The 144,179-nt window shown below is 44.6% G+C and overlaps 1 protein-coding gene across 1 annotated transcript; it reads left to right on the forward strand.

The window, feature by feature from the left end:
* The first annotated feature begins 226 nt into the window (after positions 1-226).
* Positions 227-62,430, forward strand: WNT9A (Wnt family member 9A). The gene is made up of 4 exons (XM_075419949.1): positions 227-351; positions 38,691-38,950; positions 42,867-43,129; positions 55,562-62,430. The coding sequence occupies exons 1-4, from the start codon at positions 257-259 to the stop codon at positions 56,033-56,035; spliced, it is 1,092 nt and encodes a 363-aa protein (XP_075276064.1). The 5' UTR covers positions 227-256; the 3' UTR covers positions 56,036-62,430.
* Positions 62,431-144,179: the final 81,749 nt, after the last annotated feature.

Consider the following 144,179-nt stretch of genomic DNA (forward strand, 5'->3'; position numbering starts at 1 on the left):
CCAGCTCTCCCCACCCCTTCGCTCCGCCCCCCGCCCCCTCTCCCCGCCCAGCTCCCGCCTCCCGGGGGCGTTCCCCCGCCCCCCTTCCCCGCCCCTCCGCCGCGGCCCCGCCCCTCGGCGCCGGCCCCGCCCCGTCCCCGCCCCGCCGCCGGCCGGGCTCTCGCTGCCGGCCGGGCTATAAGAAGCGGGGCGGGCGGCGGGGGCCGCAGCGGGCGCGGCGGGGGAACGAGATGAGCAGCGCCGGAGCCGCTGCAAGATGCTGGATGGACACGTCCTGCTGGGATGGCTCTGCTCCTGCGCGCTCCTAGGGCTGCTCGCCTGCGCCCCGCGGCCCTCCGCCGCCTACTTCGGGTAGGTGCCCGGCGCGGGATCCCCCCCGCACCCCGCTCATAACTTTTATTTTCTTTTAAGTTATTTTTTGGGGGGGTTGTTTCGCACCTCCGTCCCGCCCGAGGTGGGGATGCTGCCGTGCGCTCGCTGACGCGCTCTGGCTCCCTGACAGCCGACCCGAGAGAGGGGTACGGGGCTCTCCGTGCCTCCCCCCCACGTCCCGCTGCTCGGAGTCCGGCGGCCCGAGTCCCCTCTGCCGTGCCGCTCGCCGCGCTGCTCCCGGGGGCTGCGGGCCGGGAGGCGGTGACCCCCGCGGAGGGGTCCCGTAGCTGGGTGGCCGAGGGGAACTCAGCTCCGGGTGCGTGCTGCAACCTCCACCAGCGCGGAAAACAACTCAAAACGCCTTTTCCCCCCCGATTTAAGCGCGTGCTTCAGCACCAGGTGCTGGCAAGCGGCTCCTGGCATCACCCCGGAGGCGCTGTGAGTTTTTTGGGGGGGTGTGTGAGGGGTTTTTTTGGGGGGGGGTGTGGAGGCGCAAGCTGCCGTCCCCACCCTGAGACCCTGCTGAACGTTTTTGCGCCCCGAAACAAAAAATCTTTCCCCGAAGAAGCGCGGAGGCTCCGCATCCCCGCGGAGCTCACCTGTGCGCGGCGCCGGGGCGCGGCCGGCAGGGGGCGCTACCGGCCCGCCTCGCGCCGCGCAGGTGGCTCGCGCTCCCGGCTGCGCAGCCCCCCCCATTTTTTGGGGTGTCAGTGTGGCTGCTTCTTGGCATTTTTAATCTGTTTTTCGTCTTTTTGTAAGACTTCTCCCTGAATTAGGGTCGGTTCGCGGCGGGGGTGGGATGTGAACACCTGACAAAGAGGTTTTGGCGTGGGTTTGCCCCACAGCAGTGGTTCTTGCTGCTTTTTTGGGGGGGGATGTTGTGCTGTGATTGCTGGTAGGAGCCGCTGGACCAGCCCTGGAGAATGTTTGAGCAGACTTGAGGTTTCCCCCCCCTTCCCCTTTCTTTCCAGTAAAACAACTCCTGGTGCTGCGGCTTGTCCATTGCCTGTGGTCTGGCAAAGTTCTCCAAACGCTGCTACTTACCTCTCCCCTTTCCAGCTCGAGAACCATTTAACATCCTGCTGCTGAGGCAGGTTTGCTGAGGAAACGGCCTCGTCCCTTGGGCATGGGTTTTTAGGAAAATCCCTCTTTCCCCCCAGCAGCATGCGGAGGGTCGTACCGAGCCTGCTAGCTCGTCTGTCTGCCGAAGACCACCGGCACTGTGCAGTTGTACCGTCCCTTGGGGACTGACAGGGCTTGTAACCAGCTTGGCTGTGACTCTCCAGTTAATCCCTGCGGTGCTGGGGTCTGCTGTAGTGCGGCAGGTAACTCATTCCAGTCGCTTCTGGGATTTCTCGTGTGGCCGGTGTAAGTTTGAACTTTGGAGCGCGGCGCGTTGAGCCGAGGGAAGTGTGCTGCTAGGTCCGTCCTGGTTGCTTTGGGTTATTCCCTCCGTCTCGGTACAGCTGCCGTTTCTGGTTTGAGACTCCCTCCGTGGCAATAAGGAGGGCAGAGGAGGTGCTGCCAGATGTGCACCTGGCCAGATGTGCGCTCCAGGGCTGCTGTGGTGTGCGGTGGAGTTTGCCTATGCAAAGCATCCTGCTCTCTGGTTAGAGACACAGTGAAGGAGCAGCATCTGCTGCTCCTCTCCTCTTTCTTCTTCCAGGAGGCCTGAAGCAGAGACTGCACTTGCTGAGCTCCTGGGGACATGAGGGAACAGTCAATGCTGAGGTCCGGGGTCCCTGCTAATCCCCAGCAATATATGGTCTAACAAGTGTGTGCAAAAAAGCTGAGCCCTCCTTGCTGTGGGCTTCTGTATATTGATAAGGAAAGAAATCTTAACTGGAAAAGCTGTGTGTTCCTGCAGAGCTCTTGGTGCCTCTGCAAGTGCCCTGTGAAGGCTGGTATTTGCTGTTCTTGCTATGCCTAGAAAAGTAGCTGTGTCCATGGAGGAACTGCTCCAGGTGAGGAAGCACATCTGTTTTATATAAATCTTTCCTAAAAACCTGGATGCATCGCCCTTTGCTCGGGAGCTGAGTTGAAATGAAGAGGGCTCACTTAATGCAATGTCCTTTCCAGGCAGGTGAAAGGACGCTCCGTCCCAGTCCAAGCATCATCAAAGCCACCGTGACACCTTTCAGTGGCCTGCTAGACCCTCTGCTCTGGGTGTGAACATCCTGGTTGGAGGAGGTGGTAGGGCGCAGAGAGCAGTAGGCGGCTGTGTTAAACAGATGTCCCACTGTAGCTGCAGCTTAGCTGCTCAGTTCCCCTGTCTGGTGGGGGATAGGGACAGCTGTGGATGATCCCTTCCACCCCATCCCCAATGTCTTATTTCAGGGAAAGAATTCAGTGTCTCCAAATGCGTGGCCTGGCGGGGAATTAGCACATGGGGACAGAAATCGGGCATGGTTACACGATAACAAGATTGTGTCAGCATGTAGTTATGTCTGCGGCTGCCCCTCTGGGGCAGAGAGCGGGAGGGGATGCTGGGGGTGGGAAGGCCATGGCTGGGGGCTGCTGGTTTTCCATGTGTCTGACTCTGATGCTCTTAGAGGCATGCACAAGCAGCCAGGAATGATAAATGCACTCTGGAAGTAGATTTTGGTGTTTGAGATAAAGTGTTAGTGGAGATGGGGGCCCTTGCTGCTGTCTTGCTCCATCCCCAGGCTGCCTGGTTAGGGCATGGGCTGAAGGTAAAGGTTCCCTGTCCAGGGTGAAGGGAGGGACAGACTTGTCCCTTGGGCTACGCTGGCAGCCTCAGCACTGCTCCTTGGGTGTTGCTGACCTTCTCCCTGGTGTAGGAGAGAAGCAGGTGCCAGCTTGACCTGGAGCTGCTACGCAGCAAAGGCAGGACCTGAAGCATAGGTACACTGATGTGTAGCAGTGAGCAGAGCTGAGTCCCTGCAGGCACCTGCTTAGGAGGGGGTCTGTTAGCCCTAATTACTGGAAAGCAGCTGGAAGAGGCTGGCTTCAGGGATGTGGTGATGCTACAGCTCCTAAGCCTCGTCTGACATGAGACTTCTTGATGCTAGAGAGGAGAAAGCATGCCTGCAAAACCGAGCAGGATCTAATGGCTTGTGGTAGGTCTAGAAGTCACCCGTGGGGATGCCTGATGATGATGGGTGCGCTTTAGGGCAGGAGTATGTATGGGAGACTGTTACTGGCAGAGTCTATACCAGAGGGGGAAGCATTGCCTCGAGATAAGCGTCAGCTGAGACTGCCTGGTTGAGATGCACTGGCTGTTCTCAAAGCGAGCCTGCTTTTATGTTCAGCCATCTCCTCTGCAGCTGGGCTGTCTGAAAACTAATTTGCACCATATTGCCACTGGCTGATGGGGGTGGCTTGGAAAAGCCCCAGACTGCTGGGATCCCTGAGAAAGCATTGCATTTCACTTTTCCTCCCTGTTCTGCTTTTCTTGTGCCTCACAAGCTTTGGGTGTGGGTACCTCTCCTCCCTCCCTTCCCTCTCTGATGCGGCTGGGGGGTGGTGAAAATGCCATAGCAGCATCTGGGAATTGTGTTGGGTCTTGCACTACTGGGTTTGGAAGTGGCAGATGACAAGATTAGCTGTGCTGGGGCGACGGGTTGATTAACTTCAGCCCTGCTCTGCTCTGGTGCCAGTGGGAAGGCGAACCGGCCCGTGGGAGCTTGCTGCTTTCCTGAGCTGCCTGGTCTGTGGGTCTGAGGTTGTGGCTTGTCCAGGCCATAAATCAAACCCCCTCTGTTTCTTTCTGGGTGTTCTGATTTATACTCTGCTTCAGTTTTGATGCACCCCTTTCTCTTTTTTTTTTTTTCTGGGAGAAGGGTTGGTTTCTGCAGCTTGAAGCTTGCGCTGCTTTCTTCCAGCTGGAGCCGAGCAGCTCTTCTCCCTCTGCAAACACTTGTCAAGACAGTAGTAACGTTACAAGTGGCTCATGCTTACATAGTGTTTATATTGACAGATTGCAATGTTCTTCATAAATGTAACTGATCTGTACACCGCACGCAGGCAACAGGAACCCTTAAATGCTTGCGTGGGGGAGAGGGAGGGAGGGGAAGCATAGCTTGCCCTAATTTACCAACACGTTGCTGGCCAAAGCAGGTTTCTTGCTTGCACGGTGGAGTTTTTTTGGCGGTGAAAGTGCAAGGGACTTTTGTTCCTGTTGGCAGGTGTAGAACAGGTACCCTGCTAAGCTTGAAGTGCTGCTGGGGTAGAAACCCTGCAATTCAGGGTGTGATTTTTTTTTTTTGCTGAAATTACTTAGAAAAAAATCTGAGTATTGGACTTGAAGGGTTATTTGGGGGTTGTGACCTCCCTGATGAGATGGGCTCTTCAGGGGGCTGAGAGTTAGCGTGAGATTCTGAACTCTGCTGCTACAAGTGTGTGGCATCAGCTTGAATGTCATCTCCAATAAAAGCAAGCCCACTGGTGCTTGGCAGGCTTTGCTGCCTGTTTTTTCCAGCCTTGTGGGATATGTTAGGTGCTAACATGGCTCTTACATATCAAGAATTTCTGTACCTGTCACTTGATGGTAGTGTGGGGCCACACGCTCGCGTCTGCAGCTCCAGCCGAAGGCGTGTGAACTTCTCGGGAAGCTGTTGCGTAGCCAGGCCACAGCGTGTTGGCTTTCCAGACGCGCCGGCCGTCTCTGGCGTGTGTGTGAGATGGAGCAGCTGGTTCTCAGCACAACCCAGAAAAACAAAGCCTGGACTCGGGTGGCGAGGGAGGAATGCGGCGCACAGGCAAACACAGCTGGAGCGTAAGGAGGCAGCTCCTGGGGCTGGGAGGACAGCTTTGCCATCCCACCCCTGTGGTGGTCTGCTTTTTTCTAGATGGTGGTGCTGGCTTTTTAAGGTGCTGCATTTCTGGTTTTCCTTGGAATAAGAAGGGTGTGTCTGGCTTAGTTTGTAGTTCCCTCCTCTGCTCTTTTTGAGCTGGGTGAACTGTCACGTAGAGATTGATCTGTCTGAGTCCTGACTGGCTTCTCTCCCACAGTTGGCCTCTCTGGGACAACTAAAAGCGGTGTGTAACCTCCATCCCTCTGTGAAGGGGAACCCCATGCCCAGAAGGATCATTTACTTTGTAGATACTTGAAGGCGGCACTGGAATCGATGGAGTGCCCTGAGGGTGGTGACAGACGCAGGAGCATTTTGGAAAATAACTGTGCATGCAGCTAAGGTCCACCAGACCAGCATCTTCAGTGCTGGTGACCTGGAGCTGTCCCAGATGAGGTTGGGAGGTACCAGAAAGCTTCCTCCATCTGCAGCATACTCGGAGGATGGAGCAAAACTTTATTCAGACATGGATTAGTATGTCTTGGACTCATGTACTGGATTGACCATGTTGCTTGAGGCTTGAGAACCATTACCTTGTGCCTCAGTTTCCCTTACTTGGAAAGACATTGGGGCCATCTCTCTGAACTCAACCTGCTGTTGGACACAGTGGCTGCATACATGCTCACCAAATACTGCATGTTTTACTGGCAGGGGTCACCAGTGTTACAGATGACTCCCTGCAGGGAGAAGATGGCTCGTTAGGAGGATATTAAGTGATACTTGGAGAAGCAGGAGGAGGCCAGTGACTTTCTTTAGTGTGACTGGTGATGCAGAACTAGAGATCAGGAATCTACAGGACTCTGGTCTCCTGGTGAAAGGCCTGGTCAATGATTAACTTGCTTTCTGGAAGCTGCTAACAACAAGAAAAGGGACTCCAGCCCCACAATCCCAACACAAAAAGCCCATGAGTGTTTAATAATTAAAGGCCTTGTGCTTTATCTCAGGGTAATGAGAATTGCCTTAAGGCTTATTCAGTGGTAGGTAATTGAATTAGATTGTGGCACTGGGAAGGGGGAGGGTTAAGAGGAAGGTCTGGAAGACTGCATGGAGAAGCTGCTGTGATGCTCCTTAGTTTGAATCTGTCTGATAGGACTGGGTTTTGTCAGTCTTTGCTGCTTTCTTCATTTTTCTGTCTGCTTAATCCATTGTGATTCCAGACTAGGTGTAACTGCCTCCTGGAGAAGATGCTCCTGTCCCGGGGATGCTCCATTCCATTCCCTTCATTTAGGGAGATGCTGACAGTGTTTTTATTTCTGGTGTTTTCCTTGGTGAAATGTTGGTATTTAAAGGCTCCTTGAGATTTTTTTTTTGATGGAAAAGCCAAGCCAGAAGACACTGCTGAACTAAGCTATCTGGCTACTGAGACTCCTCCAAGAATACAGAGGAAGTACTAAACCAGTGAGCGTCACCAGCGCCTTTGACTGCATGAGGCAGTTTCTGATGTAGGGCTGGCCAGAGCTGTGCAAGGGTGGTGGGACCTAGAAAGCTGAGCTCATAAGAGTTGAAGGCCAGACTTGCCTGCCCTGCCTCCCTCTGTCAGAGTAGCTGCTCTCTAAGAAGAGGGACTTGGGCTGGGTAGAGATTTTGAAGCTCTTCTTGGAGACTGCTGAGATGCTACTTTGGAGAGTGCCTGGGGGGAGGCAGTCTTGAACATGGTCACCTAGCTCCGGCCACCAGAGGGGCAAGGGCTTCTACTGCTGGAAGCTCTGTGTTGATCCTCTGTTCCAGTTACATGGAGCAAGGTGACAATCTTAGGTGGCCAGAGAACCCAAGCCTTGAGTTCTGTAGAATACAAATGGGACAGAGCTTACCCTAATGTCTACTGCCTGAGGCATTTGAGAAGAGGGCTCAGTGCATTAAAACTGTCTTGATCTGCTGCATGTAGAGGTTCCTTCTGCCTAAACATGCAGCTACAGCTACCTCGTGGAGAAAGCACTCTTGGGTGGGATGCCACTTGCTTAGTTCATACTAAAAGCCTATGTTAGACACAAACTTCTTTACCCCATGTTCCCTGACTATCCAGGTAGCAACCTGCCAGCTTCCCAGTGCTTCTCTGAGGGTGTGTGTTGAAGCAAGCCAAGAAGTCTCATGTACCTGGCTTTCCAGACTGCCAACACACTGAGCCTCTGGCTTCCCTCCATGACGAAGCAGCCTTTCTCTCTGCAGCCAAAAAAGCTCTCTAGTGGCTTGTAGCATGTTAATGCAATAGGTTTCTCAATCTGAGCAGCCCTCAAGCAGAGGGCCTGTTGCTTGTTGTTGTCAAATGCTGATGGGAGGCTACTGCTGCTCCTGCAGAACGTGGCTGCAGGTCCTGGACCAGCACATGGTCTGGCTGCGGGCAGGACAGGTAGGATAGGTTTTCCTGACTTACTGGGGCCAGAGCTGGGGAGCCAGCTCAGGTCAAGTCGAGTAGGAGCTAGGAATGATGGTGCTGCTGGGTGGAAAGGGTTAACCCTTCGGAAGCTGGGGTTTTTGACATCTAGTCACAATTTTTTTCTGTTCTCCTGTTTTTAACTGTGCCTTTTAAGGTTCCCTGAGATCGTGGCTGTAAGTGCTAATAAGTCTTATCTCTTGAGATACTGTCATAAAATACACTTATGAAGTTTATCAGCTTGGTAAGCTTTACATTTCATTGTAATGCATGTTTACACTGTGCTAAGTGGAACAGGGAGTATTTTGACTACATGAATAAACATAGCAGTTATGGGATTTGTTCTAGCTGATAGAAAAAAAACTCTATTCTGCCTTTTTTGCCTTAGCTGTTGCAGAGAACTATTTCAAATGCATCAAGCAGCTCCTGCATGCGCTACGTGGTCTTCCAGTCTGCTTGTGACCTTAAATCATTCTTCTGAGATGTGGGGAGTATTTTGTTAACTCAGTTGCTGAAGGATTTCTTTTGGGGGAAGGGGAAATGACAGGTTAAAAAAACTTGAACTCTTCCTTTGGAAAGAACACAGAGCAAAACAGCTCTTCTATGCATCCACTGTAGAACATGCAAGCTCAACAGTATCTGACATTAATGCTGAGTCTGTGCTGGCTTGGAAGGCAACATGGAGTGTGCAGTTCATGTTGATGGGATGTCAGGATGTATGGGAGTTGGCGTGAATATTATTAGCAGATTCATTTGGCGCAGCTCATTAAAATAGCATTCATTGGATAGCCAGATGCTTATGGAGCTTGGGGAAAACCTAGTTTGCTCTGACTTCTGCATTTTCTGTGCACTGGACGGACAAGTTTCACAATTGCAGCAAAAGTTTCCTTTATTGGAAAACCTGTTCTGAGTCTTCCAGAGACTGAACTAGCATAATTGGCCATTTACTGGGCGTAGCAGGAGGTAGCTGCTAGTGCTGTGGAGCAACATGCGACTTCCCCTAGATGTGAATGGAGTACTGAGCTGCTCACAAGAACATCTGAGCTTTGCTTAAAAACCTGTCAAATGGCCCTCTCTGGCTAAGGCAGTCCTGGGAGGAACAGGTAGAAATTTAGCCAGAGCCTTGTTCTGCCTTGGAAACATCTGAAACCAAGCTGTAGAGCAGCCTCCCAAAGCAAGTTGGGTCAAGCAACTCTTGCTTTCAAAATCAGGTCCTTTTGGAAGGGGTCAGCTGATGAGCAAAAAGAATTAGCTTCCATCTGCTCCTGGTATACTTATTTTTTCTCTCCATTGTTGGTCCAGCAATACTAACAGTTCACTTTGAGATATGCGTGGGTGTGTCTTGAATCTGACCCCTGGGTGATGCCTTCGTGTGTAACATGCAGGTAGGTGAGACAGGCTGCCAAGATTAACTGCTTTAATGCACAGAGCTCACGGCTTGGCACTAGGCTTCCTGCTTCAGTTCACTCCTTCCCAAAAGGAGCTGGTCATGACTCTGCTCCAAAAGCATCAGCACTGCCAGATGAGCATCTACTGAGGTAGACTCATGTCTTCAAGAATACCTGTCCTAGCTTCCACTCAGAGCAAGCTACTACCCTTTAAATTCCACCTCCTCAAAGTCCCTTGTTTGTTCCCTGCTGCCATCCATCAGCTGCAGGTGACAGCTTCCCCAGCTCTGTGTGGGTGTGTGCTGTGTGTTGCTACAGCCTGTGCCAGAGGGCACTGGTGCTGTTTGACTCCCCTGTAGGCTTGGCTGGAGGGGCTGCTGGTGGGGGACTGCAGGACCACAGAATGTCCGTCTGCCAAGCTCTGGCATGCAGAGCCTGGCAGCTTGCTCCTGTGACTTGCTTGCTGGGATCTAGGTGGTCTTCTGCACCCGATTGCTTAAAAGAAACTGTACAGAGGCATTGCTGTGCCCTAGTCCTCGTGATCTGCCTACGGCTGACTCCCAGTGCTGGTCTTGCTGTGTGAACCCCTGCTGAGCTGGGTGTGTTAACTGGCTTACACTTGTAGGGTGAGCTCAGACCTTTAAATATCCTCATTGTAAAGGCTCCTCTGTGGGTCGATTTTTTTTTTTTTTTAAAGATTGGTGAACTCTTGGTATGGCAACAAAACAAAGCCAGGCAGCCCTGGAGGGGGGCATAACCGCACTTCTGTTAGAGATTGCAGCTGAAGATTGTAGGTGAAGCTGGTTCTCTGTGTTGCAGATAACCTCTTGTGGGGCTTTCCAGCTCTGTCTCCTAGGATTCCGCTTGGAAGTTGTCAAGATGGAGTGTTCAATCTTCTGGGCGTTAAGATAGTGCTCTTGGCTATGCTTTGAGCTTAGAGGGGCTTCATTTTACCCTGGTGACCTCTACAATGCCTCATTTTAGATCAGTGCTAAGACTGGTAAGGTGTGATTTTTGATGGGGGATCTGCCCTGCTTGGCCTTGACACCAAAGATCCTTACTCTGCCTGCAGGAAAGGTAGATGCCTTGCCTGCAGGAGGTCTTCCAGATCCTTTACCAGATGGCTTGCTTCCTCCAAATCTTGCTGATTCCCATGGAAAAAACAGTCAATCCTGTCTCCTATGGGTGCTGAGCCTCTTCTAAGGCAGTGCCTTTCAGCATTGTGGAGTGTAGGTGAGGACACATCAGACAAAGCGTTGCAAAATACTTGGACAAGCAGAGAAAATGTGCTTCCACTTGAGTTGAACCTAGGAAGGTCACTGTGTATTTGGTGTTTCTCTGCTTCTTTACATCCTGCTGCTCTGTAGCTTCAAGCATGAGCATCCCAACCCCACCCAGGTCTGAAGAGGCCTGGACACCTCCTTTGGTAGTCTCAAAGGAGACTTCTAGTGTCCCCATTTTAAGCACGGGAGCATCCATACCCCATGGACTTGAGGCATGTCACAGTGCTATATGCCTCTGCCTCTTGCCATGGCAATGCTTGTAGAGCTGAGCTGCTTCATTGCCTGGAACCAGCTTTGGTCTTGCTCAGGTGTGTGAGTTATGATGTGAATGAGTGATCTTTAACATGTGCTATGACACTGGAGTGTTTGGGAGCCAAGTTCAGCTCAGGGTGGGTTGTTCACCTGGGAGCCATGGCAGCTGGTGGGACTGGGTAACTGGGAGACAGCTGAGTGTGACTGCACTTAGGATGAGGATCCAATCGGGGCAAGTATTTTTGGGCTGGCTCCACTGGTGTGGGCTACACAGACCTCTTCCAGTGCAACCAATGACTTCAGTGGAGCTTGCACATCTTGGTGACGCAGTTCAGCTTACTGCTGTGCTGCAAGCCCTTCTGAGCTGCCATTCTCCAGGACTGCCCATCTCCTCAGACTAGAAACCCTATCCTGGAGCCCAAACCCCTCTGGGGACAGTTCACCAGAACTGATACTTTATTTAAAAGAACTGGCTTGTTTTCCTTAATCTTGACAAAATTCTTTTCTAGCCCTAATCCTCTTCCAGTGTAAGGTGAGATCTTGAAATACCTGGCAAACTTATAGCATAGTTCTCTTTCTGCATCTCTGGGCCTCTCCGTAATCAAAAGGGGGGGGAAGGGATGTTTTCAGCCCTTGCCAAAGATAAATCTCCTGCTGGGAGCTAGCAGGGAGCTATTTCCCAGTCTGTGGTTAGCAAGTTGATCTGACAGGCCAGAGGTGAAGCAGCTACTTGAGCTGAATTACAGGGTCTAACCAAAGATCCAGCACTTCCTTTGGCTCATTAGCACGGCTGTGTTGCATCCCTGGTGACTGCTTCTATCTTCTGGCTTTTCCCATGTTGACTCTGGAAATCCAGAGGCTTAGGATGAGTTTGAAGAGAGGACTGAAGCTGAGGAGCAGCTCTTGGGAGAGTGTGAACTGGACTAAAGGCTTTGAGCAGTCCCTACGGTCAGTGTTACAGGGCTATTCTTTGTTTTGCCTGATTGAAGCCATATTCTCCGTGCTTTTTTTTTGTAGCTGGTGAAAAAGTGTTTATAGGCAGAGAGTTGTCCCTGCAAGGTGCAGGACAGATGCTGGGCTGAAGAGATAGTGTCTGGAGGGGAGTGGGACCAGGTGTAATCCTGCATTTGTCTCCTGAGCTTGCAGAGGAGATGCAGAAACAAATCTCACTTGATGTGGTGGAGTCTCTGGGGAGCTTGTGGTCCCAGTCTTCCCCAGTGTGTGGACTGGGTTCCCTATGGGCTGTCCCAGACACTGCCTTGTGGGAGGTAGCAGGGTAAGAGAAGGACATCGTCCTTCAGCACTGCATCCTGTGGAGCTCGCTTGGGCTGCTGCAAGGCTCATGGAAAATCTGAGAGCCGGAGCTGGCGCTGGGAGAGGTGAGCTTGAAGGCTTGGCCTTTTCTGACTCATCTGAGTCTAGGACTACACCAGGCTCAATGTCCCTGTTCTGTGGTGACACTGGCTGACACTGGCTGTATTTTTTACTAGGTCTTCTAGCAGCTGGCTGGGGTTGGATGCTCTGCCTTGCAAACCATGCTGTAGGCATGGGGGCACCTCATGGTGTGGAGGTGAGTGGTGACCCCATCTGCTCCCAGAGGCTGACCATTCCAGCAGAGTGCTATGAGGCTGGTGAGCTGCTTTCAGGGATGCTGTGCTTTGCTTGCTGTTGGACAGACCAGCAGCGCAGGGGCAACTGGGTAGCCTTGTCCAAACAGATCCTCTTGCCTGCTTGTGTTGGGCTGTCTATTCAGTCACCAGAGCTCTTTGGAGCCCTCCTTTCAAGTGCTTTCAATTGAAGTGGCTGTAGAGCTGACATCTGATCTGTCTGGAAGTGTTCAGAGGCCTGGGGTAAGTTTTACCTTGTTGCTCCTGAAGGATGAAGGGAGCAAGACAGACTGCCAGGCATCTGCATGGCTCTGGGCACATCCATAAATCCTGGGGTACTTCAGCCTGTGAAACAGCTGTTCTTAGGGGGAGTGGGCTGTGAGCTGACTCAGGGGCTTGGGGCAAATCCCCTGGCTCTTCTTAGGACCCCAAAGGTCTATCAAAATATGGACTGTATCTGAAAGTGTGTTCTGTAGGTGCCTGATGAAGCAGAGCCCTCTGACCAGGGTCAGTTCCTGCTCCTGTTGCAGCAATAAAGAAGGCTAAAAGACAAATATATGGGGGATCCACTGATGGCTTAGTGAGCTCTGCAATGGTAATAAGCAGGAAACACCTAGCTTCAGCCTGCAAGGTCTGACTGCAAAGCAAGCTGTGTAGCTGAGGCTTGATTTTAGGGGTGCAGTGTTGCACCTGCTATCCTTTTCCAGGGCTTTGCTGGGAGATGCAGGGCTGGATTTTCAGTGCAGCTGCTGCCCTTGCATAAAGCACCAGTGCTGCATTGCTCTTGCTACTGTCAGCTGCTGGAGTGCCTCTGTTTATGTATCTAAAACTTGAAGGCTGGAGAAGGAAGAAACCTGACCAGTGCAATGGAAACCTTCAATTCCCCGTGGTCCCAGGAGGAAAAGAGTAGCTTCAGGCTGGAGCTAGGAATGAACTTCATTTGTACGCTGACTCGCCTCTCCAGGAGGATCAGCCAGGAAAAACATCAACAGTTCCATTAAAAAGTCTGCTGGTTTGCTAAAGTAGTGGAATAAACATACCTGTAGGCAGAAAGGCCTGAACCGCACAGGAAACATTAGCTAGAACGAACACATGCGGACTTGCTCCCTCTCCCCCTGTATATCGACCAGATAAAAAACACTGCTCGCCTGTGGTAAAGTGTAAATCAAACAGCAGCTGGGGGGATTATTCTTAGCTGGGGAAGATCTGGCTTGGATCAAAAGGAGGGGCTCGGTTCTTTCCTAGAAAGGCAAAACCTGTGCTGAGCCCGCTCTGTGCTGCAGCCAGGTCTGGGGAGGGACCTGCAGTAGAAACTGGGGCAGGATGGGGTTCAGAGTGGTTGTTAGCCCTCTCTTTTTCTGTTGCCCCTTCTTAACTTCCCTTTGATTTCTGTGGTGACTGTGTGGGACTGAATTGCTTTTGCTCTAACCAATGGAGTCCAGTTGAAAAGCTGGGGTGGACACCAGTGGGAAGTGGGTAACACCCTGGGAACTTACAGGAGAGTGGGGTGGGTGTGATAGCACCAAACAGGGAAACCAACCATCCCCTCACATTAGTGTGTGGTGGAGATGGTCCCTTCAGTCCTCCCCTGAGGCCACAGTACATCTCCTGACATCTCTGGGACAGGGCTAGTGGAGACCTGTGAAGTTCTATTACATATTTCAGTGAGGGGATGGGAGCTTCAAGCATGGCTTGACTGAGGGATGCTGCCAGTACTCTTTGGACCAGTAACCTGGTCCCTGAGCTGCCCATAAAAACAACTTCCCCCTTGGCCATGCCCAGCATATGGTATGTACAGAAAATACATGTGGAAAATGCCTTTGGTTGCAACCAGATGGCACCTGTCAAGCACAAGTAGACATTTCTATTCATGTTCTTATTTGAGTGTCTTGGACCACTCCCAGCCTCTGGGTAGTGGAACAGCCCTGCTGTAGCTGTCTTCCCAGAGGCAGATTGATGTGATTATTGCATGCTAGAGACAGTCCCTGTGCTCCTAGGGCCTCATCTGCACAGCCACTTAGCACAACTAATCTGAACTGACTTTTAAAGTGGATTAGTTCAATTACTCTTCACTAGCCCTGGTGGAAACACTCTCCTTGGGGATTAAAGATCCTTAATTCACTTTACCATACTTAATTTCAATGCAAATCAGGCTAAACTGAATTAAGGACACTTTAGAGCCTTGTGTGAGGCACTCCTTCAAAACTGATGTCGTTTAACCACCCCACTCTGCATTCCTGTGCTCAATTCATTCTGGCCAGCGTTGCTGAAGTGTCCCCTTACAGATGACTAATATAGGCAGCCTCTCAGATAGAAAACTGCAAACATATTACCTAGGCTAAATGTGTGAACCAGCTCCCGTGAAGAGCTCCTGCATCTGCTGGTTCAGTGCTTAAAACTGCCCAGCCCGAGCATATTGAAGATGTTTGCTCTTTGTTTTTTTCACTCTTCATTTCTTTTTTAATTTTCTAGATCTTGATTTTTTTTTTTTTTGATTCTTCAGACCAAGCTGTTTGCTTTTTCACTTAAAAATGCAGGGCAGTGAGTCACACACTTTTTCTCTGCTGTCCTTGACTTGCTGGGTGAAATGGGAGTACTTCAACAGTGCACTCATCCTCTTAGCTCAGTTATTTAACTCTCCAGCTGAAGATGAGCAGTGGTTGTGAAAGACTGGCCTCTGTTCTTCACTCAAGCTTCAGGGAAGCAGTCATTACTTGTGATGCCCTGAGCAAGCAGGCAGGAGAATTCTTGCTTTGGAGAGAGTTGGGTGGGACAGGGGTTTTCTTGTGTTTTAAGTGTCAGATGATGTACATCTTAGGGAGAAGAGGGGAATCCTGCCAGCACCAAGTTAGTTGAATATCCCTGAGCAGAGGGGGAAAATTATCATGACACTTTTTCCTTCATACTGACCCTATGCATTTTGGTTCTGCTTTCCGAAGGGGAGAGTAGGTAGCACTGATCACTCTGCAGAAGAGATTGTCCATCCCCTTGCCTGTATCCCTGCAGTCCATTAATCAATTTAATACCATCCTGAACCTTTGGGCTTCACCAGAGACCCCTGTCTTGCTACTCTGGGCTTAAATTTAATCCCTGCTGTGCAGCTGCCAGCAGGCAGGGGAGGGAATGGCTGTTTGGCACAGCTTTGCCATCTTTCACAGGGATGGTGGCCAAGGAAAGGAAGGGTTAAACCTAGTGACTGAGATGAGTGCTGGCATTGCTTGTGGTACTGCTGCTTCAGCCTGCCAGAGTGAAGGTTTATTTTGCTAGTAGCCCTGTGTAACTTCACTCTCCCCCTGTTTACGATATTTCAGCTCCTCTTAGTTAAGCATCACTTCAGAAATAGGTGAGCAGTTTGGGTGGTCACAGGAGCACCTGGCAGCTACATGAGGGTTTTCTTGGGGGGAAATAAGCCTTCAGTTTCTTTAGCTCGGGTTTTTCATGGCTCTCATGAAAAGTCCCCTGGTGCCCTGCAGGCTGTGGAGATGGGAACAGGCATTGCACACAAGTGGGATGCGGATGCTGCTGCGCTGGGGCTGTGAGACTGCTCTGTGCTGTGATGCTGCAGCTCTGAAATCCCTCAAAGGACCCGCTGTGCAAAGCCTGCATCTCGCTTACGGCCATGGGGATGCTGGAGGAGAGGCATGACCAAGCCTGCTGGTGGTCCCTTTCTAACCAGGCGTTCAGAGATGTTTGGGGTCTGCTGGATTTTTCTGGGGGGAGCAGATGTGGAAGAACGCAGCAGCCCACTGTGGCTGGATTATAAAAGGGTTCTGGAAAGGCCCCTGTGTGTAAGTGTCTGAAGTCTCGCTGGCAGATGCTTTTCCACATCAGCCTTTCAAACACTCCATGAAAGATGCTCTGCTGTGAGCCTGGTTGCTTTCATCAGTGCTTCACTTCCTAGTTCTAAAGATTTTCCTCTAACAGGTGCTGGAAATTTCGGTGGCTGAACCGTAAACTGATTTCCTCTTATTTTCTTACCACTGAGGAGCTGCTTCTCTCTGTAGCAGCTTGTGTATGGCTGAAAAACATCACCATGCTGCTCTTCAGTTCCTGGCCTTGTTTAGGCTTGGTTATGATGTGGGTACAAACAATGACAACATGGATGTTTGTTGATGTAGTTATGCATTGAATCTGGTTTCTCTGGCTAAGTTTCCTGGAGCAGTAATATAAATCAGTGGCCAGCTTTTGGGAGGTTTTTTCCTCTTATTCTTGGTCAAAGAATACCCTCAAAAAAAAAAACTCAGTATTTTCTACCAGTATGGGGGGAGGGGGGGAATCCCAGTCTTATAAATTTATTATCTCCTTAATTTTTTAATTACCTGAGCCAAGCCCTCTGTCTTGCCAGGCTTTAATGATGAGCCCTAATGAGTTTAACACCATGAGGTGCTGGTGTTTCCTCCTTTAAGACATGAGGCCATTGACCTAATCTTTAGCATCTCTTAAGATTTTTCTGGGGGCCATTGCTCTGGGAAGTACTATAAACAATATGACTACGGAGAACACATCACTTCTTGTGTAAGCAGCCAGCTTGTAACTTCACTCCTGAGAAAACACCAAAGTCTTGCTGAAAGGAGATGTTTCACCTAGGTGAAAGCTTTTACTAGGAGATGATGCTGGTTTTCAACATCATGATCTATGAAGAGGTGTATTAATACATCCTGCCAAACTGCCATCTGCAAAACCTCATTCTCTCGTAGGGATGGCAGGACAAGCCTAGGGGACCTTTCCAGCATAGCTCTTTGAAGGCCTCTGTAGAGGCCATGCTTGTATGAAGTTAAGCTTTTCAGTAGAAGACAACAGATAAAGTCACAGGTCCTGGAAGAAAAGGTACCCCAATACAAAAGAGGCCAGCTCCCCTGAGGGATTATCATCCCTCTGTGCAGCAAGTTTGAGGTGAGGGTCTGTATTAGCTAATTAGCCTCCTGCCTCTGTCTTGGGGGCATAGCTCTTACTCTGAAGCTTGTGGCCAAAAGACCTCAGACTTCAGTGATTTAAGGCAGCTGGTATTTGATTGAGTTTGTAACCATCATCTAAAAGAGGGAGGCTAATGAGCTGCCTTTGTGGAGTGGGAATTGCTCACATCAAAGAGCAACCCAGAGTGTGGCTTGGCTTCACAGGGTGGTGGAAGAGAGAATTGTAGAATCATTGAGGTTGGAAGAGACCTCTAAGATCATCAAGTCCAACCATCAACCCAACACCACCATGTCTGTTAAACCATGTCCTGAAGTGCCACATCTACACGGTTTTTTAACCCCTCCAGGGATGGGGACTCCACCACTTCCCTGGGCAACCTGTTCCAATGCCTGACTACTCTTTCAGTAAAGAATTTTTTGCTAATATCTAATCTAAACCTCCTTGATGTGACACAAGAGAGCTCCAGGGCTACTGAGTCATGAGTGCTGGAAACCTAAATACAAGATCTGTGAGCTGGACTTTGGGCCCAAATGGAATGGTTCTCCTTGAGATGTGACTTCTTCCATTATGCATTGCTATGACCATTGGACATAATGGTAAAGGACCTGCTAGACCTGGCCCTTAAGATGGGTTTTTAGTAGATGGAAGAAATCTGGCAACATCTCAACTGAATTCTCTCTCCTGTGAGCCTGAGGGATGCTGGCCTGTGGCATTCATGAGATCTGTGGGGTTTCCTTGCTTTGTTTTCAGATTGTAAATTGACCTCTTCCTACTCCTGAAAATTGTCCATAGGATTGGAAAGTATCTGCTGTAGATGATGCCTAGCTTCCATCTGCAAAAATGAACTAAGCAGTGTCAAAATTAGGAGTAATGTGTCAAGCGAGATGTTGGTGTAAGGGTTCTATGGCTTCCTGTGATTTCAGGTTGAGAAGTACAAACCTCAAGTTGAATACTTGCTCTAATCAAGTGATGACTAGGAGGAGGACTGGATGGAGGAGCTGAGTAGAACTGCTAGGCTGCTACAAGGGCTGGTTTACAGGATACCCAAAGGAGACATTTCTTTGCTGACTAAGCTCTTGTCCAGTTAGATGATGAGGCCAACATCTTTTTCAGTACTTGTAAATGTACCTTGAGTAGAATGATGGTGTTCTCTTGAAATCACTGAAAACTCTTAAAATCAATAAAAATCCCTGTTGTGACATTTTAATACATCCTACTTAATGGGTTCAGACTGGAAACATTTCTTGATCTCTTGCTGTCCTGTTTTCAGCAGCTTCTGGACACCCAGTGGGCCATTGCCTTTAGATGCCTGTATAATTTGGTAAGGATTTGTCCTTTTTAATGGTTTCTTTCCCACCTCACTTTTTAAAGCTGCTCTAATTCTATATTGCCCTAATTTTTATGTGCAAATTTTAAAGGGAAAAATCGCAGCCAGTATATTTATGGGCAAACAGCCCCCTGCTTAACATGATAAATATGGACAGCTTTTCTCACTAAAGAAAATAAACAGCCTTCCAAAGCAAGAAAATTATGTAGGCAAATCCAATGAGCGTGCTCTAAAATTAAACCTGCCTCGCAAGCTCTGGGTCCCTCATTGTGAAGCAAATGAAGATTATTTTAGGGAGGCTGTAAGGCCTTGCCTAGGGGGTGTCCAGTGGTGTCCTGAACTTCTCTCACTCTGATCCACTCTCCCATTTGTCGTGACCGAAAGTATAGGAACATAAAACTGTCAGGGACCATCTTTGCCTGGGGCCTCATCATCCTAAATGAGCCACAATATAGGTGTTGAGCCCAGAAACTTTACAGAAGCACTGGATAACTTGTCCCCTGCCCTCATGAGACTCCTGCTGTGCAGCATCCTAGTCAAAGGCAGGACTCTGTAGCACAGTTGTAGCTCGGTGTGGCTTTGCAGTGGTGGGGTGAAGTGGTGTCACATCATCTATGACCAAAGACATCTGATGAGAGCTTCCTAAGCCTGGAGTTTTCCAGCTGAGTTACATGCATGCTGCAAGTACGAGTGGAACATCTCTCCTATGAGGAGAGTCTGAGGGAGCTGGGCTTGTTCAGTCTGAAGAAGAGAAGGCTGGGAGGGGACCTAATATATATTTACAAATATCTGAAGGGTGGGTGTCAGGAGGATGGGGCCAAGCTCTTTTCGGTAGTGCCCAGCGACAGGACAAGGGGCAATGGGCACAAACTGAGGCACAGGAATTTCCATCTGAACATGAGGAAGAATTTCTTCCCTCTGAGGGTGACAGAGCCCTGGAACAGGCTGCCCAGGGAGGTTGTGGAGTCTCCTTCTCTCGAGATATTCAAGACCCGCCTGGATGTGGTCCTCTACAGCCTACTGTAGGTGACCCTGCTTTGGCAGGAGGGTTGGACTGGGTGACCCACAGAGGTCCCTTCCAACCCCTACCATTCTGTGATTCTGTTATTTCAGGATGAAGTTGGAAAACTGAGTTAGAAGGGCTTTTTCTTGTCTTCTTGACATAAACCCCTGTCTCCTCGCTCCATGTGCATGGTGAGGAATGCTCTTTTCTTACTGCTGTGTCTTCATCCTCCCTCCTGTTGTATTGCCTAAACTCTTCCCTGCCTTGCAGTCAGATAAAGCATGTTTTCTGTGATGAAAAAAACTGTTTTGGAGATCTCTGTTCCTGTGCCGAGACCTGTGTTTGGAAAAGGTCAGCATTATCCTTCAGGGATTTGAGTGACTCCATGAGGTTTCCCCATGGTCACTCTGCCAAACTCCCTTCCAATTTGGGGTGGGAGAAGGGAAGACCCTTGTCTCTGCATGCGGTTGCTAGCACAGTATCTCCAGCCACAGCGGGAGTTAGTTGACCTCCTTCTTGGTGTTTGTGTTGACAGCTTTGGGCTGTTGATAGGCTGGGGTGATCTTCAGGGCTTCATGGCTCTTCTGGATGAAGCCAGATATAAACACCTGGAAAGTCTTAGCAGGGAGCACCTCTCACATTATGCTCTTAGTTCTCGTTATGCTCAATAGATCTGTCAACTCAGCCGCACAAGGTATTTCCATCTGGGGAAAAATCTCCTCTAATTTTGTTTTACTCTTTTATTTGCAGGCTGACAGGTTTCTAGCAAACATATGAAGCAATTGTTAGTATTGCTGTCCTTTCCCTGTGCCTGAGTCATTCTCCTTCTTTCTTGACCTTTGGTCCTCCTGAGCCCTTGCAGCCAGGAGACACAGAAATCACAAATGTGCAAAATACAGGATGGATAAACATCTTAATCTCATGGATACTTCAACCTAAATGTTTTCGGAGGCCCTTCTTTGAGAAGGATTAGCTGGTAACAGCGTCTGACAAGTTGTAGCCTTGCTTTGACTTGCGCTGCTGCTCAAGATGCTCAAAGTGTGTGAAAGCTTCAGCAAAAGGTCTGAGATGCCATCACTGTTCTCTAAAGCTCCAGGGAGCATCTGTGTGTCCTCTGAGGCTTTGGACATTCGTCTTGGAGGTCTGCCTGCCTGTATTAACCATTGTGATAGTGTTGCCTAGAATGCCCAAATGTGACCTGTATCAACTGGCATTTTGGCTGCACTAAGTGTAAGATTTTTCCAGTGTAGGTTTATATCTGTTCTTTTTTTCACCTCTCAAGTGTGTGCATATTACTCTTATGATTTATTTTCAGGCCATAACTTTGGGTTTATCACTTGAAATACTTTGGAAACTTGGAGGCCTTTTTTTAATTAGTTACAAGCCCTCTTTAACTTGAAGGAAAATTCCAATGTGAGGAATGCTTTTGATTCACAAAGAAACTATGCTGCAGAGCCCCAGTAGAGAGGTTTCCTCTCATCTTTGTGATCTTTGTGTTATTTGGGCCTTGCTTTCCTCCCTGAAGCTCCAGTTTGCATTGATAAAGTTGACTTCACTTCTCGACAGCTCCTGAAAGGATCAGAGTTTATTACTGACATGTCAAGACTATTAGCACCCATATCCTTCAGCAAAAAGCTGGGTGGGAAATTGTGAGAATAGGAAACTAGTCTTGAGTACTTGCTTCAACTCTTTGATGCAGGGTGGAAGAAACGAATACAAGTAGTGGCTTCGATAAGTAATAGCAATAAGTATGTGCTAGGACAGATTATTCTTGCTCCCTTCTGTCCTGAGACCTGCTAGTCAGCCTGTAACAATAACAAAGTGAATGTCTCCCAGTTGTTCCTTTGCTATAGAATAAAATGTCTTTCCCTGATTTTAATTTCAGTGTTGCTTATTGCTCAAGCTGCTTATGCAAGTTACGTGCTGTTGGGGCACTTTCAACCACTGCTATTTTGGGGCTGGAGAGGGGTAAACTAGAGGGATTCCTTTCTCCACCACCAAGAGAACAAATGTCACTCTGGGGACTGTGGTGGCGAGAAAGTTGGCAAAGCAAGTGAGATCTTGACACTCTTGTTTCTGCGGTTCTGCTTGCAGAATTACAAGGGTAACCCATGCTCACAGGGTTTCAAGGAAGTGAGGTGTGAGATTTGTGGGTTAGCATCCCTTGGGGATGCAGGTCAGGGGATGCTGGATGCCTCCGTAACCTCCGTGAGGGCTGGAGGGAGCCGGGGAGGTCGGTGGAAGGCTTTGGCAGAAGGCACATGCTCCTGCAGAGACGAGAGACCAAGGCTAGGGGTGGGACAGTTTTCTTGACGCTGGGCCAACTGAAAAGTCTCAAGTGCAGATGAAGGAAGGGGAACGTGATACCGTCTACCAGGGAAGAACGTAAAACCTAGGAGAAGGACGTAGCCAAGTTTTCTCACAGCGCTATAGGGTTTCAGCTGCTGCTTCAGCAATGCTGTTGTGCTGTGATTTGCTTGAAGTGCTGGGAATTCTAGTTCTGTTTGTACAAGAAGCCGAAGAAATCTCATTTTGGTGTATGTATCTGTTTAAATCTGAACTTCCTAGAATCTCCTGATTATTTCCCTTCAACTTGCATTCATACCCCTCCTTGCAAATATGCTTTGCCACAGGATTCAAGGGAAAACGTAACTCATGCTAAATTAGAGTGCGAGTACAGTTGGTGGTTCAGCTAGTTTTTAACTTCTTTTGCCCTGGCTTTTGTCTTCAGCATATTATTTAGCCTTGAGCAGAGAGCTCTGGTCCTGCTTCTTCTCTAGTGTTAGAAACCTGCTGGGGTGACTTATTCATAGGCAAGTTGTTTCGTTTCTTGGAAAGAGAAGTGTGTATTCTTGCTCCAGTACCACTGTTCGTAGTTTTTGAGATTTCACTATAGCTGAGCACCTTTGTGACACTTGGAAATTAAGTTAGATTCTGCCAGTCTTATTTTTTCTATTTTTTTTTAGTCCATTGGCTCTAATTCTGATAGATTCTGTGTCGTTGTGCCCTGTATCGTCCTGGGGATGATGACTCAGTCTCCAGACCTACTGAATGAGGTGGGATGTGGGAATTGTAAAGCAAGCCCACATGTGTTTTGAAGACAGATGGAAACTCCATTTCAGACTGGAGCTGCTCTTCTTGTGAGTAGCTCTAATGAGCATCTGTTGATGGAGTAGTCTAGGGAGGGGTTTCTCAGCATTCTTTATTACTGATCATGTCAGGATATGAAGGGTTAAGCTGAAAAGGAAGATACGTTTTGTTCGTGAAGACTTACAGTAAAGCTTATGGAATACGCCCAATGTGTGTTTTAATTTTTCTTTTGCTTTTTGTAGTATTTCCATATCAGAGAAATTCCACCTGCACTAAAGCATTGTCACAAATAGCTTTACCTGATTGTTTATACATGCCACAGGATTGCCTTGATGGATATACCCGCCAGGTATCGACTGGCGTCCCTGGAATTTGCTTGTCCCTTGTAGCACTGAACACCATTTCTGGCAAATGCATGTGAAAACTGAGCGTAACTACTAAGGTGCATCTCTTGGTGAATCCAGAAGCAGTGTGATTTAATGCCAGCACCTAAAGCATCTGGAGATATCTTGAATGATTGCTGCTAATGTAAGGCTTCACAGTTTAATCTGGGAAACTTTAGAGGTGAGCTGTATGAGTAACTTAAATAATCTCCTTTGTGTATGCACACTGCGATGGAATTTTGTTTCGTGATTGCAGGCAAGTTCTGTTCTGCTAAATTTTTGCCTTTTTCGGTGAATGGACAATTACTAAATATTTCTCTTCACCATTCTCATTAACCACATGGCCCCTTGTTTAGAACACATTATCCAGGTTCTGCATTCAACAGAAAACACATTTGGTTCCTCGTGGGTGTTTTTAAGATGCTGTCTGAGATACAGAGCTTGGAGAAAGCTATTGAGAGCCCACTTATCTACAGCATCTATTCTGATGCTGAAAGCCAGCTTTCTTTTCGTTATTTCTGAGTAGTTAGGATTATTATAGGTCATCCCATGCTTAGTTGTTATAACCAGGGAAGCCCAAAAACTCAATGCCTGGACAACGGGGCACGCTAATGACTTGTGAATGACTGTAAAAGCTGTCTGACTGAATTTGCTGTATCATGGCCCTGCTAGAATGAATTTTAATCTTCCAACATATACTCATAAGGTCATAGCTTGCTCTTCACATGGTCCCCTGCCTCCTTTCCGTCTAGTTGTCCTGAGGGAATGCAGATGGTGGGAATTTGGAAGAGAATATCTGTCTTATGCAGTGCTCCTTTATAGAATGTGAGTGTGTAATCTTTTTAGACAGAATTGATTTCCTCATGCATATGCATAATTATGCTGATGTTTCCTGGCCCCTGAATGGCGAAATTGCAAGTCACTTGTAGACAACAATTTTGTTCTTTTCACTTCTTCCACTTCTAGCTCTCAAAGGAGGTCATAAGGAATGATTTAGACGCGAAACCTTCAAATCTCTTCTTCATCTCTGTTTCACAGGTGGACTCTAGAGCACCTCCTCCGAATTCTAGAGGAGTTTAGTTATACAGATCATAATTATTTAAAATCAGATGTCAGATAAATGCCTTTGTGAATCTGGGAAAAACTGATCTTCCAGCCCTGGACTGAAAGATGGATCATGTATTTTCAGACCACATAAACAATTTATGTTGTAAGACAGGATATCAACCTGGGTCATGCTTGTAGAGTTGAGTGCAGAAAGTGCACTGGTTGTTTTTTCTTGCCTGTTAGTTTTCCCCAAGTGTGTAGATTAATGGGACATCTCTCCGTTGGAGCCTCTGACCTCGCTATAGTTTCTTACAGTCAGCTGAAACCTTATGCCATTCATTCAACTCCAACTTGATAATCTTTTTAATGGAAAAGATTCAAATCCTGTACTGTGAATTTGTTGAGGAGAATGGACCCAGTGACATTTCAGGGGTCTAAGGAATAAAACTATTACAACAAAGGGAAATTGGAAGTGTTCTCCTTTTTCCTCACGTTCTTTGGGGCTGTACACTGCAATAGATACATGGCTACCATTTTCCCCTTCAGTCCTTGGAAACGGCCATTATATGGTACATTGGAAGGGCGTACTCAAAGTGACACCATGGCAGTTTTATATATCTCTTAACGCTATTCAGCAGGTGAAGATAAGGCATTGGGTAGTATGCACCCACAGAGCTCATAGCTTACCTCCACATTTTGGTAACCAATGATATAAGGACTTTCTGTTCTGCTTGTTTTGCTTGCTGTTGGTGGGTGGTTTAGAAAATTTGAACTTGCACAAGTTGATTCACGGTGTCTTGGATGATGTTTGCATGTTGGGATAGCTCTAAGCCTGTGGATCCTCTTCCCATGAGACAATTTTTCCTCAAGGTGATTTCTAACGTGTTTTCTTGTACTTTTTACTTAGAATTGGAAGTCCCTTTAGATGTCTGCAGGCACTGTGAAGGAGTGGTGTAGGCATTGGTATAGGAGTGACATAGTGTAACTGCATTGGTTGGGCCTTCCTTGTCAAGCATGAGCAACTTTCAAATCAGATGGCTTACTCACCTGGTTTGCTACTTCTGAGGTCATGTTTTACAGGCAGTGGTTGTAATTCGAGGCCTGCCTTGAGCTGCTTGGAACTGAGGTGAAACCATCCCAGCTTAGTGAAGCATATACCTCATGGAGCTGGGCAACAGTTCTCTGCTAAATGAATATGGATACAGCTGTGGCATCCCACAATGCTGCATCTTTGTGTCCAGTCTTAAATTTGGGCTCTATCCCCCCAAAAGTAACTTGAAGTCTGTCAAAGTGCTGTGAAGAATACCTTTCAAATTTGGTGAGGACTGGCCTAGCGAGGTGCAATGTGACGTAATGTGTCTTTGCCCTCTGTAATCTTTTACCCCTACCAACATCTAGGCACACAAGAGCCGATTCAATTCTTAATCTTGGTGTAACGAAACGACCTCGTGGTTTCTGTATTTGAGTTGATCTAAATTGGGATGGCAGGAGTTCTTGAATCCAACAGCTTTAGGCTATTTTAGGTGGTGAAAATCTGCCATTGGCACTATGGAGGGCATTTATAAGTAACAAGCTAATTATGTAAAATGCACACTGTCCACTTGTTAAGATCTTCTTAAAGTTTCATAATCTAATCAGAATTTGCTATGTATAACACTTGGCTTGTTGTCCTTCCCCCTGCCTTTTTAATCAAACTTGGCTAGGTGGATGGATGATCAATACAGGAAGGAAATGCTTTCTTTAATACTGGTTGGTTGTGTCCCACATACCTTTCTAATACAATGCATAAAGGATTTTTCTTTTAATTACCAAGCGCAAATGTATTGCTTTGAAGATGGATGGTACACAGTCCCGTCTGCTCAGCTGCTCCTGTAGCCTAAAGCTTTGTCTCTCTCTGGGCTGTAGTATTTAGGTTAATATGACTCTTCATATAGACTCAATATAGTATTGTAAAAAGATATATATGCTGAAGTCACCAAGTATTCTGAGGGCATTCACCTGAAGTGTAGGCAAAAGTAGAACTGCCTGAGGTGCTTGTCAATATTCTGTAGTCCAGTCACCTTCAAAAGGTAAGGGTCCTGCCAGCAGCGCAGGTCTGTTAAAGACATCTAGGCTATCAATATCAATTTATTCATCACCTGTGATTAGCTACTGTTATGTCATCTGCTTCCCTTCCACAAAACTACGTGTATTCAGTCATTTGAGGAAGGGTTGCACTATTCCTATAACGGTTTGGGACCTGGGCCTTTTCTGATGGTGAAAGGATGCTGGGAGATTGATGGCAGATGTTCACATTGTTCTTTCCCTCTTCCTCTCACTGGGATGAGTTGTGGTGTGAAGCAGTGGAGGTTTAGGGTGCTGGAGGAGATCAAGGGAAAGAGTAATGTTGTTCAGTGGGTGGCAACAAGGGAAGGACCATGCAGTGCCTTTGCACAGGGAGCAGAAGACAGTAAGGTTTGTGATGTTGTTCAGCTTCATGGGATCCTGTTCTGGGATAAATCAGCAAGAAAGTCATGTGCTTGAAGCCTTGGCCAGAGCTAGTTTGCTTAGATGGAGATCTGACTGGTGCAGTTTCATTTGAGGCTTGCAAAACCTCAGGACAGCAAAGCTCCTTCACAAAGATATTATTGAGACACCTTTTGTCATGGGATGTTTTTTATGTAGGAGCCTGAAGGTATCCTCCTGTAGAGTTTTGTAAAGAACCAGCCTGTATGTTCACAGTTCATTCCCACAATCTCTGTTGGGGCTCAGAATGAGGATAAACTTCTACCATCCCGTCACCATAATCTGTCTCTTGTGCATTCTGCTCTCTGCAGTGCCCAGAAAGTTTGTTTTTTCACCTGTTTAGTTTTTAAACCTGCCATGAGGATAATATGACATTAGAGTGGAAAAGCTATCACTGCTGTGCAGGGGAGGAATTGCAGAGCTGTAAACTGCTCCCAAAAATAGATCAGATGATGTGTCAAACCACCCAGCCATCTAAATACTCCACAAGCTGACCTCCGTGCGATATAAAATAGGGGCTGGGTAAAATGTTTTGAGGGGTGGGGGAGGTGAAAACCCCCTTCTAGAATCAAGCGTGCAGATTCAGGCAGAAGTTACCATTTGTCCAGAAGTTGATTAGAAGCCAGTCTCTGCTTCCAGCTGGGACCTCCAGGTCCTGAGTATAAAAGCTACGGCTGTGGAAGGAGGGGAAGTTCATTCTCTGCCTTTTTTTCTTCCTGTCCCAAGGAACTCGAGGAGCTCTTTGCATTCACTGTGCTTCCCTCATAGTTTCAGTTTCAACCTCCCCCAGTTTCTGAGATTTCTGTGTTGTCTGCAAAGTAGCCTTTATTTTCTCTTTAGCTGCCGTGCTCCTGGAGTATGTGCGTGCACAGGGATATCTCCAGGCAGTGAGGGAAGCTGCTGCGTTGGCTACAGGGAGTTTCTTCCCTGGCTGCCAGTCTCTGTGGTCTGGGCAAGGGCAGCTATGTAACTGCAGCATCTGCCGAGAACAGACCGGGCAGTGTTCGGGAGGGACAGCGCGATTTATCCAACAGACGGGATGGGGAGGGGGGAAGAAAGAGGCCAAGTCCTGCTGTAAGATCTGTGCTGCGGAGCTGTTAAATTTGGGAGATAAAGGCTTAACAAAAGGGCTGGCTGAGGTGTTGGGGAGACAAACGAACGATTCATTACAAAGTCAGATGCGATCCCTGGCAGGGGTGGGTGGGAGAGACTGACACTAACACATGGCTGGCCGTGCTGTCGCTGGAGCCGTGCGAGGCATGCCCACGTCCCGGCGTGCTGAGGGCTGCCGTGGGTGGGAGGTTTGCTGGGGACGTGGCAGGATTGCTGCTGGAACTGGGGAGGTGGGGTTGCCAGAAGTGAGCGCGGCAGCAATAGCTTCTCCGAGGAAGGAATGAGGTGCTCTGGACATGTGAATCCATCAGCTTGGTGTTTCAGTGTGTTAGTGTGTGGCATGCACTTGAAACTGCTGGGTCGGTTCTTGCTGTCATCTGAAGGGTTGGACAGTGCAGGTGGGTTAAATGCTGTGGCCAAAGCAAGGTCCTGCAGTGCATCTTATAGAATCAGAGAATGGTTTGGGTTGGAAGGGACCTTTAGAGGCCATCTAGTCCAACCCCCCAGCAATGAGCAGGGACATCTTCAACTGGATCAGGTTGCTCAGAGCCCCATCCAGCCTGGCCTTGAATGTTTCCAGGGATGGGGCATCGACCACCTCTCTGGGCAACCTGGGCCAGGGTTTCACCACCCTTATGCTAAAAAATTTCTTCCTTATATCCAGTTTAAATCTGCTCTCTTCAAGTTTAAAACCATCACCCTTGGTCTTATTGCCACGTACTCTACTAAGACGTCTGTCCACATCTTTTTTTATAAGCCTCCTTTAAGTACTGGAAGGCCTCAATAAAGTCTCCATGCAGCCTTCTCTTCTCCAGGCTGAACAATCCCAACTCTTTCAGCCTTTCCTCACAGGAGAGGTGCTCAATCCCTTTGATCATTTTTGTGGCCTCCTCTGGCCCCACTCCAACAGGTCCATGTCTTTCCTGTTCTGAGGGCTCCAGAGCTGGACACAGGACTCCCGGTGCGGATGAGGGGACTGGAGCATCTGTCCTATGAGGAAAGGCTCAGGGAGCTGGGCTTGTTCAGCCTGAAGAAGAGAAGGCTGAGAGGGGACCTTAGAAATGCTTATAAATATCTTAAGGGTGGGTGTCAGGAGGATGGGGCCAGACTCTTTCCAGTGGTGTCCAGTGACAGGACAAGGGGCAAGGGGCACAAACTGAAGCAGAGGAAGTTCCAGCTGAACATGAGGAAGAACTTCAGTCTGAGGGTAACGGAGCCCTGGCCTAGGCTGCCCAGGGAGGTTGTGGAGTCTCGTTCTCTGGAGATATTCAAGACCCGCCTGGACGCGGTCCTGTGCAGCCTGCTGTAGGTGACCCTGCTTCGGCAGGAGGGTTGGACTAGATGACCCACAGAGGTCCCTTCCAACCCCTACCATTCTGTGATTCTGGGGTCTCACCAGAGTGGAGCAGAGGGGCAGAATCCCCTCCCTCAACCTGCTGCCCAGTCTGCTGGGGATGCAGCCCAGGGTACAGTTGGCACATTACAGGCACTGGTCTCGGTGCTGAGAACATAACTGCCATATGGGGTCAAACCAAAGGTTTCTTCAACCTGGTGTGGACATCTGGGGAAGTAAAGGAGAAATGGGGCAAGTGATGTCTCCTGCTTGCTCCTGGTAGTCAGTGGTTTAGAGGCTTTCTAAGCCAGAAGCCATGTTCAAGCCCTGATGTTTCATCACCCACCTGGGTGAACCTCCTTTTCCTGAATTTGTCTAATCCATTTTGGAAGCTGTTCATAGTTTTGGACTTCACAACATCCAGTGGCAGTGAGCCTTGCAGCTTAATGATGCGCTGTTTGGGGGATAAAAAAGCTCCATTCTTGGAGTGTCTAGCTTTTTTTCTTAATGCTGCACCTGGCCTGAGTCAAAACGTCTGATCCTTGCATTAGCCTGAGCAAAGTGCTCCTTGTGGAGCCCCCAGCCTTGGACTGATCTGCAGGGCTTGGTTAGGCTTCAAGTCAGTAGCTCAAGCTTAGAGAGCCAGAAGGATGGATGGGAGGTGTTTTGGGAACTTGAACTGCCCTTGTGAAGGAGTGTGCTTACCCCGTGAGTGATGCTTTCCAATGCCGTCTTTGTAAACCTGCTTGAATAAATATAAAGCAGCAGCAGTGCAAAAGCACATTGAACAAACATCTGTGGGGTTTTTTGGTCCTTTTTTTTTTTACATTTCAAATGCTAAATATCCTTTTCTATGTGCAGCTCTCCCTAGATGAGGGAAGTTACCAAGACCGACCATGAACTTGGATTTTCTTTGCTTGAAACCAAGACGACTGCTGCAGGTTTATAGCATGGATGACTTTCTGGCTTTTAGGAACGTGCGCTTCGTGGTAGGAGCAGGTGTAATGGAGTTTGCATATGGCTCGACTCTTCGTTGCAAGAAAATCATGCCATTGAGGACCTGGCCTGTTTCCTTTGGTCTGCTATCTTTAAAATCTGGTGTAAATTTTTTTACTGTGTTTCTTTGTGTGATCTGTTGCATCTGTGGTGGTCTCCTGGTCAAAAGCTATTCAAAAACAAGTCAGGGAGAGGGGATGGTTACGTATATTTTCTAGAAGTGTGATCTGTAACTGTCCCTTGTTGTCTATGTCATGGAGAGCTGTTAGGCCCAATTCTAGGTTGATATGAACTACTCTAACCCCATGTCAGGGGTGGAGCTGAGCTGGTTTTTATTGCAGCAGGGATCCGAGATCCTGGAATGGCAGAATTTTTAGCAGTGTAAAAAAAAAAAAAAATAAAACCAGACCCAAACCAAACAATTTACCATTCAAAAAAACTCCAAACAAAAAAAACCCACACAACAATCAAAACCCCTTGCCTTATAGTTCTGTTTTCTTGCTGCAAGGAGGTGTTACTGTAGGGCATAGATATGTTGTGCATGTGCACATCTCTCACCGGCTTGTCCTATCATGAAAAATATTCTGAAAACCTCTGTTTTTCCTGCTTCCACACCACGTGGAGCTAAACAGGTTAAACCTTTTGTTTTCTTCTGCAGGCTTATGTCTTCATCTTCTTCCATTGCATTGCCTCCCCACTTAGCTGCTTCCCTGCACCAAAAATCCCAGCTACATGTTGCCTATGGTCTAGTGGGACTCATGCCAAAAGGAATGATGTTAAGCTAAAGAAATTCATTAAATAAAAATAAGTTGCGGCTAGGATAAGGAGCAATGGTGGGCTGCAGGGGTCCAGGAGCTGTCCAGGCGGGGTGGGGAGGAGTGCCGGCGAGGGGGTAATTCCTGGCACAGGCTGCCAAGGGTGAAGCTAATGCCATCTTAAATCGAGAGCGAAAGCCCCTGTTGCCGCCTGGCCCGTGCATTCCACTGGCACCGCGGTTCACCGACTGGTTTTAAGTTGGGTTGAAAATCCTTCATAAATCTTGTTGATTGCTGTTTCATTCTTGAGAGGATGAAGGGGAGAGGAAACAACCTTCCCCTCCTCTCCTCCCCCTTCCCTGCCTGCTTTCTCCATCTCTGCTTGCTGACGGACAAAACAGGTTGTTCTAGTGGAATTCGGTTGCTGGCAGCTCTTGGGGCTAAGCAACCTGGGACCTCCCAGCCAAGGGCAGCCAATAGTCACTGAGTTGTAAAAACTGAACACTCCCTCCTCAAAAGCCCAGCAGTGTTGTTTTTTGTTTGTTTGTTTGTTTTGGGTTTTTTTTTGTTTTTTTTAAAGGTGTTTTTTGTGCTGGGAACTGTTTGGCACAAGCCACAGGAATTGCAAGGGAATATTGCAAATGCTTGTAGAGCTGGTCCTGATATTTACCCTCTCCTTGCATTGTTTCCATGCTGGTGAATCCTAATGCTGCAACTCTGAGATATTTACCCCCCAGAAAATGTCTTTTGCTCTGGTGGACTGGAAACTTCCTGAATAAAGTTTGTCGTGAGGGGAGGAGGGGGGAAGGAGGAGAGGTAGTTGAGCCTTGTGGTTCAGGCACACCACGAAGGGCTGACAGAACCAAATTTGATTCCTTCCTATGCTGTGGGGTTTCTCTGTGATTGCTTTTGCCTTCCTCACTGGGGGAAGGGAGGCAGAAGGGAAGGCAACACTTCCTTGCTTCAGTGGAGTGCTATTAGCTGTAATTCATGACCTGTGCAGGTCTTATGCCTTGCATGGGTGGGAAATGCTGCAACAGCTTGAAGTATTTGCTTGTGGTGCTTCTGGCTGCCACAGTACAAAAATAGCTGTTCCTCATGGCACCTTGGTTCCATAGGTCCTACACAGGAATGCATCATAATTGGAACATCTCCAGCCCTCCACGTCTGAACTGAGTCACGTTGTTGCCCATTCACGGAAGTATTTTTCCTTCAGTTGCTAAATTTTGCCCTCGTGCTATGTGCCAAACTCTTTTTTTTTTTTTTTGTAATTTGTACAGAAGTTGAGGGCATGTTTTGGCAGGAAATTACATGGAAGCTTATTTATATGCAAGCGACCATCCAGTATCTGGGAGACAACCACCCACGTCTTGCTCCATTCACAGGAAAAAATCCTTCTGAACTGATGTGACAACTCCTTTGTAAAGGTGTTGAGGTCCAGTTCCCCTCTCAGTGCAGGACAGCTGGCCTGAGGGGGATTTCACTTGCTTGGACTGCTGCGTTCAACGTCTTGGGAGAAGTCCTCTGACTTCTGTGTGAACTTCAGCTAAGGCTAAAACAGGGAACTTCAGCATAAATTATCTCTGTGGTAATACCTGAGGCTGAAAAGACCTTAATGACTTGGGATCAGAGTGGCTGATGTGAGTTAGAAGCATTCAGGAGAGCAGTGCTGGAAAGGGAAGAGCTGCAGACTTGCAGCAGCAAATCCTTTCTTCCAGAAGCAGCTGTTATTTCTGTTTTTGCTGGATGCCAGAAGTAACTCTTGATAGGACCTGAGAGCCTGATGTGTGTGTAGCAGGATCTCTACATGCCCACTCCTCCATCCTCTTGCCCAAGACGCTTAGAGGAGAGGAGAGCCCAGAGGAAACCACTGTGTAGATCTATCCAGGCAGAGGAGTAGTTGGAGAAAAGAAAATTTGAATGACTAAAAGCCTGAAAGAATTTACACTTTTTGTCTCCCCCAAAAAATTCTGTTTGAGCATACTTCATTGGGAGTCTGATGGAGACTGATTCCCTCCCTGGTAAGTGGGATCTGTTGGGTTGGAAATTCCCCTATGCTGTAGCTTTTGTCCTCTCTATCCTTCTAATTCCCACCACTGAGAAGAACAACCAAGGACTTGAAGGCATTCCCCTCTGAAGCACATGCTCTTAATTGGAGCATGAGTGTAGGATATGGCTGCTTTCCACCTGCACAAAGTAAGTTTGGAAGGCCCTATTGCTCCTACCACGTGTTGGTGGAAGTGTGTAATGTGGTAGTGGTCTCCGTAGCAGGGGTTGTTGCTTGTTTCTTTGTAAGTAGAAGCTGCGACTGAGATTTGGGCTCTACTGACTAGTAAGGAAGCCCACGTTTGAGGGGTTGCCACCTAAAGAAAAGTTCTGGGTGTGTGTACCATGCTATTGAGAGGAAGATGAGTATCAAAATAGCAATTAGACATAGTTGTGATGAGAATAGCTGTATTCATTACTTGTGTTTCCAAATGTTTTTTTGTTTTCTTTAATGGTCTCCAACGGCAAGATGCCATTTTTTATGGAAAATGACATGGAGAGCAAAAAGGAGAGGTGAGCACAAAGCATAGACCCGGTTGGGAATGACTTTAAAGGAAAAGAACTAGCACATGCATAAGGGGCAGTGGTCTGTGGATGACAAGGGGAGGAAGCCTTGCAAAGTGCTAAGACAGAGGGAGTTTCAGCAAAGCTGGTTTTGAATTCTGGGTGGAGTGTAGGCTGTTCAGCTCTGTCCTGTAAAGCCCTGGATGTTCTACATTTCCTTAGGCTGGGAGAAACACTTTCTCTCCTGTCACCTTCTTTGATATTGGTGAAAAATTTGCACTGAGGAAGGGCTGAGCTAGAAGTGAGTGGCTCTAACAAAGGAATCTTCATGAAGGGACTTAACACTTGCTGAGATGGCAGGATGTTGTGGACGCCAAGAAATCCTTGCTGAAGATAACTTGCATTATTTTTTTGTAAGGACTTAAGGGGATATGGGAATTTTTTGCATGTGTATACATTAGCCAAAGTAGGAAACATTTTTGCTTTGTAGCTCAGCAAATGGCAGTGGACTTTGCATCCAGCATGTGTTGTGGATTTTGTGGTCTAAGCAAGGCGATAATAGACCTGAATGCCGGAAGCTGGGGTGAGCACTGTGTCTTGGAGTGAAAATACTTAGTTCTGACTTTGAGGAGTAGAAAGAAAATAGAGAACTAGCTGTTCAGTAGCAAAGAGGAGAAAGCTTTCTCTGATCCCAAGTGATTTGGGGGTCTACCAACCCAAATGTCTCTGGGAAAAGCGGAAATGAGGTTAGTGAGCTCTCTTTAGATAGTTTCCTCCAAAGGACATCGAGTTGCAGTGTGAACACAATGGTGACACTTGTACCTGTGAACACTTCAAAAACCCAAACACACTGCAGAATGAGATGGTTGATTCTTCCGTGTCCAGCTCTTTCTCCAAATGTCAAGTCTTCATCACTCACTCTGGAACTCGCAGAGTTTTCTTGGGCTTTTGGCTTATTAAATTTCAAATAGCATTTAGCCTTGGTGGGATGTGGGGGAACCATGGTAGATAAATCCAGGAAAGTTTCTTCACAGGGAGTGTGATGGTGCGGGGAAGAAAGGGCAGTGGAAGGTTGTTGTATGCAAGCAATAATAACAGAAGCCTGGTTTCCAGCATAATTCAGTCTGGCTCCTGGAGTTGTAGAGTCATTAATTTAGGTATTGCAGTGAAGAAAGTTAGTGTGGAAGTTCTCAACTTTCCAAAAACTTTTTTAATTATTAAGAGAAATAAAAGTGGTGGAAAGAAGAAAAATTATTGGAAGAATAGCAATACTGCAGGAAAGACATTCATGTAAAAAGTGAAAATAGAATCAATTCAGTCTTTGTGCAGATGTCCCAAAGATAAATCTCCTGGCAGAGAAGGAAGCACCGGGATAGGAATGCAATATTTCAGCAGGCCTGTCATTCCAGGCGGGTACAGCAGAGGCGTTTCCTTGCAGGAAAGCAGCTCACCTTGGCTCGCGTCTCTGGCCGCACTTGTAAAGGAAACTCTTGAGCATGTCAAAAACACAAGTGCACTCGCAGGCCTATGCAGGCACCTTTCTTCTGCCTCATCTCCCTCAAATTCTCACCAGGAAAATCCCCAGTTAAACAAGCGAAAACACAGGGACACTGTTGAAAGTGAGCTGACAAGGCAATGAAAACTCTTGACTTCTGAGATGAGCTGAAAGCAGGACCCATCTTGAATTGCCTCTCTGGAAGGGCAATAATTCCATGGTGCTACGGATAAAATTTGGCTATGCAGCTATCGGTGTAAGCTGTGCAGTGGCGGGGACTGTGTTTGGGATCTCTCCCAAGCCCGGGTGGTTGGAGTCTGAACTCCAGGACAGCAAAGCAGTTAGCAATGTTTGACATGAAGTTCACAACCAAGGCAGCTGAATGCCACCGGTAGTGTATGTGCAAACCGGATAGGTCTTGCTATTTACAGCTGGCGATAGTAAACCTTTTGGTTTCCTGGCTTCAAGCTAGTGACAGATTAAACTGGAAGGAGAACAGTGCAAATGATGTTGCAAAGGTTCCTCTCAGGTAGGTGGGTAAGGCACTGAGCAACCAGGTCGTACCTGAGGTCTGGACAGTGCAGATGTGCCACATGGAGCAGAAGTCAGGCAAGGTGCACAGAAGATTGGGTCAAAGTCTGAAGTAGAAACAGTCTCTAGACTTTGCAGATTCATATTGCTCTCGGAGGCCAGAGTTAATTTCCAGAGAATTAAAGCTTCCTGGGTTGTGTGCAATGAACAGTTTGGTCTCTCTCCAGATTCCTAGTGGACAAACACACTTTCATCTCACTCAGCCCTCTCAATCCAGAATAATACAATTTCACAGAGGGCTGGCTGGCAGTTTAATCGTAACAATTGTGGATCGGGTGTGTGTAAAATAAAAACCACCCCCCTTCATGAAAAATTTCCCTGGAAGGAACAGCTCGGTCTTTGTGAGGAGCTGAGAAAGCATCCGACTCTGACACTGTTGCCTTACAAGACCTCACTCAGCCTAGGTTGCATAAAAGGGCTTTATAGGATTATAAAGGTTCCATGCAGCGGCAGCTCCAAGGCAGCATTTCAGGTGGGGGCACCGGCTCTCCCTGGCTCTGCCTGTGCTTATTTATTATCGACGCCGTACTCTGAAAAGTGTCACCTCACCCCTCTTCCCAGGGCTGCTGGAACGCGTGTGCAGAGCTGAGGCTGTTGCTTCGGTCCCCCCTGCTGAAACGGGCACGCATCCAGTGCTGGGGAGGGAAAATGTACGTGCGTGTGCACGTCTCCTGCCTTTGCTCATGGAGGTCTTCACCTGGGAGAGCTTCGTTGCTTGTTGGATAGGAAAAGCTTCTTTCCTCTAAGCTTAGTCCTTGTCTTGTTCTGGAGGTGCTTTCCTAATTCGCTTGCTTCGCTCTGATTTGAACCGACTTGAAAGCCAGTGAAATTAGGCTGAGCAATAAACCAGGCAGTGGTGGATGGGTCTCTGTTCAGCATGTGCGTAGCATGGCTTCTTTTTCACCAGTTTCTATTTTCATGTCCCCTTTTCTCTCATGGGTGAAGACAGGACAGAGCTGGGTCAGGAAACAGGAGGTGGAAAAGGGTGGTATTCTGCCTGCTCTGTAGGACATCATGTTGGTGTCTTGTCTTTGGGTTGTTTTCTTGGGGAGAGAAAGAAGTGGGTGTCTGCATGCTGACCCAGCTTTCTCAGCTCACCAAGGTTGTTACCCACGTGTCCCAGATATCAGAGCTGGTGAACTCCTACCTAAGCCTTTTGCAGAGAGCAATGAAAAATGGAGGTTGCTGACACTTTTCCATTGTTTCTCAGGACTTTCCATCCGTTGGTTCTAAGTGGCTGCTGGAGGGCAGCCCTCTGGTGTTGTGCTCACCACGAATCCTGTGTTTTTACCTTCTCCCTATCCCAGGCTCTTTATTTTGTTTTCATTTGGGTGGTTCTTATTGGGACCCACTTTGGAGATACATGCAGTTGAGCTGTGCTATCAGCAACTACACATTGAAGTATCTCAAAGCCAAGCACTGAAGGGGAGGGTGGGGAAGGGGTTCAAAATTGCCAATTGCTCTGCAGAAATCTTGGCCGTGTGGTCAATCCTGTATCCCTCCTCACTGTGATAGCCATCTGCTATGTGATACTTGAAGCTTATGTTTTCCAGAACATTTAGCTGAACTGTACCTGCTCAGTTGGAAAGGTAAACTGGGGAGGGGGAGCTGTAGAAAATGCTTTTATGCCTCCCTCTCTTTTCTTGGCCGACTGAGGATATCTCTTCCACCAGCTGTGAAAGGTTGCAGAAATGAACCTTCAGAGCAGAAGTATTGATGAAGGCCAGAAACAAAGATCCTGGAGATATTGTTCCAGGTCTCTACTACTGTGAAGCTCAGACCAAGCCACATTTCTCAGGAACAAGCCTGCTCAGAGCTGTGCTTAACAAGGCACCAGGGCTTGGGTGATGTTCTGTCTCCTTGGGGAGCAGCTGAGACCAAGTCCACTCTCTGTCCTAGTCCAGAGAGAGCAAAAACGTAAGGGTCAACGTTTGTCAGTGCTTCAGATGGGGCTGCTTATTTGGCCTTTTGGATGTTCTTTTCATTTTGGGGGAGCAGAATTTGGGGAAAAAACTATTTTTTTTTTTTTTTTAGAAATTTACACTGATTACACTAGTTCTCCATGTTTCCTTCTGACTTCATTTTTGCTATTGCAGTTTTTTTTTCTTAATCCTAATAATTTTGAAGATAACTGAGAGAACAAAAAAACAACCAAACCCAGCAGTTTGTTCTTACCTGGTTAAATCATCGCTAATGACTGGATCTGTACGGGATGTTGCTGGCTGTGGCTCAGGTCAGGATTTTGTGCCCATTGTGCAAGAAGGTTGGAGAGCTGAAGCATGCTAGCTGCTTGCCCTTGGAGATTGTCCTCCTGGTAGGATGCGTCCAACTGATTAGACAGAAAGCCTCATTAAAAAAAGAAACAATGAATCACTGCTTCTGCAGGACAGGTGGGGTTTTAACGAGTTTCCAGGATCTATCTGCATTCAGCGAAGGAGGTGAGCGTGTTCTCCCCTACCATGCCCACCACCCCATTTACCCCGATGGTCCTGCAGTGATGGAGATGTCCGAGCCTGCGACCCATCCCCATGCTTGCCTCTGCAGAATTGCAATGTTCCAACATGTTTTCAATTCTGGCTTTAAGCAATTCTTCCTTTTTGGCTGGAGAAATGCGTTTTCATGTCCTTCAAAACCCTACATAGTGATTCCCATTTACTGCGTGGACTGGCACCTGGCCAGAAAAGGGCAGAGCCAGAAGAGTAGGGTGCGGGCAGCCTGGCCAACAAACTGCTCATGAGCCCAGCAGATGTTCCTGCAGCCTTTCTGCTCCTCGGGGCTGATGCCAGCCTGGTCCTTTTCCAGCAGCTTGTCACTTGACACCGGGAACAGTACGCTGGCGTCTTTTGTTGCACATTGTACAAGTCAAGGACCTTATGCTCGGAGAAGGCAACGGGACACTTATTTCTTCAGGTCATTTTTTAGGCTTTGAGCTCATTCTTGCTTGTAAAAGCTTTTGGCAGTATCGCCTGTAAAAGTGTATCCTGCTCTCAAGCCTCAGGCTGTGGCGCACTAGGTTTTATGTCAGGATCTCTTCTGCTGAAGGCAGAGTGGCGGTATGTGCTTTCTTGGTGTGTCCCTTGGGGTCTGGTGGGACAAATCACCCTCTCTCCCTTCCCAAACTGATTCTGCTTGATGTGCTAAAATAATTTTTTTACTGCACACAAGAGTGCCTGTAGTGTTTTTTGCTAGTTTTTCTGAGTTTGCGCAGTGAGATATCTTGTATTATTTCTTCCCTATTTCAGTTTCAAGACAGTCCTGTGGTGGAGACTGTCAAGGCCTTATGTCCAAACAAGCTCTGTGAGAGCTGGTAGAGGAAATAAACCCAAGCTTCTTACCCTTCTCTTCTTGCTGCCACCTTGCTGTAAAGTCACACTTTGCCCAGGCATTGGCAAGTCCACATGCGTGCTTGACTAGAGAGAGCCTGATCCCACCACAGCCCCTACTTCTACCACAGGTTGTGCTTCTCTCTCCTCACTGCTGTGACCCTCTGTTCCTCTGCAGGCTAACGGGGAACGAACCCCTGACCATCCTCCCTCTGACCTCAGAAATGGAGGAAGCTGCCGTCAAAGCCCACTACAAAGTCTGTGACCGCCTGAAGCTGGAGAAGAAGCAGCGCAGGATGTGCCGGCGGGACCCCGGCGTGGCCGAGACCTTGATGGAGGCGATCAGCATGAGTGCGCTGGAGTGCCAGTATCAGTTTCGCTTCGAGCGCTGGAACTGCACCCTTGAGGGTCGCTACCGGGCCAGCTTGCTGAAGAGAGGTGAGCAGGGCTGGGGGTCTTGGTTGGGGGTGCTGACACCCCAAGCACCCATCAGCTTCCCTGGAATTTTGCAGAGTGGTCATTCTGGTGCATCCTTTGCCAGCAGTTGGGTCACCACCTCCCCAGAGGTCCAGAAAGAGCTTGTAGAAGGTGAACACCAAGCTAGACTCGGCTCATCCATGAAAATGCACAGCAGGCAAACAATGTGCTGTTATGGCAGTAATTCATATGCTTATGCTAGCAAAGCATCCCCTGTCCACCTCCGGTTGCTGGCCATGGCTCCCATCCTCAGAGGCTGGAGATGTTCATGTGTGCATCTGCAGTCAGTAGCTACAGTTCCTCCTTGCCTCTACAGGAAGCTGAGCTGTTACTGGAGGGGAAGGAGTTGAAATTCCTAAAGCTGTCCCCTCTTTTTTAAATAGTTTTATTTTTTTTCCTATTTATTATGTTAACCTTTCAGGAAAGAAAGGTTGAGGGAAACAAGGCAATCCAGGCTGTTCTGTGCTGTCCTGTTAGTGGGGGTAAGGGGAGCCCTGTCATAGTGCAGGACAAAACCTGCAAGTGTTTGTGTCCTGTTACTGCTTTACCCAAGGAAAAGCTCCCTGCATGTGAGTGATGGGTAATTCCCACACCCCTTCCCAGCAGCTCAGGTGGAGAGGACCAGAAGCCGAGAGGGCGTATTCAAGGAGCAGGTGGTATTTTTCTCCTTCCTTTGTGTTACCTCATCTAGTCCAGTTTCCTGCACCCTGCCAGTAAAATCCATTTATTATTTCTGGACTGCAGCTAACAGTGCAGCAGGACCGTTTTACAGATAGCTTGCATGGGTCTCGAGGGCTTTAGTGACTTCCAGAAAATCCTACGCCCAGCGACGGAGCTGGACCTCGAAACGCAGGGTCCGATGTGCTCAAACAGAAGAGCAGAGGTTTGCAAAGTGCCCTCCCTTGCTAATTAGCGAGAAGCCATTCAGAAGCACTGAGGATTAACTAATGCACTGTCACTGACTGCGGTGGAAACAAGGAAAGTCCTTATGAAACCCAAGAGGTCCAGCCAGAGCTGCAAGATGTTTAAAAATATCCCTGCATGCCGGAGGAGAGTCCCTGGATCGGAGGCGTCTTGGGGAAGCCAAGCACTTTCTCCTGCTGACACCTGGAGGCCACAGCTTGTTCCTTCAGATGTGCCCAGCCCCGGGGGCACCCCTCGGCGAGGGGCTTTTCCAGGCAGCCTGAAGCTGAGCTGCCTTAAAACACCAGAGAGAAACCACCCCCCTCCACCTTGTCAGGACCCCGCGTAACAAATGGTAGCTCTGAGGGTTGCGAGGCTCTGCCTGCTGTCTCATTCTTCCATGTTTTATGCCCCTGCAACATCTCTGCCCTCCACCGATGCTGTAAATCCTTCGGATGTTGCTCCCGCGGCGTAACACACTGCCCTGTAAATCTTTCTCCTCCTCTCCGGGAGCTGCTGGTTCCTGGTTCAGCATTGCAGCAAGTGATACCCCAGGGCAAGGGGGCACATGCATCACCCACTAAGGCACAGCTATTCAAATATGTCGGTGTGGGCTGGCTTCCTTTCCTCCAGGACCATTGCTGGTTTTTAAGGAGAGGAAAAGAAAAAAAAAAGGCAAAAACCCCCACGTTTTGCTTAAGAAAAAGTTTCTCCCTCCACTTTTGCACTTGGTCACCAGAACAGCCTGGCTGCTGGTTTGCAACTTGGACTGATGGCAGCCTGTTTCTTAAAATAACGGGGGATTGTTTAAAGGACTTGTTATCCTCTTTGGATACTCGCGAACAATTTTGGAAATGGCTGAAACTGGATAGCAGCGGACGGCAGGCTGTCGATGCACTGGGGGTTAGAATGCCTGCATTGATTTAAAGCTCATTATCTTGTTACAAAATATCTTGGTGCAATCAAATAGTGCATGGCAGAGATGGCTTTAAACCTGGCCAGAGCCAAATGTCACATGGACTTGCTTGGAAGCTGCCTGCGGGTGAGATGATACCCATGCTGATGGGCACTGGGAGTATGTGAGGCTTTTAGTGATGGAGAAAGGCAGAAGTAGAGCCGAATGAAGCTGCTGGGGCGATTGATGGAGGGGGAGAACCTGGCAAATGAACCATTCCTCCTGGCTTTCTGTCAAACCTGGTGTGCCTTGTTGCATGGTACTGATTTTCTGCTGAGGTTTCACAACTGCTCTGAATGCAGTGGTTCAAACCAGGAGGCCTTCAAGCAGGTTGTGGATCTAGGCTATCTGCTAAACTGGATCATGTTTTCTGCTAGTTTCAATGCCTCAGACTCTCAGAGAAGACTTTGTACACCCTATTCCACTGAGGACCTTCTGTTAGGACGCTGGTACCTCTCCATTTCATAGCACAAGTAGTAGCAGTGGCAAGAGGCCAACTCTACAACTCAGGAACGTGAAGGCTTGGGACCATCTCTCTAGCAGTGACATCCTTCTGACAGGCATGTGGGCAATCTGACCTAGGGTGTAACCTACAAAAAGCTGAACTAGCCTACAAAAGATGAAAGCTGCTTAGAAGGCGTTTTCTGCCTGGAGGAGTTTGGTGGTCTGCATACCCATGAGTTTTTTTGGTGTGTGAATTAAGGAATTCTCCCAATAGTCCCAGTGAGAGAGTTTGCAATGCTGAAGATGTTTCTGGGGTGCCAGAGGACATGGTCTATCTTCATTGAGAAAGCAAAGAGGCAAAAGATAAAAAATATGTTTTTTCTCAACACTGACCACTCTTTGTGGTGTCCCCAGCAAGTGTGGAGTTGATTTTTTTTTTTCCTTCCATTGAGGGAGAGGTTCCTGCTCTTCTTTTCGAGGCGAGCAGTAGAATGGTCAGACAATTCCTACCATGATCTGGTTTGAGTCAGCACTTTTGGGAGGACCAAGCATCAGTCTTCCAGGCTGGATTTTCACTGGTGTTCAGCATCGTGCACTTGGGAGTGCTTTGGGAAGGCAGGCTCTGGGGATGGGCCAGGGTAGCACCCTGTGAGCTTGCTTGGACTCCCAAGGAACTGTTCCAAAAATGACCTGGCAGTGTCTCTGCATGTCCTTGGTTGACACACCAGCCTACAGATATATCCACTACTGTCACCATCCACTTGTGTTATTTTTGAGTGGGGGATTTCTTGAGATGGATCCAAAGCTGTTCTGGAATTGCATCTCAAATATGCAGTCATTTATGGCTTCCATAGCTGGAGAATGAGGAGCTATAAATACTGGCATGTTTGCTTTTTATTTCTGGCTTTTATCATTTGGATCAAAATCATGGGTCTCTCTGGGCCTCAGTTTACACACTGAGGGGAGCAGATGCTGTTGCATCACTGCAGGTGAGCATGGAGGTGTAAAACAGGGGTGTGTGTGAAAGGTTTGAGATGTAAACTGCTTTTTGAGGCATTTGAGTGAGGTACTGTGTTGGGTGACAGGGTGGCTACTGTGCACTTCCCAGACCTCAGGTGGCCTTTGTTAACAATTTTGTTGGACTGGAGTAGGACCCAGTGATTTTTTTGTGGGCAGGAGGGAAGAACAAGGAGCCCTCATGATTTCTACCTCAGCCATCAGACTGGAAGTTTATGCTGGGTTCCTCCTGTTTGGTGTCCGCTTGGTTATCAGTATCGCAGTACCACGGTGATGGTACCTCCATCTGGTTGCTCGCCTTTTTCTGTTTTCAGGCAGAATGACAGCCACAGAGCTGGTCAGATTTCATTTGCATTCTTGAATCCTGGCTTGTGCCACCTCTATCCCGTGTTCCTTGCTCTCACTGTGTCTTCTCCACCGTCAGTGATGTGTGTAGAGCTCAGCATACTTTGACATTGCTCAAACTATTCTCACAGTGGGTTATGACTTGATTTCCTCATTTTTTTTCTTTAACGCTTGCTCCAGCTGCAATTAAAGCCGCCACCTCCTCTCTTGCAGGTTTTAAGGAGACTGCCTTCTTGTATGCCATCTCCTCTGCTGGCCTGACGCATGCCATGGCCAAGGCGTGCAGCGCGGGGCGGATGGAGCGTTGCACCTGTGATGAGGCCCCTGACCTGGAGAACCGTGAGGCTTGGCAGTGGGGTGGCTGCGGTGACAACCTGAAATACAGCAACAAGTTTGTCAAGGAGTTCCTGGGGAGGAAGTCCAACAAGGACCTGCGAGCCAGAGTGGACTTCCACAATAACCTCGTGGGCATGAAGGTATGTTGCAGACTGCTTGGGGTAGGGGTTCACACTCTTGTGGGGTTTGGAGCGGAAATAAGGTGCTGTACTCGGGTATGGAAACATGAGTGTTGGATGCAAAACACATAGAGTGAACCTTCTGCTGGAGAGGTGAAGTCTCAGATATGGGACTATGCCCTGGTTTTGTCACTGTGCTTCAAGAGTTGTGCAAAACTCTTGGAGGGAGACCAGAGGGAAAGAAACGAGACTGTCCAGGTCTAGAAAACATGGGGTGGGCGGAAAGATTGTTGGCTTCCACAGGGAGGAGAGGGCCTTGCAGTGCAAAGGGATGGAAAGGCAGGTTCTCCAGGCTTACTCCTATGAAGCAGGACAAGGAGGAAGGGATTTATGCTGCCACAACACAGGCTGAGGCATGTTTTTCTTGGGGTAGTTAAGTAGAGCATGGGCAGTGTGTCATCTCCATAGCCAGGTTTCTTTAAAACTGGCCGGACAAACACCTGGCGGGGAACCAGCATAGATATATCCTCTCTGACCTCAGACCTAAAAGTCCCTTCAGCCGTATTTTCTGGCAGCCTTCCACTTTGCCTAGAGCTGCTGGGTTTGTACCTGGCAGTGCTTGGGTGTGTAGTCTGTCTTTTTTTTTCTCTCTTTTCTTTTTTCTTTTCCCTTCCCTATCCTCTGAGCTGGAGGGCTTTTTGCCCTTTACTCCATGTTACTCCCATGAGGCTTTACCCTCTTGCCTGGGGGCCTCCCTAATGGACTGATGTAAAGGAGAAAGTGTCTGCAATTGCTGGGTCATCCCAGCAAGAGAGGGGAAAGGAAGGGGCTTTCCACCTTCTCCTGTAATCTGCTTGGCTGTACCTAGCCTAGAGTTGCTCGAACACGAAAATCCCTCAGATTGGCCAGCACAGGTGCCTAGGATCAGTGTTTCATTGCGCCAGCCTCGAAGGGGGACATACTGTAAGGCTATAAATAGCCTTCGAGCCTTGTTATTGTCCATGTGATTGGATGGAGGGTTGGGGCTGGGATGGGGGACCTGGGTCTCCAGTTTCCCAAGCGAATGCAGCCCAGCCAGTTGTGCATTCTAGGAATCGCCATCTCAGCTCAGTTGTTCCAGTGCGTATGCATAAAATGTCATTCCTCACAACAGAGTTGGGGCATCGGAGAATGCCACCAGCGAGTGCTGGCCAGAAGAAAGTCTTCCCCTTTCCCCACCACCGGATGCTCCTACACAGCACTGAGATTAGGATTAGAAATACCCTGGATTTAGCTGGTGTCTGGCTTTGGCTGACACCTTTTCTGCCTCTGGGTTAAAAGTCTCAGTGCCTCTGAACTTCTGTTGCAGCTCTCTGGTGTGTGACATGGGCTTTGCAGGGTGATACAATCTGTTTTAATCCTTGTGGTCTGTTGTTCCTGAGAGCCTTTCCCAACTCTTTGGAGTTGGCTGTGTAGCAGATGGGACTGAAAATGGAGAAGGTGGTCCATGAAGGCTGTTATTTCATGCTGGAGATAGCTATGAGATGTCCCAGCCCTCCTCCCCTTCCAGAGTCATATAATACAGTCTCATCAAAAGCTGTAAGGCTATGGCTTTAGGTGCCGCTGGCATGTTCTTATAAGTCCATGAATATCTCCCCTCCAGCAGTGGTGGAGCTAAAAAACTTGCCCAAAGGATTTGATCTAACTCCCAGTTCTCTCCACCCCAGTAGCTGCAGTCAGGATGCCCATATGGCTGAGAGCCAGTCAGATTTAGGTTAGATGTCCGTATCTGTCATCTCTGCTCTACACTGTCTATGTGACTTTGAGCTAAATGAAAACCAAGGATGAGCTGAAGGGAGTGAATCTCCCCTTTCTTGTCCTGATCCCACTGTGAGTTAGTTCCCAGTGGAAGGGGAGATGTCAGGGCTCTCTTGCATCCTCTGCCTCCACTTTACTTGGCACAGTCATGCTCTGGTCATTGGCAGTGATTTCTAAGCACTAGTGTAATATCTACAGCTAAACAGCTGAGTAACAGTTGTGACGGTTGTCCAGACACTGAGAGCCCTCACGGCAATCCAAGTCAAAGACCTTTGCTGCAGGTCAGTGATCCGGTGTTCCTATTTTTGTCCACCCACACCATGTCTGTCGAGTTGGTATTGCTGTCTGACAGCTTTCCTTGCCTATTTGCAGCAGCAGATGAACTGATTTCTCTGTTTATGCTCCTTATACCATAGTCTGGTTGAAAAGCAAGCCAAGCAGCCCACCAGATTCACACCACCACTATGAAGCCAGGCAGAGAAGTGAACTGCACGTTGAGAAGGAAGCTTTTAGGAGAATGGTGGTTCAAGATCAGAACATGTCTCTATATAGTCAAGATAAGTGGACCTAAAACACTGGCGCAATGTGGTGTCATTAAGATGGTGATCAGAGATGTTCGAGTCAGAGATGAGGACCCAGACTGTCTTTGTAATTGCAGAGTCAAAACTTGCAGCACTTGCTTCAGATTTCAAAATACTGAAACTGATCTGAAGCCTGAGCATTGACCTTCTTGGTGTGGTTGATGGATTGTCTGTGATACTGATTACACTTGGCTGTATATAACATTGGGTCCAATCTGCTTCCTTCCTCCTGGTCCCACTGCAAGTGCAGCGTTGGTGGAGGATGAGAGTGGCTCGGCAGGCAGTACAAAGATCCCTTGCTGAATTTATTGATATTTTCCTTGATGAAGGTAGTGGTTTAAATATGGATCTCCACGTTTCCTCCACTCGTCTTTCTCCGAAGAAGCTGCCCATCAGCTAACTGCTGCTGTATAGACTTCCCAACCATTGAGTAGCAGGAGGTGCTAACCTAGTGGCTATCACAGTCTGAAACCACTTTGAGCTAACCTAGTTTCGTCATTTGAACAATAACTCATATGTATTTGATTTGATGTGAATGAAAGGCAATATAGAAAGTGCAGATAGCATTGATTTGTGCCATTTTGGAACTAAGCAATTTTGAACTGGAGTGGTCATTATACAACAAAGATGCCCTTAGCGCCTTTAATGTGTTAAATGTCCATGTGAATTCCAGAAAGATGATTATGGCCATTTCAAGCAGGAGCTGAGATGGAAACCGAATGCCTTTCGCAAGGCTGTGCAGCAAGCTGATGAAGGAGCAGGAGACTGAAGCCAGCTCTCCTGAATTCCTCCTCTGCACCCGCTGCGTTTTTCCTCTGACCAACCCGCAGATTTTGTCTATTAGTGAAGCCATACATGCGTGAACTGAAACCTTTGCTGCACTGCAGACTGCTTTGCATGGGGCTGAGAATGGACAAAGAGGCTTTCTTTTCTAGGACTTTGTTTTGCTACGGGAGCTTGCTGCAGTGCCAGGCTGTGTTGGTGTACTTAGGATGGATGGATGGATGTGCAGTGTGTGTTCGCTGCGGGAGTGGAGGTATATCTATTAAAGATACAGCACAAGCTTGGTGGTCTCTCACTGGTTCTTAACACCCATAATGCTCCTCATCTAATTACTCCCAAACATGGCAAAAAGTATAAATAGTCCCTTGAGATGCAGCTAAAAAAGGACCTGTGCTTAACTGACTGATTTGGCAACCAAGACTATACCCTTCTTGTCAACATGGCAGTTTCTCCATGGTGTCACACTAACAAACAATCTGCGTATTTCTGCAAGGGTGACATTACCCTATCCCGCCTAGTTTTAGCATCTCTTGGTAGACGTTCTCATTTAATTATTAATTTACATTTTTTTTTTTTTACAACCTTGATGGGTCGACTGTAATTTTACCACCACCAATGAAATAATCACTGAACATGTTGTGCCCACGATGGCTCACAAAATTATATGATATGACCTCAATCGCCAATGAAAGGGTGAGATTGTCTGGCGTGAGGATGAGGTAATTAGACCAGGACTTCTCCAGCCTTCTCTTTATTGAAAAGTAGGAGCTCTGAATAGACCACTTATTAAAAAAGCAATTTCCCTTCCTTTGCCCAATCTACTCTCGCTCATTCAGCTATTCTTTCAGAGGAGTCCTGGGTGGAGAGGGTGTGTGCTGGGGGGACGTGTGTATATGTGTCAAGGGGATGGGGGGTGGCGGTGGTGAGAGAAGTCACTGTATTAAAGCTCTGTTGCCAGCAATGAAGTTTCTTGGTTATATTAATTGAAGCACAGGCAGCCTTGCTAAAGCTCTCTTCTCTTCTGTATCCTCCCCCTTTTTTTCCCCCTTGTACACACAAGTGCAGCCCTCTTTTGTAACCCATTAATGAAAAGTCGGAATATTAGAGCACTCGATTAGTTCCACTGGGCTTGAGTAAGTGATGTTTTAATTAAATTTGCCCAGTTTCTCAGCAAAGTATCATTAAACATGACTTTCCAACTCCCTCTCTGGAGCGTTGCTAAGTTTCTTAATCCCAGGAGTGCTGACCTCTTCCAGAGGTATGTCTGGTCAAGCATGTCTTACAGATCCAAGGGGCACTATTAAAGGGGGCTGCTGTTACAAAAGGAAAAAAAAAATTATCATGTTCTCATTCCCTTTTCCCTTTATCCTTCCAGAAGGAGGGACACAAGCAAGCCTTTGCCTTCAGGACCCTGAAGTTAGGGGTAAAACCACAGTCTCCTCGAGAGCCAAGAGTGTTTAGAGCAAAACAATGGGAGGGCAGAAACGGAGAACAAGATAACTTCTCCCCCTCAAAGGCCTCTCTTTAGGCAAAATCTCCCTTTGAAACTGGTTCCCTTCTTGAGACTTTCTTCATTGTTTTTTGCACAATATTAATCCACATGTTTTGGTCTGCGCAGGCTATATGCAGGTTTCTGAAGGATCCTTGTCACCCTTGTTGCTGTAGGGTTCAAGTCTAGACCCATCCTGAGATATGTTAAACCTGCACGTCTGAAACCATGTGGGATGCTATGGAGAGGTGCATGGACATTTTGTTGCTCTTCACTTGCTTGTTTTGGAAGACCATGCAAGGAATGGCTTTTCCCCTTAGGCAGTGCTGGCAGGGATCTATCTCAAGGGCTGAGCGTGCCTCCTGTGCTAGAGATGGACTCTCCGTATCAGGTAGATGTTTGCCCAGCTATCATCTGTCTGAAGAACTTCATGAGCTATCACATAACAAGTTATCAGAGCATACTACCCTCTTCATTTCTGTATCTCCATTTTACAGAGGGGAAATTGAGACCCAGAAAGATTAAGTGACTTATTAAAGGTCACACACAGGCGTAGCAAAGCAGAGACTTGCACCCTGGTCTCCTGTTGCAGAGACAGTGTTTACAAGCATTGTCCATCCAGTCTCATATGGTTCCTACTAGCAAACGTGATTCCAGTCAAACCCCAGAGCCTGTCAAGCAGGTCAGTTTCAAATGATAATCTTTGTTTTTCTACACCCTCAAAAAGTGTAATACTTGCTCTTTTTGAGGAGACAAATCCATATGAGCTTACTAACGCAGTCTGTGCATGAAAAAAAAACAACAAGGAGACAAAATGCATCCTTTAGGTAGTTTCTTTAGGGAGTGTGTTTGCAGCAAGAAATGTAGCATCACGCTTTTACCGAGGTGCAAATCAAACCTAGCAAACAGCAGCCTCTCCAAGACCAGCTCTTGACTTCGTATGTACAGATCAGTTTGCAGGGCCACCACTGGTATTAATTGCTCCAGGTTATGACAGATAGGAATGCATAAGCGTGCTCTCTGGATTTTCCCCTCCTTCTTTCAGGCTGAGATTGGCTAAGCCAAAGTTTTTTCTAAAGCCTGGAAATAAACACTCTGGAAAAAATTGCTAGATGTGTGCCATAAGTAATTGCAGTTAGTTGTTTATGTGGAGCTTTCTTAGCGTGTGAAGCACACTAGCAATACTGAAGGGCAAAAAAATTACTTTTGAAGTTCGCAATTTAAGGTAGGGTTATGTTATTCTGTGTTTAAGTGTTTGTGTTTTAATGTGTATTTCACTAAAATATGAGTGTTCATATTTTTAAACAAGGAAGGGTAGTGGAAAGGGAAAACTGAAAAAGGAGTTTGAGAACAGGTTCAAAAGAAGGGCTTTTTTTTAACAAGATAGAAAAAAGAAGGGAAGGAAAAAGAAAAGAAAAAGAAAAGAAAACTTCTAACAGTTTGTGAAACTTTTATAATTCAACCAATGGCAGTGGCTGGTGTTAAGAGACAAGTCTGGTCTTCTAGTCGTTTGAGCATTGTGAAGAAATGAAGACTGTGGCTGCTGTCCAGACAAACATTAATGCTTGATCTGAGAGAGTAACTAAGCCTATTTAAATTGAAGAAGGATACGTCTATAGAGGGTGGAAGAGATTTGATTTTTAAAGAAGTATCCCAAAGCCCTTTCTGAAGTAAGACAAGGTGAGGGCAGGCTTTTTCCTGGATGAGCTGACTCTAAGGAGGTTCATCTGCTCCCTCCTCTCCCCCAAACCATAGCGAATGGTTTGAAGCCTTCGAGCCGCAGACCAGCCATGACGACAGCGGAGCTGTAACCGAGGAATTCCCATGGCTGCGCGTCCGCTTCGGGCTGCTGCTGCCCAGACAAGAGTTGTCTGAAAAACCACCGCCAGAGCCCCGTGACCCAGCTGGGAATGAATGGGAATCTGTCCTCAGCGTTTCAGCTAAAACACTGAGAAATTGTGTGTTGCGGCATGTCTGAGGCTGATCATTACCGGGGCACTTAGTCTGAGCTTCGTAGCAAACCATTGTTGTGAGGAAGGATTACATGTTGCATAGCAATGCTCTGCTGTGATCCCTTTTCCCTATGGCTCTTGTAAAGCCATTTGGGCAGGCGGTCCTGCAGTGCTATCTAATTTCCTCTTAGCAGCAAGCACCAATAAAGAGGGTTCAGTCTTGCTCTGTCATAATTGTTTTCCCCATTGTGCCTTGGTCAGTGTTTGATATTCTCGCGACAAGATCAATGGGAGTTTGTGTTCCGAAGTCAAACGAACTAATTTGCTCAAAGAAAGAGCTTTATTTTCCTCCCAAACTGCTCTCCTATTTGTGAGACTACAAGGCCAGGTGGTGGTTCAGAGGAGAGTGGGAGGACATAATTTTGATATGTGATGCTATCCCTGACCCACTGCTTATCTTCATTCAACTTTGCTTTCGTGGTAGAAGCTCTCTACAGCATACAACACCATGAAAACTCGAATTCACACTTGCGTTGTTACTCCTGAGTTACTATGACTCTGCTGATGTGTGGTAGCTATGGTGTTAAGGCCATAGGGAAGTGTGAAATGTTTTGTGTTTTGGATTTAAGCTAATACATTTTGCTTCGTATCTGTGACAAGGTGGAAGCATGCATGGTGGTGACTTACCATGGTGTAGATGAAATGCAATTGTTAAATAAGTGGTGATGCCATGTGCATTCAAGAGAGCACCTGTGTAGGATGAAGGCAGATCAGGCTCTGAACTTTGTGATCTGCCTTGAAAAGAAAACAGGAGCTACCTATGGCTCTTGAAATTATAAGCTTGTATTAAAGTCTTACTCTGTCTCATGTACCCTAGACTTTTTTGTTAATAAAAACTAAGTTATTCTATCCTGGAAGTCCCTCCAGACTTGAAAGCGTGATCTAGACATTTACCCATTTGTCCAGGGGCCCAGCCAGGAAAGGTTTCTCCTGCACTCCTCCATGCAACCTGCTGACTTGGATAAATCTTGCTCTGCTTCCTGGAGGAATGAGGTGGATTTAAGTGTCTCTGACAGGAGCCTGCAGCAAGACGAGGAAGGTCTTTGTGGAAGCTGGGGAACGAGATGAGAAACAGAAGGGCTTTGCCAAGACTCATTTTGGCTCGTGGGTGGTTAGGGGCCTGTAGGCAGCAGTTCTTCATCACACGTCGCCTTGAGTAGCTGCATCGTGACTGACAGCAGCAGGGGAGGCTCTCTGGGGAAGAAATTTTTCTAGGATTTTCACTATAGCTGCCTTGTAACATTCTTGAGCCCTTCCTGGCCCTTCAAGGAGCAGCTTTATGGGGCGGTTGGGATGCACCATACTTGCACAGCGGCCATATGAAAATCCACATGTTGGATTTCATGAACTGGTGCATTCATGAGTATGGGGACAATGGAAACCTTTTATACTTTGGTTCAGTACCAGTGCATGGCATCTAAGCTGTCCTAGCCACTGTTTAACAAGGAGATAGAAGTGAGTCAGGAAAAAAAGACTGTAATTCATTAGGGGGTTTTGTTCATTACTGTTTAAGCATGGACAAAGACAGTAGGATCTATCTACCTAAATATCCACGTTAGTACCCTTTGAGAGACCTTTATGCTCCTGGAGGGGCAGCTGGTGATGAAGTGCAATGTTTTGCAGGAGTTCAAATACTGCTCCATGCTGGTATTTAAGCACCTGAATTTGTCCCGGAGCGTGGGATTCTGATGACAGGTCAAGATATCTAAACTGAGGTGCCCCCATGTGAGCCGGGTCCCCAGGCTCCTGTTAGTGAGTAGGGATGTGGTCAGCACAGTTGGTGGAGCCTGCAGAGCTGTTCAGTCAAGCATGTGCAGGTGTCTGCTCCCCTGCAGGATCCTCTGCCTGCTTTGGCTCCACCGAGTCAGATGGGAGTTTAGAAGCATTTCTCAAATGTAGGTGTTTAAACTCAAATGTCTGCCTCAGTGAGGTCAGGATCTGGATTTCCAATGCGTGTTGTGCCATATCAACCAGCCCCATGTGGACATGTCGGATATACTGCACCTGCAATGTCAGGTCTCCCATCAAGCTCTGGCGAGATGGCTCCTGATGAGAACAGCCCCTTGTCGACGTTCCCTTCCTGCATTTTGTGACCATGTCTTGTTCAACCAGCTCTAAAGCCAGCCAAGCCTGTGCACAGGATCGTGTCTAACAGCTGAGCCAGTTCCTCTTGGTTTCTTGCTTTCTCATCTCCTGTACAATGATGGTCATCTGCTTTTCCAGGTGGAGCAGATGCAAATGGGTTGGGGGAGGTGGAAGAGTTGAGAAAAGCCTGAACTGATGAATGACTGTAGTGTGCAGCCCTCCTGCAAGTATGTCAGTAATTTTGCCCAGTTCACTGATGGTCTGGGCGTGAAATCAGGTATAGGAGCTTTGTTTCACATGAACTCAGCTCTCACTGCTGGACAACCAGTGAAATGCGACTTTACATAAGGGACAGTATGGGTGAGGGTTTTTTTTTTTCTCAGTGTTGAAATGTGTTCTGTACGCTCTTGTCTAACATTGTGGGATTTCTTGCAGAGTTGGCTAGACACTTTGGCACGGAAAGCGTGACAGCCCCTAACCAAGCCGGCCCAGCTGAGTACTATAAGCAGTAACACATCTCTCTCTGTAACCCGTCACTTGTTTGAATGCTACTGTGTATTATTGGATTGCATTTGAAAAGGTCTTGGCTGTCACAGGAATGAAGTGTGACCATTGGCCAGGCTTTGCTGAAGGCCGTATTATGCATAGCGTCTTTCTAAAAATGACTCTGTAATATCAGGATTGGGCCAGACCCCAATTCTGAGTCCATGACCTATTGCACATTTGCACATGGTGCTCAGCAGGACTCGTGCAGCCGAATAATTAAGAACCGGATGGTCAGGAAATGGACTGGAGCCAGCCCTCTGCTGTCATGAGGCCATAATATTGGCAGATGCCATAATGGTCATAGGGGGGAGATGATTTTTTTTTCATTTTCAGATACCGTAGATGCCCAAAGGAAGGGCACTTTCAGTAGTACCTTGACAGGAGGCAGCTCTATAAAACAGACTGTGTTCTAACTTGCTATTTTAAGAGGTGGTTGTACCTTAGCCATTTAAAGTCAAAATGTAACCTATTTTTGGGGAAGGGAGACCTACAACTATAAATACCTGTCTATAATCTGTGGATAAAATGCAGGTTATCTGTGACTCTCTAAATAACGCGTCTGCTCTCATGTTGCCCATGGAGGAGTCCGAAGTGTAAACCTATCTCTGAAGAAGGTGGGAGAGAACATTCAGATGCTATTTATAAAAAGATGAATATGCTTTTGTGCCATGAAGCATCTTAGTTGCAGTCTGATTAGAAAAGGATGAGGTCCTTTGTTTAGCATCAGTCAGTTTATGGGCTTGGGGTCCTTTACAGCACCTGGGGGGCTGTAACCTTCTTTATCTCTCTCCAAGATTAATAACTCTTTGCTTTCTTCTCTTCCTTTGCTGATACTGCTTCTATTTCCCATGCTGCTTTTTCTGTTGAAAATAGCCTTCTCTTTCCCTTCCCTCCATCTTTTATGTGAACACCATGCTTCCACTGATTCTGCCCTTCCTTCTGTATGTACATTTTGTGGTGGTCTGAAGAGAGCTATTCCCATGCAAGCTATCCTCAAGCAAGGTCTGGACACCCTCCTATGTGGAGACTGACTTTCTTTTGCTTTGTGAATAGGTTAAATATACACATTTATTTCCTGGTGTCTTGAACAAGTTATTTCCCTGCTTTAGGGGTCTGTGAGATGAGCCGAATTTCTCATTACAAAACCCACTGCAAATGTTGGACTATGAAAATAAGTAAAGAAAGAAAGGATTTGAAACCAAGCCTTGCCATTTATAGCTGCGGTCAAAAGTCATAAGCAGCCATGAAGTGTAATGTGAGAGTCCTGGTGTGGAAGGGACATAACCCACTTTAGTTTCCAAAGGCGTAAATGTCTTCCTTTTCCTTTCCACCTGGAATTTGAAGACCTTGGTCATAAGTGCTCTGCTTTTTTTTTTTTTCTTTGTAGAGAAAATAAAATACACATTTCTATCCTAGTTGAAATCACCTTAAGAAGGTTCTGCCAATGCATTATAGGATTCATGCTAACCTGGGACAGCAACCTTGCAGCCTATTCTTCTCTGGACGGTGGCTTGTGTAGACAACATTTGGATGCAGCAGGGCCTGAATGCCTGTGTGATGCCATTTCCGTTTATCCCCTCACCAGAAGCCCTACACAGCATTTAGCTAAGTGACTTTTCCACTACCAGATCAGGCTATTTGTAAACACTTGTGGCCTTGCACACTGTCTTGCTGCTCAAATCTGAAGACCTGCTCAACCCGAGGCACTGATGAAGCATCAAGGCAACAGTTGAGGTTCTTCATCGTGACACAGGGCAGCTCCTGACTGCTCATGATGGGGCAGATGCTGCAGCCTTTAGTGCAGGAGGTCTGTTCCCATCACTGGAACTGAAAATTTAAAGTCCACTTACCTCCCTGTAGAGTGACTGCCCCACATCTTCTCTCTGGTTGAAAACTGAAGACTTCTCCCCTAGGCCTCTCTGTGGCCACCAGCCCTGTTGTAGTTCCCAGGCGCTGTTGCCTGATGGGCTGAGGACCAAATCTTCTGGGAGGAACTCTTCTCACTGCACTATCAACCCAGATTTCACATTTTTCCACTTGAAACACTCTGTGTGAGAAGCCAGTCTTCCAAGCTGCCTACAGCTGGTGCCACAGGCAGAGTAAATCCTGCAGGCTGCATTAAAGCACCTGGAATTACTGAACTTTTCATGCAAGGGTCTGTTTTCCATGTCTTCACATCTGAATTTTTCAGAGAAAGAGAGGACACAGAGAAGAGTGTGGCAGCTTTGGGTTTTACCCTACATGAGATCATGCTTCCTTAAACACATGTTTGACCAGCATGCCATGGCATTCTTTGTCTTTAAGAGCACATGTAGGCTTCTTCATTGCTAGCAGAAAAAGAATTGTCAGGTGCTTTTGAACATGTTACCACACTCTGGAATAGAATCCAGAGCACAGGTTGGAGAGGTGGAAGCTGCCTGGATGTTTTTGGAGCTGCTGGTTTTGATGATGGTGATTCAGGCTGTTGTTCTCGAGGGCTTGTATATATATTTCAGCTACATCAAGGTTTTTCTTCAGTCACAAAGTGAACTGGGTGGAATGCTGTGCCTTGCTGCTACTGGTGCAAACAGCACAGCTTAACCATGTTCCCACTGAGTCTGTGCTGCTAAATGGGAGCTACATGAGTTTGAGGTAGTATCCTGTGTGTTGTGGTATGGAGAAGGTTCCTACTGCCCACGCTTATGTTCTGGAGCCTGTGCCACCTCACCTGTGTGTTTCTGTGTGTTACAGCAGCACTTTCCCTCTTCTCTCCACTAAACCAAGTTCTTCCATTTTTGTCACATCTTATCTCCTTTTTCTTATTAAAACAGATAAATAGGTGTTAAAATATGTATTGATCTCTTAGTTGCATCACAGCTTCAGACCTCTGTCTATGTAGATGAGTGCCAGCACCGGACAGGCTTTGTATGCTTTACTGGTATCATTAACTATCCAATAAAGCAATATTCTGGTGGGTAAATGTCACATTTATGGGAACTGGGACCCTTCTAAAATGAGTATTTCCTGTAGTGTGTGTTTTCTGTCCTCTTCCGCTGGATAGTTTTTGTGTTGTCATCAACTTTGCGTTCCAGGAGTGTCATCTAGTAAATGACTTTTTAGTTTTGAGCCTTGATTTCTTCACCCATAACTGATTTTCTCTGGGGGCCATGTGTGTCTGCAGGTCATCAAAGCTGGAGTGGAGACAACCTGTAAATGCCACGGTGTATCTGGATCCTGCACTGTCCGAACGTGCTGGAGGCAACTCTCTCCGTTCCATGAAATAGGGAAGCAGCTGAAGCAAAAGTATGAGACATCGCTCAAAGTGGGCAGCACTACCAACGAGGCCACAGGGGAAGGAGACATCTCCCCACCCAAGAAGTCCATGCCTGGTCACAGTGATCAAATCCCAAGGACTACGGATCTTGTCTACATTGACGATTCCCCAAGCTTCTGTATGATGAGTAGATACTCACCTGGGACTTCGGGAAGGAAATGTTACAAAGACAAGAACTGTGACAGCATCTGCTGTGGGCGAGGGCACAATACGCAGAGCCGGGTGGTCACCCGTCCGTGCCAGTGCCAGGTCCGTTGGTGCTGCTATGTGGAATGCAAGCAATGCACCCAAAGAGAAGAGGTTTACACCTGCAAAGACTGACATGTCTTCTGCTTGATGGCAACCCTCAGTGATGGGCGATGGCGATCTATGAGAACTAGATATGGAGACAAACAGGGTTTGATTGACCTTCTGGGATCTGAAAGCTATGTTGAGACATAAGCACTTTGTAGGGTACAGGTGACCCAGCTGTGTTGCTGTTTTGTTTTTATTTTTGTTTTGTTTTCCTGTAGACTGAATTTTAATGAGGTCCAACCATGTGGAAATAAGTGCCTGTCACACTGGGGTTAGACACCAGTTGACCTTCACCTTAGTCATCCACACAGTTTGACAGATCTTTCATCCTTGGAACACCTTGATTGTTTCACCAATCCTCCATGAACTCTTCGGCTAATATATTCTCTTTGGCATAAATAACCTATACTACTTTATTCCTGAAGCTTACCCAACTGCTTAGAGAGCTAAGCAGATACAGAAGAAAGATCCTTCTGCTTTGAATGTGATGGTACAGGAAGTGGTCAATTTTTTTTCCCCTCTTAAAACTGGAGAGAAGTACGTAGGGTAAGCAGGAACAGCCCTGATGGTTCTTCTAGTGGAGTTTCTACACATCGAGCAAAGAAGGCTCTGACAAAGAGACCCACTGGGAGGGTACGGTTTTTAACGACAGCTCCATATCTGCAAGCTTTGATCACCAAATACAGCTCAAATAATCTTGGGTCCACCATGTTGCAGACAGAAATATATCCAAGAAAGAGGCTGGGAAGACAGTAGAAAATCAGACATGCTTGTCCCCTTCAGTCCAAACATGAGTTCTTTTTTTAAAACAATTTCTTCAAATGAAGCCTCTTTAGCACTATTGCTGTCTTAATTTTTATTTTTCTTTAAAAGAACCACTAGATACTTTTGTTTTATTTTAACTTCGTGCATGATTTATTTTTCTCTCCTCTTCCCACCTCTCGTTGATCAAATTCACCCTGTGGTAACTGCTTCACAAATCTGAACTGGAACTTTTTAGTCTTATTCCAGCTAAATTTGGATGTGTTTTTCTGAGTAAGACAAGAGAAATTTGAGTTCATCTTGGAATGCAGTGCTGTCTTGCATTATATAGCAGCCATTTTGGACTGGATCAGACCTCTGGAAGAGTTGACTTTTTTTTTACTAGGTCATCATTCCATTTACTCTAAATCACGGCAGTGGTACATGACATAAACTGTATGTGAAACCTATGACCTTAAGTTTTTTTTTTTTTTTTAAACCACTAGATCAAGAACTGTATTTTAAAAATACAACAGCTAAATGGTAACCAACTATTGGATTTGGAACAAGTAATTGGCGCAGAGACAGACTATCAAGTGGCCAGAAAAGCCAGAAGTTGACTGCAGCAGTAGATCTGTGAAATAGACGACAACCTTCAGCATTTTTTTTTTTCCTTTGAAGAGGATATTTACAATCCAGGACTTGATGTGGCAATATCCTTCAGTTATATAAAAGTGGATTGGAAGCAGCCAGTGAATGCCTCAACAAAGCTTTCTAAGAAAAATTGGAGAGCAGAGGGCATTTTATTTTATTTTTGTTAGTAATTTCTTATTGTCCAGTAATAGCAATTTCCACCAATTTTATATAAGCCACTGATCTGGTTCTCAAAAGAGGAAAGCTGGCTGAAGTTTTTCAAGCAGTAGTAGATGTTAGCCAAGCAAAAAAAGAGCAGTTTTCCAAAATGGACCATTATTTTTCAAGATGTTTTTTCTTTTGTTTTCAAAATTTTTTTGTCTATTTTTGAAATTTTTTCCCCAAACAGTAGCCTCCAATATTTAAGCTGTTTGTGTGCATCTACTGGGAGGAGAAAAGATCATTATTTTTTTCTTGGTAACAAATACCTGCAGTCCAGCCTGGCTCGTTGGCGTCAAATCTTGAGGTGGGGGCATGGGGAGGGACAGGATGTTACTGTTTCATTGTGCTATGGTCCTGCAAAGTGAAGCGTAGTGTCTCTTTTTTTGTCATTTGCTTATTTGCTGTACAACTCCGGAGGTTTGGGTAGTGCTGGAAAAGGAGGAATCTACACATGGTGTTTGTCCCTTCCACCACGGCAAATGTGTGGTGGTGCATTCGAAACAGAAAGTTTGCGGGAAGGTCTCGCGGCTTCTGGGAGATGCACCGCTTTGGAAGTCACCCACAGATGGTTTATCTGATGGTTTAAAAAATAAACTAACTAGAAACCTATTATACAGTGTGTGCATGTGTGTATATATATACACGCATGCTGACACATAAATATATATATAAATATTGAACGAACATTTATTTATTGTAAAGCCCTTCAGAAGGACCTTCTTATGGTTTCAATGTGGTATTACGTTAAATTCTCTTTCTCCCTCTGTCTCTCTCTCACACATTGTGCAAACTCACTGTTACATTTTTGTGTGTGTGCTAGAATAGCTATTCCCCTCCAAAGTAAGGCCAGATCCAAACCTTCTCAAAACATGAGTTTTTTTGGGTCTGAATTACTATTTCTGGCCCCATTCTCTTTAAAAGTATTTGCTCTTAATTAGAGAGTGGGTGACAATTTATGTGCATTATTATTGTTATTAATTATTATTATTAATATTGTTATATTTAAACCGTGGGCCTCATTTTCCTTCTTTTCACTGGTGTCTCTGTCTCCATTGACCTCGCTGGAGTAAATCCACATTGCACTGGTGTGAGAGGAGAATGAGTCCCTAGATGCAGAAGAGAGGGTGGTGTTGGCATCGATGTCATTGCAGAGAAAATGCCTGGGTTGGCTGGGATAGGGTAGCTTGGTGTGTTTGGCAGTAGAGGGGAGAGAGAGAGATGGGTGGGCAAGAAGGTCAACTGTCAAAGCTTGACTAGAAGAAAGAGGCAAAGAGTGAATGAACTACTGAGTGAAAGAGCTCTTCTGTTTATTATAACTCACGCACTGAAGCCTGGATGCTTTCTGTAAGTATTTAAAAAAAAAAACAAAAACAAAAAACACAAAAAACAAATTGTATTTATGTTAATGTGGATATATTACTTGCCTGTTATATATTGTAAATAGCAAGGTTTATTCTCCTGTGGTTAAAAAAAATTATAAATAACTAAATAGTAGCGAGGCACATGTGTTAAATGCATAGGCAGTGTATAAAATATACTAACACTCTGAAATCAGGAGAACTTGTCTTCTTGGCCTTTTGACCTAGGGTGGTAAAACATATGTGGGTTATTTTTCTTCTTCCCCCCACAACGTTGTGTGTGTTTTGGGTGTGTGGGGTTGTTTAGTTCCAATGTTTTCCGATATTTGCCTTATCTTTGAAGAAAGAATGGGGGGAAAAGCCTTATTTTGGAAAAATCCAGTGGAGCTTCAGTAGGACAAAACAAGTAACGGCTGATAAAAAAGATGTCAAAACACCTCAAAACTCTCTCAAATGCTTGACCTGGATTTTTTGCTGGGGACAGATGTGTGTTGGAATGGAATTAACCCACAGAGTTGGAGCTTCTGCTTGTGCTACTGCATGCAGAAGTTCAGAAAACCCTAGAGTAGAGACCCTGAAGTCCTGTATAAAATATTGGGTAGTGTCCTGTAAAACCCCTTTTGTTCCAGCTGTATGAAACTGGATTTTTCCAGAGAGGCTAATTCTGCCACCACACTATTGAATCTCCAGTGCAATTCAATGAAATTCCTCGTTTTTGTAAAACTACTACAAGAGTGGATTTGGGTCTCTGAATCTTTCATGATGGCATGTCATATAAAAAAAAAAAAAGTGCAAGGCAACTTTTTCCCTTCTTCTTACCCCTGGAGAAACAGGTTTTTGCAGCAGATGTAACTGGAGAAGGATGGGTGGGTGTAGGGGAGGTCTCTGGTTACTGATCCCCTTTCACCCCCTGTTCCCCCGAAAGTGTCAAAATGTTGGTTTTCCTAAGCTGATCCACCAAGACTTGCAAGATCAGTTTTGGGGTGTGTGTGGGGGGGTGCAACCATTATTTATATAACTTTTTTATTAATTTTTTTAAAAGAGAAGTTAGCTGATGGAAGAATATTTTTATTGAATAGTACATTTAGTTATGTCAGAAATATAAAAAATATATATAATATTTTTGTAAACAAGGCAAACTGAAAATGTTTGCTGTTTTATATTAGAATTTTCTATTAAAAGAAGTAAAAACCCACACAAATAATTGTTGCACCCGTCATCTGTTTTTTAACAAGCTTCTATTCTGTGTGACTGACTCATATATGCCGGATGTGGAGACATGCAAAACAAGTCCTAAACATTACATTCTCATTGTCTTCCAGCTTGCAAAAGACTCCAGTTGGTAAAACAAGCAGTGTTTAATCAAAGGGGCTGTTTTTTTTTCTTTATTCTTTACACTTAAAATGAGTTATAAAGAATGAGTAGCTTGTAATTAAGATACAAAAACCTACCCCAAATCTTCAAGCTTACCCTTTTTCAGTTATACATCCTGGTCTTGAGACGGCTCTGAATGGAGGAAAGCCAAAACCTATTCACAATACCTAGGTATTTGCCATTGATCTCAGTTGGCCTGGGAAGAATGACTTTTACAAAGGATGTTGGGGAAAAAAAATTATCTGAGTACATGGGAAGTTTAAATGAAGAGGACCAAATTCCAGGCTTGATCTAACACGAGCAATTTTTATGTATTGGAATGGGGCAGTGTAAAACTTGGGAGCTGGGAACTTGGTCTGCTGTGGTTCAGGAAGTCTGTCATTCACCTTTGGAAGCAGGGAATGAGTTATGGACCATCTGTTTCCAAATGAGCTTTTGGGATTGCTGGTTTGGAGACCTGAGCAGGGGGCAAAATAATTTCTGAGGATTTTTTGCGGTCGGCCAGCTTGTACACATCTGCCTTCCTTCAGCCCAGGTCTTGAATTTCTTTGTTAATCGTTTTTCAGCTGCCCTGTTTTAGCCAACATAGGAGGAGAAAATAAGTTGGTTTGGCTGGATTAGGGTTGGAGGAGAACCCAGATGAAGGGGCAGATTTCTCAAGGGTACTTTCATGGAGTAGATGCTGCTTAAGGTAATTTTCTGGTGGATTATAGTGTCTGTGAAAAATTCCTCAGTTGATGTTTTAGTAAAATTAGGTCTGTTCTGTACTCAATAAAACAGGTGCAGCAAAGCTCTTCGTTCCTGGTTTATTCAGCTCTGTGCACATCTGTTGGGTTGAGTCTGGCTTCTGTGGTCAGCTTGTCCTGGCTTTTAGTTTTCAGAATGCTAACTAGGTGATGACTTTTGGAGAGCAATATTTTCCCGCAAGAGGAATAGTGCCTTTTGTGACCATTACTTCTCATGTAACTTGAAGGAGACTCGGTATGGCACAGGACCAGACCTGTAGAAATCTAGACATTGCTAAAGCAATCAAGCTTAGGGCCATGGACATTACGATTGAATAGCTTTTAGATCTATTTTTCACTGATGAGCATTGGATTGACCAAGCTATTTGCATGTTCCAGGAAACAGAATATTTCTGAACAAGAAAAATAGGAATCTCTAGTATTTGTGGGTGGGGAGGAAAGGCAAATGGATATTGCAAGCAGTTTAGCTCTGGCATCATGGTGGTCTTCCTATAACTGCGTTTGTTCAGGGGCAGGGAGTGAGTAGGGTGTTAAGCAAAGACCATAAATGATTCAGACACATAAATTCCGCAGGCTATCAGGGGACACATCTGAATAATGCGTTTTTCTCAGTTATTGCTAAATGTTTTCAGAAATGGGCAAAACCCTTCTCAGCAGCATTGGACAAGGTGACCCAAAGGGAGAAGAGATTCCTCCCTCACCCAGTCCTCCCTTTCATTGCAGGGTTGCTCAGGAAAGTTGAGAGAGATGCTGACATACTTGGCATAGTGGGGCATTTGCAATGGGCCTGGAGTCATCCCCCTTTAGATAAAGAGCCTGCAGCCTGCAATCGGTGTAGGCATCTTTAGGTGTTTTGGCCCAAGAGGAGGTGCCAGTTTCTCCCCACAGACAACAGAAGGGGATAAAGACATAGACACCAGGTTGACAGAAGTTAATAGAGGTGGGGATGAATTCAGGACTAACCAAGGTATGTGTGGATAACCCTGCCAGCTCCCCTTGGGCATGGACCCATCTGAAACAGCGATCATCAAACTAGCAGAGGATTTTTCCCTTATTCCACCCCACACCAGTCCCTAACAATGCCCTTTGAGGCCTGAATGTAAAGTCTAGGATTTGTTTTGCACACTTGGGATGGCATTTCCTTTTAAAGGGAGGTGGGAATACTAACATGAAGGATTAGTATTTTTCTTTTGTTTTTCTTTTTTTTTTCCAGTGTCTTATGGGAGCCTAAGTTATTTTTCTCTACCTCATATGTACAGCTTGTAGGTATAAATCTGATTCTGAGTGACTGTTGAGAATGTATTTAAGTTATTTAACATCTTTGTATAACAAAAAAAGCCAGAACAAATGAAACAATAAATGTATTTTAAATTATATATGAAGCGTGCCCCTCTTTCTTTGCATCTGTTGAAAAATGTTTGCTGTCAGTGGTTGCTGGAGTCCCTGTGCCTCCCTCAGCACTACTGCTGGCCTCTGATCCTGGAGCCAGACCGTACCTGTGGCTAATGTAAGCCTTGAAAAGCTCTTCAGCTTAGTAGGGTGGCAAATGTGTTGCTTAGATGAGTGGGATGGTGTATTTCCAGCCTGAGGTTGCAATATGCTTTGGGAAAGATGAAACAATCCTGATTCGTTGGTTGGGTGGTGGAGATCCTCATCTTTTTGGTCCCATTGCTGTCTTCCCCGCTTTGAAAACCCCCAGGCTTTCATGGGAAGAAATGCTCACAACCTTCATAGGAGAAAGTGTTCTTCTTTACTCTCTGCAGTAATTATGCCTGCAGAAAGCAGAGTCAACAGCTCTGGAAGCAGGTCCTTAAAAAACCCAGCCTTGGCAACAATTAACCCTTGCCAAGTGAACTCTGAGATCTGTCCATCTTAGGTCCTTGAGCTGGCCCTCTGATCACAGCTAACATAGTGCCTCAGAAGTTTGAACACAGTAGTCCTCATAGTATTACTGTGAGCTGAAGAAATATCTCTGTGGCAATTTTTCACAATGATGGAGTGATCTGTCTGCACCAAGACCAAAAGTCCCAGCTTCCTGCTCTCACCCCCAGATCTTCTGATCTTCCAGTGAAACAGCTCACAAAGTACAATCTGATTCAGGACTGTTACAGAGCTCTCTGGTTTGGATCAGTTGCTGAGGCAGTGTTTTGAGCAAAACAATGTGAAACAAGCTCAGGAGGTTGATGGACTCCATCAGCTTTTCATGGGATTGCATTAGTCATCATACTTTGCTGGAGAAGTCATGATACCTTGGCAGAATGTCACTGTCATGATGTGATTGCAAAGTTACTCTCATCGAGTATCTGGCAAGAGCTCAAAATGGGGAGGATGTGGCCAAATTTAGACTGGCTGAATGACAACAATTTAAAAAAATGTCATTATCCCAGACTATGTATTTTCTTGCTTGATCAAAAGTCTTTTTCTTCACAATGGCTTCCTGGAGCTATTTAGTACCTAAAATTAATTTCAGCTGAGCTTTAAATAACCAGAACCTATTGCTCTTCATCTTACAACTTACTAATAACTCAAATGGGTTGATTTGAGTTTGCAAGACCTCTGAGAAACAGCATGGTGTCCCCATACGTGGGTGCATGCAATGAGATGCTTCTTCTCTGGACCACAGCTATGGGATGGTGCACAGATGCTGGTTTTTCATTTAGATGAGAAGAAAGCTGAGAAATCAACCACCAGCCACTTGAGGTCCAACTGCTCAAAATGTTTGATACAAACAAATAAACAAACAAAGAACACAACCCAAAACCTAGTCCTGGAGCAGGCAAAAGACTGTTTAGATCACTGGCTTATTGTCTGCTGAGGCAGGCAACCAAGCACAGACATCCTTGTCATCTCCCTCAGTGGTCAAGTAATCATGGGGTGGAGTGAGAAAAAGCACATAACCAGTCATGGTAGTTCAGCTGGCAGGAGGTAACTTCCTACCCTGCAGTACCTTAATGGCTTACACGCATGTAGCCACGTACTCCTGCTCAATGGTTTGGCACCCTGTCAAGGCAGCTAAACGTAGTCCAGAAGATTCAAACAAGCAGACAGCCAACCCAAGTTGCTTGGCAGGCTGACTGGGCATGTGACAGAGAACCTGAGCTTGGAAGGAGCTTTAGCCACAGCTGTCCTTTCAGTGTACCCCTGATAGCTTTCTGCACTTCCCAGGTTAGACTATTGAACAAGGGCTACCACGTTCTTGATGGTCTGCTGGAGGACTTTGAACACTCTGGCTTGTGCCTCCAACGTGGTTCACGAAGTCAGAGTTGGATATTCAGTTCTCTCCTTCCCATGCATGCAAAGTTCTTGCATTTATTTTACCTTCCAATTTTATTTTCCATGGTGGTGCAGCAATCTCATCCAGGCCTTTAACAAACCCTCTAAGAGATGGCTCATCAGTACTTTACATAGAATCAGCACTGTCCAACCTCAAACAGAGATGATGGTATCTTTATTCAGTATCGTGCTGATGTTGGTATTGTATCACATTGTTGTACTCCTCACAGCTTATTATCTGCAGCATCCACCCAAGGAAATGTTTAGTAAATCAGTGAGAACCTTGCTCAAGCAATGCTCCTTCTGCTTTTTCTTTTACTTTGCCCCTTATTGCGACGAGAATGATTAGCACCAAGCTCTGAGGAACCAGGTAGATACTTATTTTCATGTTTGGTCTGGGTGGTTTAAAGCAAGAATGGATGGTTGGAGGTGATGGGATTGGAGATAAGGATGCATGGAGCTTACCTCCCTGCCTTCTTCAGCTTCCCATCTGACCTTGCATTACACTTCCTGGCAGTTGGGTAATGAAAAATCAAAGGCTTGAAACCTCACAGCCAGCCTCCGCCAGACCCTTAAAGAGCTGCTAATGTGAGTCGTAAAGCCGCAGTAGCCTAGGATGTAACAGCGTTTTGACAGCTGTTCCCACAGAGGAAGTGGGTGAAGCTAGAATATCTATTGTAAGAATTTAGTAGAATGCATATTGTAAGAATTTAGAATTAAAAACAAACAAAAAAATATATTAAATGAGAGACTTCACCTCCAGAACAATAAAACAGATTTCCTTCACTCTTCTCTCCTATTGCTTTCCTTAGGACCACTGCTAGGTCTTTGGAAGAAAGGGGTTTCAGCCTTCATGTGTGGATGTGCTAAATAGCAGGGGAATATGAGAATTAAGTAAAATCCAACAAAAAGTAGATATGCCTTTATCTTAGAAAGAAGTAAGGACTTGCCTGAACCTCTTACAAGCTTCTAGCTACACATCTGAGTACTGTATTTTGTGTGGAAATGTGTGTGTAATCCTGCTAGGAAACTAATGACTGAGCACAGACGGATGTAGAGGAATATGTGCATTTGTGAGCAAAAAAACAGAACGAGGAGAAAGAGAGAGAAAAAATAATGAGGGGACAAATTTTATACAGACCTTCCTCTTAAATAGGCATAAAAGATGAAAATCTGACTGTTACTTGGACAAAAATAAAATTAATCACCAAGAGATGGGAGAGTCAAGTCCCAGATATTCATTCATTGTCATCATTAACATAACCCCAGCTTTGTAGGTGCTTTTGAACGTCTCATTGTAGAGGTCCTAACAGGGTTATTTAAGAGACAGATGCGATGCTTACTATCTTTCAATCTAAATAGAAGCATAGACACACATTCAAAGAGATGAAAGAAAGAGGGCTAGAAAGGAGATGTGATTTGCCCGTACACATGCCTTGGTCATTTTGTGAACTGGGTCTAGAACCAGGTAATGGTAAGTGCTCTCAGCACTGTTTGAGATATGGCGGTACCACAGGTGTCCAGGAAAGAGACGCAAATTGTGCTACACTTCAGTGTTCATGTCCCACCTTTCTGTGACGGGAAGCAGACAGGATATCAGCATGATTCACATGTTTCCCTATGGATTTACTTCAAGCCTGGCTCTCCAGGCTTATACTAGAAGCTGTCTCCTCCACTTCTTCCAGTTCCCAGTCTTGCAGTGGGAATCAAAGCTGGCTGGAGATGACGCTAAATGTATGACTCCCTTGTGTGCCATTGGCTACAGTACTGGTGGGCTGTAGTGAGAATAATAAAGGGGATAGCTGCTGTCAAATGTGAAATGGAGCATTTCTCTCAGGACCTGAGATATAGACATAGTGAGAGGACATGCTGCCGGTTGCTTGGAAAAGAAAAGGAGGCATTTCACTTTCTACACCCTCTCCCAGGTTGTCTCTGCTCCTACTTCCAAGAGTCACAGTGTCAGTATAGGGAGTGGATTAGACTGTCTGGCTATATCTCCACCAGTTAATTAAACATAGCTATCATGCTGATGCCACCTGGCACAAAACAGCCCACATCCAGCCTATTAAATGCTCTTGCCTTCCAGAACAAGGTGGCTGTGTGCAAAACGTCTCCCGGGAACGGCCCTTGGCCCATGTTAATTCTTGAACCATGCCCAGAAATTGCTTAGGAGTGTGCTTTTTCCTGAGCTAAAAGCCGGCTGGGGATTTAATAATATTTTGACAATATATTGAACCAGGTTCCAGTGCACAGGAATGTTCCTTGCCACTCTTTAAACCTGCTAAAATAGGGACAGAAATTCATATGCTTTACAAATAATCCTCACACACGAAGCCTAGAGTATTTGTTGGTCAGTTGTCTCATTCTCCTGATGGGGAAAGCACATCTCGGGGAAAGCTGACCTTCCTGGTTGGCCAGTACTAAAGTAAGAAACAAGTCCATCACAGCTGCTCCAGCACATCAGCCTCCAGGTACCCCTGAACCTTCTGTAGTGGTGAGAAACTATAACTAGACCTCACAAAACTCATCACTTTTTGGATAAGGCATGACCAGGCCTTGAAAAAGACCTCATGCCAAAAGACAACCAAAGTGTGCTTATCACTGTTTGTAGGCCCTGCACAGCCGCCTTCTGCTTCAATCAACGTGTTCAAGGCCTGAACAGCCACAGCTTCCTTTAATTATTTAATGAGGTACCTATATTTATCAATGTAGGTAGTACAACCTCTACCTGTATTTAATGGAGAAGTAATTATACATGAAGAATGATAGAGAAAGTAAGTGGTGCCTCTCACGTCTCTCCCTATTGACTGTTCATGCCTTGGATTATCTGTATATGTGCGTACATGTGTCTGTGCTTGTGAACATATATTTAAATTCATACACCCCATAAATTTAATGGCTGGCAGCATTCACTGCAAGAATACAAAACCTGGGGCTGATACAAAACCATCTGGAGTCAAGAGAAAGATCCTGATGGGCTCTGAGCAGTGTGAAATCCCACATCCACATAACAGATATTAGCATATCAGTTGTGAATACTAGAATTCAAGACCAGAGCCTGTGTTCCAGTCCATTCTCCACCTCTCTCTTGATGATGAACTACCCATACAAAGGCTCCGATAGTAGCCCCAGTATGGAAGGTCCACTCTGGCCAATATCTCCTGCCTTAGAAAGCCCGATATTGCATCAGGTAAGACAAAAGGTGGAAGAGTTTCAGAGCTCTGGTTGCCTGGGGCCTTCCCCACTTCTCTAGGCCTCACTATCCCTGTCTTCCTCCAGCTCCCACTGACTTTAATAAGAATTTAGACTTAGCATCAGAATGACACTTCTGTCTTGGCTACGCTTTCATTTATGGCCTTCTCAGCTTCCCTGGGCAGTGTTATTTTCCAAGGTGCTAATTGCAATGGCTCTAATCATAAATTATCACTCATTGCTCCCCCTCACTTGCACGGAAGAATCCCTCAAGGGATTATGCTCATTACAGCAGGAACAGGCTCTCCGTGAGCAAAGTCGCAGGAGACCTGGGCAGTCTGCTGGGAGGGCTGAGGGAATAAAAAGAAAATAAATGTGGCTGGGTACTGAGGTGTAAAAAGGAGGGACCTCCAGCTGTAAGGAATCCCCCAACATCTGCTGGGAAAGTTTACCAGCTAACTATACTTGATGACTCAGACAGAAGGAAAGAGGACTGACTCTGCGTGTTTGAGACTTCCCTGCTTTTTGTAAGGATTAAAGATGAAAAAAATGCGCTTAGTTACTTCTGACAAGGCAGCACTTAAACCGAGGGATTGGACACAGCTTAAAAAAATCCCAAATCATAAATAAGACATTTGAGGCATTGGTGGGTGGCCTTTACCTGACTTGGTGTCTTGGTTGATTTCACAGACTGGAAAATTATCCCAAGCATCGCGGCTGATCTGCTATCGTGTTTTCCATGAGCAACCTCTCTCTTGTTCTTCTGTTTATTGTATCCTGAGGCAAGGAAACCCCAACAAAAAACAAGTTTTCCCTTCCTCGGGTGTGAATGACCTCACTTATGCCTTCTAACCTGCCTTTCTCTATTCCTTGTGACAGACCGCAGGGATGTGTGCCCAGCTCAGAAGCACAGCCTAGATGTACAAGGACACAGTGAAGAGGGGATATATTTACAACTGAGTTTTGTTTCTGGAATGCTTTGGCTATTACCTTTGAATTTCTTTGAAGTAAAAATGTTGCTTCTAGGAGATGACATTTGGAAAAAATATATAGAAGCCTTTCTCCGTTTTTTTGGGTGCTCTGGGCAGTCCGTCTCAAAGCCTTGAGCTGATTGTGGTCTTGCCCAAACCATGTTTGATTAACTCTTCCTTGATTCCCTCTCCATGCTGGGCTGGCTCATCTCAATTACTACAGCTGTAATGGCACTGAAGTGTTATTAGTCATCTACCATCAAGAGAAATTAATTTACAGTCAACTTATTTGTTTCCTAATTTCCAGGTCATAGCAACACATGCATGAAGGCTGCATACAACACATAACAGCACACATGACGAACTTGGCACAAAGATGCGTGTCCTAAATTGCTTTTACTTAGTGGGTCACCATATTAGAAATGATGGAAATCTTAATTCAAGCAATCCTATGTACTCCAGTGGATATCTCATGCTCTTGATTCCTTCAGGGATAGTTAGTGATGCCTCTGAGTGAAATGGAGATGATTGTAAATACTGGATAAGTGAAAGGAAAGATGGCAAACATCTGTTTTGTGCTGATCTGGTTGCTTCCACACGGGAAAGTTATCTGTTGTTTTATCGTGGCTGTAAATTGCATTGTGAATTGAAATTGCTGCAGTGGAGTGATCTGCAGTGGAGGACTTTGCTGTGGAGAAGCTGGTGGTACCAAGCAAGCTTTGCTTTACCTGATGGAGGGAAGGTTTCCATTTTCAGTCACAATTCGAATTTACAAAGGTGGGGAGAAAAAGGCACACGTGAAGTTTTCTGAAGCTTCAGCAAGGTTTAGTGACAGGAAATGAATTGGAATGGGTTATTTCAACAGCATAAATAGGCTACTGATGCTAGTGACTGCAGCTGATTGGAGAATGTTTTAGTTTGTTTTTCATCAGTGCAAAAAGCATTTTTTTTTGGAAAACTGAAAAAAACATAATGTTTTAAATTAGAAAATGCAGCTGTGATACCTCGTGAAAATCAAAGTTCAATTGGTCCTGTTCCCACTCTCCCCTATAGACCGGCCTCCTGGTCACACCAGACTCCCCTGATGCACAGCATGTCCCCTCATGGGCGCTGTGGGAGATGAATTGGCCAGGGAGCTTGGTCTGCATCTCAGAGCAGGGACAGTAACTGTAACTCTCATAATCGAGCAGGGGGGTAAAAGGTATTTTCCGTGCATGTACAGTGCAAGTACAAAGGAAGGGCAAGTACAAAAGAAGAGATGGCAGGGAGGAAATTTGATGAAAATAGCAATATTTTCCATGGAAATCAGAGCATATTTGAATTGGAGTGAAACTACAATTCTCCATTGAAAGCAAGTATTTACAAGAATATTTTAGCCATGGTTATCTGTAGGTAAGAGGATCCTCAGAGAAGGTTATCAGTATAATGCTGAAGTTTCCTGATTCTGTCTCTTGGCTTCTGTTGCCAAGATCAACCCAAGGCCAACCTTACCCACACCACTTCCGTTTTGCATCTCAGTCACCTGATATCACTTGACATACGGAATGTGCTAGCGCACTTTCGAAAAGTGAAGGTTGTTTACATGTGAACCCAAATTCCAGTTTTATTTGGGGATTCTTTGTTGTTGAATCCTGACAGAAATCCAGAACCCATTCTATAAGGTTATCCTCAATTAAAATGTAAAACAAACAGCTGTGTGGAAGGCCTTATAATTTAAGTATTCAAGAGTTTTAGAAATATGTTCCACACTTTAGGAATTATTTATTTTTAATCAGATATCACCTTTTTTTTATGTTCTTCCCAAATAAGTGACATTTTTGCTTTTCACAGGGCTCTCAGTTCACTATTTAAAAGTATCTGTCTCATATATTCATTGTAGGGATCACTAATGGAAGGAAACAGATGCTGTGATGTACGGTTAGTCCTAATCACTTTGAGGAAAAACATCTGCCCTTGTGAAAAGCGTAAAATGTGAGTAGGTATCCGAATGCAAACTTTTTGCTAAATGCCACCCCTCTTTCCCCAAATCCTCTGTCAAGCCTGTCCCCCACCTGAGCTGTAGTTCAACTAAAGCTTATGGAAATTATTATGAATCACAGAACAGAATCACAGAATGGTAGGGGTTGGAAGGGTCCTCTGTGGGTCATCCAGTCCAACCCCCTGCCGAAGCAGGGTCACGCAGAGCAGGCTGCACAGGACCTTGTCCAGGCGGGTCTTGAATATCTCCAGAGAAGGAGACTCCACAACCTCCCTGGGCAGCCTGTTCCAGTACTCCGTCTTAAGACCACTGTCAAAGATGCTTTGGAGTTAATGAGCAATTACTGAATTCACCTCAGTTATTTTCAAGCATATTGGCTGAATCTGGAGCTAGGGTAGAAAGCATGGCTCTCGTACTGACTTTTTTTTGCATTGGAAATGTTCTCTACGCTGTCCCCTGTCCCAGAAGAGAGCCAAATGCGGATTTCATGTTGCATCCCCAGTGCCTTGCTGCTGTTCGCATCGACACCTCTCCCTTCCCGAAGGGATCTGCCCCAGTGGGTGGAGGACACCGAGCCGCAGCAAAATGCCCTGGAGATGCCAATGGGCGGACGTTAGATTGGGACATCTACTTTGCTGGTTGCTATGTGACTTTAGCTTAATGTATACTCAGGCAGTTTAGAGAATATGTAGGATTCCAGTGGGATGCAGCCTTTTTGGAAGGGTCAGCAGCATGGCTTTGCCACCCCTTTCTTTCCCGCCTGCCTCGTGCTGCATTGTGTCTCGATACAGCTTCATCAGGGTTTCTGAACTCAGCATTAGCCCTCTGTAGCTCCTATAACTTCTTACAAAGCCTTCGCATCTCACACCCTGCTGTTTCTCATACCAGTGACCTCAGCTCCTGGTGTGTATAAGCCAGGCCTGTTACTTGTAAGCCAGGGGAAGGTCCCCTGCGTACATGCAGCCTTCCCAAGAGTATTTTCAGCAACTGTATATAATGGTAACAGTATTTGCAATCGGCTTTATGTTAAAAGTCAAAGCAGTACATCCTTCAGTCTGTAGCATCGTAGTTAGCTATGAGCTAGTCCCAGGACTTTTTACTGGTTCATGATTTTTGATAATTAGAAATTAGATATTTATTATTTAGGAATAAACCCAGAGATTTTCATAGTTCTTTTTTTCCTCTCTGTTTTCTCAGGAATTATATTCTGTTATATGTTTTAAAATATCAACTTTCCAGCATTTGAAAAAGAGGTTAAATGAATTCCTGCATTTAGGGGAGGGATGCTTTGTGTTTGGTCTGGAGCCAATAGGATTTTCCTTGCTTTCTTCTTGTTTTTTTTCTTTCTCTTTCTCTCACCTTCTTTCTTTCTTGTTCTCTATTTCTTTTCTTCTCTTAGAAGGTAACATAGCAAAAAACAAACCACACTTTGCTGTTTCTGTTCTGATTGTTATAGCTGGAGAAATTCGTGGCGAGTCCTGGCCTGAGCTGTATTTTGGACCAGGAGGTGACCAAATCCTGGAGCTATCTCGATTGAGTTGTGGTGTTTAACTCATCCAAAGGATCAAGACTGTGAAGGGCCCTGGACTAATATCGTGCTATCTGGGGATGTCTATATCAGTATCTTCTCTTTTTACAACTCCTTATCGTTATGGTTATGTCAAATGCACTGATGGAGCTGAAGGTATCTTCCCCGGAATGTGATAGCAGTGCAACTTCCAGTCCTTCATGTGAGAAGGAAGGCAGGACAGGTAAGACACTGCAGGTGATCTCAAAGGGCACGAGATGCCTGTGTGTGGGCAATTGAGTTCTGCCTTGCACCTCCTAAATGCCGAAGATCTCACTGCTCTAACCACCCTCAGAGAAGACTCTGGACTGTCTTTTCGTGATTTTTGACAGTCAGAAGTGACTCAGCCCCAAGGCAAACACTGCAAACAGCTGTTGACTATGCCTGGCTGCTGGCCCAGGGCTCCCTGGGCTTTCTTGCGAAGTGCCTTCCTCCCAGCTGGGATTTCCCAACCACACCACACACACCAAGCCAATGTGCAGGAGACAACGTTTACTTACCTATGTTGTGAAGGGCTGTTCCCACCTCACAAGAGGACGCAAGCCAATGCCATGCAGAACGGGGAGCTCTCATGCAAAATGGCAGCAGCGGAAACCGAATCCTTGTCCCCTCGGAGCCCAGCCCGGTGCCCACAGGAACAGCCTGGATGTCCTTTTTGCCACCAGGTGGAGCTGGGAGAGAGCTCCTTGGGATGGGCCAGCTGACAACACCCTGCCGCGATTGCACAATCCCTGCGGATAACAGAAAAGAGTATTTTTTGTTTAGTTGTTTTTTTTTCTTCCCTTCTCCCAGCCCAGGAAATTCATGTCTTTCTTACTAAGAAATTTTCTCCTGAAAATCAAAGAAGGGGGAATTGGACGTGGTTTTGTTTTCAAAGAATGAACTTCTGCTGAGATGTAGATCTGGCCGTTGCAACCATTCCTTGGCATGGCTGACCATTGGCCGCGAGGAACAGCTAATGCAACGCTGTTGTTGCTGCTTCTCTCATACACAAACTACGAGGTTTGGTCCTTGCTCCTGCCTGCGGTTACCCTGCAGCTTGGGACTGCCCACCCAAGCTTGCTGGGGACAAGGCTGGGTTCAGGCTATTCTCATGGAGCTTCTACCCTCACCCCTTGGTAGCTGCTCGGGTGATGGCTGCAGCATTGCTGAACACTTCTGTTATTTCAGCCCTGAGCTGAAGTGCGTGGAAATGCTCTGCTGACGCACTTCTCCTACCTACAAGAGGCTCTTAACCACAGTAGACCCCGAGGCAGCTTCTCACACTTTACAGCTTATAGCAGCCACTTTAAGTACCCTGCTGTGCCTCTCCTTTCCCTAGGCCACCTGTTTTGCCCTTCACCACCACAGTGTTAATGTCCAGTCTGATGATCATACAGAGACCCAATTTACATGAATAAAATAAGATATGGCCATTCTCTGTTGACCTTGTTCACTGTTGCTAGCTGCTGCTTTGTGACTTTCACGCTGGTGTTGAGGAACCTTAATGAGATTCAATATTAATATGCATTATCAGCAGTGGAGATCTATTGCATGAGGCTTGCTACATCTCCGCAGATGAAGTCAGCTTATATCTGTCTGCCCCAGCAACATGCTGGGGAGGTCAGATGGTAACGGGCTGTGAGTTGAAAACCATTTGAGCAGGTGGACATATTGCTCTACCTGTGCTAATATCTACTGCGTCTGAAGAGAGCTCATCCCATGAGAGTCAAATCTGCTGTAACATGACTATTTGGGGCCCAGAAAGGACCCCATTCACCTGCAGCAAGTCAGAGCATGGGTTCATTGCTTGTATGTGCTGTTAGTGGTTCATTGGATGGATGAGTGCAAGCAGCTCAGCAGGCTGGGCTACAATTTGGAGCCTAGATTGTGGTGCTGTGGTCAAGGCCATTCATGGTCAGGAGCTGGAGAAATCGAGGGTGAAACCAAAATAAAATTCAGGGCAGGAGGATGGCTCTCATGTTAAACTAAACCCCAGGAAATAAGGGAAGAAGGTGACAAAGGGAAAGGCAAAGAAAAAGTGTGGTCTTGGGACAGACCAAAGGTCAGAAAATTTATTACGCGCAGTCAGAACCAGCAAATGGAGCAAGCGTGGCTGAGGCAAAGTCAGGTATATGAGATCATTCAAAGAACCTCTCTTATACATGTTCTGCCCAGGCAAACCTCCATTCCTGTCTCGGTAAAGCAGTGGCAGGTTCATCAGCTGACGGAGAAATGATGCACAGAGAGTGGCGTGGGTCTGGTCTACACAGGTTGTGGATAACTTGGTGCCATGTTCTCAGACAGGGGAAATCCTACCCTGACCAAATGCCAGTTGCCTGCACATAGGGCCCAGCAGCCCACCTGCTGCTCATCTGCATCTCCTGTTTCTACTTTGGGCTCAATGTGAAATAATAGCGTAGGTGATAAATTGCCTGAACTGATTCCTGTGTCATCTTTGCCCCAAGAGCAGGCAGACCCTCTGCTGTTGTAACACATGGAATGAGACAAGTCATTTGAAGGCTTGTTTTTATTTTTTTAAACTGGACTAACCCCGAGATCTCTTGACTTCACCTCACCCTAGTCCGTTCCCCTCCCTGTTTTTATTATTATTATTTTTATTCCAGATGGATTTTCTTTCCTTTTGTTATATTTTTTAGTGCTGTTGAACTTTAGTATTCAGTTCACAGGCTCTCATTTGCTTCCTTCCAGCTCACAGATGCTCTTAGTGCAAGGAGAAGGACAAGGAGATCTCCGAGGTAGAACTGGGGTGGAAATGGCTTTTGGAGCTTCTCTGGGCTTTGTCTCTAGGCTGCAGACCACTAATTTTCATGTTTCACTCATTATGTTCATAGCTTTTGGCCATAGCTAAAGGTCCAAATTTTGCAGTAATGAAAATGCTCGACTTTGATTTCAACTAAATCACATTTGGCGGACTCTCTCCTCTGATTGCATTTAAGGATGGAACTTTGTTCACCAGAAATAGCCATCATATTTCACATGAGCTGGCAGACAAGCTCTGCTTGACATTTGCAGTGCAGTGCAATGGTCTGACCCCAAATTTTTGGTGCTCACGGTCACTCATACCCAGTGCTGGCAGTGCCTGTCACCATTGCTCCTGGAGCAGAGGTTGTGCTGCAGGCAGAGGCTGGTCCCTCAGACCACCCTATCTAGATGGGATCTTCTCACCTCACAGCCTGGTCCCAGACCCCTTCCCATTAACACAGCTACTCCCATCACCAGTTCAAATGACCCTCACTGGTGAGCTGACAATAGGCAGGAGAGCAATGTTTTCTCCCAGGATGTTCACATACTCAGTTTTATTTACACCCAACCAGTGTGTTTCTAGCCTGTATTTTTTTATTTCGCCCAGCTGTTCTGTTCCTTCCTCAGGCTGGTTTATTTTTTTTCCATACGCTCGGCATCCTTTGCAGGGCCACTGGAAAGGCTTTGCAAGCTAGCATGGAGGTAGCGTAGGTAATAAAATACATGTTACTGAATGCTATGCAAACAAGTGAGGTCACTGTGTTTAGTAAATCTGTTTTTCCCCCAACTGAGGATAAAACCCTGTTCTCTCAGTATGCTGGAAAGTCTAACGCCTTCCTTTTTTTCCTCTCCTCCTTCTTCTTCATTCATTTTTAATTCCCTCTGTTGGTTCCCCTTTTGAGTATCCTACCTATTTACCCAATGCTTATTATTGTTATTAGGTAACTGGCAAAGATCGACATCTTGGTGAATAGTCTTCCAGCCCACAGTACTGCCTTTTTCTAAGCCCCAGCAAAGAAGCTGACGACCACTAATACCAACTTTATTTTTGTTGGCACTTTCCACACCTGGAGCCACCCAGTCTTTCCTTGCAGAGTGCTTCTTAATCAATGCTACACAGCTGACAGTGCAAGCAGCTTCCCGCTGCAAACAATTATTAATCAATGCTGGGGGGCTTTGGTGGCTAAGGGTATGTAATAAGCCTTTAAGATGGGAGTGAATGGGAGGTTTTGGCAGAGGGGATATGTGTTTATGTCAGGTATATGCTCACCTGATCCGGAGAGTGGAGGGATGAAAGCTGACCCGTATTGGTACCCAGGACCTGATGTCACTTGTGCCAATGTTGAGTGGGAATGATTCCTTCTGGTTTGGGAATTTTTTTAAATTAGTGTTTTGTTTGTTTTGTTTTTCTTCATTTTTTCCCCTTCTGCAGTATTTGACAATCCACATCAAGCTCAGAATGAATTTTAAGTTCTGGAGTAGGTCAAGTTATGTATTGACGTTTGCTTTAGTTTAAAGAATATTTAGGTTCTTAACTGAAAATACATATTTAGAAAATAAAGGGTACAAGAATTAAAATTCTGAGAAAATAGAAAGAATTGACTCTAGCTAAGCACTGTTTGAATGTAGCCATAGGTCCTGTATTGCTGCTGAATACACTGATTAAAATATTTAAACTCCTTCAATTTAAAAGAAATCCTTCAATTGCACTATAATAATTTTCTGTGAAATGCATCTTCTGGGAAAGGAATAGTTGGGCAGCTTTAATTCTTGGAGAGCAGAAACAAAGAGCATGCTTGCTGACCTTGATATTGCAAAGACCTGTCAGAGAGCCAATGGGAAATTTTCTGAACGAATGTTTTCCTGTTGGAAAAAGCCAATTTGATAGAACTGAAATGGTTTGCGAATGTTAATTCTGGTGAAGTTTATTTTAAAAAAAAGTTTTGTTTTTCAGTTTCAGAATGTGTTTTTTTTCTCTATTTTTTGTTTTAAGTGCTGTAACATATTGGTTGTATAGAAGGAATAAACCTCAAACTAAGTCCAAAAATACGTCTTTATTGACATGAACATTTTTATCAACTGCAAGTGTTCTTTTCTCTCAGAATTCTGTTTAGTAGAAAATTTTGAAAATATTTTGCTTTCCTTTGGATCCAGACTGGAAAGATATTTGAAAGCATGGGATTTACCACAGAATGGAAAATTCGATTCCTCTCCAGCTACAGTGCTTGCAGGTAACAGGCACTTCATGGTGCTTTTTGAGAAGGATACAGGAACAGATTGTGGAATAGTCTTTCCAGGAACATGGTAGAACCCCCTGTTGCTTGAGGAATGCTAAAGCTGATTTGACAAAGCCCTGGAGAATATGTTCTTGAGGGCAATTTGGTATTGGCAGGCAAGTGGATGGGTGCACTTAAGACATTCTTTTTGCTTCCATGAAGGGAGGACAAAATGTTTATTTTGGTTTCAGGGTTTAATAGGTTTGGAGATATTTCAAGCTACTGGAGGCTTCAAAATTAAAGTATTCAGACCAGAAACTTCTCCGTTTTTTTGGGGGGTTTTGTTTTTTTTTTTTTTCAGGAGGACCAAGAGCAATCTGGGCAGTAACAAAACTACAATTATCTACACAAACCCTTTCTCATGTTAGTCTTTGGGCCACAAAGCACTTTTCTGCCTGAAAAAAGAGTTTTTAGAGGGGATGTTTTCTCCCCTCCACAACTGCGTTATGGAATCTCCTTCAATCTTCAGTCAAATTGACACGGGAAAATTTTAATCAGGGAGAAATGAAATTCCTCAAATGAATGTTAATTCATTGGTTGTTTTTTACAGTACGGATAGTGTCTCATGGCTTCCTCTTCTTCGTTTCCGTTGGCTGTTGACGTTTCCCTAGGGCTTTGAAAGCAGCCGTGTTTTCTTCAGAATGTGAAGACTTTCTTGCCTTTCAGTTTTCCAACTGCATGTCAGGAAGCCAATGTCCTTGGAAATGTCGACTCAAAGGGGAAACAGGTGATGTGAACTCGCCATGAGTAAGGCTGGAGGGTGGCTGCAGAAGTATGATGTTCCAACAGCTTTATATATAAACGCCAATCTGCTGGAGCACGAAATGACCCTGCTAGTCTATTTTTCTTTTCTTTTTTTTTTCTCCTCTTCCCCCCCCCCCCCCTTCCTTTTCTGCCTCTTTTAATTGTGTATGTCCTTTTCACTGCCCATTGGGTTGTGTGTTTTGGATGAGGAGGAACCTCCTGCTCTCTCATGTGACAGGATTCAAGGACAGGTCCACCAAGAGCATTAAGAGAGCAGATAAAACCTTGGGAAATCTCTGAATCCAAGTGTGAGTCATCAGAAGAGTTGATTTGAAAGGACAGCTGTACTAACATTAACTAAGATGCCTATTAAAAATATTGGCAGTCAAAGTCGGATCCCTCAGTGTTTGATCATCCATTCTGGAAATTAGCAAAACAATCCACAGAGATTCTGAATAATATTTTCATGTCAAGATAAGGACTTTTCATTTGTGGGTCTTTTTTTGCATGTTATGATTTCCTCCCAGTTTTACTCAGGAAATCATAGAAACACAAAATACTCCTTCTTTGGTGGGACTAATATTTGAAACAAAACCAGAAGCCCAGGGTATGTTTCATAAGCCTAATTATGATTTTTCCCCATGTTCCATTATTCTTTTTAGTAGCCTGTGACAAACTGACTGAGGGTTCTGGGAAAAGAGCTACTCCGTGTTAACTGTTAATTAAATGAGTTAACTCCATGTCCTCTGGTGCTCGGTGGTTTGTGGGTGGCTTAGTGCCTGGGTTTTTGGGACAATTGTAGCCTTTTTGGGAAAATCCTCCAGAAAGAAGTCCTCTATCCCATGGTATCTAATGAGCACTGCAAGATATGCTCGACCTCCAAAAAGCCCTGTGTTCAGGTGTGGTTTTGGGAGCACCTCACAAGGTTTATGCCTGTACACGGTGGACCTAGGCCTCCATGTATTATACCCATCAGTAATGGCTTACTAAGTCCAGTAAGGTGTCCGTTCATTCAGAGCATTACTGCAGCTAAGGTGAGGGGCAATGTTGAACCTCAAACCCTTGAAAATAGAAGGAACAGGCTGTTTATCTGTGTTCGTTCTAGGGTGGGAAGAGCCTGGTCCCTCCTGTGTCCAAAGACAGGTAGAAATGTAGGGCAGAAGGTTAGGATGACTTTCAGGAGGAAGGACTGGCAGCCAGATGCCTAGGACCAGGACAAGCTTCAGGCAGGGGATTTTCCCTGAGTTTCCTTCCAGGGTATTCCAGCCTTTAGCCTCTGTCAGCTGATCCTTTCTACTTTCCTCTTTAAAAAATCACCCTTGCCGGAGCAGGATGCAGCAGTGTAGGGGCTTTGCTGGGTGTCTTCTCACTCCGGTGATGTGCAGTTGTCAGGACTGGATTCAGTGTGGAGACCTCTTGGGATCTATAGATGTAGCATTTCTGTATTGGCCCACATCTCTCCACCCGCCTGCTGATTCAGGACTTGCTGGACATAAGGCTTGTCTCTGCTGTTTGTTTGAATACAAATGATGTTTTTGATAAGAACAAAATAATTTTAAAAGGGACAATCATCTTCAATAGAAGGAATAAATAGTGTATTTCCCTTTTTTTGCTAGAGCAGAGAGGGGCAAAAACTCTTTTGCTTTTGTGAAGACCTAGTCCCAATATTTCTTCAGCTGAGTGAATTAAAAAGTGAGCGTGTATATTTTTTCTATGACGCTATAGCCCATTCTTTTCATTAAAACAAGAAAGCAAATACCAGTTTAAGAAAGTACTTAGATTTGTCATTTTATCACGGCTAGATTTCCTTATGCTTTGTCAGTGACACTACAGTAGCTCAGCTTTCTGATGTAAAAATACCCTCTATGGACAGAGCTCCGCTCAGGGCACAGAAAACTTGTCAGAAACAGGACCACAGACACAACCTTTCTTTCAGCTCTGTGCCATCAACACCTGACCTGCATGTTTGTGTGAACCTGTGTGTAAATGAAAGCAGAGAGTGAACATAAATAATATGAGCAGAAACCCATTTTTCTTTCAACTTCCAGAGAAATGCTACCTTTTTGTGAGCTTCCATGCATTTCACTCTGAATCAGGACAAAGCTGAGCTCCCTGAGTGCTTGTCACAAATGACAGAGACACACAGGCCCATGTCAGAACAGCCAAAGACCTGGTACATTTAAGAGTGACCAGGATATACTGAAATTTGAATTTAGACCTCCCATGTCCAAGACAAGATGCAGCCCCACGCGTGACAGCTGCTGGAGGGAGGATGATGGTTTGATGGGGCTCATGCCAGGACAGCTAAGCTTTTGCTTCATCTTTCAAAGTTATCCTCCAAACAGGCCCTCAGTGTTTGTATATGAATGCTGTGATGTAAAGGGTCCTGGTGGTGTCATCTCCGTTTCAGACGAGAGGAGCAAGTTTCAGGAGAGATCTGCATCCATTCATTGCCCTTGCCTGTGTTAATACTTAAGGAAAGTCACTCATTTTCCAGACATGATTTACATTGTTCTGGGTTAAGCCAGGCTTTCAAAACCTCTCTGCATCCATCCATTCCTCACAAAAAGCCGGGAATCTTTCTGCTTTTCCACCATTTGAGAAAAATGGGAGGAGCTGAATGACTGGCGAAGAAACCATCACAAGAGAACCAGAATGTCATTCTTCCCCAAGGTACTTGCTCTCACCAAAAGTCATCCTCCCCCTTGCCACCAAGGCACCAGATGACATTCAGATCTGTACTATTCTCCAATGAAAAGCATTTTCCTGTAGTGCTCTTGTTGAGAATCTGCCAGAAAAGGTTATTAGATGCCATCCATAAAGCCTGAGGTACATTGACATGTTCTGAGGGACTCAAGTGAAAGTCTATCCCCTCCCCAGCCAGAGCCCACCCAGTGAGAAGCAGGCTAGTACGTTGGCTAAACTCAGATTATTCTGTCCAGAAAACTACACTTTTAATGGATTAAATGTCTCTGTGTTCTGTGGTTACCTGCTTAAGAAAGAAGCATTACAAGAAGAAAATGTTGAATTGATGTGTATTTTAATCTTTTGATTCAGAGTAATTTTTCTTTCCTCCCTCCTCCCTGCCTTCCTCCTCTTCTGCTTTTCTGCATATGGAGAAGTAAATTTTGTCTCTGTGATATTTCTTTGGCTGAACATGACTCAGCACTGCTGGTGCTCTAAATCAAGGTAATCAAAATAATCATGTTCTTTTAATCCGTTCACTGGTCCCAACCCTGTGTACTACATATATATTTTTTTCCTAAGGTTTGGCTCTGACATCACTGAAATACTTCAGCAAAATATCAGTACTAATGTCAGGAATAAACCAGCATTGTTAGTTCCTCCTTTCATCCAAAGCCAAACACCTGCAGCACTCCACAGGCCTCACAGAAGACCTTGCTGCCTAGAAATGCCCAGACAGGACTCTTTCTCCAATGCTGTGCTGCTGCAAGAGGGGGACTTATTAAGGGGAAAAGCTCAAGTCACAGATTCCAAGAGAATTGCAAAGAGGAAAAAATAAAACCCACAACAAAATACAAAGAGGAGGGCCAGATCCTCAGCTGATGCCAGTTAGGAGAGCTCTGTCAATATGTCAAACACTATCCTGATTTACTCCAGCTGAACATTTGGCCCAGGATCTTCAATCTGAGGCTCACAGTGTCTATGCAAGGATGTGGTGTCAGCATTGCTTTTTCTCACAAAGACCTGAAAATGGATTCTCTGGTTCATTTTCTCTATGTCCACTGAGCTCTGCCAATCTGCACCAAGGTCTGCTCAGCAGAAAGTAATGCTCTCCTTCTGCCAGCCCACCCAGGCTGCTATACATTGCTTCCATGGGTGGGGAAGGTGGTGGTGCAATGGATTTGCCTCTTGAGAGGCAGAGGGGCTGATAAAGAGTATGGGAACTCCACTAGGAAGGTGAGTAATATCAGATATCCAAGACTTTGTTGAGGCCCAAGCGAAACTTTCTTGTGCTCTAAATCTGCTTCTTGCTGTCAGAGTAGCTTTCTCCTATTGCTTCCATGGCTCTGCACCAGCTAAACCTACTGGAAATAAGAATTTTTCAGCTCAGATACAATATTTAATACCATACGCATGCACTATGTTGTTTAAAGGACTAAGGTGTCTCTACATGGTGCCAGACTGGATTATATGGGGAGACTAGCTGGACGTTCATGCAAGACTGCACTGCTCAATCTAAATGTTCCCTAGCTTTGGAGCTTCTTATGTAGACAAACACCCCAGCTGACCTCCATATGACCACTACAGGTGGTTTCCACTGTTAAGAGTGGAGACTTTGGTGCCTAAATCTTGATATCCAGGAAATTATTTATATAGATATATTTAAGATACATGCAGCTTTTAAAATTCTTGTGCCTGCTCTTCCTGCATATGTGCACCTTGAGAATATGAGGTCTGGGAATCAGCAAGGACAGTTAAATTTTACCCTCAGTCTGTATGCTGATACCAGGAAGACTACATCAATTCCTCATTTGAAATGCTGGCTTTGTGAAATCACTAAAAGTTCCTGGGAAGTAACCAGCTTGAAGTTTCAAGGAATCTCACTGAGAGGCTATGACTAACAGAAAAAAAACCTGACTTTCCAGCTAAACCATTTATTTTCCCAGAGAAGTCCCGTATTAATTTTTATGGTGTATAAATACCAGAAAAACAGACACCATTAATTAGTGACTGGTTTTAGTCTTCATACTCAGTTCAGTCCAAGCCAAATTGGGATTATTTTTTTTTTTTTTTTAAAGTTTAGAGAAAAGTACATATGTGAATAGACTGACTTTGTTGTTTCTTTAATTTTCCTGGGTAAGTCTGGTCTCAATTTAGATTAGTGCAATTTTTTTTTGTTCCAGTTGCTGGGATCCTCTCTTACGAGATGCTATTCTTCACATCTACCCTATATATTCTGTTTGTAACTGACACGTGACAGTGCTTTATGGATAGACACAGGATCTCTCAGAGTGAAGTCCACCTGTCTTAGATTTTGACCCAACACCTGTTGTCTCCGCAGAGTTCTTCCAATGACTTCAATGGGCATCTTTAAAGTGACAGCAAAGAGCCCTTTCGTGAAATGCCTTGCTGAGACAAACACAATGCTGGATGTGCTGTCCCTCTCAGCCAACTCTTCTACTCCAGAAGTAGGAGAAGAAAGTCAGGAGACAACAGGTCCACAGCAGAGCCATGCCCCATGTCTGCACAAAGGACTCTAACAGCAGTAAGCATTTTGGCTGCCAGAGTGACATCAACAACCTGTTCCTTCTCTCATATAGGGGTCCTTGGACTTGAATCTCATCTCTCATGCCTCACAGGGGCTGCAAGCCAGAGAACAGAATTGGGTGGGCCCCTCTGTCGTGAGACAGGTTTATCATAGGAGACAGAGGTTCTTTTGACCTTGATCACTTGATGTTTGAAGCAGGCATGTCTGACAGACGTGGTGACCGTCAAGAACTAATCTGCAGTTTCTCTTTGCTGTCATTTGCTGACAGGTTTTTTCCTCATGTGGAGTTTGTTTTAAGGCTTATATGGTAGGCCCATCCTTTAAAAAAAAGCAGATAAATGCACCAAGAGTCCGATCTATGAAATCCTTGAACCTGAGAGGATTTGGGTGTAATGAGTTATTGGCCATTGGGGCTGGCAAAGGATGATATTTCTCAGAGAGCTGCATCTGCCAGTAAATCACATGGAAGTGTAACTTTTAATCACTTTGTATGTTGAAAGCATGCCTTAGGTATTGTGTTAACCCTTTTGTTGTCAGGCTGTATTGCAGCACAGTCTGTAGAACTGGACTGTAGCTAGTTGAAGAGCACAGCAGCAGTAACAAGCTGGGACTTCTAGAGGCCCACAAGAGGTGTAGAAAGGGCATTCAGTGAGATCTCGGTGCCTAACCTGCTTAGGTCATAATGAAAAAAGTCAGGCCTAAATACCCAAGCCCAGTTTGGTTTGAAAGCCTTGGAGATTGGACCTACTGGCGGTAACACACAACAGGGATGTGGCTGTACATTACACCCTCAACCCAACCCAACAATATGCTTCTGTATCTGCAAGTCCTGGGTTTGTGTATGGGTCTTACTGCAGGTCCAGCATTTCTGTTCCAATTCCCACAAAGCTGGGAAAAGAAACACACCTTACAAGGTGTTTTTCTGTATCCTCTACTGCCAGGTTTGGTGACAGGTTAGGCTGGTTGCACCTAATGCTGGTGTTGGGTGTAAAATTCATGAAATCTCTTCATTCATCTGGAACAGATTTGCTTCATTTATGGCAAGGCTATTGATGCTATGTGACTGGTTCCAGATGGGAGAAGAAGTCATCAGCCACCATAGGCTGATCATATGCATATGGTGGCTAATGACTGACAATAGCCAATTTATAAATTTGCCTCCTAAATGAAGAATCCCTCCTTTGTCTGATGATATGAATGACCTCTTTGGTAGAGCCTTCCTACCTCTATTATCTAGAGAAGTGGGTGTGGTTAGTTTGAAAAGAAGGGTGAGGCTAGGGCTAAAAGTTGCAGAGACTTCACCTACAAAACGACGAGATGGGAAGGAGGTCAAGAGGCACATTTTCTGCTTCTCCTTGCTGTGGTATCATTCATCTCCAATTCTCAGCGTCCCACCTTATTCTCAGTCCAAGATGTTGTGCAGTAAAGTCATCAACCAAACTTGATCAATATGTTCAGGTAGGTTTCGCTGATTATTTTTTTTCCACTGCTATCTGATTAATGAGATTGTTATTAAATAAGGGAGCCAAATCCAGAAGCCAAGGTAAATCAGAGCACAGAAACGCAGTGGACTGAAAGCGTTTTGCCTACAAGCATTGCCAACTCTTTTGAATCAGAAGACAAAGTGAAAATTGGAGATCTGTGTGTTTAGACCACAGAGCTGGGAAAATGGAGTTAACTGAATGTAGGTTGGTGAGAAATGGTGTGAAAATTACATGTCTTCCAGACTCAAGCACAGCTGTAGAGCACCCAAGGGTATGCACTGCTCTGGCTTTCTGCTATTCTTGGCTTTCTTAGTACCTCTTAAGTGGCAGATGACATCTTGAGAGTCTCCATACGTGACATGATCTGTGTGCTCTGTAAAAACTCCATGCAGGATTAACGTGCTGTTTGCTTAGGAGAAAATCTTGAGGTCTTGGAAAGGCTGAAATTCAGTGTCATTCAGAGGAATTCACTCACAGAAGTTGCCCGAGTGGAGCACGTGGAGCCTTGGGAATGGCTTGTGCATGTACAGCTTGACCTTATGTACATAGTGTGTGTGATATTATACACAGCAGATGAGCAGATTGCACAAGGAATTCTTTAACGCACTTTCAGTGGGTTGGCTATTACAGGGGGAGAAGAGGGGTAAATGGTCTCTCTGGGAACAGCCTGCCTTGCTTTTCTGTTACACACCAATGACGAATAGTACATGTGTGGACATGGGGATCTCTAAAGAGGCTGGTTTATAGCCCAGCGACTTTACCAGTAATACCGCACTCTTTTTTGATGTTTGCCTGAAATCTCTGTTGACGTTACAGTTTAACTGAAGGCAGTCTGGCTTGAGGCTTAGGATATCTAGGTGCAAGTCCCGAGTGGGTTTCTGGGCAAGCCACTTTAACCTCCCCATGTCTTCGCTTTCCTCAAAGTGAAATGTTTTGGTTTTAAACAAATCTTTCCACCCCCCCCAAAAAAAAATGTTTTTTCCCTCTAGATTTTATATTTTAGATGGAAAATTTCTAAAAGGGTGGTTTGTTTTTTTTTTTTCCAATTCCTGTTGGAAAACATTTTTTATGGAAAACACAACTTTTCCCATAAATTGTTCTGAACTCTACGAAAGGAAAGTGCAATATAAGATCTATTATTTTTGTGGTGCGTTTGGGGTCAGGATGCATTCATTGGTCACATAGCCTTACCCAGTGTCCTCTCCTGGAATGGGAGTGCTGATGGGAGAGAAACACTCAAAGACAGGGTTTTGATTTTTTTCAGTCTATTTTTTTTTTAAACATTTCTAACCTCTTCTTAAATGCAAGCTTCTGCTCCGTTTTTCAACTGTTTCCAAAGGGAGGAATCAAGAATCTGTTCCTCAAGACTTTTTTAATATGTGGAAGTACCACACACAGCTCTTATTATCCTCCTTTACCTCTCCCCCTTCCCACTCTTCATCCTCTCCCCCGGAACCCTCCCAAGCACTTGGGTTTGGCTCATTCCTGAAGCTAGTTTGGTTTTCCTTCGAGAAGCCTTTCTGCAGCTCTCGTTGCAAACCACACATTAGTAAGGCAATGAGCTTCTCCAGCCCTCTTTACTCCTTGCTAGTTGTTGGGAATCCAGGAAAAAAATAATCTGTCCTCAAGAACAACAAACATGCTTTTCCTGTCTGCAGACCTAGGTGAAAAGGTAGGATGTTCAGATTCTGAACCAGAAGTTCATCAGGTCAGCATCCCTGAAGTCCATAGCAGGATGGTGATTTGCAAGGAGCTGTGAAGCTGAGTGCCACAACGCTGAACTCTTTTACCTGCCCTTTGGTGGATTCATTGTCTGGTTTGGAGCAGAACCCGTGACCTCGATGGGAACATTTAGTTTAAAAGGGAAACTGGAGTCCAATTGTTCTTTGGTTTTGGCTATGCTGTAAGCAAAGCGCTGGTGTGTCTTGCAGAAAGGAAATAAACCCAAAGCTAGTCAGGGCTGATCTGCTTTGGTTTATTTTGTTTAATTCGCATGAAAGTAAACCAATAGAAAAATGGTTTAAAAGTGGGGTGTCTGAGCAGAGAAGCAAGAATGTGATCAAGGAATGTGAAGAGAGAGTAATTTTACAGCGGCTGGTGGTGACTGTTCAGTATGTGTTTGGACCCAGCTCTCAGATTTCAGGCCAGGACCTCTGTTTTCTCACTTTGCCATTAGACCTGATGGGGAGTTGCGACTCCAAGCAAGATGTGAAGAGCTTTCTTGAGACTACAGTAATGAAATCTAATTATTAGTTAGATGTCTGGGTTTATAGATGGGTAAGTATCAGTGCATTCATCTGCAGAGAGGCAGACTGGAAGGCACGCAAAATGTGTGTGATCTGACTATGGCTTTGAAGAGAATTCTGTAATTTAAAAAACACTGTAAACATTACTAAGAAGCTAATCCCCTTCCTTACCCTCTCTCCTCCAGATTGCTCAAATAACATGAATCATTCCACCCTGTACATGTCAGAGAAGGAAATTTTCACCTTAAAGTATAAATTTTCTTTTATTTTCTGGAAAAAAATCTTATCAAAATCTACTTATCCCTATGTGATATTTCCCGAAAAGGAATATTTCAGAGTAAAACCTCCCAGAGGCTCAACAGCTACCTAGATCCTTGCAAATTTTTGGCACTGTTCCTTGCTTTGTCATTGCTGCTGTTTGAAAAGCACTGATAAAACCAAGCAAACCATTGCCAGACAGTGTTGTAGTGCCCCATTCTACACCACCGGAAAAAAAAAAAGACTGTGCTGAAGACATCACTGACTCAAGCTCAGGTTCTTTTTTGGCACACGCCAAAACCTTGAGATGTTCTTCAGGTCACAGCTATCAATGCTGACTTTCAAACACAGATATTTTCAAGTGCTGACCCTCCTTAATTCTCTTTTTTTCCTTTTGTGACTGATGTTTCATTGTTTACTCAAGGTTGCCTGTTTCTCCTTCCTCTGCCAAAATTCCTCTCCTTCCCACTTCATTGTGAACATGCATAGCATTATCTTGAAGTAAGACTTATATGGTCTAACGGCATTGTGGCTCAGACACGTATGATCTCATAAAATCAGACTCTAACAACCATGTAATACACAAAGAGTGAATGATTTCAGCACAGAGATTATGGGGACAGAGCTGGCTTCCCTAGGGCTGCAGTAGACACGGTCGCCCATTGAGATAGACTGGTGGGTTGAGCCTGCTGGCAAGGTAACGTGGACAGAGGGAGAGCTTTACCTGTCTTACAGCATTGTCAGTCATACCACAGGGAGAAGTAGTTTTGGTCACCCTACACTTCATCCAGAGGGGAGGATGCTTGAGAGTCATTCTGAAGACCCATTGCTTTCTCTGTGTTGTGGGACTTTCCCATCCCAGCACACAAATATATGCTGTCCACTGTGTTTCCAGGTCCTCCCTGGATCTGGTGGGGACAAATTTTGTTCTGACCCCACCATCTGGGTGATAAATGCTTGATAACAGTCATGAGCAGATAACTTTTGTGAGGGCATAGGGAGTGGTGTGAAGCCAAGGAGAGGAGAAGAAATTATCATTTTAATAAATCGCTCCAGAGACTCTCTACTCAGGAAATTTCTGTAGATCACCAGAAAAGTCCACCCAAATCTGATTTGGTTCATTTTTTTGCTCTGTCTCTTTACTTGTCTTGCAATGACCTCTGTTTCCTTTGGAGTGAATGCATTCTGCACAATGAGTGATATTTTCTCTTCTACCCATCCTTTCCTCAATTTTCAGCCCACCCTGGAATGCAGGATTAGTCATTGCAATGTGGCATTAGGAGCCATAAAGGTTAATATCCTGCCTTCCAAAGTCACTTTTAGGCTCGTAGGCTTTGCTAATGAAAGAAGTCCATACCCTTCCCCTGCTCCCCCCTCCTCTCCCCAAAAAAGGATTTAGGAAACAGGTCAGGGTCTTGTCTTGTCAAGGGTGAGAAAGGGGGAGGGAAATAATAATGATAAATAAATTAAATAAAGACCTGCTATACACAGAAGTCAGGAGCCCTTTTGCATTTGAGACATCCAGTGATTACTAGTTAATCTGTTTGGCAAATGCAAGATGGTGCACAGCTCAATTCTTCCCAGCCCAGTTTTTTTGTGTGGGGAATGTTTGCTGACTGAATTAAGGGACATGCAAAGAAAATACCCGCCTTGTTTCCCTCAAGGCAACAGAGTGGCTGGACAAAGCCACTGGATCCTTGGGCTGTAACCTTGGGAGATGGAGGGTGCTGAGCCTCTGGATGTCTGGGAAGGCTGGAGGAGTAACAGAGCTTTCAGGAAAAATTGATGTCTGCACCTTGGCCCTGAGTTGGCCCCCTCCCTGTTGAGGCAAAATAATTCTCTGCGATTTCGTCTGTCATTGGCTACGGTTCAAGGCAAGCTTAAGCAGAAGGTGGGGGGGGGGGGAAGGAAGAAGATCGTGTTGTAAAAGAGGAGAATGGGAAAGCCTGAGATGCCACACTGTTGAAGCCACCTTGCACTGTAATTCAGGGACTTGATTCTGGAGGTCTCTGAACTGGCAAGGATAAGTGTTGGCACTGGGAGGTGAGTTGAAGCTGGTGAGGTTCATTTTCCTGTTTCCTGGGGGTCCTGGGAAGGCTAAGGCTCTCGAGTGCACCTAGCAAGGATGTGCTGTCTCATGCCTCCCTGCTTCTGATGCAGCTTATTGCACCCAAGAGCAGAATGGCTCCTTAGCCTTACTCTGCTTATTCTTCCTCACCTCTGTAAAGGAGCCCTGTTTTAGGACTGAGAACTGCAGTTGCATGTGCCCTTTGGAAAGCAGCATGTTTCGTACCGTTGTCTGAGCCACACGTTACAATGAAGCAGGCTGAATTTGGAGTTAGCACGCTTGTCTGAACTGTAGAAAACACAGGTCCACGTTCAGCTTTTTCCTTCAAGTCCATAGGTGTCAAATAGATGCTTTCAATGTTTTTTTTGTTTCCTACCTGTAAAATTAAGAATTTATATATGAACACGTATAGTTATATTAATAATCTGTCCTCAAGAACAACAAACATGCTTTCCCTGTCTAAATGATCCACATCTATCCAAGTATGCCCAGCAGGGTGTGAGAATCTGTAATTGTAGGTGCTTGGAAAAGCCTTGAACTGGTATTTCAGGCTTTATGCTTGTTTCTTTTCTTAGTTGCACTGTTTTAACATAGAGAATATTCCCAGAGATTATAATCAGTAACCTTAGCACTGATTTCTAGAGCTGTGTAAGTGATAGATGAATCAGTAGATATAGATAAATCAATATACTTAAAAGTGCCTAAGATGTTAGCACCACATCCCACGGACTCCCATCTATCCCTGCCCTGGGTATTTGTGGAATAAGTACATACATTTCTTCATGAGAAATGGTCCACAGTTACACTTAGTCACACGAGTCCTGTCCCAGCACGCACTGGGACAGTTAGTTTTACACTAAAGTTGGATTGAGTTGGAATATTTGAGAAGCTTTTTTTCATTCTCAGATTTCTACAATCCTCATCAGGAATCGGCTGGAGGCTCCACTCTGGGTATTAAAAATAAGTTAGCACCCAGCTCAGCAGCTTCAGTAAGCTGCAGTGACCTGGTGGGACTGACAACATTTCTCCTACCCAGCCATGGGAAGTGCCATAAAAAGTAGGGAGAGTTTGAAATGAAAATCTGTGATTGATAGTGCTCACGAGGGCCGTATACCTAGAATTACTCCAGTGTTCATAAACTTAGGACATTCCACTCAACAGCTCAGAGGAAAGGTGTCCCTTTGACACGTTGGCTGTCCTCCAGCTTAAACTCCAGAAAGACCTCACACAGGGCCACAAAGAAGCCAAATGAACATGAAATAACCTGTGCCTGAGGCCATGGCGTGTCAAGACCCAAAGGAATGACGGAATGGTTATTTTTCTGGGAGAATTACTTGTTTCCGTGAATGTTGTGTACAGTGTACATTTGTGAGTTTGATGCTATTCATCATGTGAGATTATAGTCCTGTATTGATGTCTTGGAGACCTTAAACCATCTGATTAGCCACAGGACTAACAGACCATCGCAACAGCAAAGGCGCTCTCCTCCATCCTCCCTCATTGTGGCTGATTCAATCCTGCTGTGGGGGGACCTGAACTGCAGGCAAAAAAAAAGCACTGTTTTTCTTAGTTTCTTCTACTGTCGCCTGTCTATATGGATTCACTGGTAAAGTCACTAATCAAACCTTGTCAGGGCTACTAATTGGGCTACTACTAACTAAAATATTACTACTTATGTACAGAGAGCAGAAGTTTTCCCCATATGCTTCATCTATCTAAGATTTTACAGAAGACCTGATGTGGGTTGTTGACTGGTTTTCTCCTTGGGAATTTAGTAGCTCATTTAATGGGGGCTGCTGAAGACACATATTAATAGCTTCAGCTGTGGTGGACCAAGGTGAGTCCTGAAAAGGAATAAACCAGAATACAGCATGTTTTGTCTTTGCAGGAAATTTTGCAGTGTTTTATTCAGAATATGGCTCATATATTTTAAGGGGACACTTGTGAATCTGGAATTGATTCTCACAAAACTGTGGCATATCAGAATTTGACAGGAGTGTAAAGAAGATGAGAGGGTGTAGTGAATGTGTTAGGGCATTACCAGGAACGCGAGATCTTAGGAAAGGATGACTATGTTCAGTACATCCTGGTGATGATGGATACACTTTGTCTGGGATGATTTTAGGAATGGAATGTTTGTATTGAAAGATATAGGGTATGGAAAGATCCCAAATGGAGATGGAAAGGCGGGTCAAACCAAAATGTCTAAGAATGTCAGCAGAAATGGGTCATCAGGCACAGCTTCCATCAAGGGCCTCTTCTGCTTCTTTATTCTCCAGAATGGCTCCAGACTCCATATATCTTTGTTATTAGTGAGTACATTAGCAGGCAGAGCACAAAGCAATTGAAAGAAGTAATTTATGGCGTTCTCTGATAACTTTATGTGGAACTTAACACAGGCCTAGCAGTGTCATTGTGGATAATGCAAAGAGTGAGGTGAAAATTTTGCTTTCATCCTGATTGGTCCCACGCTTCCCATAAAATGTGGAATTTAAGATCCAACTTTCAAGAACCAGATCTAAGTCTAATCTTAGTCTATTTTTTGGATTTGTCATTTAGCTCGTTTGTTATATTTTTGTTCCAGCCCACTAGACAACCAGAAAGGATCTCCTCTGGTGATTTCTGTGCAGCTCCAGAGGACTGGACCTTAGGTGAATTGGCTTGATCACACATGCAGTGTCAGTGAGCAAGGGACCCATCTGGGGATTTGAGGGTTACATCTGGCCACCATGCCATTCCGTCTAACCTGCTGCATTTTTCTTGGAGAGATGGTTGTGAAGGCAATGCATGGAGTCCAGCAGCTAAATACATTCTGTCATCTGTCTGGATTGTAATGGGCCAGAAAATAAAGGTCAGCATTTGCTGTTATCCCACCTGTAGAGCTTTTGAGAAAGGGTCCCAATATTGACATCAAGCCGGCACCACCTAAGAATTGGATCCACTTGTCTTATGGAAAATGTAATGTAAAATACCCTTCTTCTATTTTTTCTAGATAGCCAGTTTGAGACTAATATATTTTGGCTGCAGAGGTCAGAGGCTCTAGTGTATTAGCGGTGGCTGAAGTGAAATGAATTTGTGGTCTCAGCCCATTTCTTAGTACACTCATGGGCTGTGTCATCCTTAAACAGCTGGCATTAATTGTCAAGGTATGCAGCAGAGAAGCCAAACCTTGCTTTGTGTAGGGGGGTTAATTAATGGTCTTTGCAAAGAAAGATGCAGTGGTTGGGAAGTGGGAAGAGGTACGATGCTCTGACCCTGATTAAGTGTGGGTTTGTGGATAAAGCCATCTCCATTTCTGAACCTCTAGGAAAACGAAAGCAAACCAAATAAAACAAAGCAAAGAGAATCACAGAATCATAGAATAATTTAGCTTGGAAAAGACCATTAAAATTGAGTCCAACCATTAACCTAACACTGCCAAGTCCACCACTAAACTGTGTCCCTAAGTGCCACATCTACACATCTTCTAAATACTTCCAGGGATGATGACTCAACCACTTCACTGGGCAGCCTGTTCCAATGCTCAATAATACTTTCAATGAAGACAGTTTTCCTAATATCCACTCTAAACCTCCCCTGGCACAACTTCAGGCCATTTCCTCTTGTCCTATCGCTTGTTACTTGGGAAAAGAGACTGACACCCACCTCACTACAACCTCCTTTCAGGTAGTTGTAGAGAGCAAACAGGTCTCCCCTCAGCCTCCTTTTCTCCAGACTAAACAACCCCAGTTCCCTCAGCAGCTCCTGATAAAACTTGTTCTCTAGACCCCTCACCAGCTTTGATGCCCTTCTTTGGACACGCTCCAGCACCTCAATGTCCTTCTTGTAGTAAGGGGCCCAAAACTCAACACAATACTCAAGGTGCAGCCTCACCAGAGCCAAGTACACTGTCCTGGATCTGCTGACCACACTATTCCTGATACAAGCCAGGATGCTGTTGGCCTTCTTGGCCACCTGGGCACACTGCTGGCTTATGTTCATCCGGCTGTCAATCAGCACCCCCAAGTCCTTTTCATCCAGGCAGCTTTCCAGCCACTCCTCCCCAAACCTGGAGCGTTGCATGGGGACGTTGTGACCAAAGTGCAGGACCGGCGCTTGGCCTGGTTGAACCTCATACAGCTGGCCTCAGCCCATCCATCCAGCCTGTCCAGATTCCTCTGTAGAGCCTTCCCATCCTAAAGCAGATTGACACTCCCGCCCAGCTTGGTGCCATCTGCAAACTTAGTGAGGGAGCACTCCATCCCCGCATCCAGATCATTGATAAAGATATTAAACAGAACTGGCTCCGGTACCGAGCCCTGGGGGACACCACTTGTGACTGGTCACTGCCTGGATTTAAATCTATTCACAACAACTCTTCGGGCCCAGCCATCCAGCCATTTTTTTTGTCCAGTGTACATCCATCCAAGCCACGAGAAGCCAGTTTCTCCAGGAGAATGCTGTGGGAAAATGCTGTGGGAAACCATGGGGAAAGTCACTGCTTAAAAAAAAAGATCATCTCTGTAAGACATATTAGTAGAATACAGAATTTACCATGACGATCTGAAAATGCTTCCCAAGATAAGGTGGTGACTAACCCAGAATCAGCAGAAACTGAATTTCTGCTTGCCACTAGTCCTCAAATCAACCTGTATGTTATATCCATTGATGCCCATGGACACTCAGTACTTCAAGTTTTATGTCGAGCTCAGTGAAGTGAATAAGCAGTTCTCCAGATGAGTCAAAGGCCATGGAGGTAGAGAGCCATCTATGGCTTAGGATCCCTGGGCAAGAAGAGATCCTTTTGTGTGTGCTCCTTAAGGCTTTACGGGGACTTGTGAGTCAACACACAGATAGGAAAAAGATGTTTATTGTTTTGTGCGGTCCTTTTTTATACGTACATCAGTGCCTAAGTACCTTTTCTTTCCCCTTCTCCCGTTCCCACTTACAGATCAACCCAGACAGTCACAACTTTAGTTATTAACTGGAGCAAGAGGGATCAATATCTGCCTTTGAAAAGAATCCTCCAAAACGCTCAGGTCACCTAGGAAGGCTGATCTGGTGCAAGTGTAAGAGTCATGGGCTGAATTAAACACTGATGCTGGGAGGATGGAATGGGGAGCTACTAACCGAGATGTCATGCTGAGAAATGGCCAGAGGTTCCTGATTCTTTCCTTGACTCTTCCGCTGACCTTCATCCTAATGATGGGGCAGCTAGGTAAAGGTGGAACTTACCTGTTCAAGCATGTTTCTTGTTCTCAGCCCAACCTGGGATGAATCTTTTGTCATCAGTAAGATTTGCCCTAGATTTACCTCCAGGACAGCTGAGATAAGATTTTAGGCCCTGGTTCTTTTGGGTGGGAGATGTAGTGAACAGCTGATATGCTCAGGCCACTCCCAAACTGTGGTTGGTTATTAGGGCAACCACAAGATTTAGATGACCTGTCTGCATTGAATCCATCTTGGAGGGCTCTGAACATCTTTTCTTTGGCCCAGATTTTCCCAAGGGCTTCTCCAATGGTTACATTAAAAGTAAATGTTAGTGGTATTCCTGCTTATCCATTTATAATTTGGTTTGTAAGGAAGACGAATGATTTAGTGCACAGGAGAGATTTTTAGCTTCTCAAACTGGCACCACATCCTTCTGATAAGTCAGTTGTTTTGCCTCAGTTTCCCCAACATGAAAAAAAAGGCATGTGCTGTCATCCTTGTTTTGTAATACTGGCCATGACTTCAAGGCCAGGTTGGACGGGGCTCTGAGCAACCTGATCCTTTTGAAGATATCCCTGCTCACTGTAGAGAGGTTGGGCTAGATGACCTCTAAAGGTCCCTTCAACTCAAAGCATTCTATGATTCCATGACTTTAAAGGACTTTATTGTCCTTAGCAGCCTGCATGGTGTGGCAGAGGGCACAAAGAGCTTTAGCACCCCAGCAGTCCACACTTCACAGTGACAAACACATCTAGCTAGTTGGGCAAGAACACTAAAATGCCAGCAATTTAGCTGACTCCTGTCCCATCATTTCAAGTTTAAGGAATTATTGTTCTGTTGTTTAACACTTTTTTAATAAGCGTGCTCCACTGGGTGCCAAAGGCTTCCAGCCAGTGATTTCCAGTGGAAGGGAAGGTGACAGTTTGACTAGGAAGAGCAAAATCAAACCCAGGACTCAGTCCAAAATAGAATCATATCCAGTTCGAGAACTTGATTTCTAATTTTAATTAAAGAAAGCTTTGGATCATCAAACAGCCCTGTGGCTTTGCAGCAAGTACAGAAGGCTCTTCATTCACGGGTTGGAGACCTGACCCCCTCCTCTGTGGCATGGTGGTGGGACGGGGATTCTTTCAGAGAGAAGTCATATGTGAATCCCAGGGGAGCTGTTTTTATGGGCTGGCTCTGACCACCAGCGGTTGACTGAGATGAGAAGGGTTTCCTGGATGGTGTCAGGAGGGGGAGGTTGACAAGCCTGTTGTGACTTGCATACGGAAAGTGATTTGTCAGAGCTTTAGCAGAAGGCATAGTTGATAGGGATCCTTTGTGCGGTTAAATACCAGCTGGGATTTGCCTCAAAGGGGGAGGTATTCCACTTGGGAGGGAACCCAACGGCATTAGTAATGTTGTCTGACAGTATACACAAATCATCTGCTTCTGGTATGAATGGTCCTGCAACCCTCGACAGCAAGTTGCTGCTGTATTTGGAAACAGTCTTACTCATGCCTCCGGGATGCAAATGATACAACTCCTGGCTCCCTCGTCACCCCTACCCTTATGCTGCGTAGGGCCAGAGGCCAGGGCCACACTGTGCCACTGCCATGTGGGGACAGTCTGACTGACAAGCAGGACACAGAGCCTCTGAGGATATGATGGGAGGGCCGCAGCATGTGGAAGCAGTGCTCGTGGAGGGAGATCGAAGCTCTATGGCGATGCTGCTCTGCCTGTGCCAGATGTGGCTGGGGTTGATGCATGGGGCAGCCAGCTGTTGCTCTTCTCAGGAATGCACCCTCCTTTCCCTCCAGATGTTCCTGCTCACAGGCACGGACAAACCCAGCCCTTACCCTCCAAATTTATCAATATTCCCCTACTCCAATACTCAGTTCCCAGGGTCCCTTTGCCAGGGTGGCAATCGGGAAATTAGCTGGGTGGATGTTTTGTTTAATAATTAAGATATATGTATAATAATGTGATCAGATCTCAGATAATGAGCTCAGATTCTTTCCCCCTTATTCTTGCTTTCCAGGGAATGCTGGCAGGTTTGGCTCTGTGTATCATGCCACAAAAATCTCACTCCTCCAGAAGAGGGCTAATACACAAAGGAGCTTTCTACCAGGCTGATGTATCACACATGCTTTATATATCAGCTTCGATTTCTTTAGTCCAGACAAAAGGATCAAAGACATAGGGAGGGGAGGGTGTTGGGGGATCTTAAATTCTTGCAGACGTGGCAAGCAGGGCAGCATAGCATGCCTAGAAAGGCTCAGACTTAGCCAAATGTAAGAAATCGTATTTATGAGCTGTGCGTAGAAATGGCTTCTGAAGCTTGCAGAGCAGCTGGTGTCACTTTCATACAACTGAAACACATACAGCATAGGTAGGAGCAGGAAATACAAATTATGGACAAAGGATTGGTGGATGCAAGACCAGGAAATATGTGTTGTGTTGTCCAGGTTGTCTTTTTATAGATACATGTCATATTATGTACATGAAGCTTAGACAGGTATTGCTCCCAAGGCTGAAATTCTCCTGGGGATAGGAGTAAGTTTAAATGTCTTCAGCTAAACTATTCTTCAAAAGGACACTATTACAGGCTCTGCCAGAGGTGTCTGCCTGTCAGCTGGTGAACAGCTGAGATCTTGCCATTCTTCTCCAGCTCTGAAGGTGTCCTATAGTCACACTCTTGACTTGTTACATCTTGAGATGTTACCTGCGAAGGAACGCCAGTGGTACATATTTAATCACAACAGAAAGAAGGATGTCTGTAGGACATCCTACCAATCGTAATAATTTAAAATTTATTGCAAGTCCGAAATATTTGAGGTTTTTTTCCAAACATGGTTTACAAGGTTTTCTGTGCTTATTATATGCTTGTTAAGAAGCTGCATTGTGCCTTGTCTTTGAGTTTTTGACTAGGAATCATTAACACCCACTCAATAGGGTTTCATTTACTGAGCCTTGGATTTTAAACCAGTTTAACATATTCAAGACAGTCTAGGAAAAAACAGACCTGCAGCCTGCTGTCAGCTAAGCTGGTGACAAAAGGGCACTATCCTAGTGACACACATGCCTATCTCCCATAGCTGTCCTCCAGTGAGGAAAGTCTTCTGCATGGCCTCTTAGAAAACAAAAGAAACAGCTTTTTATGGTGGGGTATGGTGTGAGGATGGAAGATTCAGCAATGAACAGTTGGCCGCATGCTCACAATGATGTGACAATGTCAACAGGATTTGGAACAAGACACTTCATTTCCTTTCAATGCGATTTTTCAGTAGTGTCACTTCTACCCGCAAATTGGCCAGTACGCTGTTAGACTGGGGTCAATACCTGTGCACAGCAAAGGGCTGTATAGCATGGATGCAGTAGCTCACCCCTGTGTTAGCTCAGGCCTTTGTGTGATGTTCTTCCCTGGGTTGGTATACACACTCCCACCTCCAGAAACGCCACCAAAATCAAACACAATGGATGTCCTAAAGGTGCAAAGCTTTAGTCCAGGGAAGTGGTTGAGGTATCAACCCTGGAGGTGTTTAAAAGAAAGATGTATAGATGCGGAGCTTAGGGAAGTAGTTTAGTGGTGGAATTGACAGTGTTAGGTTAATGGTTAGACTCAAAGATCTTGACGGTCTCCTCCAACCAAAATGATTCTGTGATTCTACAGCCATCTTTCAGTGAGGACCTACCCTGCCATGTGCTGAACAGTACTGAAAGACTCCTTGCAGAAAGCCAGAGGGCTGTTATGGGAGGTGTATTACAGAATCACAGAATTACAGAATGGTAGGGGTTGGAAGGGAACTCTGTGAGTCATCTAGTTCAACCCTCCTGCTGAAGCAGGGTCACCTACAGCAGGCTGCAGAGGACTTTGTCCAGGCGGGTCTTTATCTCCAGAGAAGGAGACTCCACAACCTCCCTGGGCAGCCTGTTCCAATGCTCTGTCACCCTCAGAGGGAAGAAGTTCTTCCTCATGTTCAGATGGAACTTCCTATGCTTCAGTTTGTGCCCATTGTCCCTTGTCCTGTCACTGGGCACCACTGAAAAGAGTCTGGCCCCATCCTCCTGACACCCACCCTACAGATATTTGTAAGTATATATTAGGTCCCCTTGCAGCCTTCTCTTCTTCAGGCTGAACAAGCCCAGCTCCCTCAGCCTCTCCTCATAAGAGAGATGCTCCAGTCCCCTCACCATCCTCGTAGCCCTCCGCTGGGCTCTCAGCCTCCTCCTCCCCCATCCCCTCACACAACAGGAGATATATATATATATACACACACATATATAGAGAGCTTTCACGTATGCCAGCTTTTACTGGGAACATGAGGCTTGCTGGAGTCCAAATCAGACTTGCCAAGTTGAAGAAAACAAAGTCAGACTTGTGTTAGTGGTGTGGAAAGAGGGGTGGGAGGTCCCACTCCACCTCATCCCCACCAGCCCAACACAGGTTTTACTGTTCCTAGATGATATATTTTCATTGCAGGAATAGCTGGAGAGTGCAGCACACATTTTTGTTCTCTCTGCCACTGCCTGGGTTGGCAGAAGGTGTTGCTAAGCAGTCATTGTGAGTGTTTGTATACACTCGGCACCAGGTTACCGTGAAAATTTGGGAAAGACCCATCTTGGAGGTGACATTCTCACCACCACGAGGTGACTCCCTGAGCAGTTTTCCGTGGGTACGGAGAAGTTGCTGGAGAGAAATTGTGCCAAAATCTTATAACCTGCTGTATAATGGAAAGCTGATACGACATCAGCAGGGTTAGTGGCTGCCCTGCTTGGAGTGAAAGAGCGAAGGAGCTGCACCACTGAGTGCTACAACAATATCACACAAATTCATTTATGGCATCGCCCAGGGACAGGGAGTGTGCATGGAGTAACTTTAATCCTACCATTTGTTTGGAAACTGGGAGTGGATGCAAACATAGCACCTCTCTGGGGTGCTTTTAGGAAGGAAGAAACCAAGCACCCCAGCTCTTCCAAATCTGACTCAACAGTTGCTTTGCAGGGCTGTCTCACCAGATCATGAAAATCATAATACCACTGCCTTCAGAGGCTTACTGAGGTCTGAACTGGGAGGTGGGAAGGGATTCTTAAAACAGAGGCTCCTGGACCCACGACAGGACTGAGTGTGAGAGCAGTTCAAGGGAAGTCTGAACCAGCGGGAGGGCAGAACAACAGTCCTGGTGCTGTATCCTGATCTTGCTTCAGTGGATTTACAGCTGGTTCCTTTCCTGGAATGAAAAGATTAGAATCGCTGGAGCTGTGTGTGCGTCTTCCAGCGAGGAGAACTAGGTATGCAGCAGCTGTAAAAATAAAAAGCCCTCTCAGGCCATCGTAGTAAAAAGGTTTGGAAACTCTTGAAAGTGGGGTGGGGTGGGAAAAATCCTCAAATTTCCTACTTTTTTTTTTTTATATTCTGAATTTTAGCATGTCAGTTTTGCACTTGGTTTGCAGGAAAAGAAAGACATTTACATGAAATTGGAAGGGAGCCTTAAGACAAAGCAAAGTTTTCAAAACTTCCTTGAATACTCAAAAATTTCTGTTTGGTTTTGTCTCGTTTGTCCCCTTGTTGCCTTTCCTAAGAGCTCTGCTGATATTGGAGAGCCTGGCTGCAAGAAATCAACGATACCAAACCTGATGAGAGGAATTTCAGAGCAACTTGACAAGATTAGAATGTGTGCTTAGTTCTGTGGTTAGTTCAGCTTATATTTACGCTTTGGAACTTCAGCTGAAGACCTGTGGGAATCAAGAAGGGAACATGGAGGTGTATGCCTGCAGGTGACCAGATTTGTCTGTGACACTGAATTTGTGCTTTCCACTGAAGCATCAATTACTGTATGAAACAGAGTAGAAAACCAAGAACAAAAACAGTGGCTTAACCAAGACTAGCAAAAGATTGTATTAAGAACTGGAAAAGTGAATCTCATCTATTTCTTTGGATAAAACTTTGTGGAAAATGGATTGAGCAGAATAGCAAGTCACCATTCTGCGATTCAATGCATGTTGCTGCAAAACTTCTTACTCCCTTCACTAACCTAGAGAGCTCCCGAAAGCTGGCTTGAATGAAAATCAAGTGGGAAAAATTTTGCTCTCTCTTTTCTCTGACCTGACCTGAAGTATGGATCCTGTTCAGGAAAGCTTTTATCTCACAGTGATGGCATTGGTGAGAGGTGGCCCTGAGAGCTATGAGAGCTATGATATTCCTTTTTCTTTCCCTCTGCCTGGGTCGGGACAACTGGTAACCCAGCACCACCACAGACTCCTCCTAGCCCTGAACTGTCTGCAGGTACCTTATTCTGGCACTGTCATGGGCAGGAGAAAGAGAAGCACTGTCTGTGTTGGTTCACATCCCATGGTGCAGGTGTTGTTAGCTCCAAGGAGTGGGATGGTGCCTCGACAACACTGCCAAGCAACACAGGTTCACTCAGGATAACCACGCCATGAAGTCCTTCTGATGATGTCAGTTGTTAGTAGGGTGATTTGTCTGATGGAAGAAGGTTAGATGTTTCTGGATGTAAGAGCCCCCACACCTAACAGTAAATGCTTAATTCACAGCCTCTGAGTTCTCTCTTCCATCTCTGATACCAAAGGCAGGGTGGAACTGCAGGAAAAATAGGGTGGACTGAAAATGGCTGCTTCCCAGAGACCATTTTATTGTGGAAATAAACCTCTTGCCTATTCATAAGTTAAATCTGTTAGTGTCTCCACTCACTGAACTGAAACTATTAATTGCAAACTTACCAGCTATTTTATTCTGTCTAATTTTGGGTCGCTTGGTCTTCACCTAACTCTTTGTTTACGTCTAGGCATACCGCTTAGCTCAGGTGGCCATGGTCTGTCTTTTCGGAAAGCTGCTCTTCAGTTCTGAGCCCTACGAGGCTCTACACAGGTAGGAGGGCATCACAGCATGTTACACGTTTGGTTCCTCTTGTCTTTGTTCTGTTTGTTTTCTGGACATCGAGATTTCTATCCTGGTGTAAGCCACAGAACCAGAAACTGTTCGGACTCTTGAGCAGTGGCAAGTGCCGTCTGCTACAGAAAAAAGCAAGAAAACCTTCTAATCAACAGTTATGGAAAGCTGCCCTTGGAAAGTTTCTTCCTGACTTGTGTTAGCAAGAAGTCAGTTTATTCTGAGAGTCTCCATGCCCTCCCAAAAGTACTTGTTAAAATTCTATGTTAATCTTCTTGCAAGGTCATTATCGATCAACATACATTTCAAGTATGTAAGAACAACACTAGGATTTGCGGAATTATTTGTTGTGCAAAGACTTTTTTCCTCCTTAATAACTTTTCACAGCCCCTCACAGAATTTGTTGAGCAACCTCTGAGATTAGAGGCTATTTTGGACCTGGTCCTAGAAAACAAGCCAAGTATGATAAATAAAATAAAACATCTGGAGGTCTAGCCATCAGAATAGCATCAGATATCCACTGATTCTGAGGGAATGTTATGTATGAAAGGTAATAATCTGAAGTATTGGGCTTTTCATAAAACATAACTGTCTGAAAGAATGTAGAATGAGACTAAAAGTAATGTTGATCTGAGTTGATTGTCTAGAAAATTTACTGTGGAAAGTCATGAGGTCTGTAATGAATAGTTGGATCGCTTTAACAGGCTTCTGAGCCAAAAAAATCTAAACATATATTTAAAAAACAAAGATAACAGAAGTCAATCTTGTTAAGCAGAGATGCAAGGAACAATGCGAAGGATAAACACTGTTGAAAGAGGAAAAAAGGCAAATAAGGTTCTAATTAGTGGGAGGGACTGAACAGATTACACAAAAAAGATAAAAGCAAAGAAACCTAATTGGAAACACAGCAATGTAGTATCAAACAAACCAAAGAACGTTCTCTAGTACAAACGGGTTTCCAGCTCTTTCCACATGCAAGTGGTGAGTAAAAAGGTTGATGCTCTTGAGGTTAGAAGACAGGAAGTAGAGACAAGAAAATAAATTAGTCACTTCTAAAATACCCACTCAGAAATTGAGTAACGGGCTCGTGTAACTCTTCCCTTAAGGTGAAAACTGCAATTTCACTTTCAGTCCTCACGGAAATACCTGAGCATGGACTGATGTTAATGTTCAAGGAGTTCGTCAAAAGACCTGCTGTTTCTTCGTGTCTTTCAGTGTTGATGGAAATAGAACCTTAAGTTCAGCCTGACAGCTGCTACCATGTCATCTCTCTGTGGTGGCCCGTCTGGAAAGGGTATTTCTCTGAATTTGGCTGACCCGCTGAAGATACTAACCGTAGACTTCACAGCGCGGAAGCAGGAAATATTGGTGGGTCCTCTTACAGCCTAGCCAGAAAATGGTATGGTAGGTGTTTCTTACAGGGTTAAAGTGCTTGAAGAAAGACCTTGTGTTCTACTAGGCACGGTGTCTACGAATAGACACCGAGTCAAGGGCTTTGATGCTCCTTTTGGGAGTCAACTCTGAATCCAGATTCTGAGGAAGGATGGACAACTAAAGGAGTTGGAAGTCACTCTCCTGAGTTCTTGGTGCCTGTGTCTATCTTACGTGCTGCAGCTGAGGGCTGGAATATGTCCATTTGTTTTCTATGTGCAAGCATCCTTACTAAAACAACCCCAGCAATCCTCAATGCTCTGTGGGATTGCTCTCCTCAGTGTCCTTGTTGTCAGCCTCAGAATTCATGCACTAGAAAAGTGGCCCATTTTTTCCCCAACTCTTTGTATTTAAAGACAAGGGAAGAGGTTAGACCTAGGAAAACACTCTGTGGTTAAGAACATATTGGCTGCCTTTCATCACTGTCTGTCTCCATGGGTTATGAATTTCCTGAATTGATGCCCCAACTTTGACTCTCAATACATTGAGAGTGAGCACTTGTTAGTGAGAGGTTGATTATCTGGGGTTCAGCAGTCACTGCTGGTGAACTGCTTTTGTTGGGTGCCCAAGTCACACAGCAGTGGTTTCTGGTCTTTGAAACGACATGCACAGCTTTTGCAAGCTGCTTTTGCAAAGAAAGTTTGCTTTTGCAAATAGCTTTCTGCAGTGTTGGCTTGGATGCTGGGCATTGCAGGGAACGCAAGGGTGCCTTGCTGCAATTGTATGGATTTGGCTGCTGCTTTTCCAGTCGGAAGACTACCAGGCGGTGCCAACTCCTCTAGAATTTAAAACACAGGCATATTTGTGGTCATTTCTACTTATTTTGAGGGGCTTTGCTCAGCAGTACTTGGAACATATTGGCCTCAGATTTCTGGCAGAAAGTTGCAGTGCTGTGATCCCTTCTATGAAAAAAGTGTCTGTCTGTCTATCTATCTGTCCCTCTGTCAATCTATTCTAGCTCTACTTTAAGCAAGCTCAGTTATGTCTGCAGCGGGAAATCTGCCTTCACCTCTCAGGGATCAGCATTCAAAGACCCATCCCCTCTCTCAGAATGAGCTGTCCTGATTTTCCAGATTTTGCTGTTTATTTTAGTAAAATAGACCCCAGAATCATCTTTACTGTGAGTCCCCTTCAACTTGCTACCGCAGACAGCTTACTTTACTTCTGGATGGAAGCTGCTTTGCATTATTAAGCTTTTAAAAGGGAAAATATATTAAAAAATTTGAACTTGGCCTTTTCCTCTGTTATGCTATTGCTAGCAAGTGTCACGAATGCTTTTTGCTCCTTCGCCCGCTCTTACTTTTTTTTTCTAAACCTTGATGAGTGAACAGATATAGAAACAGGACAGTTCTAGCCTTCCCTAGTGACTAGTGTTTTTAAGGGTCAGTGCATAATTAAAACTTTCCAGCACTGTTCACAGCACCTTTGTCATAAAGAGATCAAGCACCTCTGATTAAAAATGTGCAAAGAAAGTTTCACAGCCTTGGTTGCTTGCCCTGTGAGCCTGATGGCACTAAATGATTTGACCACTCAAGTACCGACCAAGAAAGCAACAAGCCAATGGTGTAATATCTCTCTAAATAAGGAAAGAAATGATGGCTTCAGAAAATGAATGTTGTCTCATCTCCACATGTGGTAAACTTTTGAGGTTATTGCTGGTGGCCAAATATCAAAAGCAGGTCTGCCATATGTTCCCTTGATAAATTTTAAGCAGGGGACCATGCTGTGGTTGAGGTTTGCATCTCAGATATGGAGTGATAGAGTAGGAGAAAAATTTGGTTTAGCAGCCAAAGGTCAGGAATGGCTGTGCACACTCAAGTGGAAATTTTTGAAGCAGGACAAAGGTCATGAAGTTAGAGAAGTGATCAGACAGCCACAGTAAGAAGACTCAAATGCAGTGATTGGAGTGACTCATCCATGTACAGTTGTTCCTCACAGGAACCGGGAGGGGGTTTGTCCTCTTAGGGTTCAGTCTCACCAAGCTGAGCTTTGCTGGGTTACTGGTAGAAGCCTGCCTGATTTGTTAGGCTCCCTGCCAGTCCCTGCGTGTGTGCGCCTCGGTCTCCTGTGGTGATGGTCTCCCTTTCCTCCCCACTTCCAAGACAACCTTCCTCTGAAAGCTGTACTAGATCATAGGTAAATTGAAGTCAGAGAAGACTGCAGAACACATTATCTAACTTCTTGCTCAAAGCAAAGTCAGAAATGAGGAGAACCCACTGGTAGTGAAAGGTTGTGTGAGATGAGCTCTCACCTTAAACTCAATGCCTAGGAAAGGGCAATGAACCTCTTTAAGCAGCTGGCATGAAGGACAACTTTTCATGAATCATGACATTTTACTTTTCATTCCCAACCCTGTGACAAATGATGACATCAAACTGGTAGCTTTCCTATTCTGGCCAGCGGACCCTTTCAACCGCTGAAAAAGCCACCGATTTCAAAATCACCCAAAGTTGTGAACAACAGCCCTTGTTTCTCTGGTTTCAGGGATTCATCTGAACTGGGTATCGTACCAAGAGTGAAACAAAAAGATGCACCTCTGCAAGCAGGATGAAAGATCTAGAGCTACATTAAAGAACAAAGAGTTAGCACTGAAGACAGCACTGCTTAAGCCTGGCTGCTGTAGAAAGTATTTTCAAGGTCTTCACTGCCTCTGCATTGTTTTTATGGCTTTTAACCTTTAAGTACACCACCTGCAGTGTAGCAATGCTAATATTCTCATTCTGCAACTGGAAACGGGGTGGTAGAAAGGAAAGAGTAGTATTCATTTCAGTCAATATTAGCAACCTAAAATTTGATATCTTGTCTAAGTGGTCTTTTCTACTTTTTCTGGAGTAGCTGAAGCTAGATACACATATTTAGAGGGCAAATTAACTGATTTCAAAGGAATCTGTCTTAAATAAATCCTTGTTAGAGGATCATTCTGATGATTAGAAATGAGATGGAAGAGGGACAATAAATAGTGAGCTAAAAGTTTAATTTCAGAACATTACCTCTGATTTGAAAGACCTATTTTGCTTGGAATTCCTTTCTCAACATTAAAGAAATAATGCATTCAGTAGTAACAACTACATAAAACTCCAAATTAGTTTATTAGTTTAATTGTCCTTGGACACTGTAAAGTCTGATATAACCCCATTTTCCAATAAGAATCTTCGAAGCCTGTGATTTCTGTTTCCTCTCTTGATCACAGGCTTCTCGCTAGGGGCAGATGAGACTGCAGAACTGTTTTCCAGGGTTAGTGTGATGGGTTCCCTTAATGACTCCTGCTCAGTAATTTTTCTAACTTCCTTAATGCCTCTTGATGTCCTGACCTGGTTGTACCAGAGCTACAAAGCTGCCACATCTTCAGGATGACTTTGCAGACAGCTCCTCCAATGATTTCTCTAAAGCTGGATTATCAGATGTTTTTCATCTCATCTAGCTTTTTTACTATTATTAGTTTTATTAGACTTTTTTTCTATTTCCTGTGCTTTTGTTTAGATCCAGAAAAATCAATAAATATCCCAGCAAAAAGCATTCCTGGAAGGTTAGAGTGCATGGAGCCACATTAGCCATTAAAAAATGTCTGCAGGGCACAGTTCCCAGTCAGTAGACATGGGGGGTGGGAATTCTCTTATTTTAATATGAGATGTCTGCAAATTATTTAAATCTGTGCTGGTCACTCAATTCTCTTCTATAGCAAAGGCAGCCTCCAGACACCCATTCACTCCCTGGCCTCCAGGTTCCTTTTCATTAAAGGCCTCTATAATCCTGTTTAAAAGAAAAAGAGAAAAACAAACAAACAACCCCCCCCAAAATGGGTCCTCTTCTGCAGCAGGGCAGGTAGCATCTGAAAACTACCAGACTTTACTGTCTCTCACTATCTATCTCAGGGGTTCTGTAAGTTTATTTTGCCTCCAGCTGCTCTCTCCTCTCACAGGTTTTACTCACCAGAGACTCTCTTAACCCCAACCCATTGCAGCTGACTTAAACCCCTGCAAGTCAAATAAAGAGCAGCTAAATTTTCAGCAAAGTAGGGTCAGTTCCGGTTTCATTCAAAAAGTAAAACCAGGTGCTTTAAATGCACTTTGCAAGAGAGGGTTAAGTTACAATAATAAACTTACTTGCACTGGCACTAGCTCACGTAGAAGAAGAAAAAGAAAAATTATGCTCATCCAATTCTATACAGCTTGGCAGGAGATGGGAAAAGCAGAGCAGGGTTTCTAGGAAAGCACAAGGAAAGTCACTGCTTAGAAAGCTGATCTGGTGAATTCTGCTTTTTTAATTTTTTTTTTCCTGGATTCTCACAAAACCACATAGGCCAGGAGGGATTTACTTCAGTGTCTGCCACAATGCACGGTAATGAACACTGGTCCAAAAAGAAGAATTTTACAGATGGTGTTATATGTGCTGAGCATTTCCGTGGCTCTGTTTAATTAGATGAGAAAGAAAATCCTGAAGTGCAAAGAACACCAAACACCCATTTCTAAGGCTTCAGCCATTTAGAAAGCCAGACTGCAGTAGATGCATATCTCTGTGTATACTGGTAGTTAAATGTATATTTAAGCTATGACCCTAAAATAAGGGACAAGCATCTACATGTCCCTTGTAAAGTTAGGCAGTCGGACAGGAAGAACTCTGCTTGATTTGGAGGTGTGCAACTCATCCCATGCCTGTTGGCCTCTCAGGCTCTTTTCTTCCTGCAATATGTCTGGACCTTCTCCAGGTGCACATGGTCCTTGTCCTGGTTATCTAGAAGCACTCATGCAGTTTTCTGTGCCTGCTTGTCAAAGTGTTTTGGTGTACACCAGTAAAGAGGGCTGGGATCCTGAAGGGGTTTTGCTTCATTTCCCTGAGTGCTGGCTGTAGAGGCCGTGACTTGTCTTCTGGCACATGCATCTACAAACTGTGGTCCTCTGACACAGGTGAAAGCAAAGAGGACAAGGGTTTCTCAATCTTTTTTCCCCCGTGACCCCATCACCAAAATGGAAACTCATGGAGAATTCTTTCATGGATATTTGAGATTTGGAAATAAGTACAACATGAATAAAAAGTAAATGCTGATGTTCAAAATTAAAGACTGCTTTACAGAAAAGTAAAATGTCATTTAGGGATGAAAAATTCTCTGCAACTTTTGTTCAGTAGCAAAGTGCAACGAAAGCTTTGGGAAGACTGTAGATAAAAGTTCATCCGGAGCGCTGGTTGAGGGCTTTAGGAGCACTGCAGTGGAATGGAGACTTTCTCTCACTATCTCATCACTAAAATAAAATGCCAGGATGGTATTACTTCTATCTTATATAATTCTTTTATGTGATATAAGAGAAAATATATACTTCTTAGCTGCTTTGTAAAAGCTGACTTTCTGATACTGGCCAGGGAAATATTCATTTATTTTCCTTAAAGATGTATTTGTTGGCCAATTACTTATTTAATTTACTTTTCATTTTAAATTTTATTTTATTTACCAGTTTTATCTAACATTTCCTACTACCATATCCAAAGGAAATCTAAGCATGAGCATCTATTATTTTTATTCATGTTCTGATTTCTTTCTTGCATTATTTTCAATGATATTTTACACCGTTGAATACATTAAAGCCTACTAATTTATTTAAGATTAGATGATACTTCTACAGTCTTGTGAGACAAGTTTGGCAGTGAGCTACACATGCAATCTACTCCAATGAACTCTAAGAACGAATTTCAGGATATATTGTTGTTGAAAAACAATGGTCCCGCTCACCATGTGATGCATCTCTCTGATGGACCGTGCTTTCAAAATGGTTAAAGGGTGGGAAATCTGTGGCAAACTCTAGCTCTGAGCAGCCATCAGTCTGAGCGGTCCAGGAGATACTCTAATCTGCATAAAAAAGAAAAAAAAAAGGGTATATTGGGCAGGGTTTGGGAAAGAAGAAAAGCAGCATGTGTGGAGTTCTGCAACCAAAGGAACATGACTATACACAAATGTAGTCCCTCTGCTTAGAAATTTATGCTTTCAGTACTTGTCTAACTCAAGCTACACTAGAAGCGGCAGAGGAAAGCTCTCAAATCTGTCCAAAGGGGCTTTGTAGTGTTTTCATAAATAAGAGAGAAACATCTTCTTTGTTTTGACACATGGGAGAGAGGGAGACAACTGTGTCACATAAGATTCACGGATTTGAAGAGAGATGATTGTTTGGCCAAAACACTACTCCAGCAACAACATTTTTCTGAGGACTGAGGGCAGAGGATTGTGAATGGTTTGGTAAGTTGTCATGTTGTTGGACGAACTGTAACTTGACCACAAGTCCACTGCAATGCGAAGTACTAATTTGTTTAAGCCATCTTCAGAGCCCATTTACATGGATCCCACTACACTACAGAAAGGGCACAGTCCCCTAAAAACAGATGCTATTCGAAGCTCTTGGGAGTCTAAGACATCCACATGGGGCTGGTGGATACAAGACAGGTCTCGCAGAAAACTCATAGTCCTCCAGATGCTGGAGACGAGCTAGAAAACCCTTGGGCATCTCAGTGGCATTGAACACCTACGTTTAGGCAAGTGAATAATGGCCCTTAATCACCGTGACCATCTTGGAGGAAGGGGGAATCATTTTCCATTTAAAAAGGCTGAAAGCTTTCAAATTGCTCCAACACACATATATGAGGGTCTGACTATGCCCTCAATCCGACTGCCGTCCCAGCTGGGAAGATGAAGCAGTAATCATAGTATTTGCTTTACTTGCATATTCCACGTAACGAAGAAAAACCAGCAAAGACCACATGGGTCCAACCAGAATGGAGAAATCCAAGGATTGTATATATTTTTGTCCCAGACTTTACCTGTAGAATTTTTTCATGCATCCCTCACTCTGAAAGACAAGTAATTATTATTTTAAAAAGAATATAAAGCAATAATCCTCAGAAGTGCAGAATAAACCTTAAAAAGTCCAAAAGGAAAAATATCCAGTATGAGCAGGCAAATAAAAAGAGCCTACTTTTATTTTTGTAGAAGTCTGATGAAGCTGAAGTCAAGAATATGCCTGAAATGGGAGGGGGGAAGGCAGAGAGAGGGCTGACTCATGTTTTTTGAATGTTTCGGGTTAGCACCAGTGTGTTTGGCAAATTCTTGTGTGTACTTAATATGTGTGAAGGAAATTATAATTGGTCCATAGATGATTTGTTAACTAAAAATAGGACTAAAGCTGTAAAAATATTTGTAACACAAAATTTCAGCAACTCTTCATCATTCTTGAGCGCTTTTCTCAAAACACATTGCCAACTATGGGGTCTCTAAACAGCTTTCCATGGTAATTTATTTGAGGGCTGATGGCAAAGCTGAAGATGCATTTCAGCACGTTGCGTGAGATCTGCAACAGCAGTTAAACCACACGAGGACCTACTAAGCTAATCGAGCAACTCCTTCTCAATCACAACTTTGAATTGCCTCACTGACTTCAATGCCTTTACCCACCCAGTGCACCTTGTTGGATTAGAAACTTGCTCTGGTCCTGTATTTGAAATGGAAGGAACAGCAGCTGAGGTGTGTCTGCCTGGCTGTCGCAGCAGTCTATCCTTGGTGGTTGAAAATGTTCCCAAAGCAAGGAACTCATCCCAGAATTTTTTAATCACCATATTACCTTTCCAGTCTGAATTTCGCATGTTATCTCCATATTTTGAACATCTTCCTGCCCATCAGATTGTCTTTGCCACTTCTTCTTCTGAGACAATAGCAAAAAAACCTGCTAGGACACCTGTTTTCCATGCAACTCAAACAGGAGTGTTCCCAGATGTTGTTGCATGAGAGATCAACCCCAAGTGAGTCACCACTGTGAGGCCCCACTCATTACGTGGCATATCATCTCATTTTCTTGGATACATGCAGAGAAAGTCTCAGGTTGAACCTGGAACTGATTGAAAGTCCAGTTGAAGTTGGTGGAAATAATCCCACTCTTGACCTTCATGAACTTTGGCGGGTATCCAGACTCATGATGTTCACACCTCCTTAATGCAACCTCTGGCACTTGAGTCGTGTAAAGCTGGGTTGGGGAAAATGTCAGGTAATGCAGCGTAAGCACCCACCCCGGAGAAGATGAGCTGGTCAGCTTTTCTTAGCTCTGCCAAGGTGAAGCACAGATTTTATGAAGTGCTCCTTCTCTGAGTTCATCCAAACTGAGCAGCAACTTTTGCTGTGCCTGTGACTGGAGACCATAGAGTATGAGCTGCCACCGACACCTCGCTGTTGACCTCAGCCTAGATCGACTCTCTTTCTTCTCCACAAGCTCTTCCCCCTCCGAGTCACCCCCTTCTTCTTCTTCTCCCCAACCCCATGACAGCACCGTGGCCGGCTCCAAAAATCTGTCAGCTGGAGTTCCTATTCCCTGAAATTATAGGTGATGGTTTGCGAAATGGTGGAGGCCTGCTCAGTGTTATCTCCCTGTCACTCCTCATTTGCACTTTATTAATAGGTGGATGAACTTCAACAAATCCTGCAGATTCCTCTGCTTTCCTCTTTTTGCCTTTCCATCTCATCTCTCTTCTGTTGCTCTGTACCATTCACCTCCCAATCCGCTCCCTTCTCCCCCTCCCAGCCGAAATTCAGGAGCAAGATTGAAAACAATGTCCTTTACCCGTGCTGTTCATCAGTCATGTAAGCTTAAGCCTTGTTCACAGCTTGCAACTAGAAATGAGAAGGTATCTGTGCACATACAAAGCTGCAAATGTGTGTGCACACGTGTGAAAACGCTGCCTTCGCACCAAGGTTTGCATCTTGTTGCAGAAGGGGTGGAGAGCTTGGGAGGGAACCTGTCTGGGAATGTGAGCAAACTGGAAGTTTTCAGTTCATTTAGTTTTTTATTTCAGTCCCCACCTCAGCTCTCTGTATTCTGCCATGTATTTTTCCCCTTATGGCGCAGAATTCTGCTGCTCACAGGCACTAGATTGAATTACAGGTCACAACTTTGATTGCTGTGAAATCAACAGTTACATGGGTCCATATGACCTAACAAGTTAGCGTTCACTTATATGGTAATTATATGGTAATTATACGTCCGTTCTCTCCTTCTGTTACCAGGGGATGCCTAGCACGGTATGGTTTGAATAGACCTAGGTGACTGATGTCAAAAAATGGATGCAGAATTTGGAGGAGAGAAGTTGGGATCATAGTTCACCCACAAGCTTGTTGCCCCATGGAGGGCTTACCACAGCAGTATGGGAAGCCAGCACCCAGTAGTGCTAGATGGTATGTCTGAGTCATTGCTGTCTTGAACTTGGATATTACAATAAGGAGCAAAGTCTGTCTTGGATTGATCTTGTAGATTGTTTGTTATTGTCCTCAGCTTACATTGATGCTTACACTCTAGCATTATGCTTATACTCCAGCATAGAGACAAGTTGTGGTGCAACGACTTCTGCATATACTGATAAACACTCTTGCCCTTCAAAACTTCTTGGCTGCATGGAAACAGCCTCCTGGAAGTGTTTCCTTTCCATGCTAACTCCTAAAAAGCACCCAAGAGCTACTTGCAAGTTTGCTAGTTCATCTGGGCTAACATGGTCAGTGTTAACAAATGAGTAGCATCAATGACCAAGTCCCAGCATCCAGAGACAGTCCTATAACTCTTTCTTTTGCTGCTAGTGGAAGTCTGAGATCCCAGCAGGCAAAGGTAAAGCTTTGTATAAATGTTAGCTCTCTCTTTTAAAGTTTTGACTTCCTAATATTCATTGCTAATTAAACAGACCTGGGGCTGCAGGCTTTAGACTGAGAACAAATGAACAGTTTATTAGATAAAAATGTTGGGGCGTATTAGATAAAAGAGCTGGGGCTCTCTCACATTGAGGTCTTACGTTTGGCCCACTTTTTCAAGGAGCAAGATCATCATTTTCTACCTTCTGAGCATTTGAAGTCCACCAAATATGATTTTGTCTTTTTCTTTAGGAAAGAAACTTCACCCAGCCATCAGCACCAACATCAGTATTGTTGGAGGCAGGACCTCAGTAGTCTGTGCTCCTCTCTATAATGGCTAGGTAAAGCTGGACTTCTTTTGACATATCCCTGTGATTAGAGCTAAAGAGACAAGTTTTACAAGAGGTGACCAGAGCTGTTGCTCACTTTTCCTGCTGGAGGAGCTTTGCCTCCCAGTCTGACAGACAGATTCACCCAGATCTTGGCAATTCTCCTGGATTCTTCTGGGTTGTTGGGCTTGTGTTGGAGTCTGGTCAATTTTGAAGTAAACATTACACTGGCTCCCTGGAGGTGGTCCCTGGAGGGAGACCCTGATGTCTCTAGTTGACCACTGTGAATGAAGGGCTCCCACCCATCCAAGGGGATTAGGAGACAAGCTGCTGTCAGCTGCGCTAGTGAAATGCAGGAGGCATGCTTTTCTCTGGAAAGAAAACATACAGCAAACACCCTGGATATTTTTTTCTCTTTCTTTCCAATTCAGTGAGTGTGTGAGTGCCGGATTTGTGCCAATTCAGGTCACTGCACACAGCACAGCAGAAAAAAACAAAACAAAATCCCTAAGGAACTCAGCACAGCAGAGCAGTCCAGGCTTCAGTAGCTGCAGCAGCAGGTGGGCAATGTTAACTGGGCTTAGCCGTCTTCAGCTGTTTTGAACATTTGCTGGTAGAAGGAGATGATCAGAGGCCATGTCTGTGCTACGAGAGAGAACTGTTTCTGGTTTGGGATATTAGTTGTTAATTAAGAGCAGGTGTCAGTTGTCTCGACAACTATGTGGGCTAGCCAGAAAAAAAAGTGGATTTTCAGGTGATTATTGGCAAAAGGTTGGTAATTAACCACTTAATAGCATTCATTTCATTTTGTTTTAGTCTGCAATGTTTAACCATGAAATACCACTTTTTTCCCAGTGAGTCAATGAATAATTTTATAAATCCAGAGCATTACCTTCAAGTCTTGCCCTGATTCTCCATCATGAAATGCAGATCAGACCAGTGTCTGGTAGGATTTCACTCCATTTGAGCTTTCAAATAGGAATATTGCATGTTAGACTGATGTTGTCATGAGTTTTTCTGGGAAGGAAACATGGACTTAGAATGAGGACAGTGAAGCCCCGCTCACTTTCCCATACAGAGTTGCACAAAGGTGTCATTAGCAGCCACAGATGGTCAAGAGATGAGTACCACCTAATCCCATTCTGCTTGGATATTGGTTCATGCACCTGCTACATCTTCATCCTCTTGGAGCTCTAGCACCTTGTAAATACACTTTCTCAGCTGTGATGTGTGCCTTTGACCATGTGTGAAAGTATGGTTATATCAGGATAGCTACACGCACAGATGTGTATGTATACCCGTATTTTGCCCCGTATTTTTCTAATCTAGCTACTATTTGAGAGGAAGAGACTACACGGCCTGCTGCTTTGGTTATTACAAGCTAATTTCTATCTTCCTGCATTTTACTTTGTTGAAGCTGTTTGCTTACGTGGTACTTGAAGACAAATTTGTTTGGAATCTGTAAGATGCACTTTGCAATGGATTACATTAATGATAGCGCTCTGGATTAATCTCATCTTAAACTCCATTTCCCCTTAGTGGTATTTGCATGCCGTCTTCATATCCTTCTTCAATGGCTTCATAAGCGATATACACATCCTTTGGCATGAAAGGTGGTTTTTAAGTACAGTACTTGGTCCTTGCTTTCTGCAGTCCTGACTCATGCAGAGCTCCCATCCTGTGAAGTAATATCATCCCTATCGATAGACTGAGGAAGGGGGCAATTCAGACCATGAAGTTTGTGCTGTTCAGCCTGCAGGAGATTGTCGTGTTTTTGACATGAATCAGAGCTCATTGGGTGCATGAGATGGAGGGCATCAGAAAATACGTTTGATACCCATTGTTGAATTTATAGGAGGTTAGCAACTCATCTTGGTAGAAATCAAATCTTACACCATGTTTGGGAAGAAGAGGTTGTCTGAAACTGTCTGTTTAATGACCCTGTTTTGGATTTGTGTCTTCTAATCTTAGACGCTTGAAAGACCGATGTCTCCTTCTAGCCTGATCACAGCAGGCTGCCTTTATACTGCCTAGCTAGAAGACACTGCCCACTGTACAACAATACACAGAAGACCTAGTAGCAAATACCAAGAGCTACAATAAAAGCATGATCATGAGAGCAGAAGAGAGCACCAATATTCTGTGACTCCTTACTAGATCAAAGTTGGGCTCTCCATGGAAGAGTTTGAGGCTTCTGACTCAGTTGTTCTCTCAGTGGAAATAGGCCTTTGTTTGGGCATCCTGGCAGACCATCTCAGAGCTCTTGAAACCTTGGAGGTACCAGCCTCTGTGTAGTGGGGGAGCATATTCAGCTACATCACTCAGTGCTTGTCCTGGACTCAGGCTCTGCAGTTGTGGCAGATGTAGGAGACATGATGACGGGGAAAACAGGTCTGAGCTGGGCAGGTGTAGCTGTCCCTTAGCCGTTTTCATATTTCTTTTTTCTACTACAGTGTATGCTAGCACTATTTAAGCATATATCATTTTCCCTGCATGTTTAGACATCTCTCAATCACATAGAAGCTGCTAAAAAAACCAAATAATTTGTTGTTTGTTTTTTTTTTTTTTAACGAAGAAGAACAATTATTTCAGTTCCTTTGGAGTAAATGTGAAGTTGTCTTCCACTGTTAAGGATCACACTTGACTTGCACACGTGCTTTTCCAGAAGGACTTAAGCATCTGCTTAACATGCAGCACATTTTCAGATTCTTGGCTGAACAAAGGCTTTGATCTCAATTGTGTTTTTGCTTCCCCTTCATGCTTTCTCATCCTTTTTTTCATCCGTGACTTCTAATCTAAGCTTGCTTTGTATAAATAAATCCTAAACTGACGTCATTTGTCTGTGGTACGGAACACTGTTTATGTTGAGTCAGGTTTGCTGTTTTGTTAGTATGGAAGGCAACCTGAATGGTCCAGGTGCAGAAGTCCGAAGCTTAGTGGCTTCAAACTAACATGTGGATTGATTCGGTCAAATTCTTACATTAATTAACTGCACTTCTTAACTGTTCTCCTTCTTTTTTTGTCCCCTTACTCCTGCTCCTTTGTTAAATGAAAACATTGTCTTGATTCTTGCAGTATAGATTTGCTTTTGGTCTTGCACAGAACTGAAGTGGGTTTTGCTTGGCAAAGCAAGGTACCGCAAAGGTTGCTGAAAGCAGTATGTGATCTGTACATGATTTTTTTCTTCTCTTTTGTTGCTTTGCCTTGCAGATGAAATCAACATAGATCTATAAATGAGGTGTGCCTAATTTAAACTACAGACTATTTTATCAGTGACAAATTTGCTGTAACTATTTCCTGAAGATATTTGTTTTCTTTTCCCCACTTAGGCTGAGAGTTGGGACATTGTTTTTCTATAGAAAGGCCAATTTAAAAGTCCACTTCCAGCTGAAACAGCTTTAGTCTTTGCTAAAATAGGTATTTGTTTAAATGACTTCTACAGAGAAAAAGAACAAAAATAACCACTGAAAAGTACAGGTTTTTGGTCAAAAACTTCGTTGTTTAGGCTTCATTAACAGCTTTGCCACAAATTTCCTCTGTAACTTGGGCACCTTGTGTTACCTCTTTACCATATTTATGAATTGGTAGAAAACGTGAAAAACACACCCCTTGTCTTATCTCTCAACACTGATCATTCTGCATGGCAGATTCGGTACATACTTTATAATAACTATCTGTAAATGAGTGTCACTTAAGGGTCCCTTTGCAATGCCAGAATAATGTAGACTTTTATATACATATTTATATATATATATAAAAGAACCAAGCCTTTAATCTCTTGATGCCTTGATCTGTAATGACCATGATAATACTTGCTTTGTCTCTAAGCTCTTTGATGCAGGGTGAATTCCAGCTCCATCGCTTTTGGGAGTCCCTTGCTGAGTGAGGACCTTGTTCTTTGTCGGACCTACTACAACATTCGCTATTTCCTAAAATATAGCATATGTCTAAAATCTAATTCGTATTGCAAAACCATGCAGTTGCCTGTAAGGTAGGGTGAGCGAGACTCCTGGCCCATTCAGTGTCTTAAAATGAATGAGTCCCTCTTAGAAAATGGCTATTTAATGTAATATATTACAGACACAGTGTGGGTTTTTGCCCCTGGGTAATTTTCTGAAAGCTGCTCAAGCCCTGGTATGAGAACAGAACAATCACCTTCCTTTTTGACTTCTCTGTGACACTCGTATTTCACAACAGCCATGCAGTTGCTTTCAACCTTTTTGCATATGTGGACTTATGGACAATTTCCAGAGCTGAAGCATGCCCTGGGCAGAAAATTTGGACCTGTTAATTTGAATGTTTTTGTGCATGTGAACCAAATTTAAAAAATATATATTTTTACGGAGTTTAAGTGCATGTTTGGGAAAGAGGAGGAAAGGTCCCCAGTGGAGAAACAGAGGCTTGGTTCTCAGCGGGTGTCACAACAGACCATCATTACTAAATAATAGAAAAAATAATAATAAAAAAAGTTCTGTACACATCTCACTTTTAACTTAGAGTAGCAGGGTGGGATTAAATCTCTTCTCACTTTATGTATCTATAGGGTAGACTGCTTCAGCTGAGCTACTCTCTCTCAGGTCCTAAATCACACTCCAGGCTTCATCATCTCTCCTGCCGGACCCAGTTCCCTGCTGCCATCAAGTCTCATTAAATACTCTGGTGCAGGTCCATCTCCCTTTAACTTACCAGAGTTGGCTGTGAGACACTGTAAGCAGCACAGGAGCCAGGCTGTTAGGAAAAATCCTGCTAAGGTGTAAGAGGAGTGTCAGTGGAGGAGGAGATGGTAGCAAGCAAATGGCTGACCCAAGGGTGGCCAAATGTATTCTGCAGTATGACAGCGCTTATTGCTTTTTGAAGCCAGTGATGAAGTGGGTAGGTGGCCCAGAAAGGACCTGATGTCTTCTGAGGTGCCTTCCACATACAGTGAGGTTGGTAGGAATGGCTCAGTGCAATGATGAAGCAGTTGGTAGCAGCCCCTCTATATGAATTTTGGATGCTCATAGAATTTGGTGAATTACATTCTACTCTGATCTACAGTTCCCTGAATTTTTTTTTTTTTTTTTTTTTTTTCTTTTGAGTGACCAGGAACCTGCCCTCCTAAGACTGGTTTGAGACTATCAGCCCCAAAGCAACTCATATGATTTCTAAACCAGGTTACTTGAACTGGTGTCATGTGAAATTTCTGCTAATCCACATCCCTCATAACCCAGTCCCCATTTAACTGTGAGGGGTTATCCCTCATCATCATACTGTTTTGTAGTCCTCCTCTGTAACATTGTGTCCTGAAGATCTGTGCAGGCACCCTAATCTTAGGGTATTCCCTAACCCTAACTGCAGATACTCATACAAATGAAGGTAGTTAATGTACAGAGGAACACAGTGACTAGTGCCTTGGAATTAGCTGGATGCCAGTGGTGATAATAATGGTGCTGAAGTGAGTGTGGATTGGCCAATCAAAGATGGAAAAATTATAAGCTTACTTTTCAAGCCTTTTCCTGTATTTTTCCCCTGCACCTAAATATCACAGTATAAAGTAATAATTTAAATATATCAGAACAAAGAAAAGAACAGCTGATAAGTAGAAATTATATTTTTGCTTACTGTATTTCTTGCTGCTGAAATTAGAATCCTGTTTGGGGAGAGAAGGGAAGGAAGGAGATATTTTTTTCTGAGTTTTCATCAACTTAAACTAAATGTTTTTGAAATATTTGGGACCATGTGACACAGCTGAAAGTTACTGTGGTGAGGAAGATGCTAAACATCACTTTGCCATGAGTATGATAGAGATTTGGCCTGTGGACATGGTTAAATCCCAGCAGCCTAATTCAAAACCCAAATAATTATATGCTAAAGCACAGCTGAAAGCTATTTGGCCACAGACAAATTCATAACTCCCTGGCTTAGTGGCACAAGGGATAACAGTCCTGTCTATTGCCCCAGACTTCTACCTCCTTGTGATTTATGTTCCTCACTGGGATGTTATCAAGCCAGCTCTAACTCCTCCCAGGTTTCTGCTGACCGTGGTCCCTTTTCTTCTGCTGCTTAGCAGGTTTTCTGGGGAGTGTCTCACTAGGACTGTCTCTGTGCTGTAAGCTGATCCAGCCGTCACGCAGGAGGTTTTAGCCTGCCTGAAGAATGTAAAGGAAGGGTTTCTAACCTTCTCCATGCATAAGCCATGTGAGCATATGGCCATAAATCCTATAAGCTTGGGCACTTAGTGGTTATACAAGAGCAGTTGATGGACTCCTCTGGATAATTCTGCTGTAACGTAAGGTGGATGCAGCAGGGAGAGATTGGAGCCTTGAGGTCGGCTCTACGGGCTTTGCCGTCTGAGGCAATGTGGCAAATATCCACCGTACACACAGACAGCTCTAGCGTGCAGCAATACCTCTGGGCAACTGCTTACTGAATCCCCTAACACAGAGAGAGAACACTCTGCATCGTCTTCTGGCAGGAGTTTTTGGGCAAGGAGGCCTGATGTCCTCACAGCACAGATGAGAGCTTTCCCCTTGCCTCCTCCTCCTAACCTCTGGCTGAGGACGGAGAGCATCTGTTTAGCCTTCTCGTTCCTTCCCTGTTCTCCTGAAGCATGATTCATATTAATGCTCTGGTTTTGCATACTCCATGAGCATTAGGACTCTGAAATGCCGGAACTTTTGCCGACAACAAGATATTATAAATTATTTTTCTGATTTGCTTCTATCTGATTACAAACTGATCGTGGTGTTTCCTACAAGGCTTACTGAGTAGAGTCACCCCCTTCCTCCCCTCTCGTATGTCCCGGGGATGCAGGGGCTAATCCTTTACATTAACCAGCCCATTAACTATTGTGCCTGTAAAAACACCCAGCCTGTCACAATTACTTCTGGCTCTGTTCCCTCCTGCCCATCAACATGATCGAAGATAACGTGTAATGGGATAGCGCAGGGCTGCATGCTGTTGACACTAGGGAGAAAGATCCCAGGGCTGAAGTGCCACTCAGGTTACAGATGAGCTGGAAAATCCACCCACTCATGAGGGTGGTGACAGCTTTGTATACAAACTCTTGCTGCCCGTGATACCGAGATTGCAGAGGCTGAAAGTCTGCAAGTGTTTGACAGACGGGACTTTGACGAGAGGCAACAGGGAGAGGGGCTGGGTGGATGTTGCTGGAGGTCAGCTGGGTCATCTCTTTTTAACCTTGATGCTGCAGCGTAAGTGGAATAAGTTATCGCCTTAAGATAAATCAAACGAGGATATCTGCTTACTGCACAACACATCCTTTTTGTTAGTCAGCACAAAGGGCAGATCGAGGAGCTGAACACACAGCTGCATTTTTGTGGCTGTAGGTTGCTCTTACATACTTGTGCACGTCAAGCTGCGATTGGATGAATTCCTGCAAACCGTGACCGAGATGCCTGGTAGCCCGCTGCAGCAGCTACGGCATTGAAACCAAGTCACTGGGCATCAGCAGAGTCACACCCAGGAGCCCTGCCTTGTCCTCTTGGTTCTGACATGGGCATTACATACTCCACTGCTTTGTCTCATATCAGTAGTTTTGTAAATGTTTCAAGGCAGGATTTGAATATTGTCTTTTTTCTTTTTTACTTTCCCCCAAAGAAGTGAGTTTTTTTCACAGGCAAAGTCTAAAATATCAGCTTCCAACCTGGGGTGGCTCAGCCCAAAGCAGAACGTTTCAGTTTTGTCAGCTGGCACAGAGAGGTCTGTTTCAAATCATTTTTGACAGCATATTAAGATGTATTTCTGTCTATGTCAGCTTGAAACTGGCCTGCCCTTTGGGTCATTCCGATTCTCTGGAAAACCACATGCTTTTCTTCATCTGAAAACCAGGTAAAATAGGTGAGTGGATGAATCAATGGGGCATGAACTTGGCTGAGTGGAGAAAAAAGAACTAGGATTTTCAGAATTTAGTACCAAAAAAAGAGTAGTTTGATTTTCACTTGATCTGGAAATAGCCATTGCAGCCAGGTTTGACAAACTGCAATGCAAATATTGCAGAAATCCTGCATTTCTCTTATCTCTAACATTACCAGCTGGCATAGCAAGGCTTTGTTATTGGCTGGGACTTTCAATGAAGGTGTAGAAGTAATATAAAATAAAAGCTTCTGAAGCTCTCTGGGCTGAGCAACTCTCTGGATAAGAAGAATATCTAGGGAAAAATAAAATTATATACACTCTGCCTATTTTAGGCACTTTTGGAGGCCTCTAGGAAATGACACTGAGCTATCATCTATTCAGTTACCACACCCAGACTTGACTTAATGAGTGCAGGGACAGTTGTGACTCCTTGATATTGGACATAGGGGTAGAATTTATGTTGAGATCTAAGCTTCGACAAAGTTCAGAAACGGCTTTGTATAATGTAAACCCCCACAGGTAATTATGTTAATTTTTTTTTTTTTAGATGACACATACACAAATAAAAGGGACTGACAATAGAACTATGATTACCTAAAACAAGACAACTCTGTTTAGTAACTCCTAGCTTTATGTCAAGAGCAAGAGCAGTGTTTTCTTGCTCCTGCCCCATCACCCATGAACAGCTAATGGTTCGTGATACGATGCCAAATGCTTCTTTTCAGCAGTTTGGATGCGAATCAACTGCTAAAGTGAAGTATACTTTAGAACCCAAGTACAAACCTGCTGGTCCTGTTTCACCCTCAAAGGGCTTGCCTACCAAGGAATTTGTCTGTTCTTTTCCTTTCTGATTTTGGTTTTTCCTCAGCTCTGTGTGTCTAATCTAATAAAAAACACTGCCTCTCCCTGCAATTTTTCTGATTGCACTGTTGCAGCAAGACTGTCTTTCCACAAAAGAGCACAGATGTTGCAACACTCCGTGATGAAACATCTGGAAGCTGGTCAGCAACGACTGCAAGCGAGATGCCCATGGCTGATTTCAGCACCTTGCTTCCCTCTATAAAATGTGGGGTGTAGAATTTAACTCCTACAATGAACTTCACGAAGCCAGAATTTCAAGTGATGAGAAAACTGCCCTAATCAGAAGGAAAAAGTAAAGCGAGGGATGCTAGGAGGTTGTTGGTGCTGTTTCAAGGCTATAACTAGTGAAAAAGATCATGAAACATTTTCCTTCTCTGAGTAGCTTTCTGGGACATATCTGCAAAGGGTTTTCATATTTGATTTTAAATGTCAGAAACCTTGACCAGAGACCACTAACCACTAGATTATACTGACTCCCCTTTGCTGCCTGTTCTTCGAGCACCATGAATCTTGCAAGCTTGATGCAACATTAACAGGAGGGAAGAGATAAGCTCACTTCCAGATTGCCGTTTAAGGTTTAGGGTGCTTTCCTAGCTTGTGCAGACATTAGTCCACATGTTTGACATTACTCAGGGACCTTGTTGACCACTACAGTGGTCTTTGAAAACAGCGTCCTCCAGGTAAGTTGGCCCCTGTCTGGGGAGGTACCTCGGGGGAGATAAGCTGATATGTGTCTTTTCTTTCCTTAAGAAGGAAAATAGGTGCTGATCAATTTGTTCATATTTGCTGTTATCACTTGCTATTTATAATTCAGTGAACAAAGGATACTGGCCAGTACATGCACAGGTAATAGTGCCAGTTTGGCTTCAGAGAGTTCAGTGTGCAAGGTTAGGAGAAGGAAGAGTGTGTGTGTCTCTGTGCATGTGTGTGATGGTGGGGATGGATCTGGACAAATGAAATAACACACAAAGTGGCAGCATTGCATTACAAGCCCTTCAGCCTGGAGTCTCCAGAAAGATGGAACCTTTCACTTTTAAACTGGTGGAATTTTACTTTATTGTTGTTCATTTCTATTCCTTTTAACAAGGAATCCTGAGCAGAACTCCTTGCATGCTTACTGCACTCTGCCTTTGGCTGGCTTACCCAGGCTTTCCCTTGCAAACTCAGGAATGAATCATTTAATCCCCTCAGTCAGAGTTAGAGAAACTCTGGAGCAGCTCACTCGTTCACTGGCGAGGCTGCACTCCTACACTGCGGTGGCTGGGACAGCCTACGCGTGTTCCTGGACTCAGTGAGCTATCCATTTCACTGGCTGGTTCGAGCCGCGTGCTCCCTGCATTCCTTTGGTCACAGGGGCGTAGGAAACGATCTTACCGCTCAACTGAAATACCTTGGCAAAGCCAATCATGATTTTGTTATTAAACTTTGATGCCTTCTTTCTTGAGTCTCCTCTCTTCCACTTTCCTGCCTTGAGTCTATGCTTGCAAAACCAGCAATGTGGCTACCATAGAAATCACTAATGCAGCAAGGTAGGGAGGTCTGTACACACATGTTGCTGATACGGGCTTTCTTCAGTGTGCTTGCATGGCTTTGCTAGCCTGGGCTTCCCCCTCAAGAGCATGGGACTGAGTGGTGGTGGACACAGGAGGGGACTTGGCTTGACAAAACATAGGACTCAGTTGTTCCAGTAAATACTGCCTCCGAATGAAAACAGAAAGCTTGGGGGGAGGCATAAGGAAGAGGAAGGAATTTCCACCACAGCATGATGTTGGTTTTGTGATTCAATACAATCAACGTGTGGTTTTTTTTCTTCTTCTTTTTCTTCTGTCTTGGAAGAAAATGGAGGTGGTCACCCTACAACAGCAAGATAAGTCTGCAGAGTTGAGGGCAAACTGTGACGAAGATCCATGCTGCCACAGCAGGGAAAGCAGCAGATCAGAGACTTCTAGCATGACTGCATCTGAGCTCAGGATTTCTCAAAAAAATTCATCCTGCTTGCACGAAAGAGCCAACAAAACGGTGGGCTTAAGGAACAGGTAGGCTACATTTTCTCTAAAGCCAAGGTGCTCGTGATGGATGCGTATAGAAAAGTTGTGGAAAAGCTGTTGCCTCACACATTACTTTAACCGTCCATACTTACTCCAGAGTACCAAGAGTTTTGAAGTAGCTGAAACCATCTAGAACATTGCCTCATGGTAGGGTGGCTTTACAGAACAATCAGGTTTAATTTTCTAGCCGTGAATCCAATTCTGGCTGGAAGGTTTCTGAAGAGATTGTTTCTGTGTTGAAAATAGGATATCTTTTAATTTTTTTTTTTTCTACAAATAAAACTTTCAGAAAACAAATGTGTCCGTTAGCAGGCTGCATTTTGCAAACATATGTATGTGTCTGTGCATATGCAAATGTAGCATTTTGTAGGATGGAAACCTTCTGTCTTAATCTTGTCAGAAAAAAATGTTACCAATTTTCACATCCTCATGACTTTTCATTTTGAAGACTGTTTTATATACTGTAATAGTCATTCTAATTTTTTAAATTATTATAATAGGCTATATCTATTTCACACATGTAAAAGGTTTTAGTTTTAATCCATATTGTTGTGTCCTCTTCTCCTAAAAAGCAATTTTCACATTATTTTGCTATTGTTGACAGTGATTTTCTTTTTGAACATTTGAAACTGTTTCAGAAAAGAAAATTTCGTATCTTTATGCAGACCTAGAAACAGCTCAGATGCAGACAAGATATATGTCGATTCTCTGCTTATGGTGACCATTAAAACCTCATTAATAGTTGTGTGGAAATTAAACCACATGATCTAAGAATATGCACTTTTGCCACACGTGTACAATAGAAGTCTTCTGTGAATACTGCTGATATCAAACCTATGAGCTACGAGGTCTTTCTAACTCTCAGCAGCATGAAGTAGCAGAGTCAATTGCCAGCAATTGTTCCATTCTACAGAAAAAAGTATGAGATAGGAAGGAAGTGCTACTTAATGCCACTGCATTATCCATAACTGTGGGATCTACAGAGTAAGGTCACAGAGTATAGAGAAGGAGCAGAGTCATACAAGATCACGGCTTGTGGAAACTCTGGTCTAGTTAAAGGACCAGAAGCAAGATGATTATATAAATGTGGCTTTCTGCCAGAGTGCACTTCTGCATTGTGTCATGAAGACATCTCCTACTTTCCATCCTGAAGAACAGCAGAATAAGGACTCAAGGTCAATAAGGGATTCACTTAATCATGTCTGAATACTGTTTTGTGCCTTCTAGGACATGCTGTGTGGTGGTAAAAAGGCTTAGTGTCTGACGAACGCAGAACACTCTATTGTGTATCTTAAGGAAGAGAAATTACCATGACTGTCAGGAGTGCAGTACTGCAATAGAAGATGTCTGGTGGACATAGCTGAATGAGTAGAAAGGGCATAAGGAACATGGTGGTCAGGAAAAAAAGAACTTCTCAGTGCACAAGGATGATTGAAGGGAGGTGAAGACTGTCTATAATGTAGATGTGCATGCCTGAGCAAGACACTCCGAGGTCTTTTTTAATGAACAGAGAGCCTGTGAATACCACAGGTAGCATCTAGAGTTAAATTCATCCCTAAAAACAGATCCAATGAATCATGCTCTGAAAGTACCTTTTTCTCTCCAAGACTACAAAAACAGTTGAGGGAGACCAAATCAGATGGAGATGTAAACACTGCAAGTGACGGGAAGCAAGCTCTTATTCTCATATTTCTCTTGGGTAAAATAGAAAGATAATTAAGTAACATATAGACATAAGTAACACAGAGTAAGTCAGTGTGGAGGTGACTTTTGGGAGAAATGGAAAGGTAAGGGAGGTAAGAAATCTGGACACCAAAACAGGGATGTTGATAGGCCTCTAGATACAACAGAGTTGAAATAGTCATGTGGATTCCAGCTTTAGCAATTGCTGAAATGTAATTTTAGCCAAAATGCAATTTTAGCTGAAATACTGAAAATTCAGAGAGCTCTTTGCAGTGCTGACAAAGACAAAGAGGACAGGGAAATTGAGGCTTGAGTCTGTCACACCTTTGAAACCATCTCACTGGTATGATTCAATTCACTACCTATAACCTCTCGAACGGGAAGTTGAACTCACTCTTCTTAAGGTTCTCCAAGGAGGGCTTAGACATGCCTTATGATCTTCTGGGGCACTGCAGAAAATAACCCCTTTATCTTGCCCTTCAGTTACAGGAAAGCAGCTCTTAATAACATCTCTGCTGAACGAGGGTTATTTGTTTCGCTGACAATGTCTGTCTTTCATTTGCAAGCAAATAAAATTCCATTCAACATAGAATCATAGGATCAGTATGGTTTGAAAAGACCTCTAAGATCACCAAGTGCATCTCTCAACCCAACACCACCATGCCTACTAAATCATATCCTGAAGTGCCACATCTACACAGTTTTTCAACCCCTCCAAGGATGGGGACTCCACCACTGCCCTGGGCAGCCTGGTCCAATGCCTGACCACTCTTTCAGGAAAGATATTTTTCCTAATATCTAATCTAAACCTCCCCTGATGCAACTTGTGGGCATTTCCTCTCGTCCTATTGCTGGTTACTTGGGAGAAGAGAACAACACCCACCTCTCTACAACCTCCTTTCAAGTAGTTGCAGAGAGCAATAAGGTCTCCCTTCAGCCTCCTCTTCTCCAGACTAAACAATCCCAGCTCCCTCAGCCACTCCGTATAAGACTTGTTCATCTTCCATTACTACTCATGGTACATCACTACTCATGAGAATTTGACCATGAAAGCTCCCATAAAAAGCAACATCATGGGCCAGATTAGTGACTGGTATAAACTGAAATCTCCAGAGAGATGCTGATTCATTCAAAACTGAGGATATATCCTTCAGTTTTCTGCTTGGAAAATTAGACAAACAACAATGTACTTGAAGGCCTCCCTGCCTGGAAATGCCATCTGATAAAGGTACAGTGGTGCACATGGCCATAGTTCAGTGGGTAATCACAACCACACAGCCATTACTGAAGGGAAAAAGATGACCTTCCCCTTGCAAAGACTTTCTGTTGAGTTTTGAAACTGCTGCTTTCTCGTGTGTCTCAGGAGGAAAACCAGTGTGAAAGAAAACATTCATGGGAACGCCTGTTTGTCAGTCTTTTCAGGTAAACAAAGATCTCCCATGTTTTCATCTGTAGAACATTTCCAAGTAATTTAACAGCAGCCAAGCCTGTTTGTGGAAACTGTGCTTGTTTTTCTACTACTTCTCCCCAGTAGCACTCACAAATCCTGATTTCCCAAACCGCCTTGGCCGTGATCCTGGATTGCAGCATTGCTAAGCCTCTCCTCTGTATCAGCACCTGACTGGGAGCCCAGACAGCCAGAAAGCTTTCCTCCAGCTTCAGATCTGAGCACAGGATGGGTATAGGCTCAGCAGCAAGCTTCAGTGAACCTCCTCATAGCATGCCCTTTCCTACCCCTAACAACCATCCGTAGAGGATTTACCTCTTTTCCCCCTGACAGCAATGTACCGGGTTGCACCATCCTGTGGTGAGCTGTCCCGTAAACAACAACAAAATGGGCTTATAACTTTAAGCCTCCAAATGAAATAAGAAGCTAATTTGCCCCATCGCGGTGCTTGCCATCTGTAAGAATTAGTCCCAGGGGGAAATGAATAGAGCCATTATTCCCACTGTGCTCTTGGCTGTGTAATTCCTACAGTGGTGAAACAGTAGACAGCGAGAGGAAAAACATAATACTTGTGTGACCAGCCTGCCATTGGCTAAACAAGGTTGTGTGTATCTTGTTCATGAAATGAAGAGTCGGGCAGACAGCTTAAGGGGTGACAGACTTCAATGTCCAAAATGCTTCTTAGGCACCAAGTAATTAAAGCACTGTGTGGAACAGATAACAGAGCTAGAAGGCAAGTTAAAGGTTCATTTATTGATGTCTGAGGCTTGTGAATGACTCTGCTACAAACCATGGAAAATATCAGTCTCTGAGTGCAATTATACTTATGTTCCCTCAGAAAATCTCTCACTCCATTTCTATGTCTCCTGTGTTCTCCTTTTGTTAGAGATGATGTTAAAAGTGAAGCATGACGGCCCGTTAACCCTTGCTGGATGATCCCAGCAGCGTTGTTCTTGCCAGGGGAGGTTGGATTCTCCCTGGTGGAAACTGGCCCAATTCCCATTTTATACTACGTGAGGATGTGGCCTGTAATTTTGCAGCTGAGCCGAGCCCAAGCCATGAAGTAAAAGGTTCATAAAGTAAGATTTTCCAGTCTTAAGTAAACATTACTTTATCTGAGAGGAATGAACAAGAATGAGCGCAAGCACAAGGAGCAGGAGAGCAGTGTGTGAGACTCTTCTCCAGGCTGAAAAGTGGTCCCAGGAAGAAAACAGATGCTCTCTCTGAGCACAACCAAGCATACTCTACCTCCTGGAAAGGTAAATGTTATGTCCAAGTGAGCACTTAGCAACTCAGCTGCAATCAAAGCTTGCTATCCAAACAAATAGAAATGCCTTTATCTCTTATTTCTAAGTCAAGGAGTGAGGCACAGTTATCTCATTACATATGCTAAAGACCTGACAAGTATCACTCAAGAAGTCCTAGTTCAGGGACTTTGCTCCCATATAACTTGGTTTTCTTTGTCACATTTACTTTGATGCTTTTCAGATCTTGCCAACGAAGAAGTAAGTGAGCCTAGTCATGACAGGACCTTCCTGATTTGGATTAGGTGCACCAGTTCTGCATTCAAAACAGAGAATCCAAAGAGGATTCAAAACAGATGATCCACAGAGGTCCCTTCCAACCCCTACCATTCTGTAATTCTGTGATTCTGTGATTCTGTGAATCATTGATCCTGAAGGAAAAAAAAACAACAAGATAAAATACATTATAGGAATGTCACCCTTTCAGCTGGGAGAAAGGCTGCTGTAGTAAGAGTGAGGGAGTCAAATATGAGGGCCGACTAAGTGATTTTGCATGATAAGCAGCTTTTCTTGTGCAGCCCAGCACCACTCAGTGCAGGCACTGGTTCCTGCCAACTTTTTGCTGGTGACACAACTTTCATAGTTTATGACCTTCTTTTTCTGTCTAGAGGCACCCTGTGTCTGTTCAAAAACAACAACATCTCCCTTGATGCTACTGACCTGTCCTGCTATTTCTGTTTTGTCCCTTTCCTTGGTGTTCCATTTGGCTTCATACCTTATTTTGTACTATAACTGGTATTGTCCCTCTCTCCTCCCTATCTCCCCAAATCAAAGTCTTTTAGCATCATGTGTTTATCATAATCTTTCTCTCCCCATACAAACCCTTAACCTGTGTGCACCACACCTTTAATATTTGCTGCAATGGTGGGCTATTTTTCTTCTCGTTTCAAAAGAAGCACTGGGACTATTAAGTCATCTCAACCACACTGAGGATCTGAGCAAGAAGATGGAACAGAGACTATGTGTCCTCAAACAAATTGCTTCACCCTACCACATGTCATTTCATTCACCTCTCTTTCTCCTAGTTTATCTACTTGCATTTTCTTTGGGAACTCCTTATCTCAGAGACTTATTAGTTTTTTTGTTTTTTTTTCCCTGATGGGGCCTTATTTTATACAGGATGTATCAGTACTTCTGTAATACAAATTGCAGTACACCTGAGGTTTTCCAAAAGATAGGAAAAGTGTGTCTGAACGAGGGCATGCCAGCTACCAAGCCCACAATGACTTCCTGATGGAGAAAGAAGACTGAGCATTAGTATGTCCTGAGTTAAAATATCATTTTCAGACCAAACATGTTAGACTCTGAATTTAAGAGGAACTCAGCATTTACACTGAGACCATGGGATAGGATCACCAGGCAGGAAATTAGTAACCCCTGCTGTGTTTTACTGTGCCATAGAATATTTCGATGCTTTCTTTTTAGCCTGTGGTGAGAAAGAGGATTTGGATCACAGTGGAAATGGATCTAGAGTGTAATGGTTCCTCAGAAAAGGGCCTTGTAGGGTAGCATCCAAATCACCTGCCCACCCAGATCTTTTCCTGTTCTAAAGATCAGTAAAAGAAGTGCCTTTGATGCATAGTAGGCTTCTCAGACATGGCAGGCAGGTTCAATAGGCTTTGCAAGCTCAACAGTTGCTCTCACATCACTTGGATCTTAGTGGCCAAGAGGTGAGATGGTAGTGTTCTGCATGAATGGTCTGGTAGAGGAGAGAGTAGATTTAACACCTCCTCCAAGACCAGCAACTCTAACAGCTTTAGCTCCTAGAGAAAGAAGCCTTAGCCAGATTAATTGCTTATCACATTGGGAGCTGGTAAGGGGCGTTTGGGGGCTGCAAGTGTATAGTGGATGTCTGGAGGAAGAAAAAGTATTGTGTTACTGACTGAAGAAAAGTGCTTTGCAGCCAATTTGCACAGTTTGAGCTCGTTGCCATGGTGTTCCTGCAAGAGTGGGTGTAGTTCGGAACTTGCTGTGGGATTTGCAAGTGCTGAAGCCCTGAGGTCTCTTTCTCCATCCACCCCAAAAACTTGTCCAGCTATTAATTGTACAGTCAAAGTTTACCAGATCCACTAATAGTGAGCCAATAGTTTACTGGAAGGGACCAAGACAAAGCATGAATTTTATAAAAGGCAACACCAGTCATATTGATTCCATGCTCACAGGCGAAACCACATGGATGTGCGTGATGCACACGCAGTGGAAAAACGGGGGCTGGATTGCTCTGAGCTGCCATTACGTTAACAAGATGGCTACCCGCAAACCTGTGACCCAAAGTCATATGTTCCTACTGGGAATATCACAGCACAGAACATTACGTCAGCCCCACACAGTTCTCTAAGAACAGCACTGCCTTTCCGCTCAGCACTATGTATTCCTCCCTTTCGTCTCTTGGAGAATTACCAGAACCGCTAGTTCTAGGCATGGAAATCTGCCTCCGCATCCTAAAGCCAGCTAGCACATCCCACAGAATGCTTGTGTTCAGATGGGTGGACAACTTCATGGGTCAAGGAAGTCTGTCTTGTATTGCCTTGTCTGTGCCAACCTGGCGTGGTGACAGTGACCTTCTCAGGTCTCTCAACCGGGTCCAGGGTCTTGAGAAGGTCACCATTACCACAGTAATGAGATGAAAAAGAGGTTGAAGTTGAATCTAGGTGTGGAGAAATCTTCCTGCAAGAGAGGAGTTGTTCAATTAAAATGGTTGGAATGTCCCCAGAGATGTGATGTAGGCAGGGTTATATTGCCTGCGCTGTTAAAAATAGACTGGCCAAAGCATGTAGAATCATAATGTTGATGACATCAGAGAAAGGGAACCTTGTATCAGCCCTTTGGAGAGATGAAATCCATTCATACTGAAGAGGGCCTTGCACTGATCTGTACGATGTTCCAATGTGGACGGTGCGGGTCCATCCAGTCCATGTGCGTCTCAGGATCAGTCTCCTGAGCTACGCTGCTGCTGAGTGACAGCATATTTTTCTTGTCTCAGACCTTGTTTTGACAAGCCCTTGTCAAATGCTTACTTATGACCCAGCAACTACAGTCAGATTCAAAATGTGTGATAAAATGCTTTGTTGGATCAGGATCTAGATCTTTTTCAATCGACATCCACGTGCTGTTTGTTGTCACTTTTGGGTCTAGATATTGTGAACCAATGCTTGTAACTCTGAGGCTCTCGACATCACCCTGACTACTTCCCCTGAGGGAGGAAGCCAGGGGACAATGGAAAAGGTGTCCTTTTCTACCCCTCAGAAGAAAGTTTTCCCTTCTATGGTAGACTTCTGTATCCCATGCATGAAGAATGGATTATGTTCAGACCACCTATTAAGGTGCCTAAAATGGAAGAAGATGCCCCAGATGGTATTATTTCATTACGTGACAGTGATGAATAATTCCGACCACCCACTCTCAGGCTCCTAGATGCTGTCCCTGGCTCTATGGAATGAAGCAGTCACGACAAAAGAATTAGGCTCCACTAGTATGTGGTCGAAAGGCAGTCCCATCTTCTCTCTTCAATGGGAAAGGAGCCGGTCTCTGGTAACCCCAGCTGCTGGGCAGTTTGGGTTCTCTTCACATTTTTCATTACCAGATTAGGAGCTGGTATCTGTGAAAGGCACCACAGTGAGCTGAAAGAGTATTGTTATTGGGGGAAGCTTCTCTGCCACCTCTGGGTTTCTCTCTTAGACTGATGAGGGTGGTGAAGCTTGTCATACAGTACAGATAAAAAATCAACAATTAGACACCCCGTGATTAGGGCCCCTCTCATTATTTTAATTTTGGTTTTGCAGAGAGACACGCTGGCAACATTGCGCTGTGCTTGGCACTGCAAAATAGTTTAATAATCACCTAATAAAACTTTTCATCTGGCTTCCCACATCCCCTCCCTTTCCCAGATCCCTGCCCTTCCTTGCACTCCCTATCAAGGATATTGGGTCTTGCATAACACACATCACTGCTGTAGCAACCTTATTCTCACTTGCTGCTGCAGCAGGTATTCGGGTATTTGCAGATATAATAATTTAACTCATTTTAATTCAATTGGAGTCAAAGCTGCCATTTGTAGTCAGTTTCCAGGAGTTTTCCCCCATTCTGTGTGATTCCTGGTTGTGACCAAGGGGAAAGGTGAATCTGGATCTAGACTTTATGTTTGTTTGATCTACAACCCTAAGGAACAGTTCGGTACAAGTGGTCCTTATACTGAGATGGCTCGAGCTGTCTTCGGAGTCTTGGCTGTTCCTGGTGGTGATGCTCCAATGAAACCTTGAACTTCACAGCCTATATTCTTCCAAGGAAGGCATGAAAACAAGATCTCAGACAACAGATGTTAGAGTGCCTAACAAAATAAATCACCCTCCTCCAATAGGATTCTGAATATTTTTTGTAAACATTTTTCATCTAGTAGGGTTCTGATTGAAATTAGTGTAGATTCTGACCTTGAACAAAAATCACAAATTTGTAGCCTGGAATGTAGATCACCAACAGCCTGGGCCTACCCAAGTCAAGGTGACTGCAATCATGTCTTTTATAGATGATGTGTTCCCTTCTCTTTCTTGCATTGTTAATGTCAGGCAGCAGCCTGCGGATGCATCCATTCAAAGAAACAGGCCAGCTGAAAAATGAACAACTTTTAAAACTGGTGGAAAATGAACTATAGAAGTGCTATAACTGACAGTCCTTGACAAAAACTGCAGCTAAGCAGCAGTAGACAAGACTGCTTTCTTCACTTTTATCCAGTGCTGCCCTTTGGGCCAAATAGAGGAAATGGAAATTATAATCTTTTTGACAGCAGCAAGGCCTCCCTAGGAAAAAGATGTTTATGGAGGGCAGGTAAAGGGTGAGATACAGACATGGATAGAATGGAGCTCGTGGAAGAAGCAGGGACCTGAAGACTCGTGAGCACAAACATGCAGGTTTCCAGTGTGACAAATTCCCTAGGGTGCCAAAGGGGATTGTGTGGAAGGGTTTGCTATCCAGGATACTGCTGATGGTTGCTGGACTGAAAGCAAGCCTGTACACAGGAATTCATCAGGCCAGTGGGACCAGAAAGGGCAGGTGGAGAGACTTCTGTGTTTACACAGAAGTGTTTACAACCCTTTTTGCTTCTAATCTCACCCAGTGAGACTTTTACTTGCTTAAACTCAATAGGAGTGGTTAATTATTTTTTATGTTCTGAGCTGTTGGGATGGAGAGTCCTTCTGGTGACTTTGGAGAGAATGGATGTCACAGGATAGGGGTGAAAGGAACTGAATCCTTTAAGGACAGAGCTGGTTTAAAGTGTTGATCAACCTGCAGCCTGATGCCACTGTGTGAGAACATGCTAAAACTGACTTCAGGGCTCCTAGCGCTAAACAAAAAATGCTGTGACTTACTGACTCCCAAAAATAAACTTGCTGAATTCATTCAAACACTTTTCCACATTTTACTCATCCTAATGTGGATTATATAGATCATGTCCTAAGAAGACCATTTTTCCTCTTGAATCTAAGAAGAGCTGAAGGTTACAAGCTCAGGCAGCTTCGTACACTACAGACATCTGTATTCATGTGACTTGAACCTTACGGAATACAGTTCAAGTCCTGAAATACCTGTGTGCATGTTGCAACAAATGCATGGTTCAAATTAAGCAATTGAGTTTGATAGCGTTACTCACGTGCTGAAAGCAGAGCAAGTGTGCAAGAGTTGTGCTGGCCAGGGAACTCTCTTGATGCTGTATCTCCTCTCTGGCAAAGGGGAGTCAGTAAGACAGATACTGTGTGCAACATTTTATTTATCAAAGCCATTGCAGAGTGGTGAAAGGTAAGTTAAAAATAACTTTGACCAGGACATTTGGGGTGAATACTCCCAATATTTTGCAAAGCATATCAAGTCTTCGAAGGACAGGGAGTCAGAAGGACATGGATTTGACCTGTTGTTCATAAGAGCAACTCTAGCTGTTCCCAATTCTGAAATAGTGCTTGACTGAAAAAGAAGTTCATTGCCAAATGATGGAGTAGCACCATTTTTGACGGACAGTGGGATTTCACTAAGAGAAATCTTATCCAACCTCTGCCCTGGGCTGACCTTACTTGGTTTGTGAAATCGGAGAGGATCCCAGACCTAGGTGGCCCAGCATGTGTTCAAGTGCACTAGAGGAATGCCAGCAGGAAGATAAGTTGGGTAAATGTCTAATAAGGTAAAGTTTCCTGATCTGTTATTGTTAAAAACATATCTATAGAATCCTTTTTTTTTTTAAGAGGTCATTTTGATTTGTTTCCCATGTGCTTTTTTAAGAGTCAGTGTTTGGCATCTGATACCTTGTGCAATGTATAATCCCCATGGTCCAAAGAAGTTTAAAGCGCCAGGAAATCCAGAATCTTGGCATGAATATGGGGCCAGCTCCCATAACACATGGCTGCATGACTTTTCTCTGTTTGTGGTATCTCTGTAACACCTCAGTACGTGGTGTACTCAGAGATCAGCTGTGGGTTTTGCCTCAAAGACCCTGTGAGAGAATCCCTCCACCCCTCCCGTCTGGTGCAACTTGTAGAAGCCCCAAACAAAGAAGGTTTGTTCTTTCAAAAGAAATAAATGATGACTGGAAAGAATAAAACACAGAGCATTGCCCCCCTGAGGGGAGGGGAAGAGAGGTGGTGGCCAAAGGAGTGATTGATTGACTGCAACCCCTTGACACCTAAATGCATTCTCTACAGTGATATGTGCATGTATTGATGCACTGTGCAGAGAGACAGGCAGCCCTAGAGGGTCAGCCCCATGAAGATTGTGGATCCAGGGATAAATTACATTTATTACGCAGCTTCACTTACATGAACTCACTAATCCATCTTACATAGACTGACAAGTCCTTTTACATGTCAGCCTTTGAGCAACACATTGGCTGAGGAAATATTTAACTTGCTACTCTTTCCTCTCAGCTTTCCCGCATAAAGCCCTTTCCACCTCTTCCTCCCCAGAGTCACCTGAAGCTCCGGATGGGATCCACAGTCTTTGCACAAATGATATCCATGTACGAATAATAGCTGCACCGCACAGGTAGCGCTGAGCAGGATTACTTTTGTTTTAAGGAATACAGAGATAGTGCTTACATTTAAATTATTGAAATTAACGTCCCCTATGGAGGGAAGATAAAATATTGCAATTGCTTGGACAAATGCTGTCTCCTGTTCTAAAGCAGTAATAAATTCAGCTGCCAATATTCAGTGATCTGGTAGGGCTAGACAATGGAAAATGGGCCTTGGACAGGTGGCAGAACTTCTGGTTCCCAACAACTGAGTATCTGATCCCTGGAAGTTTCTATTGAATACTAACTATGAAGAAATCAGAAGAGCCCAGTCCCTGTGGATACGACTGTGAGTTGCCAAATATACTCCTTGATGGACCCAGAAGACTTCCAAATACTAAATGGTATCATACTGCAGTGCATTTGCGCGCATGTACCAGCATTTCACAAAAGCAACACAAAAACGTCACTAGCTTCAACCTGTGTTTGAGATATTTTGTTTCTTCTTACTCTAAAATATTATTAACTTCTACATGTTGTGCACACCCCTACTTCCTTCATGAGACTTACAGAGCTGGAATACCAGGCTGGAGAGACTTCCCAGGGAAGAACAGCAATACCAAAAAGTAAAAAAAAAATCCTGAATTATGTCTTTCTTCTAGAAAATTTTCTTTTACCCATGGTGTATGAAGAACACTCAAAGGAGTAATGTTATTGAAAAAAAAATATACTTGTGCACATGGAGAATTCTCAGCTAAATGTTTCTCTGAGTAACATGCTCATCAGAAAATCTCACAGATAAATTTTCTCACTCTCTATATACCTCTAGCCAGAATTAGAGAGAGGAGGCTTTCACAGAAGGCCTGGCATCAAATAAAGGTGAGATTGGCCTCTGCCAATCCTAACAAGAAACTGGTAAGTGATAAGAAAGCATATTACTGACTGAGAAACTATTATTCTTCACTAGCCAGTTGAAAATGTCAACTTGGGAAAAATAGGAGTCAAAAAGCTTCCCTGTTTTAGGATAGTTAGAAGGTTTCTGTAGAATGACGAAAACTGTTTTTGCTTAAGCTAGAAGATGGTGAAAAGCAAGTATTTCTGCAAATGTTCATCTCAGTATCTAGATGATATTTAAAATTAAACACAACCTCAATTTCTGTTGGGAGTTGGATCCTAAATGTGGGATTCATCTCCCCTGACTTAACTATTCATCTTAGCTAATAAACCAAACTTCATTTGACAGCGTATGGGATGGGAAATGAATCTCTAAAGGGTGTTTCCTCCTTTATGGAGGTGCCTGTTTCTTTCCACAGACTAAGAAGAAAGCCAAAAGTGACTAGCTAAGACTTCAATGTCCCATCTAGATTACGTGGTTCATCTCCAAAGTGACTTTCACTGGAAACGGTGGGGCAATAGTCTTCATGAAAACACTGAGAGAAACTGATAAGTAGAAAAGACAGAGTCTGGGATGTAATTAGAAGTAAGCAAGATATTGTAGCAAAGCAAGTTACTGTGTGTAGCAGCAGTATTCAGGTTTCCAGGCCCTGCTGATGAAGAAGTGGTGATTTCTGTTGATATGTGTTACTACTTAGCTGAGGTAGCAAAAGAACGTGTGTATAGCTGTGTCTTAGTTCAGCTGCTCACACATAGGTACTTCACGTCAGTTAAGATGTCCTGAACTGTCTTAGACACAGGATTACTGTGAGACCTGCATCTTCTGGAGTGACAATTAGAGGTCAGTTTGGATAATGTCAACATCCAAAACAATGTTAAATTCCTGTATGCTGGCAACTGAGTCCTATCCCTGCGGTGAGATGTGCAAGGCACAGCAAGGCACGGATATTCCCAACCCTTTTTTGTCATAATGCCAGGGACATCCTGTGTCATGGAATGAGCTATGAAGAGGCTTCACGCTAGAGAGGCTATTTGAGCATACCAATCAAAGGAGGCAGGAAAAGCATTTAATTAAGCTCGTGAATTAGAAGGGAGGTCCCTGACAAAGTCTTATGTCAGGGGGACCACCTCTTCTACTATCAATTTTCTTGTGTTACATTGGCTTTCGAATAGGACGAAACAAAGCAGTAAGGCTGAGTGAAGGGTAATCATCAAAACAACAAAACAGGAGGGAAGTCTTTTATGAATGAGCATCTTCTACTTTAGCAAGGATCCAAAATAATTTGCTTTGTATGATCACCACCTGCTCCAAACTCTTACCTGCCTTAATTCTGTAAGGCTGCTGTAAAAATGACTCTTCAACATGTCCGTTTCTCCCTGTCACAGGTCTTTCCCTTGATTTTTCACATTGCATTTTAATTAGAAGTGCACCTGTGGTCAGAGACCACCCAATTGCAACAGTCCCATTTTGCAAGGATTAAAGTGAGCCCTTGGAGAGGACTTACAGTGCATGCTTAAGAACCAAATGTAATTACAGGGTCTCTGGAAGTGTCTACTGTATTGCTAAGGTAAGACTTGTATTTGGCAGCCAACCCAGGATACACCTGATTTGTGCTGTCAGGGAACTTTCTTTAGGCCACAGGTGGGTCGTCTTCAACCTGTAGAGCTGCTATAAGCTGGTTTTGCATGCTGATAGGTGTTCAGAAACACTGAGCTCGTGTTCTCAGCCTTGAAATCTGGAGGAACCCTACCAAATCCACAAAGCCCATTTCTCCCACCCTCAGGGACAGACACCATGCTTTGCAGAACTGGATACCCTAACTTTATACAGTGTTGGTACTAGTCTTGTCCTGCTGAGTGTCTATACCCCACAGAGGACTTGATTACAGGTTCCTCACTCTTAGGCAGAATCTCTTCCAGATCCAACCTTCAAGATTTTGCTGTTCTTCTCAGATGTCTGAGTCCTTTCACTGGTAGCAGTTGAAACAAGTTTCATTTAACATAGGGGCAGGATGCTAAGATTTTCAGTGCCAAGTGTTCAGAAGTTCCAGTGTCAGATTCCAGTCTCCTGCACCATGTCTATTGTTTGAGGATGTGGCTTGGTTACAGGCTGTGAAGGGAAACACAGAAGCAACATACCTTGGGAAAGGCCATCCCAGCAATGTTTCCTGCATCCTGGAAAAAAGGGACCTGCCTGTCTAGGTTCTTCAGTTGTTGTCAGTAACCACCATGGAAGATTCTTGACCATTTCCAGATGATATTCCAAGCTTTCGCAGCTCTGAGTTGTTTGGACCTCTGAACTCTCCAGAGTCTGAAACATGAATAGCAGTTCCGGTTTTCAAATGGTGGCCCATAGTTTCTAAGAGTATAAGTCTTGTGACATCTTCTGACCTGGACAAGCCCTAATTCCAACAGCTGGAATAGCTATTTCAGGCAGCCCCAAGCTGAAGATGTCCCTTACTTTCCTTGTCCAGGTACAATCAGCTACATTTCTTTTGTGTCTGTAGGGTCATCTAACTTTGTGGTTTTTTCAGCTTTCAACAAGAGAATACAACGACCATGAGGAATTCAAGAGGTGAAATTTTTACTTCAAGGCAAAAGAACCGCAGCCTGTCCTTTTAATAACAATTTTATTGTTTTACATACTCAGGTCATCTAACTTTGTGATCTTTTTCAGCTTTCAACAAGACAATCCAAAGACTATGAGGAATCCAAGAGATGAAAATTTTACCTCAAGGCAAAAGAACCACAGCCTGTCATTTTAATAACTGTTTTATTGTTTTACATACTCAGAAAAGCTGAATCCCATGTTCCACAACTTAACATGCTGAGATAAGGAGAGACAAAAGTGGAATGATCCCATATTTCATCTGGAAAATCCCAGAGATATGACCATGCCTGCCAGACTGTAAACATGTAGTGAGCCCAGGGTGACCGAGATACATGACCACAATTTTATGTACCCTATGCTGAGCACTTTTACCTGCATAGCAAGTTCAACACTTTCATGATGTGTCAGGTTCTGTGCATATAGAAATTATTGGTACTACATATGTGCTGTGAAACCACCATGTTCAGGCTTTGTTAACATTCCTTTTCCAGTGTAGCAGGGCTGGGGCTTGTTTGTCCCAGGACTGGACATTCTGCAGCTGCTGCTCTGGTGGGAAGTCCTGGTTAAATGGACAAATTTTTATTTTCCCCTTTTCAAGTGGATTTTTCAAGGCAGCAGAAGACATCTTAATGGAAAGTGGAGCCATCACAGCCTTACATAATTGGCTTGTTTATCAGGAGGCAAGGAGTGGAATACGTGAGATAAAGGGATACCTCTTCCCCAAAAGTATAACTGCCACATGGGATAAAGATTGTGGCTTCCAACACACCTTTGTCCCTGGTGGCCCGCAAGTTAGTATACTTTCAATATACGTGCCTGACTACCCATGCCTTTGGATCATGAGACAGCAAGGTTACCGCCTATAAAATGCTCTGAAACGGCCAGAAGTGCAAACCCTCATCTAGCCAAGGTATGGCAGTGTGGTGTCTGAGAGGTCTGTATCACATAGCACTAAACTCCTGTGGCTGCAGTTTTAACTTGGACAGCAGAAAAATTGGTCTACCTTGACCTGATCAGTTCTGGAAAGAACTAGGAAATCTTTGCGATATAACTCTCCCTCTGTGCGATGATTCATATGGCTATGAATCTCTCTACGCATGCTAGGACAAGACAGCTCTGTCAGCAATGTCAGAATTAGTAGCAGTTGCAGGAAGCAGGGATAAATGTGCTTAGGCTCAACCACAAGTCGTTGGTAACATTCCTCCAGAGGAGCACAGGAACCAGTCCATGACATCCAGTGCTCTGCTATCACAGGGAATACGATACCCATAATCAGTTTATTAAGCTGCATCTTAAAAATGTACTCACATAGTGGGTATGATTCCTTCCGTTCCAGGAATCACTGTATAAATTTCTAGAATGAGTTACGAAAGGTCATGTTAGATGATCATAGGGTGTCTGCTGGCTTCAATGTCTCAAAATCTCTGTAGGGATTTAGAAGGAGCCAACACATTTTCACTTGTAAGTTAGGATTTAAATAGAGATTTGTTAACGTGCTCCTCTCTCTCTCTCTCTTTACGCTGCATATCAGTTAGTCAACATCAGTACAGAAATATGTCTCTTCTTTCCCTTTATTTCATTTATTTTGCCCTACTTCTTTCTCCTTCCTCTGGCTTTCAGAACTGCATAACAAAAGCAAAACAAAGCAAAAAAAAACAACTAAGCCAGTCTAGGGAAAACAGTACAATTCCACTGCCCCCCTGCCACCCTTCCTGCCCCCAAATCCACACCTACCAAACCCCTGAAGATGAAGTATTTCATTATGCAGCAAAGAGCAGAAAATTGCAGGTTTGAAGTGTAAAATTTACTAGTACCTTCAAGTGCAGTCTGTACCCCACAGCTATCCACCAGAGCCAATGTTTCCCCATGGGAGGCACAGAAACCATGGCAAGGCTGGGCAGGGTTAGGGAATGATGCCACTTTTTTTCCTCTGCCTTCAAGGCAGAAGCACTTTGAAGGTGCTTTGCTACGTAGGTATGGCTACCATCTCCCCTCTCTATTGGAGATGGCACCTGGCTATGAAAAATATGGCTAAGCTTTCTGTTAGCTTCAGGTAATAAAGATCTGGAGGGCTCACAGGTACCTTCGTGTACAACCACTGAGAGAGGGCAAAACTGCGCTAACTTCCTTAACGTTGTGCAGTAGCAGTGTGCTCGCAGTCAGGGACATGACTGGGGACATAAATGTGGGATATCTGAATAGCTTGTGCACTTCTCATTTGCAGGATAAACTCTAAGCTGTCCCTGCTGAAAACCAGGTGTCTTTAAAGGAGCGGGCTTTCATTTATTTCTGAAATGAGCCAGATTTCTGGCTCATGCTCACATCAGGAAAAACTTAACTTCAGTGTGATGCCAGTGACAGTATTGAGCAACTTGGCAAAGACCCGTGGAAAAAAGCCAAAGCCTCTAAAAATAACAACAACAACAACAGTAACAATGCAAGATTCCAATTAAATTGCTGTGCCACTGCCTGGGAGCAATGCATTGGCTGTGTGCTACTGTGAATTTACGGAGTAACTAGTTGGTCTCATCTGATTTATTCATCAGACTAGCCACAGCCACTTTATGACTGAACACCAAGTTCTTCTCTTGCCCTCAAGTTAAATTATTATTGAGGTCAGCAGAGGTATACTGATCCAGGCCAAGTGAGAATCTGGCACAACAGTACCTAGTACTACAGTTACATTTTCCATGATTTTTTTTTTTAACAGAGAGTGCAAGTTTCAAAAAGAAAATGTGACTTTCCGTGAAAAACTAATGATTCAGCATATTAGAGGTGGACAAACAGATAGAAGGACAGATAATATGGTTGAAAGAAGGTCTGTCAGCTTTGCTTGACATATATTGGAACATTTCTCTGTCTTAAATCAGTCAATTTTTGGTCAGTATGACACAAACACGATGAGCTGACACTGATGAGCTGTTTATTGTGGAAGACAAGAAGACTCAAGCTCTTTCCTTGCTCTAGATTTTTCAGGTGAATTCTCTAAGCATTCCCGTCACTCGTTAGGCTACAGATTCAGCCTCCTTTCTCCTGCCCCAGGTAACCTTTCCTTCTTTTCCATGTCCAGCAGAAGGGACAGAGAAGTATTTTATTCTTTTTGTCCAAGCCTACTGCTAGGACTGCAGTTCTGAATCCTTGGACTGGCATGGGAACATGGCCAGGTCTCCTGCTTTTTATCTGTGGCAGATCCAAAGATTATGTTTTGGCATATGAGGATCATCTCCTGCAGTCAGTCTCTTGAATGTAGTAGTCCCTGCCACTAATTTTCCTGGGTGTATCTGGCAAGGTATGCGTACATGCCTTGGACCTAGTTCTCCAAGGGTTTTGTTCAGAGGAACATCTGTCCTCCAGACATTGGATGAGCCAAGATGTGATTTCTGGGTCAGTAAGGAAGATGCTATTGGAAGTAAGAAGCCCTGAGAGATAAATTTTAATGCCTGCAGGTATCTGAAAGATTTGACCCACTCAAGGGAAAGTTCTTCCTTGGAGGGAGGATCATTTAGTTATTACGTATGGTCATGTACTGGTCCTGAACGTAAGGTGCAATTAATTTTTGTTATATGGTTCCCTCCTGCTCTTAGTTACAAGGGAAGAAGTAAAGCTGATTTGTTTTTTTTGTTTGCTCTGGGTTGTCAGTGATGGAGGAACAGAGGATGACAAAGTAACCTGTGTTTGGGCTTACCCCTCTTTTTCATGTTCAAGTCTGATCTATTCACTCTAGACCTGTGCAACAAGTGGAGAGAAATGCGCAGCCTCGGGAGGTGAATCACAGACTTCGAAACCTGGTTTAGGTTGCCATTTCTCTGTTCTGCCTATTACATTGACGGAGGTTGACTAGCTCAGATTCAGATGTGTAACTTTTGGATGTATAAAAATAGGGCAGATGTATACCAGCTTGTATGCCTGATGCGTGCGTGGGGATTAGCAAGGTAATGAAATGTGCCATCTGCTTTTTGTCTTCCTCACTGGTGGCAGATTTAATGAAGGACTTGTACACTGGTCTTCAGGAAGATTTCATACCAAATAGGTGTAGCTATTGGCAGCAAGAAGGTGTATGAGGGATTGCAGGAGAAACTTTTTTTAATTAAAGTGTTGTAACCTTACTGGTATTATTATTAAAAATGTTCTGAAAGTATTTATCAAGGTGATCAGCTTCCTGAAATTTGGATTTATGTAGATTTTGTAACACAGAAATTTTAGGAAGGGAAATTAATCCCTATGTTTATTTAAGAAAATGAAGAGGAGAACTGTTGGAAAATTTAGAAAAGAAGAAAAAATTATATATATTGAGGCCTGGGATACACAAACAATGGGGAAATGTCAGTACTGCTTCAAGAATCATTTTTCAAACCTTTTTAGAACACAACAAAAATTTTGCTAAAAGTTTACCTAAATCACCCTTTGATTTCAGACTTCTAAAACTTTCACCACTGCTGTTTTTCTGGGGGATCTGGAAACAGAACAATTCTGCAGGCGGGGCTGTTTTTGTAGTATATTTGGACTTGGGAAGCAGAAGACTCCAAATAATCTGAGCTCATATGGATTTCTCACGTGTATTCCTGACCCACCTTTCAGTGTAATTTGGCCATACTCTCACCTGGTCTATATCAATGTCACAGAGTACCTCCAGCATACACCCACTGAGGACCTGAATCAAAATATTCACGCTGTAAAATGAAGATTAAGCATCCAGAGCCGCCTTAGCTGGCTACTGGTATTTCCCAAGAAGTTCTGTAAATTTGAAAGTTGAACAAGACGACATATTGCCTTAAGTTCCAAGTCGTCTTTCTTTCCTTGATCTCAGTGCATCACCCAGGTGACCCTCTGATGGTAATACACATAAATACATCAGAGATGTGCCCAGTCCGTGATTAAATACCCTGATAATTTCGAGGCCTTCTAACATATAGTGTTTCACACTATCGCAAACACTAATGCAGCCAACCAGTAGCCACAATTAATTACTCAGAGTGGCTGCACTCATGTTCCTTCTCCAAAGTTTCTTGATTAGGTGCCAACTGAGTTAAAGGCCTATCACTTTCCAAAGCAAGAAAAAAAAAGAAAACTCCCACAGTGATATCATTTAAAATAGATATAAGCACACTGCCTGCATGACTACCTATGAAACAGCCCCTGACCAAACTCTGTGTCCAGGGCTGCTCACAAATAGTTAACCCTCTAACTCATTTTGCATCCCACTGACAGACTGAGAGAATAAACTTGGATAAAGCAACCAAGTGACTGGGAGCCACAACCAGTTCCAAGAACGCTCTGGGACCAGAAAGCTCTGGCTGGGTAGGATTTCAAGGTCTTGTCCACAAGGATCCACAATTAAAATTTCTTGTGCTAAAGTTTCATGGTGAAATAAAAACCCTGAGATTCCAAAGCTTCCCCGCTCCCCCGCCTTCCAAACACTGCTCACAATGCAGCACGGTGGAAGGAACAGAAAACCTCCAGTATTTTGGCAATCAGCACTGCCCTGTTTTACATATTTCAGTTCCATCTTTTGGATGTGCTGTAAATCTTTCCTTCTATTTTTTCTCTTGTTCTGTCTTCATCTAGCTTGGCTATATAATTGCAGTGTTCGTGTTACTTGTATGCATAGGAAATGATGCTTAAAGGGAAGGAAACTAAAGGCCTTTCTCTTCCTTTCTCTCCTCAGCTTTAGTGGTGTACTGATATATGCAATGAAGTGATAATGTAACATAGCTTTTTTCCTTCTCTTAACCCTAGATTCTTTTTTATTATACTTTGTTTGTGGTCTTCAGCTGTCATGAGGCATTATCTGACAGGCAAGAGTTGGTGATTCTGGATGCTATTAATTCAAGCATCACTCCTAGCTTGACAGCCTGTGCCTCCTCCAAAGATTACCAATGAT

Source organism: Opisthocomus hoazin, chromosome 4, assembly GCF_030867145.1.
Source record: "Opisthocomus hoazin isolate bOpiHoa1 chromosome 4, bOpiHoa1.hap1, whole genome shotgun sequence".
In the NCBI taxonomy this organism is placed as follows: Eukaryota; Metazoa; Chordata; class Aves; order Opisthocomiformes; family Opisthocomidae; genus Opisthocomus; species Opisthocomus hoazin.

Bases quoted from the DNA above. Each gene is read 5' to 3' on its own strand.
- WNT9A (XM_075419949.1), top strand. From the start codon at position 257: ATGCTGGATGGACACGTCCTGCTGGGATGGCTCTGCTCCTGCGCGCTC. The intron at 38,951-42,866 runs GTGAGCAGGGCT...CCTCTCTTGCAG, and splicing joins GGCCAGCTTGCTGAAGAGAG to GTTTTAAGGAGACTGCCTTC. The intron at 43,130-55,561 runs GTATGTTGCAGA...GTGTGTCTGCAG, and splicing joins ATAACCTCGTGGGCATGAAG to GTCATCAAAGCTGGAGTGGA.